The sequence below is a fragment of the Ochotona princeps genome, chromosome 24 (assembly GCF_030435755.1).
Source record: "Ochotona princeps isolate mOchPri1 chromosome 24, mOchPri1.hap1, whole genome shotgun sequence".
NCBI classification, from domain to species: Eukaryota; Metazoa; Chordata; class Mammalia; order Lagomorpha; family Ochotonidae; genus Ochotona; species Ochotona princeps.
This window is the reverse complement of record NC_080855.1, coordinates 17,256,712-17,384,504: the sequence shown is the minus strand read 5'-3', so window position 1 is coordinate 17,384,504 and position 127,793 is coordinate 17,256,712. Positions and strand designations below refer to the sequence as shown.

General features: G+C 48.6%; 3 protein-coding genes and 1 pseudogene across 7 annotated transcripts; 1 reads left to right on the top strand and 3 right to left on the bottom strand.

Annotated features, from left to right (window-relative positions):
• Nucleotides 1–4,649: 4,649 nt before the first annotated feature.
• Nucleotides 4,650–24,087, bottom strand: TMC7 (transmembrane channel like 7). The gene is made up of 16 exons (XM_004587088.3): nucleotides 23,937–24,087; nucleotides 21,854–22,097; nucleotides 20,407–20,555; nucleotides 19,541–19,708; nucleotides 18,827–18,909; nucleotides 17,046–17,191; nucleotides 14,887–15,034; nucleotides 13,047–13,220; nucleotides 12,332–12,489; nucleotides 11,064–11,181; nucleotides 10,640–10,737; nucleotides 8,539–8,725; nucleotides 8,082–8,212; nucleotides 7,258–7,413; nucleotides 5,688–5,766; nucleotides 4,650–4,820 (listed from the first exon to the last, which is right to left on the bottom strand). Exons 1-16 carry the CDS (start codon nucleotides 23,941–23,943, stop codon nucleotides 4,752–4,754), a joined length of 2,115 nt encoding a protein of 704 aa, XP_004587145.2. The 5' UTR covers nucleotides 23,944–24,087; the 3' UTR covers nucleotides 4,650–4,751.
• Nucleotides 24,088–41,605: 17,518 nt separating this feature from the next.
• Nucleotides 41,606–107,274, top strand: TMC5 (transmembrane channel like 5). Of its 3 annotated transcripts, none has more exons than XM_058681234.1 (22): nucleotides 41,606–41,920; nucleotides 60,509–60,727; nucleotides 69,805–70,570; nucleotides 73,582–73,709; nucleotides 75,641–75,730; nucleotides 82,009–82,108; nucleotides 83,529–83,616; nucleotides 84,005–84,253; nucleotides 87,830–87,981; nucleotides 90,240–90,384; nucleotides 91,993–92,148; nucleotides 94,109–94,260; nucleotides 96,221–96,299; nucleotides 98,190–98,287; nucleotides 98,940–99,035; nucleotides 100,169–100,244; nucleotides 100,395–100,528; nucleotides 101,729–101,902; nucleotides 103,195–103,273; nucleotides 104,905–105,009; nucleotides 106,235–106,277; nucleotides 107,008–107,274. In XM_058681234.1, the coding sequence occupies exons 3-22, from the start codon at nucleotides 69,885–69,887 to the stop codon at nucleotides 107,052–107,054; spliced, it is 2,877 nt and encodes a 958-aa protein (XP_058537217.1). In that variant the 5' UTR covers nucleotides 41,606–41,920; nucleotides 60,509–60,727; nucleotides 69,805–69,884; the 3' UTR covers nucleotides 107,055–107,274. The 3 variants fall into 3 exon arrangements, with proteins under 3 accessions (XP_058537217.1, XP_058537216.1, XP_058537218.1); XM_058681233.1 differs by lacking the exon at nucleotides 41,606–41,920 and adding an exon at nucleotides 47,572–47,720; XM_058681235.1 differs by lacking the exons at nucleotides 41,606–41,920; nucleotides 60,509–60,727; nucleotides 69,805–70,570; nucleotides 73,582–73,709; nucleotides 75,641–75,730 and adding an exon at nucleotides 79,704–80,234.
• LOC118757498 (uncharacterized) lies at nucleotides 53,136–67,155 on the bottom strand (annotated as a pseudogene).
• A 5,074-nt stretch (nucleotides 107,275–112,348) lies between the features above and the next one.
• On the bottom strand, nucleotides 112,349–126,739 carry GDE1 (glycerophosphodiester phosphodiesterase 1). 3 transcript variants are annotated; one of them, XM_058680658.1, is made up of 7 exons: nucleotides 126,582–126,728; nucleotides 126,307–126,406; nucleotides 121,032–121,203; nucleotides 119,776–119,881; nucleotides 116,940–117,032; nucleotides 113,917–114,128; nucleotides 112,349–112,978 (listed from the first exon to the last, which is right to left on the bottom strand). In XM_058680658.1, the coding sequence occupies exons 3-7, from the start codon at nucleotides 121,136–121,138 to the stop codon at nucleotides 112,831–112,833; spliced, it is 666 nt and encodes a 221-aa protein (XP_058536641.1). In that variant the 5' UTR covers nucleotides 121,139–121,203; nucleotides 126,307–126,406; nucleotides 126,582–126,728; the 3' UTR covers nucleotides 112,349–112,830. The 3 variants fall into 3 exon arrangements, with proteins under 3 accessions (XP_058536641.1, XP_058536640.1, XP_004587143.2); XM_058680657.1 differs by having other exon boundaries at nucleotides 121,032–121,207; nucleotides 126,582–126,727; XM_004587086.4 differs by having other exon boundaries at nucleotides 121,032–121,207; nucleotides 126,307–126,739.
• Between the last annotated feature and the right edge of the window lie 1,054 nt (nucleotides 126,740–127,793).

Here is a 127,793-nt window from a genome sequence, read left to right as displayed (position 1 = left end):
GCATGTATATCGGTGCAAATTAGCATTATATATTATACATATATATTAAATGTTGCTTTGTCTTTTCCCAAATTTAATCTAATGCAGACTATGAGTCAAAATTAGCTATCTCAACATTCTAGGATAACAATTTAACTAAAAAACGCAGGGCATTCTTGCATTTTATTGGATAATCCTGTTGATATTCATAAGAAAGTAAGCACTCTAATTGTAAGGCTTACTTTGCAGGTCCTCCACTATGTTTATTCATTTTTTATTCCTTCATCATTTTACATAAAACAGGATCCTTATGTAGTGATCACAGCCAACAAACTGGTTCAGTTTTCTGACTCACAATACATAACAATGAGAACACATCTGTGATACCAATAGTTGGCTTCTACAGTTCCAAGTGTTGTGGAGTGTGAGAGAGATCACACTGGACCCAAGTGTAGGATGTTAGAAGGAGTCTTTATTTCCCAAGCTTGGTGACAGCAGCTCCAGGAGCCACTGCCCTCAGCTGCTAAAGTCAGGGCTTTTTAAGCTCCCATCCTCCAGTCAGTTGAGAGCCACGCAGTACAAAGCTTCCGTGTGCAGGAGGCAGGGAGTTAGCAGAGCCCAAAGTCTTCCTGTAGTTCATCTCATCCAGTGCAAAGGAGGCAGGAGGGGCCAGGTGCACGGAGCTTCCCAGTCATTTACCCGCTGTTCTGAATGGTGCGGCAGGCAGGAGGGGTGGGGTGTGCTTTTCTCGCCTGCAATTAACTTAGGAAGGGCGGAAAACTCCTTTTCCACACCCTGTCTGTTAACAGTTAACCTGAGAAGCAGGTGTGAGCCATCCATGGCTGCACCCTATCACACAAGAAGTTTGATAGACTTTTCAGCAATGGGTATTACTAAAATGTACGACCAAATCAGACTTTTGGAAAACCAGGGGGGCTTTGAAGCCGGGTGTGGTGATTGCATGAAACCCAATTCCAGGAAAAGACCAAGGGCAGTTATAGGTTTCCATGATCACCTGCTGACAAGAAGCCTCCAGGAACCCAAATACACATGACTACATTTAAAAAATCTTCATCAGTAGTTTTAATGCACGTTAGAGCTGCACTTCAAACAATTACAGAGTTAAAGTTATCAAAACGTAAAAAAATTCATGTAAGTCACATGTAAATTAGCAGCACTGAACTATAACATTCATTAACATGCTTACTGAAGGGATCAGCAAGGAAACAAACCAACAAACCGGCAATATATTTTGTGCCCAATATGCACAGACACAGCCACATACAACTGCTGGCGGTGGCATGGGGAAGGCAACAATGTTATAAGGACAAAAGAACTAGGTGGAAACATAAAATCACAACTTGTTTCCTGAGCATGGAATACACTTTGAGTTACTTACTATTGCAGGAGTGCAGTTGTTAGACTTAAAACATACACACCAGAATGCGGCAAGAAAGGCTTGGAAATTGTCAATCTCCTGGACCCCCCCAAAATATCTCAGGTCAACATAGTTCTTGGAAAACAGTTGTGACCCCCAACCCCACCCCAAAAAAGGGACAAGAATACAGAACTGTGTTAAGTGATGCCCCGGCTGCTGTGTTCCACAGAGCAAGGCACTGAGGGTTTGTGAGTAAAGGGGCAGTGGTGTTTGGAATGAGAATCAAAATCAGAAGCAGCAGCACTTATCAAAAACCCACAACAGTGTTGTGGCACTGCACGTTAAGCTGCCACTTGCAACACCAACCGGCATCTCATGTGAGCACTGGTCCAAGTCCCGGCTGCTTTACTTCTGGTCCAGCTCGCTTGCTGACGCACCTGGGAAGGCAAGATGGCCCAAGTGCTTGGCCCCTGCCACCCACATGAGAGACCGGGCTGGAGTTCCAGGCTCCGGGCATCAGCCTGGCTCAGTTCTGGTTATTGCAGCCGTTTGGAGGAGTGAACCAGCACACGGAAGATCGCTTCTCTCTATCACTTTGCCTCTCAAAGAAATAAATGAATTTTAAGAATTCTGCACCCAACTTCAAATTTCAGGAAAGGTTTGGCGATAGTGGAGAGTCTCTTTGTGCCTGTAAAACTACAGTTCTTTCAGAGAGGTACTGAAGGTAGAAAAATGAAAACTGATTACCTACAACAGAAACTTAGGCTTCTATTCAAGGATTCAGAACGATCAATTTCAGGAACAACAGGATGAGGTATTTATTGCTTAGGCTTTTTACTGTAACAGAAATCTTAAGAGATATTCTGCATATTTCATAAAAGGAAGGCACATGTGTTTAAGGCTTCGTCTGAGGAAAAGAAACAAGAGCCCTTACCAATGCCAAAAGGTGCCCTGAAGAAGCCAGCATCCAGGGAGGGTAGTGGGTGCAGCGGCCAAATGCTGCAGCCCACACCGGAGTGTCTGGGGGCAAGTTCTGGCTCTTTCTGACTCATTTCCTGCTAAAGGGCAACGAGGGAGGCAGCAGGGAGTGGCTTGAATACTCAGGGTCCTGCCACCTACATATGACGGGGCCGAGGCCAAGTTCACAGCCCCTGGCGAGTGTGGGTTTCTGAAGAATGAGCGAGAAGATGGGAGCTACCCCACTCCACTTGTGTCTCTCAAATAAAGGAAATTTAAATAGCTACGTGCAGGGGCCAGTGCTGTGGCACTGCATCTTAAGTTGCCACCTGCCATGCCAGCATCCCCAATCAGGGCACCAATTCCAGTCCTTGTTGCTGTTTCAGATCCAGCTCCCTGCTCGTGTGCCTGGGAAAGAAGTGTATGACAGCCCAAACACTGGAGCCTCTGCCACCCACAGGGAAGATCCAGATGGACTTTAGGCTCCTGGTTTCTGCAGAGCCCACTGAGGCATTTGGGGGGATGAAGCAGTGAATGGAAAATTCATCTCTTTCTCTCCTTAAATATTAAGACAGTATGCAGTCGAGTTTGCCATCCATTCATAGCCCGATTAAGTGAACATGCTGAACTTCCACGCACATCTCTAAACCCCAGGTCCACAAACCCACAGCTCCTGGACAACGCTGTCCAGCCTGCCTCTGAAATAGAAAGCATCCTTCAGAAACAGAGACTGGAAGGGAAAGAGCGTGTGAGCAACCGAGGGATGGCTGGGTCTGCCCCAGTTTGGATGGCACAGAGCCAAGTCTGAGCACTCTAGACAGAACTGGAGACTTCTAGAAAACCTGTCCCCCAAGTACAGCTGCCCAGAGTATTAACTAAAGCTTCAGCTAACTCCTAGCAAGTGAAGACATGGAGGCTGCCCTCCCACACAGGTACCCTCCCCTCCCCCCGCCAGGGCATTTAGGGGCCATGGCTGTGGTATAGCAGGTGAAGCCACGACCTGCATACCACACTAGTGCTGGCTTGAGCTCCAGCGTCGACCTTCTGTTCCGGCTCCCAGCTGATGCACTCCGGAAGGGAGACGGCCCAAGGACATGGCCACTGCTGCCCATACAGGCCACAGGACACAGTTCCTGGCTCCTGGCTGCCTCCTGGCCCTCCTGTGGGCCACTGCAGTCATTTGGAGAGTCAAACAGCAGACTGAAGATTATTGGGAAACAAACAAACAAAAAAAACACCTAGTGCATTCAGGAACTACTTATTCACACAGTGGGAAAGAGCTCTTCCTTTTCACTCTGAAGAAAGTTGAAATTTCACCAGTACCCTCTGCTCCAAACACGCGGGTGAAGAATTTCTCTTCACAAAGCCAAAAAAAAAAAAAAAAAAAAAAAAAAAAAAAAAAAAAATTAAACAGCTTGCAGCTCAAGTCACAGGAGCCATTCAAAAGCCACTACAGCTCCAGAAATACACTTTTGTCTACTGCCCTGGTAGGCTCAAAGGAAATATAAAATGACCTCCCTCCCCGCCCCCGGGCAGTAAGGGCACATTGGGAACGAACCAGTGGATGGAAATGTCTCTTTGCCTTAAAAATTAAAATAAAAATATGGGGCCTGACCTGGTGGCATAGCAAGCTAATCCTCCCCCTGTGGTGGCAGCATCCCATGTGGGCAACAGTTTCAGTCCCAGCTGCTCCATTTCCAGTTCAGCTCCCTGCTTTCAGCTTGGGAAAGCAGCAGAGGGCAGCTCAAGGCCGTGGCTCCTGGCTTTAGATCAGCCTAGCTCTGGTCATTGTGACCACCTGGGGAGTGACCCAGCAAAGGAAGATCTTCCTGACTTTCTGTAACACTTTCAAGTAAGGTAAATCCCCCCCCCCCAAAAAAAATAGAATGAAAATAAAAATTTTTAAAAATTTTTTCTTAAAAGTTTTTTTGGGGTGCAGTTTTGAAATCCACGCACCATATAATACATATTTTCTGTGTTTTTGAAGACTCCTTGTATGTATGGATTTCAAAAATTGTTTGCATCAGCATAGACTTGTCTCCGAATGCCATTTTGCCACACACTTTTGAAGTGCCAGCCTCATAAATGGATGGCTCCTGGAGTCCATTCCTCATCTAACACTAGCAAGCTTTTCAAAAGGTTAGAATCTTTCTCAACTTGTGTTGTAAGAGCCTCATGACTTCCCAAGTGAGTTTTGGGTAGAGCCATCGCCAAGCAGCTGGTCTCCACAGGCCCGGACATGGCTTGGAATCTGCTTTTCTAAGCCACTAAAACTGAGTTATGAAAACACAGGCCATCCACGGCACACAGTCACTCCCGGGAAAAGCCTAAACTCCCAAAAATATATATATTTTAAAATGGTGGTTATTGTGGGCGCAACAGAGTCCCCGAGACGCCGGCTCGGACCTATCACGTGGCAGCAGTATCTCCCGTCTGCCTAGCTGGGCCTCAGGTCCTGCTGGGCTTCTGTTAATTTCTGGATGAGATAGCGCTTGTCTCGGCTTTCCTGAAAAAAGGAAATGAGTTGCAAAGTAGATCTCACACATTTGGGAACATACATCCCATCATCATGATATTGACACCTAACAGATGACATGCCAGGCTCGGGACTAAGAATTCCCAACTGTGGGCCATGGCCATGACTTCCCATCTGGTCCGCCCCCGTCTCCCTGTTCCCTCTAAGCCCATGGTGCACAACTTGGTTTTTCCAATGCACTTCCAACTTCTACATAAACACTCTTTAGTGGAATCCTATCACACGAAGAATGAAATGGAAACTTCCACCGCCAGCCCGAAGCCCACCCAGGACTCCAGCAGGTGTGGTGATGTCGTCTTGTTTCCTCCCCATCATCCCTAACCCTTCGGCCCCCCAGAAGAGCTTGCCTCATTCCCGGGCAAGGCAGGGCAGGGCACCCCGCCTCTTACACTGACCTCACTCCCTGACTAGGCCATGCATCCTGCCTGCCTCTTATTGCTCACTAGGGCTGCATGTATCAAACAAGCCTCACGTCCAAAGTCACCTCCACAGAGACGCCTGGCGCAGCCATCATCTACATTAATGGTGCATGACCCCCTCGTCACCCTAGCTCCCGCCAAGTCAGTCGTGATTACTGGCATTTATCTAATCTAACTTTGTAGTGATTCTGCCTCACGTGGAAGGGATGGGTGAGCCAACGAGGATCACGGGAAGATGCGAGAAGCCCTGGACTTGAAGGCAGAGCTCACAGGAGACAGTGGTGTGCGGTGTGCAGGGGGCCCTGCCAACTCGACTCCCCCAGACCACCTCCCCAGCCCGGGAAAAGTGCCACTTGCCATACAGCATCCTGGGTGAATGTCCCCAGCCGTGGCCCACAAGGCTGGCTTCCTTGCTTACCAGGGACAGCTGTTCTCGGAGCTGGTCCACCACCCGCTTGTGTGCTCCAGCCAAGGCGATGAAGTAAAACATAATAAGGCTGCGAGACAAGACGGGACAGGTCATCAGTGGTCACCTGGGAAACAGCTCCACAGCTTGGCCTGCCCAGCTTTACTTGTGTTAGCAAAAAGCAAAGAGCGGCAGGTGTTGTTGAGGCGGAATGGATTAAGCTGCCACCTGCGACACGGGCTTCCCACATGGGCACCAGTTCAAGTCCCGGCTGCCCCTCTTCCTAACCAGCTCCATGTTAATGCAGAGGATGGTTCAAGTGCTTGGACCTGACAACCATGGGACTCAGCAAAGCTCCTGGTTTCGGCCTGGCCCAGCCCCAGCCGTGTGACCATTTGAGGAGTGAACCAGCAGATGGACAAGCTCTCTGTAACTCTGCCTTTCAAAATAAATAAATCATTTTTAAAAAGAAAGAGGTGGCTATATTGCTCAGTGGTTAAGCTCAAATCCCTCTGGAGTGCCTGGGAGTCCTGTCTCAGCTTTTGATCCAGTTTCCTGTAAATACGTGCACTGGGAGGCAGCAGCCAAGGGCTCAAGACATGGCTCCCTGTCACTCACGTGGCAGACCCAGACTGAGTCCTGGTCACCCAGATTGAAGCCTGGCCCAGCCCTGGACTGTTGTGGTCATTAGGGATTGTGAAACAGTGGATGGAAGGTCTCGATCTGTCTGCCTTTTAAGTAAAGTTAAAAAAAAAATTAAAATATATATATATTTTTTTTTTTTCTTAAAGAAAATGAGAAAGCCCTCATCTTTTCCAGGCAGAAGCAATCAGCCCCAGTTTTATTCAGTAGGAGCAGCAGAGCCTGATGTATGTCTCCCGGGCCTCAGTTTCTGCATCTGCAAAATGGAGCCAATGGAGCAAACCCTACCGAGTGTGAATCTGAGAAAAAGAAGGTCTGTGACCACAGGGGAGTGGTCACAGTGGAGGACCAAGCACAGTGGAGGACCACAGCAGGCGACTCCATGTCCCGAAGGAGAGACGGATCCCTGTGCAATCCCTCTAGGCAGGGATGAGGAAACAAGGTTTCTAGAAGTACTGACATCAACGCTTTTCCTCTGGAGGCCCCTGCAAGATCATAGGACAAGAATGATCTCCAGGCAGTGAAGTCAGAGTAGGTCAACATGACAGCCACCAGGGGGAGCCAGCCCAACCACAGCTGGGGCAGCCAACAAGGATGGAGCGCCTAGGGTGCACCTGCTGTCCCGGGAGCACGTTTCAGAGGCTCCCAACTTGTCTTACAGTGAGGTTTGCCTATAATAGCATCTCATCATAGAGGGTCAGGAGTCAGCGCAGGTAAGGCAGAATCCGCCCTGTTTATTCACAGCTCATCAGCATTGAGGCACCTGCTCTGCATCAGCTGCTCTGTCCTCCGCTCGGAAACCTGTTGTTCCCAACAGCAAGAGACTTTGTACCAGCCTAGATTGTCTAGGCGGGTGACCTGTCTAGATCTCGGAGAGACTACTGTACCATTTCAGAGACACGACGCACCTGCCAGGGCCCCAGAGGGGTTGCTCACTCACCAAATGATCATGAAGAAAGGCACCGCGAAGGCCTCTGATGTGACTCCGTGGACCAAGGACTGCAGCGAGCTGGGGAAGGTGCTCACGGTCGCAGGGATGACCTCCCAAGTGGTATTGTAGTTGGTGAAGGGTCCACAGGCTTTTGAGGAAGGGATGCTGCCCAAGAGAGACACAGGGGTTAGGGCTCCATATGTCGCCCAGGCTGTGTGCCCCACCGCCCACCCCAGCACATCCAGAACATGTTGGTAACAATGGCCTGCTGGGATCTGTCTGACCACCTGAGCCTTCTGGAACGTTCTGGTCAGAAATGCTTACCCTAGGGCCGGTACTGTGGCACAGAAAGTTAAGTCACCACCTGTAATGCCTGGCCGCTCCACTTCCCATCCGGCTCCCTGCTAATGCGCCTGGGAAAGCAGCAGATGGCCCACATGTCTGCGCTCCTGCTACCCACATAGGGGATCAGGATGGACTTCGATGCTGCTGGCTCTGCCCTGGCCCAGCTGGGACTGTCCCAGCCATCTGGGGGATGCGCCAGCAGACACAAGATCTCGCCTCCCCCCCTCCTGAACTCTGCTTTTCAAATAAACAAATCTTAAAATAATAATAAAAGGGAATACTTATTACACAGAGCATACTGCCTGATATTTAAAGTTTTACTGGCTCGCAGTCACATCTGTTTGGACATACTGTCTCGCAAGGTGTTCATGAGAACACAGCATCATGAGTAGCCGCTCCTCGTGGCCTGGAAAGCCATGGTGCCCTCTGTCGCAGAAGAGGAACAAGGACAATGAGAGGAAACGTGGCAGGAAACACATCGGAGTTACCGTGTCATGCTGACTGTCAGGGGTATAATCGCCAAACACAATCCGATCAGCAGCACCAGCAGGAAGAAAAAGTTAGAATTGGACGCTCTGAACTGCCTGGGCGAGGGTCTGCACGTGTAAAGCAAACTCAGCTAGGGGGAGAAAAGAAGAAAAACAAGAATGTTGAGTTTACTGCCTCCAAGAGGCTTCCTGCGGCTGTGCCGACAGTTCCAGCTTGCTGCTACCATGTGTGTGTGAAGCACGGCACAGTGGCTGAGGGCTCCAGGAGCTGGACCCCAGCCAGCCACGTGGGAAACCTGGTTCTCACCTCCCGGCTTCTGCTCTGGTCCAGGCCTCGCCATTGCAAGCATATGGACAGCAGGTGGAAGTTGCCCCTCCTTCCCTCCCTAAGAACTCACTAAATATTTCAAGAAAGAGAGAAAGAAAAAGGCTAGCCCCGTACCGTCCTCACTCATACCTCTTTCACGTAAAAGATGATGATGAACTTTAAGGTGGCTATGGCAGGCAGAAGGGGAGAGAAGAAGGCCCCAATCCAGCAGATGGTCTGCCCATACACGATGCCCAACACGTTATCGGGAATGGCGAACTCCTGCTGGCCCCAGCACTCGATCAGCTTCCACGACGAGCAGTAGGTCACCAGGAGCCTGGAACACACCAGACAGCTGAGCAGTCAGACTGCTGGCACCTGCCCAGGCTGGGAACCAGGCCTAGGTCCATGCATATCCTCATGGAACGGATATGTCCTCAGGCTTGGAAGAAAGTATCCAAGGGTCCATTTTCAATACAAAATGTTAAGCGGAGGGGCTGGTGCTGTGGCATGGCAGGTTAAGCTGCTGATTGGGTGGGCACCAGTTTGAGTCCTGGCTACTCCACTGCCATCCAGCTCCCTGCTGATGTTCCTGGGAAAGCCTCAATGGCACTTCCCCACAGAGGCCCGTCATTAGCATTTTGGGAGTACAGCAAGTTGTTGAACATGAAAACACTCCCCTCACTTTCTATGTCAAGGCACTTGGCTGTTCCTCACTCACCTCACAGACTGGACAGGGCTTCTACCTATATGTAAATTCCAGGGGCTGGCATCATGGCACAGAGGGTTAAATCACCTTCTGCAATGCCTGGCAACCCCTATGAAAGCCAGTTTGAGTCCCAGTACTCTATTTCTCATCCAGCTCCCTGCTGGTGCTCTGAGGAAAGCGAGAGTAGTGACCCGAGTGCTCAGGGCTCCTGCTACCCACATGGGAGACCCAGATGGAGTTCCTGGCCCTCGGCTTCAGCCTGAGACATCACTGTTGCCATTGGGATGATGAACCAACAGATATATATATATATGAACCAACAAATATATCTTTTTGTCTCTTCCTCTCTAATTCTGCCTTTCAGATAAAGTGAATCTTAAAAAAAAAAAAGGAGGGCCCAGCGCAGTTGCTCAGTGGCTAAAGTCTTTACCTTGCACGTGCCACAATCCCATATAGGCGCTGGCTCTAATCCCAGCGGCCCCGCTTCCCATCCAGCTCCCTGCTTGTGGCCTGAGAAAGCAATCTAGGATGGCCCAAAGCCTTGGAACCCTGAGAGGGAGACCAGGAAGAGGCTCCAGGCTCCCAGCTTCGAATCAGCACAGCTCCAGTCGTTGCAGCCGCTTGGGGAGTGAATCATCAGATGGAAGATCTCTGTCTCTCCTCCTCTCCGTATATCTGACTTTCCAATAACAACAATAAAAATAAATCCTTTTTTTTTCAAGGTTAGGGGCCAGAGCAATAGCTTAGTGGTTATATCCTCCCCTTGCATACACCGGGATCCCATAGGAATACCAGTTTGTGTCCCAGCAGCCCTGCTTCCCATCCAGCTCCCTGCTTGTGGCCTGGGAAAGCAGTCGAGGATGGCCCAAAGCCTTGGGACCCTGCACCTGCATGGGAGACCCAGAAGAAGCTCTTGGCTCCTGGCTTTGGATCGGCTCAGCTTTGTCCAATGTGGCCACCAGGGAAGTCAATCAGCAGATGTAGGATCTTTCTGTATCACCTCCTCTCTGTATATCTGACTTTCCAATAAAAATAAATAAATATTAAAAAAATACTCAACGTGTAGTTTTAAAAATAAATAAATGAAAACTTCTAAATATTGATAATTCTGAAAATCTCATGAATATGATATCATTAGACATGGTGGTTTCTTTTTTAACACTTGTTTTTAAGAGGTCATTGGACATCTAGGCTAAGCACAGACTACCTGTCTGAGTAAAAAACTGCTTAAGCAAACACAGAAGTTCCCTCTAGACTCCAGGAAGTGACAAGAATCTAAAAGCCAACACTGTAATAATGGTCAGGATGGCAACAGTGAAAGGCTGGCCTCCCGGCAAAGCAGCTTAAGCCACCCCGAGACACTAGCACCCCAACTGAAAGCCAGTTCAAATCTCAGCTGCTTCACCTCCAGCCCAGCTCCCTGGGAAGGCAGAGGATGGCGGCCCAAGCGGATGTTGGGGCTGCCCTCTGTGGGGAGCAGGTGGGAGGGGAGCCTCCAGTCCCGGGTGGGAGGCAGGGGAGAAGGGCACCCCTCACACTTACTTTCTGGGAAAGTCCACAAAGAGCGTCACAGCCAAGATGATGATGAAGTCGAAGATCATTAGCTTGTACATTTCCTGCCCAACTTGGGTCTCCCAGCACTGAAACCAGAGATGGAGCGAGAAACTGAGAGACCCTACTTGGGGCACAGGAAGCCAGGACCCAGGGCCCTCCCAACACTCCTTCCTGCTCAGGAGCGGGCTACCACCACTGGCAAGGATGTTGGCTGATGCTACATCTCAGCACAGCTCAGGCCTTGGTTTTCAAACCCTGGAGTATTGCCACATGTGGAGCCACACCCGCTCCACAGCCACAGCCAGAGCCAGAGAGCAAAGCAACTGGGAAGCAAGTCCATGATCTTGACAGCTATGCTCCTTGACCGTGACCCTGGAAGCCCGGAACAATTCCCCCCACTCCTGTGGCTCACCGGGTACAGCTTCTGGTTGTAGCCACAGAGCTCACAGGGACCGCCGTCACAGGAGGTGATCTTGGAGCCCAACGTGAACACCAGCACGCAAATAGTGGCCATCCGCATGAAGACGCATCTGCAGGGGAGACGGGGGAGTCCCATGGGGCAGGCTGGCAGAGGTCTCTATTCTCAAAACAGACGGGCACAAATTTCCCCCTGGATATGACGAGAAAATGCTGCAGACTGAATGGTGGTGACGGTTACACACCACTGGGGTTGTGTCCAGTGCCACCTCACTGTGTGCTTCATGGTGACAACTGGGACCTTCTATGCCATGTATATTTTACTGTGGGTTTTTTTTTCTTTTTTTCTTAAAAAGAAAAGTCAGATATACAGAGAGGAAGATCTTCTGCCCATTGATTCACTCCCCAAGTGGCTACAACGGCCAGAGTTGAACCAATCCGAAGCCAGGAACCAGGAGCTTCTTCAGGTTCTCCCACATGGGCACATGGTCCCAAGACTTTGGACCGTCCTCAACTGCTTTTCCCAGGCCACAAGCAGGGAGCTGGATGGGAAGTGGGGATGCTGGGACACGAACCCACATGGGATCCTGGTGCATGCAAGGTGAGGACTTTAGCTACTAGACTACCACGCCATGCCCTACTATGGGTTTTTCTAAAGGCAGGAAAAGAGCAAGCATTTGGAGCTGCGGTTAAGATGCCATTTGGGACAACTGAGTCCAATATTCCAGTTCCTGGGTCCAAGTCCTTGTTTTACCCCCAACTCTAGTGTCCTGCAACTCTAGTGTCCAGCAGATAGCAGGTGGCAGCCCAAGCAGCTGGCCCTTCCCACTCACACGGGAGCCCTGGAATGAGTTCTCAGCTCCCAGCTTCGACCTTGCCCAGAGCTGATGTTACAGGCATCAGGGGGATGAAACAGCAGGTGGCCAATCTCTGTCCCTCTGACTGTCTGCCTTTCCAGTGAGTAACAGTTCAATCAAAGGATAGAAGAGTAAAAAACCAATTAAATTCTAAGATGATGCAGTCACACTAAACATTCTTTTGTCTTGAAAAGCACAACACTGAGTCTAATGCTCCTCATAATACTGATGAGGAGGCTCTTGAGTCAGTGACCTCATTGTATAAACTCTGCACAGTCGTGGGGACTCAGGCTGAATTGGACTCTCGGCTCGGCAGGACAAGGCGCCATCATCAACTAGCAATGTCTGCCACAGACAAGGAAGTGACATGGTGGTCTGCTGAGCATGCCCACCACCTTGGCATTACCTGAGAATTGTCAGGCGGATCTCGAAGCCTGGAGAATAATCCTCATAGTGGATGATCTTGGCAAAGATCATGGGCGTGATGAAGTTGGCCAGCGTGATCACAATGGATGGCAGGTACAGTATCAAGAGGTTCTCTCCAAAAACCATCTTGTCAATTTCCTAAGAGGACAGCAAAGCCTACAGGTCAGCGGCAGAGTAAGGGAACTTGTTTACAAACGCAGCGAACTGAAGGGAACTCGGCTGTGCTTGTCTATAGCAACCACAGCCACTTCTCATTCACTGTGGACTGTGAACATAAACCAGCTCCCGCCTCAGGTCTCCAAACAGGGTCACGCTACCATGCTGCAAGATGCGTGAGCTCCAGTGAATTTATGAAGGTGAAATAGAAAATCAGCCTCAATCCTAAAAATACACATCAAGGTATATCTTGAAGCCAAATAAAATTTGTCTGTAAATTAAAAAAAAAAAAAGAAAAGAAAATCAGCCACACTTTCTGAGTGGCAATCTAAAGTATTCTCAAGAAGGAACAGGTAACTCAAACTCACACTTCATTCAACACTGACACCTGCTGTTTTCAGTTCTCTGAGACATCAAGCCAACTTACACCCGCACCTGCCCATAGAAACGATGATGACATCTGCCTCCCAGGCTTAGCACACACCTAGCATAGCATCCAACCAGAGGGCCCACAGAGCCAGCTCGGGTGGAGTACTGACCTTCTTCATATGTTCCTGTGAGAAGACGGTTGCTATGTAGATGGCGTAAAAGCACGCCGCCAACACAGCCAGAACAATGCAGTTCAGGAACAGCCTCAGCGAGTAGATGCGTATCGTCTCCTCTGAAGTCCTTTCTGCGATTTTCTGCCGTATTCTTTCTTCCTCCAGATCTGCCTGGGGACCAAAGGCATCAGGAGGAGGCAGGAGATACTCGGCGCTAGAGCCTGGGAGACCTCCAGTCCTGGCCACACTGACATCTATTCCCCTCCCCTAGATGCCTTCCCAGACTAAGCTCAGCTCAAGGTGTGCTTTTGTCCTTCCTACTGGAGGTCTAAGCCAACACAAGCTCTTCAATGTCAAACTGCAATTGTGCTTTGCAATACACATAAAAACATAATCTAGTTATGACATCACTTATAATTAGTATATAGTGTTGATTCAACATGTAAGTGGCTATAGGCTTTTTTAAAGCTGTCTTTTGTTGTTGGGAAAGATTTTATCTATTTATTTAAAAGAGTTACAGAGAGGAAAGGAAGTAGGGAAGGAGAGGGGTAGGGGAGAGACAGAGATTTCCCATCTGCTGGTTTACTCTCCAGATGGGCATGCAGGCATAAAGCCAGCAGCTTCACCTGGGTCGCCCGCATGTGTGCACAGGTGCAAGTCCTCGGACCATCTTCCACTGCTCTTCCCAGAGTATTAGCAGGGAGCTGAAGTGGAAGCGGAGCAGCCAGGACATGAACTGGTACCCATATGGGATGCTGGAGCTGCAGGGTTAGCCTTCCATGCCACAATGCCAGTCCTGAATATTTAGGCCAATTTAGGCCAATTTGGTAGTCACTGTTTTTAATGAGAAAATTTGATCTGTTCATATTTGATTCCTTTATAAAGCTGATTTTCTTGTTTCTTCCTCCTTTTCGGGCAGGTTTATTCAAGATGCTCTTTTATTACTCCTCTCTCATTAAGTTGGAAATTCTCTTAGACTGTTTATGTTCCCTCCTCTCCATCCTATCATCCTTACATTCCCTCCTTAGTCTGTTTCTCCTGGTATAAGCACTATTTACAAAAGAGCTCTCACGACTGGCATTGTGACATAGCAGAATTAAGCTACTGCCTGTGGTGCCGGCATCCAATGTGGGCATTGGTTCAAGTCCCAGTTGCTCCACTTCCAATGTGGCTTCCTGCTAATGCACCTGGGAAAGCAACAGAAAATGGTTCATGGCCTCTAAATCCATGTGGAAGACTAGGGAGAAACTTCTGGTTCCTGGCTTCGACCTGGCCTAGCCCCAGCCATTGCAGCCATCTGGGGAGTAAACAAGTGTATAAAAGACATCTGTATCTTTCTCTTTCTCTCTCTCTCTCTCCCCCACCCTCTCTAAGTCTACCATACAATAAACAAGTTTAAAAATAAATAAATAGGGCCCGGTGGCGTGGCCTAGTGGCTAAGGTCCTCGCCGGGATCCCATATGGTCGCTGGTTCTAATCCCAGCAGCTCTACTTCCTCTCTATCTCTCCTCCTCTCAGTATATCTGACTTTGTAATAAAAATAAATCTTAAAAATAAATAAATAAATAAATAAATAAATAAATGGTTCTCATCAGGTGGCAGGTATAAGGGAGCAGGAAGTGACCACCCCCCAGTTCCCTTCCCAGCCCCAGCTCACTAGCAGCACAGAGTTCAAGCTATCGACCCCCAATACGCTGTTGGCTGCAGAGAGCTCTTGGAAACGAAACAAAGGGAGCTTGTGAAGCCTGGTCCCCGCCTAGCTTGAGTCCAGCAGCCTCCCTGCAAGGCAGCATTTGGCAGTGGGGACCCCGCCCAGGGCGAGGCCCGCAGCACTCACTCGGAGCTCATACCGCAAGCTGCTGTGCTTCAGGTCCGCAGTGCTGCGGTTGGTGATGCAGAAATCCCAGCCGGCAAAGATCTTGTTGCAATAGCTCTGGAAGTGCTCCTCGCTCCGAATCAGGTTGATTTTGAATCCTTCCACTGACCTGGGCCCAAAGCACAGATATCCCGTTTATATAAGAACAGTCAGGAAGTACAGGTCCATGTTTCCCCTTGACCTAAAATTGAAAAAGTCAGATACAGCTGCATTTTGAGCCCATATTTCAGATCACTGTAAATCTATGTGGGAGGGTGGACGTGCAGCCTAGCAGTTAAGATGCCTGCTGAGACACTGTGTCCTGTAGCGTAGCACAGTACCCAAGTTCAGGCCCAACCCCTGGCTCCTGACACCAGCTGATGGAGGTAGGCCCTGGGAGAAGCAGTGGTGGCTCAGGGACTTGTGTTCCTGCAACCCACCTGGGAGACCTGGAGTGAGTTTCTGGCTTTCTCTCTGGCCCATCACCGGCCAGTGTAGGCATCTGGGGAATGAACCAGTGAACAGGAGCTCTCTCATTCTGTCTTTTGTATCTCTGAGCTTCTCAAATAAATAAGCAAACATTAGAGGTCAGCACTGTGGTATAGCACATTAAGTCTCTGCCTGCAGCACCAGCATCCCCTATGATCACTGGTTCAAGTCAAGGCTGCTCCACTTTCCATCCAGCACCTGTTAATGGCCTGGGAAAGCAGCAGCAGATGGCTCAAGTCCTTGGGTCCCAAATATATGAACCCTGGCATCAGATCAGCCAAGCTCTGGCCCTTGTGGCCATTTGGGGAGCGAATCAGTGGATGGAAGATCTTTCTGTTTCTCCCACTCTCTATAAATCTGATCTACCTTTCCAATAACAATAAATATTTTTAAAAGGCAGTAATTCAGAATTGTTTCATTGTAACTCTCTTGCTTTTCAAATTAAAAACTAAATCTTAAAAAATGAGTAAACATTAAAATTTTAAAAAGAAGTGATTTGTTACAGCTAACCAGGTACCTCAGTGTTGAAAGTCATTTCCCTTTTCCATGTAGTAACTTGCATTACAGGATAAAATAGAAATCCCGGCAGGTCTAGATCTGCCATTGTTGTCCCAAGTGGCCACACTGCTGTTACTGAGCTGGCTCACTTTCCTTTCCATTGACATCCAATCCTGCCAGGGGCTTCACACGTGGCTTGGATGGCGCTTCCCAATTCTGCTGGCTGCTTTCCTACCCTCAGATTTCAGCTCAAAGATCCCCTCTGGAACTGCTTATCTTCCCAGCTTAAATTACAAATCCCACTACACAACTCATCATCTCTTGGGCTCAAATTACAAATCCCCCACTATTTCAAACCCCTTGAGGGCAGACACTCTGGCTGTCTTGTCAACTTCATAACCCAAATGCCTAGACCATAAAATAGCCAGCATGCCACCGATGAATTCAATGAATGAACGTGTCACTTCAGTAGTAAAGGAAATATTTAGGGAACACCTGTTTAAGCCAGATGCAATTCTGTTGCACATATCGTAACTTTTATGCTTTTAAACGCTTTCGTGGAAAATAAACACCCTGGAACTTGACGATTTGAGAAACCACCAAGTGCTTGGCAGCCACAGGCCTCTGGAGCCTAAACAGGCTGCTTTTAGGATTTGCTAGTGAGACGTGAAGACAAAAGAAGTGGAAGGCAATTTATTCTGCCTGGGGGCACAGCAGAGCACTTCAATTGTTTTCCAAAATCCAGGTGCCCACATGAGTAAGCTCCTGCCCTGGGATTTCAAGTCCAGTTGGTCTCAAATGGGTCTCGGGAATATGGTGTTTGATGAAGTGCAGGGTGAGCCACTCCAGTTGGAGATTTCAGATTTTCAAGCTAAACCCACATTCTACAGCCAAAGAGGCTTAGACCCAGAAGAGGGAAGTTTATTACACCAGGCCCAGGGAGTTGGGTAGCCCAACTAATGCCTTCCCTGACAACTGGATAAGGAATCCAAGGTTACAACTCCAGCACCCAGGGCCCCGCAGTTCCAACACTATCACCAATCCCTCCCACAAGACCCCCCAATCCCTGGGCAATGGCTTCCAGAGCCCACCCCCACCACCCAGGCATACCATTGACTTCAGCCATGTAGGGGCACTGACAGGATAAACCTTACCTCTTCACTATCCAAAGAAGGCTTAGGGCCAGGTAGGCAATGGTGCTTAACAAATAAGCCAGGGGCAGATCATAGGTGAAGTTCTGAAATTTCACCCCATCAATGGTGTAATGTCCATAGAAGAGGCTGGTCTCCTCCAAGAAGCCCTGAAACAAAGCCAAGGGTGTGAGGTCAGACCAGGCCACCCTATCTGCTCGCAACAGGAAAATGACAGAGCAGTCCCTGCCATGAAGAACTCCCACTGCAGTGGCCTTGTTCAGCCCTGGTGATCCCAGACAGCGAACCAGCGTCTTCCAGGGGAAGATGAGTTAATTGTGGAATAAGACACTCATAGAACCTGAGCATCGAGGAAGTCCAGCAGAATCGCCGAGGCCTAAAAAGTCCATGAGCACAGCATCAAAACAAACCAGGATTCAATGCAAAGGGAGAAGTGCACATGTTACACGCTGAAACCTATTGCTGAAAAATACAAAAGGCAATCTAAACGACCGAGAAAGCATCCCAGGTTCATGGATCCGGGGGTCCACACACATCTGTAGATTCAAAAAGACTGCCAGCATCTCAAACTGCTTCTCACAAAAGCAATCTTCCAACAGATGTACTGACAACATGCAAAAAAAGCTGGACCCTGACCTCACATCACATATAAACATTAGTTCAGCGGCAAGCATGTGATGGTTGCCACGGTAACCGGAGGAGGGTGGAGCTTGCTTCCAATCCAACTTTGTTTTAACACATCCCCAGAGGGACGTCGGCTTGAGTGCCTGGGTTCATCCCTGCCACCTGTGGAAGCCCTGAAGTTCCAGGTTCCACTTTTAGTCTGCTTAGTTCCTAGCTACTGCAGGCATTTGGGGAGGGAACCAGTGGATGGAAGATGGATCTCTCTCCTTCTCTATCTCTGCCTTTTGAGTAGTTGAAAAATAAATATATATCCGTAGTGTCCCCTACCCCCCCAAAACAAAAAGAACAAAGGGCCTGGTCCAACAGCCCAGTAGCTAAATTCTTCTCTTGCAGGCACTGGTATCCCATACGAGCACTGGTTCAAACCCTGGCTGCTCCACTTCCTATCCAGCTCCCTGCTTGTGGCCTGGGAAAGCAGTAGAGGACGGCCCAAACCTTGGGACCCTGCACCAGCGTGGGAGACCTGGAAGAAGCTCCTGGCTCCTGGCTTTGGTTCAGCTCAGTTGAACTGCAGCCTGCAATGCCAGCATCTCATGTGAGCTCCACTGCAATCCAGCTCCCTGCTCACACACCTGGGAAAGCAGCAGAAGACAGCCCAAGTGACTGGGCCTAACACTGGAGACCCAGATGGAGTTCAAAGCTCCTGTCCTTGCCCTGCCACTACGGCCATTTGGGGAGCAAACTAGCAGATATAAGACTTGTGTCTCTCTTGTTGTATCACTCTGCTCAAATAAATCAGTCAACATTAAAAAAAAAAAAAAAAGCCATGTTTTTCACCCTTATGATGAGGTTTTCCGATGTCAGAGAGGTACATTCCCTGTCGGTTCACACTCACACTCACTTCTCCCGGTGGGAGACGCTCAGCATTTTATTGCAGGTCAATCCCAAGTTGGCAGAAACTAGGCCAAGGGCAAGGAGACAAGGAGATAAAGCACATTTCCTGTTCAGAACAGCAGGAAACAGGCTGACCAGGTAACCACAAGTCTGTCTCCTTTCCCTGGGTCAACTCTGGCATTTGTGCCTCCTGCAGACACGCAGGAAGCTGAGCTTTCAACCAACCAATCTTCGGTACCAAGCAAAGGAGTGTGGGAAGGACTTACAGTGCCGGAGAGCAGGTCTATGATGTAACTGTAGAAGTAAATCAGCCCGGAGCTGCTGATCGGGTATAACGTGCATTGTATAGCTGTAAAACACAAATAACAAGGACATCGACTGGATATCTGACGCTGCTCTAACTCTGCTCAGCACAATCTGTATTTATAAGCACATGTGCACACAATCACATGTCATCCATGTGAGAATTCTGCAAACAGTTCATGGGAAATGCATGCTATCTTGTAAAATTATCCGAGGGCCGACAATGGTATAGCACCCTAAGCCTCCATCTGCGGGTGCCAGCCTCCCACATGGGTGCCAGGTTGTGTTCCGGCTGCTCCACTTCCCATGCAGCTCTCCGCTATGGCCTGGGAAAGCAGCAGAGCATGGCTCCAATCCTGGGCCTCCTGCCCCCATGTGGAAGACCTGGAGGCGGCTCCTGGCTCCTGACTTCAGATGAGCTCAGCTCTGGCTGTTGCAGCCATTTGGGGAATGAACCAGTGAAAGGAAGATCTTTCTGTCTCTACTTCTCTCTCTGTAAAAATCTGCCTTTCCAATATAAATAAACAAATCTTTTTAAAAAATTGTTTGAAAGTGTCACAATGAGAGAGAATTTTCTAACAGCCAAAGATGAGAATAAAGTTGCCTGGCAAAGAAGCACTGTGGGTAAGCTCCCACGGAAAGAACAATCATTGTGGGAAACCAGGCCGCGGACTCACCTGTGTCTTTGAAGGGAATGAACACAAAAGTGCTGTTGGTGATTTTGTATTTGGTGAGTAAGATTGGCAGCAAAACCAACATAAAGATGATCAGAAATATCACCATATTCAGCAACACCAGGAATCGCAAGAAGGAGAAATATGACTGAATTCCAGTGCCAAACTTCCCTGGAAAACAAGAGATGTGGCTATCACTGACCAGGACAGCTGGCCCACTTCCCAGTGTAGACTGATAACCCAGGCGAAGCTGAAGGTGGAGGAATCTTGGTAGGCGGAGAGAGGAAGAAATGTATTTCCCCACCGCTGAATTTCGATGCCCTCTTCCAAGCTCCTCACGGAGCTCTAGAACCAATCTTAAATTAAGATGGTTTGAGAGAAAGTTTCCATCTTAGCACAACTGTTGACAGCATTTTATAGTTTCCCATGAAGAATTATTGCAATCTTTTCTTTTTTTTAGCTATATGCTTGTATATCTGACATTTTGGGTGTTATAACTTGGATTGTCCAAAAAATATCAATTCCTAAATGTTAATTACTGGTATATAAAAATACATTAATTTTCAACAGCTTGTCTTTCTTAACTTCATACATATATCATAAGATTCTCTTAAAAAATTACATCATACTTTGTCCTAATTGATTTTTTTTTTTAAGATTTACTTCTTCATTTTAAAGAGAGAGAGTGATAGAGAGGGAAAGGCAGAGAAACAGAAACTGGAAGGGGCAGGTAAAGAGGTCTCCCCTTGCTGGCAAAGACACAGGCTCCACGCAGCCCAAGCGCAGGCCGCCACTCCTGCTCACAGTGGAGGGTCGCGGCCCCCCTGCACCCACAGCCTGAGAGGAGGAGGCCCGGGGGAGGGCAGCACCTTCTATGCTGCGGATGTCCTCCCGCCACAGCTCCAGGTGCGTGGTCATCTCGCGTGCCTTCTCCAGGAACCTCTTCCAGGACTTGCTGCTGTAGCGCTTCCACTGGTCCCACTCGGACAGGTACTTCATCTGGGTCTCCTGAATGTCCCTGCGTGATGAAATGATCGTGACCGTGACACCAGCAGCTTCAGCAAGCTTCAGCGCCGACTACAACCCCAGCCAAGGGCTGGGATGCCTGGCTAAGGGACTGAGTGCCTGCATCAGTATCCCACACACACACAGCTGGGGTCCAATGCTGGCTCTGCCTCCGATTTCCACCTTCCTGCTAAAGCACAACCTGGGAGGCAACAATACCAGTTCAAGTAATCGAATCTCGGGCATTGTGTGGGACACCTGTATTGGGTTCTTAGCTGTTGGCTCTGACCCTGACCCAGCCGCAGCTATGTTGGCATTTTATTATTTATTTATTTATTTATTCATTCATTCATTCATCCATTTTTGGCACCAGCGCAGCAGCCTAGTGGCCTTGAATCTGCCGGGATTCCTTATAGCTCCCAATTAGTATCCCAGCTGCTCCACTTTCCATCCAGCTCCCTGCTTGTGGCCTGGGAAAAGCAGTTGAGGATGGCCCAAGGCCTTGGACCCTGCACTTGTGTGGGAGACCCCGAAGAAGCTCCTGGCTCCTGGCTTCAGATTGGCTCAGCCCCAGCCATTGCAGCCACTTGGGGAAATGAAGATCTTTCCCCTCTGTCCCCTCTGTAAATCTGAATTTCCAAGAAAAAGAAATAAAACTTTTAAAGATTAAATAAACCTTTAATTGGAAAGACAGGTCAGATTAATGAAGAGAAGGAGAGACAGAAAGATCTTCCGTCTTCTGAATCACTCCATAAATGGCCGCAATGGCCAGAACTGAGCCATTTTTCCAGGTCTCCCATGTGAGTGCAGGGTCCCAAGGCCTTGGGCCATCCTTGACTGTTTTCCTAGGACACAACCAGGGAGCTGGATGGAAAGCGGGGCTGCCAGGACTAGAAGCGGCGGCCATATGGGATCCCGGAGCATTCAAAGTGAGGACTTCAGCCACTAGGCTACTGCACTAAGCCCGGCAGCCAGATTTTTCAAAATAAGCCTTGCTGGGGCTCTCAGAGGCTCAGCAGAGCCATAGTATAGCCACCTGCCAATGCTCTGCTTCCACTGTGCAGATGCACAAATGGGCTCCTTCCCAGCTGGAACGATGAAAAGCCACAAGCTGGGTCCCCGAAAGGCTGCAAGGTCCCCACACACCTGAACCTAGGACTTTCTTTTCTAACGTGCTGAGCTCTGCAATGTCTGGGTTTGCTTTGTGCCCACAGCCTGGCTTACATTCTTTCATTCCGTGAAGAATGTACTCCACGCGTCAAGTGCACCCCTGCCCGTAGTACACCTGCACGCTGGCTCGTGGCTGCCTACCTGAGTCTCCGCTTCTCCGAGATGTTCAAGGCATACTTCCGGATGGACTGGCTGTTGAGGTTCTCCGCAATGCCCCCGTCCAGGTGGGAACTATAGGAGTCTGTCGGCTTCAGCAAGGTGCCACTCTGCTTGTCTCGAGCCAGGATGCTCGTCCTCCTTCGTGCCACTGAGCGGTAGCTCGGCAACTCTTGAAGGAAGTTTAGAGGCGGTGAGGAGAAGATGCTGGAGTCCAGAGAGAGATTCTCTGAATAGAGTGAAAAAAAAAACCTGTCATTCACCCTGTGAGCCTGGAAGCCAAGAAACAACCATGTACAGGAGGGTCACAGGCCTGGGTCAACAACAAAAGGCATTTGGATCTGGTTCTGTCTGCCATGACGGGGCTCAGGACTGCATCTGCTGGAGACGTGTTCTCAGCAGCGTGGTTCAGGTGGGTACAACATCTGGGGCAACATGTCTACCATGCTTGCGTCTCCTCTGTCAAGTGGAGTTAGCAGCTGCTCCAGCAAGTCTTACACACTCTGCAGGGCCTAATCATGCTCGCAGTCAAACCAGGAAAAACACAAAGCACCATGCCAATGCGTGGCCCTAACAATAGCCACTTCCTGGGCATTTCCTCTATGCCAAGCATGGCATTGGCTGAAGGGCCAGGGCCAAGAGTTCAGCCTCAAGGGGGCTTGCAGGTGCCATCCTGCCTGCAGCCAGCTAGAACAAGCCCACACTAACCTGCTGGAGGATGCTTGCCGAGCCAAGGCCATCACAGTCCAGCCTTCAGTCCACGGAGCCCCCTTTCCTACACTCCCCAGTACGGGGTGAGCACCCCATTTTTTTTTTTTTTTTTTTTTTTTTGCAGAAGACCAAACAGTCCTTGGTGGGCTTCCCAATGACATTTCCAGGCCGTTCAGGCCTGCGTGATCTGACTCCATCTCCGTGGCTCCTCAAGCTCTCAGTACACCCCCCTCCTACGCTGCTATGGTCGTTCAGCTTGCTCCTCCTACCCCAGCACCTCTGCAGGTGTTCCCCAGGCCCGGATGAACCTGCTCCACTCTGTTTCCCCACTTTCTCCTTGGCCTTCCGTCACCACACCACAGCAGGTACCTCGTCACACACATTCCCACACCCACCAAGTCCCTGACAGCCCTCCCCACAACCTGTAAACACACATTTCTGCAACCATGCCAAGTCACTTGTCCCTCTTCCCCATCAAACTGGGAGTTCTCAGAGCAGCATGGGCTATGCTGCTGTCCGCACGCAGAAGATACTGACCGTCAGATGGTCATGTGAATGCATGCCACTGTCAACACGCTACTGTAGAAAGCATGCAACTGGGGGTGCTAGCAACAGGGGGAACCCACATTTTTTCCACTGCAGCTTGGCCGTGCCTTGCACGGTTGCTATAAGAAAGGGGGCTTGTGCCAAAGATGAGGGAAGCCACCTTCAAGATGGATCTTCTGCCTGACCGGATTTTTGTGGCAAGGAAGATGCAAGTGGGTGGAGGCAGAACTTAGGGAACCAAGGAGTGAGGCAGCCGTCAGTCCCACGAGGGGGTAGGGGGTGTGGAGGGCGCAAAGCTGCCCTGGCTTTCCACTGGATGCTCCACCACTTGGGTTTGAATCCGGCATGGTGTTTGCTAAGGTGGGGTCACTCCACCATCCGGCTAGGGATGAATGAATGGAGGGACAGTGGGGATTCAGGAGACAAGCATCCTGAGCAGGGGGACACAGGGGACAGTGGTCTGTCCAAAGACAAGGACACACACTGCTGTGGCTAGAAGACAGGTCTGGTCAGACATCTCCCTGAGATCCCCTGGGAGTCACACTGACACTTCCGTGGTCCCCTTGTCCTAAATACAAGCTGAATACACGAACTGTCTCAAGGAAAGGATGCCACTGAGGGATGTTCTGCCGGCTCCAACTGCACATCTTCAAAGGACCCAGGGCAGCCTCCACTCTGTGGCCCTTAGAGCCCAGGGCTACTGCCTAAGAAGTCCAACAGCTCTCGGACAGACAGCTGGATGGGGGGAGCAAGAGCCACAGCCTCAGGTGTGCACCCCAGCTCCTGGGGTGGTGGTGGGGGGCATGCTCACCGGGCATCGCCGAGAAGAGGCTGTCCTGCACACTCCGGCCCAGGCCGACATCGCAGGCGGCAGCAGCTCGGGCCGTCTCCTCGGGGCCCTGCAGAACTAATGCACAGAATCAGCAGAAGAGAATCAAAGGGCCAAAGCCGCTCACTGCTGCAGGGCAAGCAGCTTGTTCAGCAACAAAAAGGGACTGAGAATGCCAGAGGGGAGGTGGATGTGGCCGCAGACTGTGTGTATGTGTGTGTACACACGTGTAACATGACTGGGCACTGCACGTTCTCTGTGTGTGTGTGTGTGTTGGTCAACAAGGACTCTGGGTCAAACACGTTTTGTCCTGAACAGGCTCACCTAAGGACTCACCACAGAGGACAGGACCCAGCATGCAAGCTCGGCTATGAGCCATGGAGGCAGAGCTCTGGGGTGGCAGGCGTCCACACAGCACCCGCCCGCACTCCCTGGGCCCCAAGGCGGCCCTGAGAAGTGGGTAGGCGAGGCCTGGGAGGGGAGCCAGCAAAGGCGGCGCTCTGACACACACATATGTCATCTCCGCCTCACATGGATGCGTTGATGGCTAAGTTCAGACAAGAGGGAACAGCAGTGGGGGTGCAGATGAACCCTGGATGTGTACACCTGAGGCTCGGCCAAGAGCCATGGGCAGGTCTGCTTGAGTATAGCTTACTCCCAGTTTCCCTGCCCAGCACATCCTGAGGAAATGACTCGCTGCTGCTAAGTCATCAGGGCTCGTCACACAAACACTGGGGTGGGGCAGGGCGCTGGAGGCCAGGGGTCCAAGTGTGGAAGCCAGGCCACTCCTCCCTCTCAAGGCAACAAAACACTATTATGCACCAGGAGAAAAAGTCTTTTGAATAGAGACCAGCATGGACCTACTGAATATTCAGCCACTATGATGAGGTCAGGGGTGCAGGCCTGCAGCTGCAGGCTGTCTCAGTTTCCAACACTGGCTGTCACTCAGGAGTCAGGCCATGACCCCGGGACAGAAGGGTCAACCTGGAGCCAGAATTCTTTCCGGAATGGAAGGTTGGAAACCAGACGACCTCATTCATGTGACAGAGACAACAGAACGTTTTAGAAACCATACCACAATACTGCCATCAGGGCTACTGTTGTGGCAAAGCAGTGGTTCGAGTCCCAGTCTCCTATGAAGGCACCTGGGAAAGATGGCCCAAGTGCTTGGGCCTCTGCACCCATGTGAGAGACCCGGATGAAGCTCCCGGGAGAGTGAACCAGCAGGTGCAAGATTTCTCTCTTTCTCCTTCTCTTGTTGTACTTCTGCTTTTCAAATAAATCCTCAAAAATAATACTCCTACGGGCTCGGCGGCGTGGCCTAGTGGCTAAGGTCCTCGCCTTGATCCCATATGGCCACTGGTTCTAATCCCGGCAGCTCCACTTCCTCTCTATCTCTCCTCCTCTCAGTATATCTGACTTTGTAATAAAAATAAAATAAATCTTTAAAAAAAAAAATAATACTCCTGGGGGGGCCAAGATTTAGGGAGTTTTCTATCTTGCACCAGGCTACTCAGAGCACTTGGTTTATATCATCCTTTCATCAGACTGGATGTGTGAAACTGCTCTGGGAATACATTTCTTATTTTTCAAACAAAGACACTGGGATTCAGAGAGCGCGAGCAGTTTGCTTCCTCACTCACAAAGTGCTGGCTCTCAGGGAGCGATCCTGAGTGTATCTGAATCTGCACTTTGAAACCACTCAACGTGCCACGGACTTAAAAGTCCGCAGAGACCGGGAAGGGTACGGAAGGAGGGAGCGAGCCTCAGGGAAGGAATACGGTGTCCCACAGCACAGTGGGAGGACGACAGGTCACTACAAGATGTTGTGTGCCTGGTGGGTAACTGAAAGATGAAGTTCAAGGCCATGAACACAAAGTGGTGATGTGATGAGAGACAACACTCAGGACCCCAAATCTCACCAGTACGCTCTGCCCACACAGGCATACACTGAAGCCCTCAGAAATACTAATACCATGCTAAACAAAGAAAACATGCTTTCACATTTACAGAAGGGGCCAGCATTGTGACACAGCAGGTTGAGCCGCCGCCTACGACACTAGCATTCCATAACAGAGTGCCAATTTTGGTCCTGGCTACTCCGCTCCGGTTCCAGTTCCCTGCTATTGAATCTGGAAAAGTGGCAATGATGATCCAAGTATGTGGGTTCCTGTCACCCACCTGGGAGACCCAAGTGGAATTCCTGGCTCCTGGTTTCAGTCTGGCCCAGCCCTGGCTGTGACCATGGAGAATAAACTTGTGAATGGAAGCCATGCGTGCGTGTGTATGTGTGTGCCTCTGTGTGTGTGTGTGTGTGTGTGTGTTTGTGTGTGTGTGTTTATCTACCCCATCTCACTGGGTCTTGATTCTACCATCTCTAAAGCAGAGTGAAGACATCTTGTGGTGGTCACTCATGTATACCAGTGGGCTGGCATTACAGTACAGAGGGTTAAGTTGGTACTTGCCATGCCGGCACAGCAGGGTTCAAACCCCAGCTGCTCTGCTTTCCATCCAGCTCTCTGCTAAGGTGCCTGGTAAGGCAGCGGAGGATGGGCCAAGTGACCCTGTCACTCATGTGGGAGTCTCAAACGGAGCACCTGACAACTGGCTTTGGTGCTCCAGCCCTGGCTGTTGTAGCCACTGGGGAGTGAGTCAGTGGATGGAAGATCTCTCTCGCTCTATCAAATAAATCTTTTTTTTTTTTTTAAACGTCTAAGGAGTTAGTCCAAGCTGGACTGTCACCATCAGTACGGTCACTTTAAGCCGTGTGGTCAGGATGCAGTGCCTACTGACTATCTGAGTGGGGGGAGGAAGCACACCTCCATCTAGAAATGCCCAGAACTTTTCGGCCATTGGAGCTGGATCGCAGCAATCAAAAGGTCATTATTTAGGCAGGAGGATGCCTCACGGTAGGGACAGTCACAGTGACTCTCTGCCACCTGGCTAAGGACCCAGTTAGTCAACCTGAGGCTTTGGGCAGTGCCCTGCTCCAAGAATGAATGAATCAATGAATGAAGGGGTGGAAGCAGGCATGCCTCAAGAGCACCCACAGGTCCCAGGCTTTCCTCCAGGACACTGAACCCCACCTACTCCCAAGGCTACAGCCCAGAGTGGCCCAGTGTGGTCTTGGAGGCACGCCACCCACCATCGGTGTCCCAGCCTCTGGGCCAGGATCCTACACTGGGCAGGGCTGGTGCTGAGCCTCCCACATACAATATTCTGCTTCCCACACACAGGACCATGGAAAGTCTGGGTAAGAAGGGACCTTGCGGATCACAGGACCTGGGTTGCCCACCAGCTGCAGCCAGCGTGGTGCCCTCTCTGACCCACGCTTGGGCTGGGCATCACGATCTGGGGGGGTGGAAGAAGGCTTATGGCTGCCTCATGAACTTTACGGCCTTTTCCACTCACACTCAGCTGGGTCCCAAGTTCATCCTGTCGACTGGTTCCTTGGGCGTAACCTTTTCTCTCCCCAACAGGCTGTATCCGCCTGTCTCCTACAGCAGGAGCCTGTCTCTCCACTACCACTGCACCCTCGAGGTCCAGTACAGAACTTGGGACACACTGGCTGCTCAGTGCACGCCTGCTGAACGAATGGATGAACTCTGAATGAATCTGATGCTGAGGATGCAGGCAGCCTACGTTCACCCACCCAATCAGAGCAGGCGGGCATTTAGCACAGCAGTTAAGACATCAACTGAGACACAATTGGGTTACGGCTCTTCTTGCTAATGCGCACCCTGCCAGGCAGCAAGTGACAGCTCAAGTCCCTGCCAGCCAGGATGGAGGTCCAGGTTCCCAATTCCAAGCTGGTCCAGCCAGGGCTATTGCAGGCATTTGGGAAGAGAAACGGCAGATGGAAGATCTCAGTCTGTCTCTCAAGCTTGCAAACAAAGTGACAATAAGTAAAAACTGGAAAAGGAATGAAAAGAAAAAGAAACAAGTGAAACACAGGGACTTGTGGGTAATGATAACAACATTGACTTTCACTGGAGAAGGTGGGTGATGGTAGAATCCAGGGTTCCTAGGATCCCTCTGGCTACTTCCGTCTCTGAGACACACAGGGCAGCAGGCCCTCATCCAAGCCAGGGCACCCTCTGTGGAATGCACTGCCCCTCTGTATGGAAGGACACACACTATGTCTGGGCTGCCCAGTAAGGGGACCCCACTCCATCCACGGAGCAGGGGGTGCTGACTCTCACACAACTAACCATGGCTGAGGGAATGAACCCCACGGACACACACGGCTCATTGTGGCTGTTGTGTGGGACAGTGCAAGGGAAAGGGCTCCTTCCTAAAAGCTGGAGCCTGGTCGGCCAGGGGAGGAGCCAGACACCCTGGGAGCCTCCTCTGTCTGCCAGACTTCACAACAGTTGGCAGCACCTGTGTTGAGTCATGCCAATGGGCACCCGGGTGGGGCCTGGGCCCGGCCAGCTGGCACCCATGCTTTATGACCCTAGGAGTGGCCAGCCTTTGGGAGCTTTGGGTCTCAGCTGGCTTTCAACCCAGGGCAGCAAGTTTCTTGATTGTTCTATGTGCCTTGGGATTCCCATTTGCTAAATGGGTACAACAGTTCCCAGATCACACCACTGTTTTGAAGATTAGGTGGCTATCACGGAGTGTACATCAACAAATTCAGGGCAAAAAAGTAATTCAGACAGGTGTATTTTGGTACAAAAAAAAGTTTTGGAAATCCAAGTATGATTTTTTCATGATATGCATTTTCTTTCTTTTCTTTTTTCTTTTTCTTTTAAAGCTTTGTTTATTTTTATTGGAAAGGCAGATTTTATTTTATTGGAAAGATAGAAGAGAAGGACAGATAGAGGAAAAACAAAATCTTCCATGCACTGATTCACTTCCCAAGTGGTCACAACAGCTGGAGCTGAGCCAATCCGAACCCAGGAGCTTCTTCTGGGTCTCCCATACGAGTGTAGGGTCCCAAGGCTTTGGGCCATCTTTTACTGCTTTCCCAGGCCACAAGCAAGGGGCTGGATGGGAAGCGGAGCAACTGAGACACAAACTGGCATCCATATGGGATCCTGGTTCATACAAGGCAGACTTCAGCCACTAGACTACGGTGCTGGCCCTGGCCCCCGCCTTTTTTAATCTAATAAAGATTATTTATTTTTATTGGAAAGATTTTCATTGGAAAGATCTGCAGGTCCCCCCCCCCCCCCCCAAATGGTCGCAACAGCCAGAGGTGAGCTGATCTGAAGCCAGGAACCAGGAACTTCTTCCAGTGTCCCATTCAAGTGCAGGGTTCCAAGGACTTGGACTATCCTCTGATGCTTTCCCAGGCACATTAGCAGGGAGCTAGACTTAAAGTGAAACAGCTGGGACATGAACTGGCACCCATACGGGCAGAAGATTAGCCTGCTAGGCCACTGTGTTGGCCCCAATGATGCACATTTTCTAAGGCCTATGACAGTTCCTGTATGCAAAGCATTTGCTATCAAAATAAATGTGCCTTTTAATTCTATCTTCTCTGAGTTTTTAAACGTTTTGACTTATCTAAAAGGAACCAATCTCCTGTATTTCATCTACGCAGACTGAAGAGCATACTGAACTGAAACGTGCTTTCTGAAGCATTCTCATAGGTAAAGTGCTTAGAGCTCAGCAAACCTTTTCCATGAGGAGCCAAGGCCAACGATTAACATTTGCAGTGACTGTTCAGTTCGGCCCATGTGGCAGGAAAGCAGGGAGAGACAACCCATCGATGAAGAGGCCTGGCTGTGTTCAGATAAAAGTTCATTTATGGGGGTCAGCGCTGCAGTGCAGCAGGTTAAGCCCCCTTTTAGGACCCTGGCATATCGGAGGGCTAATTCAAGTCCTGGTTGCTCCACTTCCAATCCAGCTCCCTGCTTGAAGAACCTCAGTATCAAAGTCCCAACCATTTGCTCATGGCTCATTGCTGCTAAGAAACTGTGTGAGCTTCCAGGCTAAACGGCCTATGTGACCTTTAGCAGCCTATGTGACCTTTAGCACTGATGGGTCCCAATTCTTATGAATCAAGGCCCACCTAAGTCTGGTTATCTCACAGGTGGCTCCAAGTAATTAAGTGGGTGCTTCCCTTAGTTGCTGGAGGCATGGGCTGTCCAGACAGGCAGGGAATGTGTGCTATTTCCCCTCACCTTACAGACTATTATGAATTTCCTCTTTTCAAGTTATGGTGGACTGCCCCTATAAAAACCCTATGAATGTTCTATTCGGGGGCCACACTCCTGGTAAGGGGTATTGGTCCCAGCCCGGCCGGCTGGCCAGTCGCTCAGCCAGCTGCCTGTTCTCAACCAAGAACCCAGGCTCGGATGTGCTGAGCTTCAATAAACCACCCTTGTGCACTTGGATCAACTTCAGACTCCTGTGAAGTTTCTGGGGATCACAAAATCTGGGCACAACATGCTAATGCTCCTGGGAAGGCAGTGGATGAAGGTGACAGTGCCTGGGCCCCTGCCACACACATAGGAGACCGAGAGGGGGTTCCTGGCTCCTGGCTTTGGCCTGGACCAGCCCCTGCCACTGAGGCCATTTGCAGAATGAGCAGCCAGATGGAAGACCTGCACGTCTCTCTCTCTCTTCTTTTTACTCTACCTTCCATATAAATCATGCTTTTCTAAAAATCCTTTATTTGCAAGACCGGGAAGCAGGCTGGGCTCAGGTCACTTTTCTTTCTCTTCTACTTGGGTGGGGTTGGGGAGGGTGGAGAAGGGAGGTAGACCAGGCCAGGACAGCCCAGCTGAAGGCCTGGGTGGTCCCAGACCCAAACAAAGCTCCTTTATATATAAAGCCATCAGAGTAATGAAAGTCCAACACCCCAAAGTTATTTCCCTCTTTTATCCCTCTCAATTCCTTACTTCCTGAAAAAACACACACAAAAGCACTGAGGGCCTTTGGACCAATCTGGGCCTGAGTTGCTGGGCGGAGCTGTCTCCTGCAGAGCCAAAAATATTTCAAGTCCAAGGGAGGGTCTCCAGGGAACTGCTCCAGCCTCAACCTGCCTGTGCACAGACTGGCTGGATTCAGAACTCTGCCTTACTGGAATATCTGTGCAAAATTAAATACTGCAGGTCCAATAGTTACTTATTCTCAATTACGATAAGGCACTAGGGCCTAGCTTCATTGGCTAATCCTCCCCTTGCAAGCACCAGGATCCCATGTGACGCCAGTTCCTGTCCCAGCTGCTCCACTCGCCATCTAGCTCCTTGCTTGTGGCCTGGGAAAGCAGTCGAGGACGGCCCAAAGCCTTGGGATCCTATACCCGTGGGAGACCTGGAAGACGTTCCTGGCTCCTGGCTTCAGATTAGCAACTTTGGTTGTTGCGGCCATCTGGGGAGTGAATAAGTGGATAGAAAATCTTCCTGTCTCTCCTCTTTGTAAATCATTCCAATAAAAATAAAATCTTAAAAATAAATAAATAAATAAGGGATGAGACCAAGAAGAGGCCCAAAGCAGAGCTGTTAACACTCAACAGTGTGTCCCCAGAGAGTACACCACACATACATTCATCAAACCTTAGCTGGTTAGGGTTATAGAAATGTCCAGTAATAACAGGACGACCAGGGCTCAGAAGATGATACCCAAAGTACAGCACTTTGGGTCTCTGAGGCAGCCCTCCAAAACCAGTTCTCACTGATGCCTCCTGTCCCCTGTTTCGCTTGCTCAAACTACAACCTCTCTTCCCCAAGGCCTATAAACATCCTTCAGACATTTTGCTGCCTCTCCGTGTCAGAGCTGTAGCCAGGAAAACTCTGTGACTTGCCTTGGCCAAGGGTCAATCATGAAGACCCCACCCCAGGGAGGATCCTGCCCCGTTCAGAGAGCAGGGAAGGATGCCTTCCCAGGGAGGTGAGTGGTGATGTCACTGCATCACTGCGTAGTTGAACAGACCTGTCTGTTGGCCAACAATCCCACTCCTATGCACAGATAGAAAAGAATCGGACGTTGTCAGTCAAACAAAAATGTGCATAAGAGTGTTCCCAGGAGCCCCATTCATGGCAGCCCCAAGGAGGTAGAAAGAAGCAGTCCCAGCAATGTGGAAGCCACATCCAGGCAGGTAGTACTGACACCTGTTGCTACACTCGAACCTGGAAAACAGTGCTAAGTGCACCAAGTCAGAGCTTCCTCTCAGACGTTCACAGCAGGCACAACCCCACGGACGGAGAGCGCGAGGTGGCTGGGTAGAGGCTGGTGGACAGCAAAATGTTCTGGAACTATCCAGAGGTGGAGGCTGAAGATCCTAAAGGCCACGAAATTGGACACTCTGAAATGGCTGGTTGATGTGAATTACACCTCCATAAAAGAAAGGAAAGAAGAGACGACAGGGAGGGTAGGAGGCTAAGAGCTGACACTGCAGGCACAGCGGCTGAAGATGACCTCACAAGAAGCATTCCATTGAGGGAGGGGAACCCCGGAAACAGTTCACAAAGAGAAGAAGCCAGACAAAGTCCCATTCAAGAGCGCAGGCACCAGGTGCCATGGGCAGGGTGGCTGTCAAGGACAGCAGACAGGAGCAGAGACCCAGGGGAGGAGAAGGAGGAGGAGGAAGAAGAGGTTGTCTTTGGAACCCAGAGACAATTACAAGCCAAGCAAAAATAGCAGCTGATGCCAGGGTTCCGAGTATATGGAAGGATGGGAAGACAGCCAGGGGAGGGGAGGGGTGCTAAGTGATAATGGCTTTAATATGCTGGCTGGGCTTGAAGCATCAGGCCTTGTCAGTTGCCAGGGAAGATTCTAGAGCTGTGAGAAGCCACTACAAAGTTCAGATGAAGCAGGGAGTGACCTGTTTTATCAGGCAGAAGGATGAACAGTTCCCATCCTTAGAGCCACACCCTCTTTGTCCCTTGCCCCTACCCAACCTTCCTCCCAAGACGGTCCATACTGGGCAGCGACTGTGGATACAAAGTGACAATCACAGTCTCTACTGAGCCTCCCAATCCAGGTTGGTGGATTCAAGGTCAAAAAAATCATCTATCGTGCCCGGAGCAGGACCAGTTGCCAGCAGCACAAACACTGAGCTGGACGGCGGCCACTGTGAGCCCCACTTGGGGTCTGTTCTCTGGTTCCTGAGCATTTGGCTGGAATTTGGGGTCCAGTCTTTCCCCATTTACACACTGGGGGCAGGGGCGGGGATGGGGAGGAGCTAACCAAATCCACATACAAGATTTACTCTAAATTCTTGGTTCGGTTAACATTTCTATTCTCAGAGATGGAGAAAATGCCGCAGACACCACTTGGCAGCACGGTCTCGTGTCTGGTTCAGGGCAATGGGGCATTGCCAAGGAAAAACAGCAGGTGCAATTTTTCTCCCCGGTCTGGGTAACGGCTGCACATATTCAGGTAGGAATCCATGTTGGTGTTTTTTTCTGGGTTTTACCCGATAAAAAAAAGTAAAGAAAAGGATCGCAATACTTGGAAACAAAGAAACCCCCATACTTTGGTTCACTTCTCAAACGCTCCCCCAAAGGAGCAGGGAACTCAGTCCAGGTCTCCCACACGAGTGGCAGGACCCAACAACCCAAGCTGTGACACCTGCTGCTCCCAGCAAGTGGGAACCCGGAGCCCCTATTACTGCACCACCCGCGTACGCAGGATCTGAGCGGCTCAGCCATACGCCCGAAGGCCTGCCGCAGGCTACCACTGACTGTGCCTCTCTTTGAACTTGGCACCGCGCTCGGCTGATCTCACCACCAGCCTATCCCCACGTTACTCCTGAGGAATCCCAGGCTCCGAAAGGCCGGGCCGCTTATCAAAACAGAAGCCGGCTTCATTTCGGCATGCTGGTAAATACAGCCTGCGGAGAACGGGAGGCGCGCCTCACGCAAGCCTAGCGCTGGAGCGGCGCGACACACAACATTGTTATTTAAACGGCTGGCCCGAGGAATCCTCCCCTGCCCCCTGTCAGGCAAACCCATCCTGGCCCGGGTTGCCATGCTGGAGCCCCTTTGGGGGTTAGGACAGGCTTCCTCTGGACCGGGATGGACAGAGATGGAAGGCAGGAATCACAACGAGCGCGCTCCCCGCCCCCCTGCTTTGCCCTGGGGCACGCGGAGCCTGGAAGGTACCGTGGCCGCTCCCAGCCTCGGACACCTGGTGCCCGCCGTGCGCCCCCGGCCGCCGCGCGCCCTTGCCGCCGCCCTACCTTGGTGGAAGCTCGCCCGTCGGCTGGGCCTGCCCAGCGGGAGCGCACTGGCTCCAGACTCGCTCATGGTTGCGCCCCGCGCCGGCCCCGGAGAGGCCACTTGGCACCAGCTCCGCTCGCCGCCGCCGTCGCCTCCCCGACTCCCCTCGCGAAGCCGGGATTCCAGGTTCCGGTGCCGACGTCACAAGAGACCGGGGCGGGACCCGGGGCGGCCCCTCCCACGCCCGCCGCCCCAGGGACCCCCGAGGGCCTCGGGAGTTGAAATCTGGGACAGCTCCTTCCCGCGGCGATGACGAGAAGTGACCTACCCCTAGGTAGCAGTCAGCACATCTGATCCCAAAGGGGTGCCCTGGTGATGTAAGGAAAAGAGAATAAATAGGTTGGTCGTGCTGAAATGTCTCTCCAGCGGCTGGTAGGATGGCTGGAAGGAGGACCTACACAACTGCAACTGGATTTTAAAAAATGTAATGCAAAATAAAATTTGCCTACCACACCCACGTTTCATTACTATCTGTACCCAGAATGTTGGGTGGTGGGGAGGGAGAGACCTTCCACCCTCTTGTTAACTCTTCCCTCTCACTCGCCAACACCCACCACAACTCAAGCAGAGCCAAGAATTTCACCCAGGTCTCCCACAGGAGTGGCAGGCGCCCGCAAGGCTTCCTTCCACTGCCTAGCCCGAAGCCAGGTCAGAGGAAGGGGTTGCTGGGATGGATAAGGGCGCCTCAAGTGACTGCACCCCAACACAAGTCTCCCATGTGCATCTTCAAAGAAGTTAATGGCCAAACATAAGTAGGAAAATGGAATACATTTGTGCAGAAATCAGAATCTTTTTAAATATTTTTTTTAAATTTTTATTGGAAAGGCAGATTTACACAGAGAGAAAAATCTCCCATTCACTGGTTCACTCCCCAAATGGCTACATCAGCTGGAGCTGAGCCAATCTGAAGACAGGAGCTGGGTCTCCCACACAGGTGCAGGGTCCCAAGGCTTTGAGCCACCCTCGACTGCTTTCCCAGGCCACAATCAGGGAGCTGGATGGGAAGCAGGGCCACCGGGATTAGAACCGGCGCCCATATGGGATCCCAGAGCGCGCAAGGCGAGGACCTTAACCACTGCGCCACCGTGCCGGACCCGTAGTTTGAGTTCTTGTCTTCCTGCCTGTGAGAAAACAACAGGAAACATGGACGGAGCAGGATCTACTGCATGCCAAAGGAAAGGGCATGCCTGCTCGGACCTGAGTGTGGACAACCAAGAGGGTGTGGGGGTGTGCTGGGGGCGGAGCCGGGGCCTCGGCAGTCCTGCAGGTGCCCTTCCCAGGCACTGCCCCTGACTTAGGGAGAATACCCCGACCTCCAGGCACTCCTCTGCTGACTCAGGGGGCATCTGACTGTGGTCTAGGTCTACATCCTGAAGCAGGGCAGGGCCCCAGGTTCTGCAGGGGCGGGGTGGGGCGGGATTGGGAGAGGATGCAGGGAAGGCCTCTCTCCCCTCCCACAAGAGGAATTTAGTCGTCCCCTCTTAAGACTACATTCCCACTTGGATACTGGAAACCATGGAACATCCCAAGCCTTCGGTTAGTCAACAGTTTTCTTCGACACATACCTATCTCTGACAGAGATTAATATATAAACTAGGCACGGCAAGATAATAATAGCAACCATAACACAGCAGAACAATCGTGACAAACTGTCAAGCATGCCTCGTGGAACTTTCCACGCAGTATTTTTAGAATGTGGTTGACTGCGGAAAACTGAAGACAGGTAGTGCAAGCCACATAGGAGAGGACCACTGTAACTTTACAGCCGTGGGAGCAGGACTCCTCAGGGCGTGGTCCTGAGCATCTCCTGGTGGAGGAAATGGGTGGGGAGCAGGGCAGACAGGCAGCCACACTGACGCTCTCATGCAAGGATGGCAAACCAGAAGACAGGGCTTTGCTTGTGTTTTTGCTGTTTCAAGGACAGACAGTGCCCTGCCACAGCGCCCTCTATGGCCCCTTTGAATCCTAGCACTTAATTTCTTAGTATTTGCTTAATCTCATCCTAGAGGAATCAGCCGGCAAACGGCTCTCTTTGCTTGCTAAGGTGTAGCAGCGACAGGAACTACCACCTGCTGAGAGCTTCCTTGTATCAAATCCACTCAGGAGCAGGCAGTGGGTGCAGCCCAGGATGCTGGCCCAGAGTCTGTTAGGATGACCAGAGCTGCGAAGCACACTCCGTTTGACAAGTCAATGCCAATGTGTTCTAAATGTGCAGCTGCCAGCTGTGCAGTGACAACAGCATAGACTTCTTTGTCTCAGGTTTTCCTATACAACATTGACCGCTGGGAAGTTCACAGGGGATTCCCAACTCCGGGCCTGCTCCCCGTGAGTGTCCTCTGGACTGTGATGATATCGAAAAAACACATCCGTTCAGATCACTCCATGACATGAAAATGTGATGTCTTTTTTTTTTTCAGTTTTTAATTTGGTGGCAAGTAGAGGCAATTTTCAGGTAAACTGCAATGTATTTCAGAAAAGGTCAGGTGAGGTCCGGCTTAAGGTCGGGAGTAGCTAGCCAGGGCCACTTTTGGTCTGGAGAACTCTCCACGCCCCCTTCCAGAGGTTCTTTCTCCGCTTTCTGGAGACAGTTCAATTTCTGGTTTATCTGTTATTAGAAGAACTCTGTGCCAAGGTCGAGGCTCAGAATCCAAGCCTCTCATCTTGTTTTGAGTCCTGCTGCTTGGCCTCCCTGCAGGCAAGCTGAGCCACCTGGAGTATCCCTTCTCCTAGGAGGACCATAAACAGTCAAACTTCCCCAGAAAGCCCAGCCATAAAATCTGAGATTCTTGCTCTAGTCATCCCCTGCCTAGCTGTCTTACAGCCGGCCTTAAAAGTTCTCACCCGCCTTGTCTGAGCGTGGATCATAAGACCCTCAGTTCTCTCCTACTCCCTGGGGCGGGGGAGGGGGGAAGGAATGGGACACCCGAGAGTCCAGGAAGAATCCAAACAGACAGGCTGTGCCGGTGTCCCCACCGGGCCCAGTGTGCTATCGGATCACACCCTTCTGAGCCACGGCTGTCCCTTCCTGGCAGAGCCAAAGTGTAAAAAGCAGGTGTGTTTGCCCTGGGGCTTTGGGCTCACAGCCAAGGGAGCAGGATTCAGGCAAAAGGCGGATGGGGGAGGGAGGACGGAGGGAGGGAGGACAGGTGTAACACACTGGACCCACTCTATAGCCTGGAGCTGCTTCCTCAGTGGCTGCCATCCAAGAAGTCTAAACTAACCCAGTGACCCAGACCCCAACTCCTAACCAGAAGAGCTGGCGGGGTCAGGGTTGGGGAAGATGTGTGTGGCTGGGGCAGGAAGGGCTTCCCTCTCCCTCCTGTACCCCTTGCTATCAGATCCCAGAGTCAGCTGCTTTGGGGAGCCCCTGCGGTGCTTAGCAAGAGGCACCTGAAACTCTCCTTTGGGCAGCTCTCGCTGGAGGCAGCTGATTCCATGGTACCCCAAGTCAACATGCCCCTCATGTCCCCTGAAATAAGGCCCCCCATGAAATAATCTTTTCTGTTCTCAGGCGATAGAGATGTCACTATGATCCTTTACAATGAATGCCAGCAGGATCCCGCCCCTTCCCTCCCTATACAGGGGTCCTGCCAGTCCTTCCCCTCCACCCTGCCCACCACACGCCCATCTGGAAGGCCTCTCAGTCTGGCCTCACGGCCACACGGAAGCAAGTCCCTGGTCTCTCTTCCCCCATCTCCTGGCTTGGCCCAGCCCTGGCTGATGTGAGAATATTTCGGGCATGAAGCAGCAGATAGAGGATTTCTCTCCTCTGCACCTTGCTGTTCAAATAAATAAAAATAAATCTTACAAATAAATATTTGCTACAATCCCCTGACTGTGTATGTGTGTATCTGTGCACAGGCACATGTCTGAGTGTGACAAGTTGCCACCTGCTATTTACAGAAAGGAGCTGGTTAAGAGACAGAGCTGGTTGGGTTCAACATCTGGATGCGCTTGATCGCGGGTAGGCAAGATCTCGATGACGCCCACAAGGTGGCGCAAGCGCGCCGCAGTAGTTTGCTGCCCCGGAGAGCATGCCGCAGGCGCCCAGGAGCACAGTTTGTGTTCACAGCTCAGTTTGTGTTTACAATCTCTCCTTGGGTGAACACGGCTGTCCCAGGAGATGCCGCAATCCCTAATGAGGGCTCCAGCGGGTGGCCGCGGCTCGTTCTGCCTCCGGGTAGCCTGCCTGGCGGTTGCTGCGGGTTTTTCACAGCCACTCTTCCCGACAGCAGGAGTAAGCAGGTGTCACCCTTGATACCAGATGGTACCATCTTTTCCATCCGGCCCCCCCATTGGCTTAGCTCAAGACACTGGGGCCGACCAGAGGGTCACTCAGAAAATTATTGCTCCCAAAGGAACAGGTTTCTCTTTAAAACAACAACAGTTTTGGGCCCGGCGGCGTAGCCTAGCTGCTAAAGTCCTCACCTAGAACTCCCCGGGATCCCATATGGGCGCTGGTTCTAATCCCGGCAGCTCCACTTCCCATCCAGCTCCCTGCTTGTGGCCTGGGAAAAGCAGTCGAGGACGGCCCAATGCTTTGGGACCCTGCACCCTCGTGGGAGACCTGGAAGAGGTTCCTGGTTCCTGGCATCAGATCGGCGCATCGGCCCGTTGCGGCTCACTTGGGGAGTGAATCATCGGACGGAGGATCTTCCTCTCTGTCTCTCCTCCTCTCTCTGTATATCTGACTTTGTAATAAAAATAAATCTTTAAAAAAAAAAACAGTTTTTTAAACCAGCAGATCACAGTCCCAGATCACAGCTCCTTCAGGGCTTAAACCCAGCCTAGCAAGGGAGAGGCTGTTTTCCTCCACATTTGTGGCGTGAGGAAATGGCAACACAGAGAGGGCCGGCAACTGTCCCAAAGCCACACCACTAGGAAGTGGCAGGAGCAAGCTCCCATCTGGTCAGTGCAGACTCCTCAGCCTCTGTCCCTCGGTGGGAGCTGTCCTAGGAAACGCCTGATGATCAAACGGGGGGGGGGAAGCATCACCTAGGTTTGTTCTGGAACACTCAGGCTTGGCTGCTAGCCTCAATCCCAAGGTGGACTCAGTCCAAGATTAAACAGACGGCCGATGGGTGCCGTGGTGGTCTTTGTGCACGGGTGTAGTTCCCACGGAGCCATCAGCGAGCAGGTGCTAGGATCGGGTGTCGCTTCTGACACCCCCTCCCTGCTCTCTCCCTGTCTACTTGGAGAAGAGGGACTGGACAAAAGTGGCTCCATTGGCTATGTGCACAATGTCCAGGGTGAGTGTGGACTTGCTTGGAGTTAGCTTCTGTGCCCGGCTTCAATCCCTAGATGCCAGGGTCCCAGGACCCCACCTGGGTGGCAGGACCGTGAGCCTTCAGCTGTTGCCACCCTGTAAGGTGCCCAGGATCAGGAAGCTAGATCAGAGGCAGAGTAGTTAGGACTTGAACTCAGGCACTCTGTTACGGAATGCAGGCATTTTGGGGGTGTCCTAATTGCTGCGCCCAACATCTGCCCCCATAGGTTTGCCTCACATTAGGTCCTTACAACAGGCCGGTGTGGCAGGTCCCAGTATTTCCCCCATTAGACAGCTGAGGAAACTGAGGTATAGAGAGTGATCTGCCCAAAGTCAGGAAGCTGGAAAGAAGATAACAGAGCTAACCTGGAGCAGTCCGGCTTCAGAATCCTGCAGGGAAGAACAGTGTAACAAAGTAGCTAAGTAATGAGTTGTTTTTCAGTCCGTGCTGGCTGCTAGCTCATCAACATTGATTCTACTGGTAAAGTTGATCAGCTGAGCAGAGACCTGCACTCTGTAAGTTAAACTCAGGAGCAGGTGCTTGATTTTAAACAGCAGTCAAAAGCTGCTTAGGATGCCCTATGCCATATCCAAATGCCAGGATTCCCGCCCTGGGTGTGCTCCCAAGTTCTTGCGACTGCACCCTGCGGAGGCAGAAGGGGAAGGCTGGGTCCCTGCCAGCCACTTGGGAGATCCACATTGAGTTCCTGGTTTGGTCTGGCCCACACTCAGCCTTGTGCGTATCTGAGGAATGAATGTGCGAGTGGAGCCTCTCTCTGCAAATAATTGTTAAAATGTCAGAATCCGCACATGTTCCGCCGCCACAACTGCTTGCCTCCCCTCCTGATCTGTTTTAACTCTGATTCAGGTGTTCAGGCTTAAGGAAGCCTGCCCTGCTTGGCAGGCAGACCACCAACTGGATCCCTTGGTTGTGTAACCACCACAATCATGTTGATGACTGCACATTTTAAAAATCACAGAAGAACACAGTTCATTCTCCATCTTTTCAGCGCTGTGCTGTGTGTTCACACTGCCCTACGGCATCTCTCTGGCAGGCTTTTGTCTTGTTCTCTAAGGGCTAGCTTTTGCCCTCGCCCAAGCCGTTGGCAACCCCTGTTTATTTCTGTTGGACTGTTAGCTGACCTCACGAGCAGAACTGCAGCTCGTTTGTCTTTCTCATGTCCCCCTGGACTCATGCACAGTGCGGTCAGCTGCAGCAAGTCCTTCTCCCGCACAGGGGCAAGAGATTTCATTGTGCACTTTAATGCACGGTTTTTCATCTCGCCTGTGAGCAAGCACGTGGGCCACTTCAAACCCGTGGCTATGAAGCATGCTGCAATGAACATGGCATGTGCAAAGATGATTTTGAGCTCCTGCTTGGAACATTTTGGGGCTCTTTTATAGAAGCGGGATTGCTGCAGCTCGTGACAGTTCTGTTTTACATTTTGAGAAAAGATTGATTTACTTGAAAGGCAGAGAGAGACTGGTTGGTGGTCCACTGCTTCCTCTACGACGTGGGTTGCTGGAACCCAAGGCCTGGGGGTCACGCTCTGCCACTTTCACAGGTGTGTTAGGGAGCTGGATGAGAACTCCAGCAGCTGGGGCTCACACCTGCACTCTGGGTACAGGAGGTGGGCCCTGAAAGCTGTTATCTGAACTAGCTGCACCCTGGCCGCCTGCTTTTAACATCTTGGGGAAACCATAGGCCATTTTCCAGGGCAGCTGCAAGGAGTTTGCATTCTCTGCAGCAACCGTGCTCAGGCTCGGCGCACCTGCACGCACCTGTTTTCTGTTCTTGTGATAGTGACCAAAGAGGTGTGAAATCATAGCTCATCGTGGGGAGCAGGAGAAAGGAGATGAGAGAGAGAGAGAGAGAGAGAGAGAGAGAGAGAGAGAGAGAGAGAGCATCCATTGGGTCACTTCTTAAATGCCTGGAGCCAGGAACTCACATTAGGTTACTGAGGTGGGTGCCCAAGAACACAGCTCTTTGAGTCACAAGGCTGGCTCCCAGGGTCTCTATCTACAGGAAATCGGCAGGCCAGAGCCCCAGGCCAAGCGCTGGCCACTTCACTGGGGTTTTGTTTGCATTTCCTTTATGATTCACTACCATTGCCAGACTATCTGTTTATTTCCTTGGGATTAGATGATGTGGCTGCTGGCCAAGGTTTTTGCGGGAGCGCAGCGCTCGGGGACTTTCTAGCTCCTCCCGGCGCCCGCAGCACGCAGGCAGGCTTGGGCATCTAGAGGGCGGGGGCGTTGAGCTAGGGGTGAGGGAGGGGTGCTTGGAGGAAAAACGGACTCGGGGCACGGTACTGAATAGAGAGAGGTCCCGGGCGCCAACAGGTGTTCTAACCGAGCGCTCGTGCGGGGACTCGGCTCAACTCCAAGAAGAAAGTGATCGGTCCTCCAGGCAGGAAGTCCGGCTCGGCTCCCCCGCCAGAGCGCGCCTCCCGGGGAGCTGCTCCACTACCTTGGTCGCCAACGCCGCCCGTCCAGTAGCAACGGACACAGACGCAGACTGAGAGGTGAGGGCGGTTCGCGGGGACCCAAGACTGCCTGGGGGGAACACCTTGACTCCCTGAGTTGGAGAGGAAAGGGGAAGAAGGGGGCTACCCGGAGGGGCGTGTCCCTCCACGCAGGGCACCTGCTGCGCCGGAGCCGGGAGCGAATGGGCGGCGAAAGGCAAATGCAGGGTCGTCGTCCCTTGGGGGCCCCGCACCCCAGAATGGGCAGGCGAGGTGGGGGCCCGAGCCCAGCTGCAGTCCCTGCTGGGCTGCGTGCAGACCTACGGGTGTTAAAAAAAAGTTTCAGAGGAACGCACTCACGGAGTGCGCTGCCACCCTGCTGTCCTCCCCGGCGGCTTGTAAACCGCGCCTTGTGTCCGGCGCTTATCCTGGTACATTTTTTCATCTCCGACTTGGGGCAGAGAGCGTGGACCCAGGCTGTTCGTTCGCTGTGCTCCTCTGGGCAAGCTACTTTCTCAGGATTACAGTCTCCCGCTCACCCCAAAGGTTTAAAATCTTGACTTCCCTCCTGGGGAAATTTGCTGTTTGCACTTATTAAGCTGTTCCCCGGTGTAATATCCCGAGTTAGGGTCTTCTGCTTTACCTTAAGTTTCTTTTTTTTTTTTTAAAGATTTATTTATTTTATTGCAAAGTCAGATATACAGAGAGGAGGAGAGACAGAGAGGAAGATCTTCCATCCGATGATTCACTCCCCAAGTGAGCTGCAACGGCCGGTGCTGCACCGATCCGAAGTCAGGAACTAGGAACCTCTTCTGGGTCTCCCACGCGGGTGCAGGGTCCCAAGGCATATGGGCCGTCCTCAACTGCTTTCCCAGGCCACAAGCAGAGAGCTGGATGGGAAGTGGAGCTGCCGGGATTAGAACCGGCGCCCATATGGGATCCCAGGGCGTTGAAGGCGAGGACTTTAGCCACTAGGCCACGCCGCCGGGCCCTACCTTAAGTTTCTTAAGGAGAACCCGGCTGCGACAGGTGACGTAACTTGCCCACAGACATGAAATGCAAACCACTGGACTCGAACGTAGTCGCCGGAAGCCACAGATGGGCGGTGGGCATTGGGTCAGAGGGTGAGTCTCTGCTCGGATTCTGATGCCCCTTGTTGGAGTTCTGGCTCCCTTTCCAGCCCACTTCCTGCTCCCTGCCCTGGAACACTTTGGGAGGCAGAGGTGGTGGCTGCAGTACTAGGGCACTAGTACTTGCCACCCAGGTGGGAGGTCCAGATGGAGTGCCTGGCTCTGGGCTTCAGTCTGGCCCCGAGCTGGCTGTTTCAGGTGTCTTGAAAGAACTTTTTTATTCCCTCTCCTTCCTCCACCCCTCTATTGCTGTGCCTTTCAAATAAAACACATAAATCATTTTTAAAATACCTGCCTAGATTGGGCATGAGTATTAGTCCAGGTGCTACTGCTTCCTAGAAACCTTGTGGATAAGCAGTCACTGAGTCCCTGGATGTGAAACAGGTGAAATGATAATGCAATTTAAAAAAAATTAAAGATTTTTTTTTATTTGAAAGGCAGAGTTATATAGAGAAGGAGAGACAGATTTTCCATCCACTGGTTCACTCCCCAAATGACCCCAAGAGCCAGAGCTGGGCTGGTATGCAGGCAGGATCCAGGAGCTTCCGCCTGACCTCCTACACACGTGGAGCGACTCAAGGACCCTGACTATCCTCCACTGCCCTCCCAAGTGCATTCACAGAGAGCTGGATTGGAAGTGGAACAGCTGGGACTTGAACCGGGGCCATATGGGACGCCAGCTCCCCAGGTGGAGGTTTAGCCTGGTAGGCCACAGCACAGGCCTCCAAAACAATAATCAACTCAGCGATCACACACAGGTGCCTGCATAGTGGAGCATGCTGCTGTTTGCATAGACATCCCTGGTGCCTGGCACGCCCTTGTTGCTCGGCAAATACCTGGCCAATGAATATAAAGTACTTTTAACTTCAAAAATATTTTTTTTTGAAAGTCAGATAACAGAGAGGAGAGACAGAGAGGAAGATCTTCGTCCACTGATTCACTTCCCAAGTAGCTGCAATGGCTGGAGCTGAGCCAATCAAAAGCCAGGAGCCAGGAACTTCTTCCAGGTCTCTCATGTGGGTGCAGGGTCCCAAGGACTTGGAGCATCATCATCTGCTTTTCCAGGCACTTGAGCAGGGAGCTGGATGGGAAGTTGTTTACAAGGTGAGGGAGCAACACAACCTGCCCTCTAGGGTTCCAACCACAGGACTTGAGCAACCGACTGCTTCTCCAGGAGAGAGGAACCTTGACGTAAAATCTGGAGGGATTCTTCTGGGGGAATCCCAGGTCCAGGCAGAAGTCACTGCCATTTTTTTTTAAAGATTGACTATTTATTTTTAAAGATTTATTTATTTTTATTGGAAAGTCAGATATACAAAGAGGAAGGGAGACAGAGAGGATGATTTTCTGTCCATTGATTTGCTCCCCAAGTGGCCACAATGGCTGGAGCCAAGCTGATCTGAAGCCAGGAGCCCAGATCTTCCGGGTCTCCTATGTGGGTGCAGGGTCCCAAAGCTGTGGGCCAACCTTGACTGCTTTCCCAGGCCACAAGCAGGGAGCTGGATGGGAAGTGGGGCCATGGGGATTAGAACCAGTGCCCATATGGGATCTTGGCATGTGCAAGGCAAGGACTTTAGCCACTAGGCTATTGCGCTGGGCCTGCCATTTTCATGTAACTGCCAGATTAGCTGGAGCCCACCTGGTTACCACCAACTCCCTGAAGAGCACAGCATCACTGACCATCACAGCAAGGGCACAAGTTCCACAGACCAGCCAGGAACTTGGATGTGAGCTGATCACATGGCCCTGTTATCCCAGACCTCAGCCAAGAGGAATCTATGCTCCTGACTCCTCAGAGAAGGCAGGACTTGGCTTTTCTGTGTGTGTGGGGTGAGGAGACCCCCACTTGGGGGTTCTACAGCAGTGCTCAGTTACTCTGTTGCAACTGTTTGGCCACACTTTCTTTGCACCCCTTCTTCCAGGGATCGCCGCCTGTCCCATCATTGGAGGGTTTGGCTTCAGAGAAGGCAAATACTGCCATTCGGTGTGCCGGGGCAGTGTCTGGGGACATGAATGGTGGCATGTGATGGGACACTGTCTGGGAAGCTGGTGTCCCACATGAGCCTTGGTTGTCTAAGCCCCACCTGTTTAGTGTGGCCTCTTGGCTGGGAGGGGCTCCTAGCCTTAGAGTAGGAGCAATTTCATGGGACTCTGTTCTGCTAACTGTGGGTACCCTTTGGGCTAAGTTCTGCCCACTGGCCTGTAGAACTTGAGTTCTGGATCCAGAACACCTGCCTGCACAACCTGCTTCTGTCACTTCTTCCCTGGGTGGCCTTGGGCCAATTTCCCTGTGAGCTAGGAAAACTCTTGACAGTCCCTAACTCCCAGGCCTCCTGTGAGTTACAATAGTCAGCACCCATGGTGGCCAGGACAGTGTACTGGTCACTGTGGCTCATGGCTATGCAAGGCTGCTTCAGAAACTGTAGAAATGGAGTTTAAAGGCAAGCTTATCTTGAAATCCACACATACGTGAGATCTTCAAAAAAAATTAACCATGTCTATTATTAAAGCAATGAATATGTTGTTCTCCATGAACTACATGGAATCTGTTTATGTTAATTTAGTATTAACCTGCACAAAAGAAAGTCTCAGGAAAATACAATGCATGGATTTCAAGCTTTTTGCATCATAGTAAGCTGACCTTTGAACACGTCTTCTATGAGCATTGAAGTGCTTTCGTCCACGGTCACGGGCTCATTTCCCTGCTTGAGCCCAGAGGTAGAGCTGTCACTCCTTGTGCAGCACCTGGTCCTGTACTGCCTTCTTCACATCCATCGTCTAAATTCCTGCCTTCCTCATTCCATGCCCAAGTTCCTTCCTCAGCCCCTGCCCCCACACTGCCCGGTCTGGGACCCTCACTGCCAAAATGTCCACATTTCCCGGTGACCTTGGACATGTGTCTTTCTCGTGCTCTGCTGACTGTTGGCTGGTCACAGATAGGTGTCGTGTGTGTCACCCAGCCACTGTTGGCAGTTTACAACCCAACTACTGACAAAGCAACACAGAAACAGACACGGTTTATAGGGCAGACTCGGTCATGAGCCAGAAACGGTGTGTCTGAATTCTAGAAGGAGTGATGGCTGCCAGAGGAAGTCTTAGGGTGCTGACGGCCTAATATTCCGCAGTGGGAAGCCGGGACATGGGTCTAGTCCTGGAATTTGAAGTCACCAATGGGAGCTGCTCTCAGCGGGAGGGCATCTGGCCTCCCGGGAAACCTTAGCCCATTCTCTGAGATGTTCTAGATTGGTCTGTTCTGTTAGCCGGGAATGCTGGTAAACATTGCTACAATGCACATGCTTGCCACACAACAGTTAGCTAGGCCACAGTGGCAAACAGAGCCCAGGCCGAGAATGGGCTACATTTTACCTACAAACAGATCAGTGACTGTTTCGTCCCCGAAAGATTGGTTTATTTTTATTTGAAAGACAGATTTTATATAGAGAGAGGTTGTTCATTTGCTGGTTCTTTCCCCAAATGGCTACAATGGCCAGCACTGCACCTATCCAAAGCTGGGAACTTCTTCCCAGACTCCCACATGGGTGTAGGGTCCCAGGGATTTGAGCTATCCTCCGCTGCTTTTCCAGGCCATAAGCAGGGAGAAACTGGGACTCGAACTGGCATCCACATGGGATGCTGGCACTGCAGGTAGATGATCAGAATGCTGTGCCACCACCAAGTCCTATTTCCACCCTCCCCCATGCCTACCTCATGCTTTGTCATTTTTTGGCCTTGGCTCCAGTTGGCTCCACTCTGCAAGGGTTGGCAGGAGGGAACCCAGCATCCAGGTGAAACAGGAATCTCTTATTTCTCCTCTGATTTCAACGTGACTGTTAACGTGAATTCCTGTGAATTGCCAAAGTAGGGCATGCTCTTTTTTTCTGTTAAATGGTACTCACCCAGATTCAAATGTCATAGGAAGCAGAAGGTGTTTTGATATTCACAAAAATATAGAGATTTTTTCCAGCCTTGAAAATTTTTCCAGGCATATGTATCCTTCATTCTTCCTCTAGCATTGTGAAGTTTCCACCCCCCAGATATGACCAGGGCTTCTGGCTGGAAAAGTGAGTTAGTTGTAGGTAGGTAGACATGGTGTAAGACTGAACTAGTCTAGTTTGTCTCCAGGGCAGCCTCTGTAGCCCTCACCCACTCTCTGAACCTTAGGGTATGTTCCCATTTTCCCCATGTTGGGAGGTGAAATTGCAGCTCCAAGAGGCCTTGGAGCCAGGATGTGAATTCAAGCGGCCCAAACAGGTCCCTTGGAGTGATTTCCTGCCACCAGTCCTTTACCGGGCATTGCCTTTGGTGATCATAGCCGTAGGTGAAACCTGTGGCATTAGAGTTTCGCCCCAGGGGACGCAGGTTAGGGAACAAAGTGACAGGTATCCCTGTGGTGGGGTGGGGGAGTGTTTAGTGGAACCACGTGTTCTAGAAGAATGTGCTCAGCTGTCTTCCTGGAAGACCTCACTCTGACGTTCAAAGAAAAAAAATCTACCTAACTTCCTTATGGTGTCCAAAAGATGAAGTAGCCTTTAGACAGGACTTTGTGCTTTTGATTGTGCTTAAATGGGGAGGGAACTTGGATGTGAAGGAGGGGCCTGACTTGGGGAAGAGAGAAATGCACAGCTTGGAGCCTGAGTGAGCCCAGGCTGCTTCTCTGTAAATTTCAGGCAAGGCAGCTGCAGGTGCCGCCATGATGTTCCAGAGCCAAGACTGATGGGCATTTCTGCCAGGTGAGCCCCAGGTGGTCATGGGCACCGGGGACAGGTGCCATAAAACTGTCACTGCTTGGGTGAGCAACTCCCTGACAGTAGGGAGCACAACCCAGACAGGGGGAAGCACAGCTTGGACAGCAGGGAGCACTGTACGTGGGAGGTTGGGCTTCAGGTCCTGGGCAGAGATGAGATCTGCTGTCTGCCTGTCCTGGCTTTGGACTGTATTGTAGAGAGGAGTTTCATGGGGATCCGTGTTCTTCCGGGACCCTGGGTGTGGAATGAGGGAGGGAGTGGGAAGCCGGTTACAGAGGTGACAGGGATGCTCATGCAGGTGTTATGGGAGGATGATGGAAGCGGGGCGGCCCTGTGGTGTTTACTGCCTGTAGATGCAGACCTTTGGCATGTAAATCTTTGGTAGAGGGGAAGTGGGACGGGGGAAGTGAGCGTGTGAGTAGGGAGGGCAAGCCCAGGAGGTGCCGCACTAGAGACTCTGGCTGAATCTGGACACTGTTTGCCTTGCTTTCCTAGCCTGTGGAATGGGTACTGTGACCAAAGCTCAAAACTAATTAGAAAACTTGGTGCACCATAAACCCTTAATAAGTGGTAACTTACTCCCTCCTCGCCCTTTCTGTCCTTCTCTTCTTTTTCTGATAGTAGTGATGAGAAGAAGGATGATGTTCCACATTCAAGGCCTGCAGGCACAGACGGAGAGCTCTAAACCAATTGTTTTCTTAAGCTGTGTGACCCTGGCAAATGACTTCACCTCTCTGGGCCTTGATGTTCACCTCATTAAGGTTTCTTTTTTTTATATAAATATAAGATTTATTTATTTTTATTGGAAAGACAGATATACAGAGAGAAGGAGAGACAGAAAGGAAGATCTTCCATCCGATGGTTCACTCCCCAAGTGGCCGCAATGGCCAGAGCTGAGCCAATCCAAAGCCAGGAGCCAGGAGCTCCTCCGGGTCTCCCACGCGGGTGCAGGGTCCCAAGGCTTTGGGCCGTTCTCAACTGCTTTCCCAGCCCACAAGCAGGGAACTAGATGGGAAGTGGGGCCGCTGGGATTAGAACTGGCGCCCATATGGGATCCCAGGTATGCAAGGCGAGGACTTTAACCACTACATCATCGCGCCCGGCCCCATTAAGGTTTCTTAAAGATTCTGCTGGGAATATTGGTGTCAGGCATGCCTGTTGGCATACAATAAATGGCCTTCATGCTTATTAGTTGTTTTAAAAAGGTTTATATAGGGCCTGGCATGGTAGCATAGTGGCTAAAGACCTTGCCTTGCATGCGCTGGGATTCCAAATGGGTGCTGGTCCTATCCTGGCTGCCTCACTTCCCAACCAGCTCCCTGCTTGTGGGCTGGGAAAGCAGTAGAATATGGCCCAAAGCTTTGTGGCCCTGTACCCGTATGGGAGACCTAGGAGAAGCTCCTGGCTCTTGGCTTCAGATCAGCTCAGCTCTGGCCATTATGGCCACTTGGGGAGTGAATTATCAGATGGAATATCTTCCTCTCTGTCGCTCTTTCTCTCTGTGAATCTGACTTTCCAATAAAAAAAAAACTTTTAAAAATCAATAAACCTTTATTTATTTTTATTTGGAAAGTAGAGTTACAAAGAGAGGAGAGATAGAGAGGTCTCCCATCCACTGTTTCACTGCCCAGATGGCCTCAACGGCCAGAGTTTGGCTGATCCGAAGCCAGGAGCCAGGAGCTTCTTTTCAGTTCTCCAATGTGAGTGTGGGAGGACTTAAAACATCTGCTGTTACTTTCCTACTTTCCCAGGTCATAAGCAGGAAGCTGAATTGAGGAAGTGGGGCAGCTGGGACTTGAGCCAGTGCCCATGTGGAATGCTGACACTGCAGGTGGAGGATTAGCCTGTTAAGCCACTGTGTTGGCTGGCCTCTTTATGCCTCTTATCATTGTTCTTGTTGTTTGTGCACTGAAATGCAAGGAGCCTGGTGGAGATGGATGTGGAAAGTAGGGGGTGCAGGCATGATGTTCCAGGGCAGATCCTCCCTCGGAAGACAGGGTGTGGCTAGGAGTGCTGATGTCTGTGTAGCACTTGCAGGAGTTGCTCACTCCATCATCTTTGCTAAGATTCCCAGCATGAGGAGGCAGGAGCAACTCTGGTACGCTCAGTTGACTCCCTGACACCAAAGTTTCAGTGTTTGCTGCAATAAACCTGAGCCGTCGGAATGCCAGTCAGTAGGAAAAACCATTTCTATAAGCAGGTGACAGGCAAAGAATATACCTATGCTTTTATGGCATTACGAATGCCAGAACAAACAAGCATTGCTTTTTTTTTTTTTTTTTTTTACAAGCTTTGCTTTTAATGGCACATGCATTCGGGTGCATTAGTGAGTGTGTTGCCTCCCGGTGTGTGCATTAGCAAAAAGCTAGGAGCAAAACTGGGACTCAAACTAGGGCCTTTGATGTGGGACAGGGCATCCCACATCTTTTTTTTTTTAAAAGATTTACTTTATTTTTATCAGAAGGACAGATTTACAGAGAGAAGGAGAGACCGAGAGAAAGGTCTTCCATTTGCTGGTTGCAGCTTGCAAAAGCTGGAGCTGAGCTAAGCTGAAAGCGAGGAGCCAAGAGCTTCTTTTGGGTCTCCCACGCAGGTGCAGGATCCCAAGGCCTTGGGCCGTCCTCTACTGCTTTCCCAGGCCACAAGCAGGGAGCTGGATGGGAAGTGGGGCATCTACAATACAAACCAGTGCCCATGTGCGATCCTGGTACATGGAAGGTGAGAATTTAGCCACTGAGCCATCATGCCGGACCCCTCAGAAGCAATTCTGAGCTTGTGTTGATTGTAAGTGTTGTGCTTTATTCCTCACAGGTTCCTCTTTGCTCCTGCTATATAGTGTTTATTTTGGAGCATTTTGTGTGACCTGGTGTTTGGGAGGCTACCCCATCCACAGTAGGCCAGCTGAAACAGGTGGCAGGGGATAGGGGAAGTGACTACCACCTGCTCCTTCACTATGGACCCCAGTGCAGATCGGGGACTGCCCAGTTGTCAGGGTCGGGGTCAGGGGGCTGAGGCCATTTCTGCCCAACCCCAGCAGCTCTGAGAGCCCACATCCCTTTTGAAATTATTTGAAAGCAGAGAGATGAGAGAGAGAATGAGATCTCTCCTGACTTGTAGTCTGAATGCCTGCAACAGCTGCAGCCAGGCCAGATGGAAGCCAAGAGCCTGGGACTTAATGCAGATCTACCAGGCAGGTGGGCAGGGACCCGTGGACTTGAGCCATTGCTTGATGCCTCCCAGGGTTTGCATTAGCAACAAGTAGAAATGAAGGGCAGACCCAGTATGTGAACCCAGGCTGTCGGACAGGGCAGACCCAGTATGTGAACCCAGGCTGTCGGACAGGGCAGACCCAGTATGTGAACCCAGGCTGTCGGACAGGGCAGACCCAGTATGTGAACCCAGGCTGTTGGACAGGGCAGACCCAGTATGTGAACCCAGGCTGTTGGACAGGGCGTGATGAGGGTGTCTTGGGCAGAATTGTAACTACGGTGCCAGACAGCCAGGCATTTCCCTTCTGTCAACTTCTCGTAGTTTCCCAAAGCTCGGACAGAAGCTTCTGGATCCCGAGAAGGAAATTATCATCTCAACATTTCCCTGTAGTGGAGTTCTTCCCTTCTCCACTTTCTAGGAATTACTTTTGCATCTTAATGTAGTTCGCCGTCATGGACTGCAAGTGTATGTTCATTGCATTGTATGTTGTCTGTTAGGGAAAAAGCAGAACCCTTTTCTCCTGCCACACTCTGAAGACAGGACATTTCCGCAATGAGAGGTGTGGGGCTTCTCCCACCTTGACCCGTTCTCCCATACCAGCTTGTTACCCACGACTCCTGTCATTCTGGCACCATCTGTCTGTGGTTAGTGTTGAACCCACAGGACAGTCCCCAACTTGAGATGCCGGTCACATTTCTGGGCCCCTTGTCACAGTACAAACATGGTAACAATTGTGATTTCAAGATCTTAGCCTCCCTATGTGATTCTACAATTAGGTAGTACCTCATTCTGTAAGCAGGAGAAAATGTTCTAGGGAGTTGTGGAGGTGGTTGTATAGACAGCTGATGAGGTTCATGAGAGTGAACAGAATTGAAACTCAAATGGTTGAGTCAAAAATAGCTCAGATCAGATTTACTGAGAGAAGGAGAGACAAAGATTTTTCCGTCTCCTGGGTTCGCTCCCGATATGGCCTCAATGGCCTGAGCTGAATTGATTGGAAGCCAGGAGCCAGGAGCTTCTTTCGGGTCTCCCACGAGGGTGCAGGGTTCCAAGGCTTTGGGTCGTCCCTTACATTGGCTCTGGAGTGGTTGATTGGCCAGTTAATTAAAGGGAGCACCAATGAGCTTTGCTTTCCATCATTTGTTGAATGGAAATGCACTTACTGGTTTGTTGGAAAAGATACAGATGGACACCAGATGCAGGGATACATAGGGCGATCTCCAGGAGGGACCCCTGTAGGAGCTGCTGTCCCTTTGGAGCTGTGTGCACCCCACTCCTGGCACATGGCTCTGCTCAGCATGCAGTTCCCTGCATCTCATGGTTCTGGGGTTTTTATGAGGTTTTATTATGTGGGTGTGATCAATTATTAACTTGACCTTCAGCTCCCCTTCTCTGAGAATGAAAGCTCCTCTGCTCAGGACTTGGTTTTTCTGGTCGGCAGCGTCTGCCCTTGGGCTCTCCAGAGCACAAGATGCTCCAATCACAGAGAATTCTAAGACATTCAGAGCCCTGTGGCAGTACATGGGGTCAAAGACCAAGCATTACGTAGAGTCTGCTGGTCCTCTGATTGCCCAGGAAATGACAAAGATTTTAGAAGTTGTGTGCCAGAAGTCCAGGGTGAAGATTGTATATGTATTTACTGTAAACCACAATATTGCCTCGGTGAATGGTAACATGGCAACTGGAATGGAACATGGCTCCATGGCTTCTGTCATGTGCCCAGGGAAGGGACATTATTGCTCCAGGGTACTAGAGCCACTTCAGGGAACAGGCTGTAAGGTCTGTGTGAATTTGCTTTTCTTTCCCAGGGCTCCCTAATTGCTCAAAGTAGGATCAGAGTTCAGTTTGTACACAGCTGGATCCCACTGTCATGATAGCGTTTAGGGACTTGCCACTTTGGAACTTCTATTTGTGATTGCTGTTGACAGTTATGGCGATCTGTTTTAGTCGCAACCAAGCCAGTGTCTCAGATATGGGCCCAGGAGTTTCTTTTACTCTTCCTTTTTTTTCTCTTAAATAAAAAAGAAGCTTTTCTGAGTTATTTAAATGACTATTTCAAGATTTTCTTATTGGAAGTTTTTAATAATCCATTCACAATTTGACCAAAACTTTAAAGAAGCATATTTGGTAAATGTGTCAAAGCCACATAGAACAGAAACCTACATTTGTAGAGAACTTTATTTAATAAAGTCATGAATTTTTCAGAAGATTTCCACTGAGTTTTCTGATAAGTTTTACAAAGACAAGCTCAGTCCTGTCTATGGCAAGCAGGTTGGACAGATGTTCTTTGTGTTTATCCATGATCTCGTTCCTCTTATCACCTGGAGTTACCGTCACACGCCTCAGGGGCTTCCCAGACGAGGGTCGCTCTGCTCCTGCACAGAGTAGCTGGACTTCAGGATTGCCTTCTCATAGAAAAATTCTTCCTCTGCATTTGCAGACATGAATTCATCTTTCTTTTGGTTGCTCCATTTCTTATTGGCACTGCTTTCCCCTGTTTCCACAAAGGCCTTACCCATCAGAAGGTAGAAGCAGCACTTCCCACATGGTTTGTTGGTCTTGGGTGGTTCCACCAGCTCTTCCTGCAGCTGCAGGTGCCTGGGCAGGGTGAGCTCCGGAGGGGTGTTGATGAATCTTTCACTCCACACAAAACCCAGGGGCTTGCTGGAGTCCTTTAACAGTTTGTCCAGCTATTCAACCACACTGTTTTCCAAACTCCTTTCACAGAAACTTAGAAACAGTTCTTTAAAGATTTACTTATTTAATTTTGGAAAGTCAAATTTACAGAGAAGGAGAGAAAGAGAAAGGGTTAGTTATTTAACGCAATTAAAGTTCTTAAAGCTCTTACGTTATTACGTTGTTACACACAGCTAATACTCGCAGCCTCGTTCTTTAACCGTGAGCCAAAAAAACACCAGAAGTAACGAGGTACTTTAGAAGGGACACGGGAGGACGGTGGTGAGAGAAAGAAGGGGGAGAGCGAGGGCAGGCCCTTTATTTTCATTCCGGTGAGTCCCCAAGGTGTGGGGGGCAGGGATTGGGAGGGATTGAGGGCAGGCCCCAGGGGATTGGTGCCTGAGACTGTCTCACAAATGATTGCCTAAGGATGATTGGTAAGTGGGTGGGGTTGGGGGTGGAGCTTGGAGATTGGGGGTGGGATTCTCAGGCGAAATGCCGGGTTACGTCTGATTGGTGGACGAAGGGACTGACGCAAATTTTGTGAGCTCTGAGGAGGAAGAAATGGCGCCAGGTCCAAGATGAGTTGTTCAAATAACTCTTTACAGAAAGATTTTCCCGTCTGCGGGTTCACTTCCCAAGTGACCACAATGGCTGGAGTTGAGCCAATCCGAAGCCAGGAGTCAGGAACCTTCTCCAGGTCTCCCATGCGGGTACAGGGTCCCAAGGCTTTGGGCCGTCCTCCACTGCTTTCCCAGGCCACGAGCAGGGAGCTGGATGGGAAGCAGAGCAGCGAGGACATGAAGCGGCACCCATATGAGATCCTAGTGCATGCAAGGTGAGGACTTTAATGAGTAGAGTAGGATACTGCGCTGGGCCCAGAGTCAGCTCTTGAATTTTCTCAGCACACTGGGTACCTTTTCTTTCAGTCACATTTAAGAGGTTTATGAAGCCAAAAATGTTGTCTTGACCCATGTCATCATCGCTGTCGTCTTAAACATCTGTTTGCTTAATGACACTCCCAAGATGGTTCTGTTGAATCAACAGATCTGTTAGTCCTGCGGGGTTCACAGGACAGCCAGTTCTTAATCCCGTAATAATCATTACCTGAGATGGGGTAAGCTTCAGAGTCAGTATTTACTTCCTCTTCAGCCATGTTACTGTCATCTTCCTCCCCGTCTTCCTCACTGTTGTCGTCATGTTCCTCCTCCACTTTCTTGTCCTCGTCTCATCTTGTTGGACTGGGGTACCGGGTGACTTGGGTACCCAGTGACTTGCGGCTTCGATCTGGAGGTCATGTTAGCCGCACCCCCATGCAGTTCTTTTCCTTCTTAAAAAAAAAAAAAGGGCAGGCTTGATACAGACTTTGACCTTCTGGGTGTGATAGAGCTCACCCAGCCTTATTGTCCCCCCTCTTTGCCAAGACTCTGCAACAGAGAATCCTTAGCCAAAGAGGGGATTAAGCTGTATCACTTTTCACTGCCTCAGCAGGAATCTGATGCTGACCGTGGGAGGGGGCCGAGGGCAGATTTCTGTAGCTTGCAGGGCTTCAGGAAGTAGAGCCCTTCCTTGTTGGGTGGCAGAGCAGCCAGCCCTTGCAGACCTCAGCAGGTGCTGGAGGTGGATTGTGTACCTCGGGGGTCTTAGCTCTTTGGGGATAGTCAGGGACATTCTGGCCAAGCACGGAGTCTGTGCTGCCGAGGCCCTGCAGTCCATAACCCCTCTGGCTTTCTGCTGCTTCTCTGGTTGATCTGCAGTGACCCACGAACTTTGGAACACAGAAGACTCTCTTGGGACATCCCAATAAAAAACACAGGATCCCAGGTCTCACCCCAGCTCTCTGCACTGAAACTTCTGAGCTAAGGTGTTTTTTCTAGGAAATAGGAATTACAATGCTGAAACTAAGGAAGTCCCGGGCAAGCTGGGATGAAGTGGTCACCTAGTAGTCCATGGGACCCCCGAGTCCAGCAGGCTCCCATGTGACTCTCAAGGCCAGCAAGTTTCGTGTTCTCTTGATGTGTCCTGATCAATGTGCTGCCAGTGTTGGAGTTCCAGGACAGACGTTTGGCCTCCCTTAGCAGAGTGCCTGGGTTCGAGTCCTGGCTCTGCTTCTGATTCCAGCTTCCTGCTCACACACACCGTGGGAAGCAGCAGGTGATGGTGTAAGTGATTAGGTCCCTACATCCGTGGGCGAGACCTGGGTCGATCTTTTCTCAACTCCTGGCTTAGGCCTGGTCCAACCACCCCAGCTATTTTGGGCATTTGGAGAGTTAAACTAGTTTTTGGAAGTGTCTCTCTCTCCTTCTCTCCGTCCATCCTGTCTTCCCTTTCTCTATTCTCCCATTCGTCTGCCTCCATAGTAATCAAATCATAAGTCTAAATGCTGAAGTTCCTTTAAGCTCTATCTTATACTTTCTCTTCCTTCTCTAGCCTGCACTATAGTTAAATGTGTTTAAAGTTAATTAAAATTGAATACAATTTCAAATTCACTTCCTCTGTTGCACTAGCCACAGTTCATTTGTGATTGGCAGCTGCCGTATTGGATAGTGCAGTTGTAGAATTGAGTCCGTAATCACACAGTCCTGTGCAGCGTCAGCCTCGTTCTGTCTCAGCCTCAGTCCTGCTGACATTTGGGGTCAGAGGGGTCTCTGTTATAGGACGGTTAGCGGTATCCCAGCTCGCTACACCTACATCCCCAAGCCAGGATGACCAAAGTTGTCTCCAGTACTGCCAAATGTGCTCTCAGAGGCCACAGGGCTCCCTGTTGGGGACTGCTGTGGAGTTACAGCTTTCTTCCTAAAGTAGGTTAAAAGTCAGCCACACACAGCACCTCAGAGTGCTGGCACCTGCATGCTAGCACTGAATTGTGGTTCAGCTGCCACAGCTGCCTGTCCATCTCAGGTCTGTTAGCTTCCTCCACCTCGGGCACAGTCCTGCTGAAGAAAGAGAGTCGGGGTACAAAGAGGCATTTGCTTGGGAAGGCTTAAGGTTAGAGCCCGGGTCAGGTCCTTGGGAGGGACATCAAGAATGGACAGTAGTCAAAGAGGATCTTTCAGTGAGTGGAATGAGACATCCTCAAAATGGGAGTTTGTTCCCATTCTAGGTTTCTTTTGGATTTTACTCATGGAGATTAGATTGGGGACATTTGCCAGATTTTTAGTCCCAAACTCTCAATGTTTAGCTTGCATGATTTTTAAAAATGTATATTTATTCAAAAAGTAGAGGTACAGAGAGAGAAGAGACACAGAGAGAGGTCTTTCATCCACTGGTTCATTCGCCTAAATGGCTACACCAGCCAGGAGCTTCTTCCAGGTCTCCCACATGGGGGCAGGAACCTAAGGAACCTGTTTTCCAAGGCACACTAGCAGTGAGCTATATCAGAAGTCGAACAAGTACCCATATGGAATGCCAGTGCTACAAGTAGTAGCTTTACCTGCTATACCACAGTTCTGGCCCCTTTGCAGTTTTTAAAAGGAAGATTTGTTTGGCCAGTTGGCCAGTTTGACTTAGCATTATACACCTGAAAAGAAACTAAAATTTTTATGTCTTCAGCTTAATTTTTGTGTTTTGCTTAGAATTATTGGCTACACTGGATCTTTCATAATTCCATGTGAATTTTAGAATTCTTTTTTCTAGTTCTGCAAAGAATGGCATAGAGCTTGCTTTGAATCTGTAGGTTGCTCAGGGTTGTGTAGGCATTTTAACATCTCAATTTTTATCTTTGGAAAGATTTGAAACAATTATTTGAAAGACAGAATAACAGACAGGGAAAACCAGAGCTCTTTCACCCACTGGTTTGTTCTCCAAATGGCCACAATAACCAGGGTTGGCCAGGGTAACACTGGGAGCCTGGATCTCCACCAGAATCTACCAGGATTTCCCTCTTGGTGTCGGAGCCCAAGCACTTGCTGCTGCTTTCCTGAGCAATTAGCAGAGAGCTGGATCAGAAGTGGAACAGCCAGGACTTGAACCAGTGGGATGTTTGGTGTCACAGGCATCAGCTCCATGCACTACGCCACAGCGCCAGCCCTCCAATTCCTATTTTAAATGTAGATGAGAACTTATCTTAACCTGATGCTGTGAGAAGTGTTAGATGCGATATACGAGACTGTTTTCCTGGTGTTTTGTCATGTGCAGGGGATGTCTTCTGCATTGAGACACATTTTCCAATTCTGGCTTCTTCTTTCTCTCCCTTGTCGAAGAGGCTCAAGATCCCATCTTTTCTTTGTAGACTCTAATTACACCTTTCCTCAGAAATGAATGTCTTGAAAAGTTAGTCACTTCCTTTGAGAAGGGAAAACACTGAAAGAAAAAGAAAACAGTTTTGATTCTACCATCTCCCCCCTGCTTAGCTTGAATATGGCGCTCTGGAGACCTGGGGCTTTGTTTTCTGAGAGGTGCAGACATTGGTCATTGTGCATGCCTGAGTCCAAGGCGGAAGCACTTGCTGAAACGCCCCAGGGGATCTTGCATTACCTAGTATTTAATTAGAGGATGGTTTTCTAAGTGAGTGGGTGAGGATATTGGCTTCTCATGCTTGGTAGAGACTATTTACATTGTTTTTATTTCCTGGTTCCAAGTATCACAAATGGCTGATTAAAGAGCTCCATGACATTGGTTTGTAATGGCAACCAAGACAATCAGTAAGCTCATAGGACAAACCCAAAGAGCAGAGAAGCACAGGCAAATGAAATCAGCGTCTCCACTCAGAGGTGCCTGTGTCTGAGTGAGGACAGCCCAGCTCAGGGAAGCGTGGTGGTCATGGCTGCAACTGTCTTCTCAGCATGCTGCTAGGAAGTGTATAGAATATATTATTTGTATATATATATTTGAATATATTATTTGTAGTCAATATAGTGATTAACATAATTTTTTTTTCAATACTTATTTTTATTTAGAATGCAGATCTATACTGGGAAGGCGAGACAGAGATTTTCCCTCTGCTGGTTCACTATCTAAATGGCCACAATGGCTAGAGCTGAGCTGATCCAAAGTCAAGGGTTTCATTCAGGTGTACTAAGGACCAGGGCCATCCCCCGCTGCTTTCCCCGGCCACGAGCAGGTGGATGGAAAGTGGAGCAGCTAGGACTAGAACTAGTGCCCATATGGGATGCCTGTGCTTTCAAGTATAGGATTAAGCTGTTGAGCCACTGCATCAACCTCAACATACAATCTTTTTAAAAATGTATTTATAGGGCCCGGCGGCGTGGCCTAGCGGCTAAAGTCCTCGCCTTGAAAGCCCCGGGATCCCATATGGGCGCCGGTTCTAGTCCCGGCAGCTCCACTTCCCATCCAGCTCCCTGCTTGTGGCCTGGGAAAGCAGTCGAGGACGGCCCAATGCACTGGGACCCTGCACCCGTGTGGGAGACCCGGAAGAGATTCCAGGTTCCCGGCTTCGGATCGGCGCGCATCGGCCCGTTGCGGCTCACTTGGGGAGTGAATCATCGGACGGAAGATCTTCCTCTCTGTCTCTCCTCTGTGTATATCTGGCTGTAATAAAAATGAATAAATCTTTAAAAAAAATGTATTTATACATTTATTTGAAAGTCAGAGTTACAGAGAAAGAAACAGAGACAGATCTTCCATCTGCTAATCCACTCCCCACATGATCATAGCAGCTGGGACTAAACAAGCCAAGTTCAGGAGCCTGGAACTTCATCCAGGTCTCCCATGTGCTTTCAGGAATCCAAAAACTTGGGCCATCTTCTGCTGCTTTCTCAGGTGCATTAGCAGGGAGCTGGATCAAAAGTGGAACAGCTAAGACTCAAACTAATGCTCACATGGGAAGCTGGTGTTGCAGGCAGCAGCTTCATCCACTACACCACACAGGCAGGCCCAGCTAGGATCCTATCGCTGTCACACATATGTACCTTGTGTGGGTGAATCTGTACTTGTCTATGCACTCGTTCCCTCAGTCGGCTGTGACAGGGGACTGCACACTAGACTCCTTAACAATTCTAAAGGCCTTATGAATGAAACCAAGGTATGAGCAGGGTGTAGGGGGGTGACCCTCTGAACCTTACAAAGGGAAGGCTGCTCACCTGCATCTCCCAGCTGCTCTCAGCTCCGGGTACCCCTGCCGTGTGGCCAGGGTGACTGCCACCAATCGTCACACATCTTGTTCATTTGTGTGAGTCATGCCTTTATCTCTGTTTCGGGGAAGGACAAGAGCCCCACCCCAGTGCTCATGCTCTGCAGAGACCCTGTTTCCAAAGGTCACCCGGGTACCAGGGACTGCAGTCTCTCTGACAGTGTCCGAGTTGAGAGCTGGTGATGCTTGTGACTTCGTGTCGGGGAGTGGAGAGGCACTGGAAAGCTACTTTGCCAGCATTTTTTCCTTGATGTAATAAATGCAAGTCTGGGGGCCAGTGCTTTGGCTTAATGGCTAAATCCTCCCCCGTTCAAGCACTGGAATCCCATGTGGGCACCAGTTTATGTCCTGGCTACTCCACTTCCCAACTTATGGCCTAGGAAGGCAAGCATTAGAGGATGATCCAAAGCCTTGGGACCCTGCACCCACATGGGCAACCTGGAACAAGCTCCTGGATCCTGGCTTTGGATCAGCTCAGCTTTGGCCGTTGCAACCATTTGGGGAGTGAACCAGCAGCATGGAAGATCTTTCTGTCTGTACATCTGCCTTTCCAATAAAAATAAATAAATCTTTAAAAAATGCAAGTCTAGAATTAATATGCAATAGATTAGAATGTGTTGATGGTTGTGCTTTTATTCTCCACAAGCACATATAGCTGATGCTGCATTTTTATTGCAAGAATAGAAGCCAAGGAAGCCCTTGGCTAGGGTTTCCCACTTGCAAATGCCCCCAGCCGGGTTGTAGAGTACAGGGCCATCTTTTATAGACTTGGAACCCTCTGTCTTCTGCTTTTCAGGATGTGCAGTTCTGCCAGCCATCAGCAATTTGGCCTATCCTGACTCTGAGCCTGCACCTCGGTGAATGACCTGCAACTTAGCTGCCATTCAGGGCCAGCCTGGGAGAAGACCCGAGGACATAGGACAGCAGCAGTCCCCAGTCTGCATCTGCATCCAGCTTGGTTTGTGCAAGTTTGCATTGTTCACTGGGATGAAGCTAAAGAAATGTGGAGAGAAGTGTAAGTTTTTATGGCGGCGCTATGTTGATTCAAACCCTTCCGTTTGTGGTCAAATACCTCCAATTAAAAAAAAAAGTCCATAAAATGTTTTGTGTGATAATGGTGGTGATAATCATGATCATTGTGATTGTTTTTCAAGTTCTTATTTGGCAAAATAAAATGTAGGGGTCCCAGATTCATTCTTTTCTCTCCTCTCCTTCCCATAAAAAGTTTTTTTAAAAGACTTTTGTTTATGTATTTGAAAGGGAGAGTTACAAAAAGAGAGAAAAGACCAAGAGAGATCTCTTCCATCCACTGGTTCCTGAATGGCCACAGTGGCCACAGTGGCCAGGATTGGGCCAGGCCAAAGCCAGGAGCTGCTTCTGAGTCTCACACAAGGGTAGCAAGGGCCCAAGCATTTGAGTCATCTTCCATTGCTTTGTCAGGTATCCTAGCAAGGAGCTAGCTTGGAAATGAAGCATCTGAGACTTGAACCAGTGCTCATAGGGAATGATGGTGTCACAGCTGGTAGCTTAACTCACTGCGCTGGTACCTGAAAATGGCTTTTAAGAAAAGTCGGTTGCTGTGGTTTAAGTCAAGTGGATGTTAAGGCTCATTGGAACCAGCTAAGAGCCTCTACAGAATCCCCTTCCTAGATTTGACTACGGATCTTATTTCTGTACATTTCATGTCATTTGCACAATTGTAGCTGGTAGCATAAAGAAAGCAGATTTCCTTTAGGTTGAAAGTTTACTTCATCACGTGTTTTAGCATGATGAGGTTCACCCGGTTAGCAGATAAGATGGCTTGGCTGAAGGTAGTTGTCATCTCTCCCTGTCCCATGCCAGACGACTTCCTGTATTTGGTGCCCATCAGATTTTGCTGTTTTGTAAACCCTGACCTCTCTCCATGTGTGTTGGATCATAAATGGCCTCAATTAGCAAAATGAACCTTTGGACAGCTCAGAGTCTGCATGGCTAGTATCTCTTGACCTGGGTGCAGGAGGAGGAATGGGAGAAGGAAATTAGAGGTTGGAGCTAGAGGCAACTGCTCTCTGGGGATACCTGTAGTGCTAAAGCTCTGTGGCATTCCATCACCCAGACTTGCTGTCCCTCGTTGATGGATCTTTGGTGTTTCCAGGCCTCAATCTTTACACACAAAGTGTGACCTGCCAACCCCAAGCGACTCCATGCCCCCATGTTTCGTAAAATCACTTTGGTGACGCAACAAGGTGGCTTGCCTTGGTGTGTGCTGACTTGAGTCTGGGAGAACTGAGAGCTGGCCCAGAGCCAGCGTGTGACCTCAACTAGACCCTAGCCTGTCATTGGTCCCCCGAAGATTCCTGGACTAGCTGAATGACAGACACAGCATAGTTACAATGGCTGACTCCCTCCTGTGTCACCCAAGGGGGACTCCCTAGAGAACAGCCTTAAAGGCACGGTGTTGCGGGGGCTGTGACCAAAGGGTTAAAGCAGAGAAGTTAGAAATCCCAAATGGGATCTCAAAAGTAGGATGCAGCATAGATGGCTCAGGGGCCCTCACTGAGGAGTTAGAAAAAGAAACAGCTATGGGAAAAGGATGGCACCTTCTTGGTACCTTTTCCTGGGCACCAAGCAGAGTCATCCTTCCTTTGAGAGAATAGGAGATCTTGTTTGGTCCTCTGATAATTAATAGGAAACCAAGAGTAAAGTTCTGAGACGGCCCACGAGTCTATTTCCTTATAGTCATTTCTGTTGCATCTTTCTCAACCCTTGTGTCTGTGTGCTTAAGTTTAGTTTGTTTAGGAATTTGTTCTGGCTCAGGTGATGGTGGTTAGAAGCCTGGACTTGGAAGAACACATGTCAAAGATGATACAACTGAGAACTATATCAATAAACTTGAAGCTACTTGCTGGTCACAAATGACAGCTACCTATGCGTATCTATGTGTGTACTATATGGAGGTCTAGGCGTATCTGTCTCAGGGTTTAAGCCTGCAAGCATCCCCCAAGTCACTGAGGATGAGACAATGATGGTGCTCTTTGGCTGTAAGAAGCACTGGTGACAAGCTAGTGAGGAATGTCCGCTTTTATTATGCACAGGTTATAAATTACAAAGACTGAGGAAGAGGAGGGCAGCAGGGCATCTTCCGGCAAGGCCCCCCAACCACCAAAGACACTGTAATTGGCTACAAGACATGTCTATATCCCTTGACTTTCTGGTCATGTTCTACATGTATTCCCCTTGACCTCCTAGTCGTGTCGGAGGTCACATCCCACATGAAGGCCAGGAAGCTGTGCCTCGTGTCATAGTGAGGTAAGCTGTAAGCCACGCACACCAGGTAGCAGGCAGACTAGGGAGTGATTGTCCACATACTTGTGCATGTAAATGTGTGTGCTGTGTGTATTTGCATGTGTTACTATATGAATATGTATGCACATACAATATATGTGTGTATGCTTGAGTAATATGCATATGTTGTGAGCATATACACAAAGATACTTCAAAAAGTTCACGAAAAAATGAGTTAAGTTTATTTTGGTAGAAAAAAATCAAAATCCATACATACTCATCTGTATTTGTAAACATATGGTTGTCTGTCTATCATAAGGTCTAAGAAACCCTATGATTACCATAATCTGAGGATGCCTAGTCCCGGCTATAAAGTGATGTTGTGCCTGTGTAGAACCTTTATATGTGTTCTCCCATATACTTTATCTCATTTCTAGATTATTTGTAATGCCTAATACAGAAATTTTTATACTGTATTATCAGGAAGTAATGACAAGAGGAAAAGCTCTGTGATGTTAAACACAGATGTAATTAAAAAAATATTTTTCAGGGACAGGCATTTATCCTAGCTGTTAAGATGCCAGTCAAGGGGGCCCAGTGCGATGGCTCAGTTGGCTGTCTGCCTACAAGTGCTGGCCTTCCATACAGGCACAGGTTCATGTCCCAGCTGCTCCACTTCCCATCCAGCCTGCTTATGACCTGGCAGTGGAAGATGGTCCAAGTCCTTGAGCCCCTGTATCCAAATGGGAGACCCAGAAGAAGCTCCTGGCTCTCAGCTTTAGACCAACCCAGAATCCAACCATTGCTACCATTTGGGAAGTGAACCAGAGGATGGAAGATTTTTCTCTCTGCATCTCCTCTCTGTACATCTGCTTTTCCAAAAAATAAATCTTTTTTTTTTAATAAAAAGATGCCAGTCAAGATGCCCACATCACACATCGGGGTACCTGGCTCTGATCCTGTTAATGTGGACCCTGGAAAACAAGGCCATGGCTTACATGAGTAGGTTCCTGTCAATCAAATGGAAACCTGGATTGAGTTCCTGGCTCCCAGGTTAGGTTGTGACCCAGCCCTGGCTTTTGCAGGCATTTGACTAGTGAACTATTGAATGGGAGATCTCTCTCTCTCTTTCTCTATCTCATGTCTCAAACAGATAAAATTTTAAAAATATTTAAAAACTCGAATCCATAACTTTCTCGCTTTGTGCATGCCGGGATCCCATATGCTTGCCGGTTCTAGTTCCGGCGGCCCTGCTTCCCATCCAGCTCGCTGCTTGTGGCCTGGGAAAGCAATCGAGGATGGCCCGATGCCTTGGGAGCCTGCACCTGCGTGGGAGATCTGGAGGAGGCTCCTAGTTCCTGGATTCAGATGGGCTCAACTCCAGCCATTGTGGCCACTTGGGAAGTGAACCATTGAATGGAAGATCTTCCCCTCTGTCTCTCGTCTGTATATCTGACTTTCCAATAAAAATAAATAAATCTTTTTTTTTTAAGTGAACCAGAGGCTAGAAGATCAATTGCTGTCTCTGTTTTTACCTCTCACTCTTTCATGTAGGTGGATAAAAAAAAAATAGATCAACATTTTAGAGCAGAAGTAGGATCAAGGTTTTGAAGCATTTCTTTGGAGAGTTGTAATAGGATGAAATGTGGCATAACGAGTGTGGTCCTGAAGGCAAAACACAATCAGAATGGTAGCTTTGGCTGCAAAGAAGTGACAGTGCTCCACGCAAGACAAACACCAGCCAACCATAAGCCAAGGCTGAGACAGCAGTTTTTGGAGGATGCCTGAGGCATCTTGCTTGTGGAGTTCCCAGAAGGCCAAAGAATGATAGCATCTGCTCAGTTGAGAAAGTTACCCAGGCGTTAGTTCTGAGAGTCATTCTCCATTTGTTGCTCTCCTCCGATGAAGATAATTCTGTGGGGGTTTTGATGGGAAGTCATTAGGTGTCCACTTTCCAGTCTTTTTTTAGGATATTTATTTTTTATTGGAAATGCAGATTTACAGAGAGGAAATGCAAAGAGATGAAGATCTTGCATCTGTTGGTTCACTCCCTAAGTGGCCATAGTGGCCAGAGCTGAGCCAATCCAAAGCCAGGAGCCAGGAGCCTCTTCCAGGTCTCCCATGTGGGTGCTGGATTCCCAAGGCTTTGGGCTGTCCTCGACTGTTTTCCCAGGGCACAAGCAGGGAGCTGGATGGGAAGTGGAGCAGCTGGGACACGAACCAGTGCCTATACGGGATCCTGGCATGTGGAAGGTGAGGATTTAGTCACTGAGCCTCACACTGGGCCTCACCTTACAATCTTGATTTGCATCTTTCTGACATCTTTTTGTCTTTGTAAAATGGTACATTCTTCTCAGCTTGGGTTAGATAACCTGGTATGATTTCCTTTAAACTGGACTAAGCAGAAGCTCGCAGCGGTACTTGGTTCTTGGTTACAATCGCTTTGTCAGTCTAGGAATTTAGTAAAAGTACTCCTTCCTCTACCTGGTTATGAGTCGTTTCTGATTCGTTCAATCATGTTCTGGTGGAGCATGTGGTCTTTACTGTCTATCGGCTCCCATCTCTTTTGGAAGTTGCTGGGGTTTATATGTTCCATGGAGAAAAGCAGTGAGAAGTTACGGCTTCCACTCAGTGTGCACTTTCTCAGTGATGCTATTTGAGCCTTATCTACTTGTTCCTTGCAACAACCCTCTGTGGTGTTGCTAGATATTACTCATATTGTCACTATCATTGGAGGGAAAGAATGGACTCTGAAAGGTTGAGTGACTTGCTTTCCCAGGCCACATGCAAAGAGCTGGATGGGTAGTGGAACAACCAGAGCACAAACCAGTGCCCATATGGAATTCCGGCACAGGCGAGGCAAGGACTTAGCCCCTAAGCTGTTGTGCCCATGTTCCTTTTTTTTTTCTTAAGGTACTGCAACCCCTTTTATTTTTTCTTTTTAAAATCAAGCAGAAACCAAACACAATTCTGTTATACACTACACATCTTCGAAGTGCATCATTTGTGCAAGAGAAGACCTAAGAACAAAAACCTGTATCCAGAGATGTAAACATTAGTGAGTGAGCAAGCGAGCTCTCTCACAGGGTTTCCCAGAGCCACTTCGTGATCACTGGCACTAGCCAAGATTGCAGAATTCTTTGCCAAGGTTGCAGAATTCTTCCAGGAAATCGTGAGAGTAATTCAGTAAGAAAGCAGGGCCCTTATCTTCCAGAGGTGCAAAGGCCAACATTGCTCTGGCTCACAGAAATCACAACAGATGTGGTGTCCCCATATACCTGGAATGTGGGTGCATCTGGGTGATTAGAGAGGATCTCCGCATACTGGGGTCCCTCAAACATGTAGAGCAGCTGAGTGCCCAACATGACATCGAAGTACTCTCTTACCCCTGCTACAGCTTGATTAACAGCCATTTCCTTATTGTCTGATTCCAGGAGATTTCTTGTGATTTTGCATAATCTCCTGAATGAAATACACACTTTTTTTTTTTTTTTTGGGCAGGAAGAAAAAGAGCTGTTGTTTGGTAATTAAGTCCCTGGTCATCAACAAGCCATGGCTTTAGCTCCTCAGGAATCTTCACTTTAACTTCTGCTCTGTTCATGAATGTCTCTTCACTTCCAACAGTAGGATCTACATGGCCCCTTTTCTTCCAAGGCAACCGAGGTGTCTCCCTGGTGCCACCACCACCTCCATTTGTAGGTATTTTCTGTTTGTTTCTCTTTGTTTTCACTTCCACAAGTTTCTGTTGTAGGCCAGGTGTCGTCTTTCCTGGGGCAGCCCCCTCTGATCTTCTCCTCTTCGTACTGTTCCTGATTGGCTTTGGAAAGTTCTCGCTGTCTCTGTAGATTGGTATCCGTGTGTGTGAGCACTTGGCTCTCTGGGACCCATTCAGCCCGATTCTTATTCCAACCACTGTAATGTATAAAATACTTCACTTGTGTGTCTTCTCTGTAGCAGCCTTTACACACTGACTTCATAGAGAAGAGGCCCATGAAAGCACAGTACTTGCTCATCCTCCTGAAACTTAGGCTTCGGGTCTTGCTTGGGTGCCAATGATATAATCTGCCATGGCCCTCTCCTTCTCCTCACCACCACCTCTGACTATGGTCCCCTACTCCTTACCCGACCCAGCTCTGCGTCAGACATGCTGTCGGGCCCCATGGGCTCTACAGCCTCCATTTTTGTTGCTGTTTGGTGGGTAAACTCATTTCTCTTGGGCTGTGGTAGCTGTATCTGTTTTTATTTTTTTGAGGTTACCTGGTATAACTTAGTTTATTAGGTACTATAGGTTGGGTTTTGGTAAACCATGGAAGTTTCTAGAACATAAACATTAATTTCTAGATTGTATACAAGTGAATGAATGGGTTAAATTTCTATATTCTAAAAAATAACTTGCAACAAATCATAATGTTTAGTTTTCTTTTTAAAATATATACATGTATTTAAAAGGCAGAACCGAGGTGAGAAGAGGAGAGGAGAAAGAGGAAAAATTCTCCATGTGCTGGTTCCTCTCTAAACCGCTATAACAGCCAGAGCTGGGCTGGTCTGGAACTGGGATTCAGGAGCCTCTTTTGGGTCTCTCATGTGGGTGCAGGGGACAAGGACCTTGGATCAACCCCCTACTTCCTTCCCAGGAAGCTGGATCAGAAGTAGATCCACCAGAACTCAAGCCAACGCTCATATGGGATGCTGGCACCAGAGGTAGAGGCTTAATGTGCTACACCATGGTGCTGGCTCCAGTGAGTAGTGTCCATTTGTACGGATATTCTGGTTGATTAAACTCCAAGTGCTAGAATTCTCTACAATCTGTTAATTACAGAAACCCAATTCAAACTAACTGAAATGAAAAAGAAAATGTGATTGTTTGAGTACCTAGTGATTTCTGGTTTCAGGTGCAGCTGGAGTCAGGTGCTTTGATGAGGTAATCGGCATCTGGTCCTTCTTTATGTATATATATCTTGGCTGTGTTTTCCTCTGATGGCATTAGTTGTAGGCATTGGTGACCACTGGCAGCTTTGAGCTTAAGCTTTGTAATGACAAGTCCTGCAGAGAGAAAGCTTCCCTCTTGCCTATGATTTTGATGAAACACCCAGAATTGACTGTTACTGGCTTTGACTAGGTTGTGTGATCCAATCCCAGTAGCCAGAAGGGACATAATTCTGATTGGATCATAAATCAACACCTTGCTCATACAAACCAAAGGGGAGGTATTACAAAAAAGTGTTGTTATTAAAAGTAAATAAATAAATAAATAGGTGCTGGCCAAGGTCAAAATAAAGAAAACAGACTTCCACTGTGCTGAAAAATATAGAACTGAGTTGGGCAATGAGTATTCTGAGATAGAAAGTTAATATTGTCTTCAGCTTGATGACTCAAAAAGTTGAGCCCTGTTGACACAGAGATAAATTTGCAAAGGCCAGCTGGAGCTTGAAAATGTTCTACTTCCGTCTGTCAAAGCCGCCACCATCCAGCCAATCCTGCTGCTCGAGACAGTGGAGCTGTGTTTGCCTTTTGCATTACTTACTTTCCACCCCTCCCCTGTTAGATCAGTAAATAAACCCCATTCAGTCTTCCTTGAACTTTTCTCCCTGGTTTATTAACTTTTTCTCTCTTCCCACTGAGGCCACCATAGCAGGTCCAACTCTTAGCAGTCCCAGTGAAACAGGAGAAATTTCATTCCAGTTCTGGAAGATAGACTTGGGTTTTGTGCTCATCCCTGAGCCAGACCCCATGGCCATGGGATTCTGGACACTGAATGGCCAGGCCTGGGCCACGTGGCCATCCTAGAGTTGGTTAGCCCTGTCTATGTCATTGGAACTAAGAGTGAGGTCAGGGAAGATGGCCAAAGGAAAACCAGGGCATTGATAACGAAGGAAGGGGAAATGAGTAATAAACGAGTCACCACAAGAGATCCAGGAAGCATAGATAGCAAAACCACATCACTTCTGATTTGAAAGTTGCCAAATCTGTATCGTAGACCTCACAGAACTCATAAAGTTGTGTTTTCAAGCTAGAAGGGGTCGGAGCAATTTTCTCCTTACTTTATTACCATGAACTTTTCCCACTCATTCCACTTTACCCTCTGAGCCCTAGAACTGTAGTGTCATCAACAATTACAAAAGGGCCTTGTTCTTTGCAGTCCTTCAATGTATCCTCCACCCCCTTCCCTTATTCCAGGAAATGGATTGTTCAAGAGACAAGCCCAGTTGCATTATCTAAAGTTAAAAAACCAGTGGTTTAAGGAGAATGGGATTATTTCTCTCCTCCATAATAGTCTGGGTTGACATGAGAGATCTTCCTTTTGCTGGTTCACACTTTAAGTGGCTATAACAGCCAGAGCTGAGCTGGTCCAAAGCTAGGAATCAGGAGCTTCTTCTAGGTCTCCCATGTTGGGTGCAGGGAACCACAGCCTTGGGCCATGCTCCTCTCCTTTCCCAGGCCATTAGCAGGGAATTTTGGGAAGTTATCAGGAACCCAGGTTCCTTCTACCTGTTGTAACACCAACCCTGTGTGGGGAAGGGGTTATGTATGGCATGAAATGAAGCACCATTGGTTCCCCAATCCAGCCAATGGGAAGTAGGGAGACTGAGACAGGGAGGGCAAACTCTTTTCTGTTAATAGCACAGCCTGGAAGTCTATTGCCTCTCCTGCATTTTACTGCCCACTCTTAGAACCAGCACTGGGTGCAAGGGAGGTTGGGAAATTGTAGTTCATTCTGGGCGGCTCTAGAAACAATGATGGGCGAGAGAACAGATCCTGGAAGACAACCAGCAATGTCTGCAGAAAAGAAAAACCTGACTTTTTTCTTCTTTTCTTTTGTATTTTCAGGTTAAACGTAAAGACCTCTGAATAACTGCAAATGTGGGAATATTTTAATGCTCCAAGATAGATAAAGAATCTGCCCCAACATGTCTGCCTACTACAGCAATAGAAGCTATGAGGAGGATTCAGATTACCCTCCCTATGCGGGCTCTCAGAACCACAGGAGGGGGTTTTCAAACGCTCAGGATTCTCCAGGTTTTCAAGATCCTCCGAGTATTTTGGATTATCCCAGTTCCAGGAATACTTCCTTCTCTGCAGGTTCCAGAGCAAGTCCAGAGTATCCTAGAACTCTGCCTGAGCCCGATTACATTGCCTCTGAGAACAGTCCGTACCACCCAGACTCGCCTCGAGGGTCAGGGTACGGTGGAGCTCAGCGAAATCCCAATGTGATAGGTTCCAGAAACAATGGAAACTACGAAGGCTCTAGAAGAATCCCAGATTATCTTGACTCCCTGGGAGAGCCGGACTACCCTGGGGCCCAGGGTACCTTCAGCCCTCCGGGCCGCAGAGCCAGTTCCAACCTTCCAGGATCCAGAAGGAACTTACACTATGCTCGTTCCAGAGTCAGCCCATACACAGAATCGCTTCTGGGACAGCCTGATTATCCAGGGGCTGAGACTGAACTCCGTTCTTCACACTTCTTCGGGGAACCAGACTCTCATGGTGCTGAGAATTTCCAGAACTCTCCAGACTTTTGGGGAAACCCTGATTACCCAGGTGCTGAAGATGGTCATCATTATGGCTCTTCTGAAAGCCTGGAAGCAAGCAGACGGTACGTCAGGCATCTTATCTCTTCAGATTGGACTATGTCATCATCAAATCAATAGAACTTGGTTGGTATGGTTTCTGTTAGGGACACATGATGACTTCCGTATCCAGCAGGTGTGGTCAAACTGCGGCGTTTACTAAAGACCTCACCTGGGCCATGGACTCAGCCTCAGGCTTCAAGCCCTTAGCTTAGCCTTGTCTTCCATCCTCTCTCACTTGGACCCTCTCCCCACTTTCCTGTCTCTTCCCCGATCCACTCCCAGTAAAGTCTACATGATGCTGAAGGTGCTGGATTGCCAATGACATTGAGTGAAGACTTGACCATCATGAATGCAAACATCCCAAACAGAATTACACCCAAGTCATGAATTTTTATGAAGAATCTTTTGAAGATCTAATTCCTTGAAATCAGTTTAATTCCTCAGTTTGTGCTTTCATATTTTTATTTTTCCAAAATTAGTCACCACCACTGATTATTTTTCATATAAGCATTCCTGCAATTTTGATTCATTGATATTCTGTACTTACATTTTTAAAAAATGTTTATTGGAAAGGCAGAGTTACAGAGAGAAGAGCAGAGACAGAGAGAGACCTTCCATCTGCTGCTTCATTGCCCAAATGGGCAGATGTAAAACCAGGAGCCAGGAGCCTGTGCCCAAGGAGTTGAGCCAAACTCCATTGTTTTCCCAGGCTTTTAACCGGCAGCTGGATTAGAAAAGAAGCAGCCGGGACACAAACTGGTACCCATATGGGATGCTGGTGCCACAGGTGGAGGCTTAACTTGCTATGTCGCCACACTGGCTTTGATTCTGCATTCTTGTTTTCATCTAATTATGTTCATTATCTTTTGGCTATTGTTGATATTCCTTTGAGACCACTTAAATTTTACTTATTTTCATTTTATTTGAAGTGCACAGACACAGAAATAAACTTAAAGAGCTCTTCCATCTGCTGATCACTCCCCTCTACAAATGCGTGCAAAGGCTATAACAGGCCCAGGGTGAAATCAGGAAGCAGAAACTCAGTTTGGGTCTCCTATGTGACTTGCAGATAGCCAAGTACTTGAACTCTCATGACTGCTTTCCAGGATGCAGATTAGCAGGAACTAGAGTTGGGAGCAGAGCCAGGACTCAAAGCTAAGTGTTCTGAGTGTGGGTATCTTACTTGGTGGTTTGACTGCTATCAAATGTCTGCCTCCACCACTTGAAGTTTTAACCATTACAAGCCTTATTTTGCATTTACCTTATTTTTTTTAATTGGAAAGACAGATTTACAGAGAGAAAGAGGGACAGAAAGATCTTCCATCCCCTGGTTCACTCCCCAAATGGCTGTAGTGACCAGAGCTGAGCAAATCTGTAGCCAGGAACCAGGAACTTCATCCAGATCTCCCATACAGGTGCAGGACCTTAAGGCTTTGGTTCATCCTCTACTGCTTTCCCAGGCCACAATCAGGGATCTGGATGGGAAGTGAAGCAGGTAGGACACAAATTGGTACCTGTATGGGATTCTGGTGCACGCGAGGTGAGGATTTAGTCACCAGGATACTGTACCAGGCCCGCATTTATTGTTTCTAACAATAATATTTATGATTTTATAAAGATGGTGGCTTGAAATTATCTCTGGGAACAAGGATGTAAGATTTGGGCTCAGGGGTCAGTGCGGTGGCTCAGCAAGCTAAAACTCTGCCTGAAGTGCTGGCATCACATATATATGGGTACCTGCTACAGTCCCAGCTATTCCATTTCTGATCCAGCTCCTGGCTGGTAGACTGGAAAAGCAGCAGAGGACAGCTCTAACCTTTGGGCCCCTGCATCCATGTGGAAACCTGAAAAAAATTCCTGGGATCCTGGCTTCAGATCTGATCAAGTCTGTGCATTGTGGCCATTTGGGGAGTGACCAGTTGAAGCAAGATCTTTCTCTCTGTCTCTCCTTCTCTTTGTAAATCTGCCTTTTAAAAATTAATTGTCACCACAACTGATTACTTTTTATATAAACATTACTGCAGATTTGATTTATTATCATCTGCACTAAAAAAAAGTATTTATTTTTATTGGAAAGGCAGAGTTAGAGAAGAGACAGAGACCTTCCATCTCCTGGTTCATTCCCCAAATGGGGAATTGGGCCTGATGTGGTACCCTAGTGGCTAAAGTCCTCACCTTGCATGCGCCAGGATCCCATATGGATGCTGGTTCATATCCTGGCTGCTCCGCTTCTCCGCTTCCCATCCAGCTCCCTGCTTGTGGCCTGGGAATGCAGTCGAGGACAGCCCAAAGCCTTGGGACCCTGCACCCGCATGGGAGACCTGAAGGGAGCTCCTGGCTTCGGATTGGCTGAACTGTGGCCATTGTGGCCACTTGGGAAGTGAATCAGTGGATGCAAGATTCTTCTCTCTGTGTGTCCTTCCTTCTGTAAATCTCACTTTCTGATAAGAATAAATTAATTTTAAAAGAAATTGAGGACCAAACTAATTGGATTTCATAGCATTCTCTTTTTTCCATATTTTCTGTCCTTTTATGGTGCTATTTTTCATCCTTGGGATGCTGACTTATCCTTCTAATTTCCAGATATTTCTTTTTCATGTAGATTTCCCCCAAAATAAAATCTTCTCTCCTTCCTCTGAACTTGAGCCTGTCTTCTGATCCTCATCAGTTTCTACTTCTGACTGTTCACAGCTGTGTCTAAGATGCTGTGCAAGATTGTATCATCAGGCATTCCTGCAAGGAAGATGCCCTTGTCTTTGTATTGTCACCACTAGCCCAGACATAACCCATAGCTGACTGAATGTCAGCATTTGCGGGATGAAAGGATAAACAAATGGATGGGTGCCTGATGGAGGAATAGACAGATGAATGGATGGAAGAATATACATGAATGGATGGAAGAAATCAATATATGAATGGTGGATGAATGGATGAATGTACTCTCAGCACACTACTGGGTGGGTAGTGATCTATCCTTTTGGGAGTTTGAGGTGCTCATCAGAACATCTTCAATTCAGCCCTCTTTTCATTGCAGTGATAATGGCCCCTTGGGCATTCTTGGTGGAAACCATGAAGATTATCCTGAAACTGTTGAAATGGTACCTATGGGAACGGCAAATCCAGATGGCCTCTTTCTACTGGGTGCTCCTGGAAGTGGCTATGGTAAAGCATTTGTCAAGAATGGGATCATATTCTTGGGGAGGGGAGAATTAAAATCCAGTAGATGCAGGTGTGTCATTGTTAAGGCATCATAAAATAGAAGAATGGGTCTGTTCTCCCCTCAAGCACCTCATTAGATACAAAAGTTGAGAACTCAGTGTCTAGAGAAATCAAGTGTCATCGGCTATCAGAGAAGGCCAGGGTTGTGGAAAATCAAGGCCTGCACCTATGTCTAGCTGAGGTGGCTGGTCCACCTTGGTTCCGTGGAAGTATGGCTTCAATGAGATGAGATCCTGTTTCCAAATTAAGTCAGATGTTTTTAAAAGAAGACTTATTTGAAAGTCAGAGTTAGAGAGAGAGCGTGCACACTTCATTCTGCTGGTTCATTCTGCAAATGTGCAGATGGAAGCAGTATTTGAGGCTGAGTCAGGCTGAATCTACAACTCCTGAGTTTCCTGCATGGGTGACAGGGGCCCAGGGACTTGGGTTATCTTCTACTGCTTTCCCAGGCACATCAGCAGGGAGCTGTATTGGAAGTTGAACAGCCAGGATTGAACCAGCTATCATATGGGATATTGTCATGGCTTACCGTGAATATACTGCACTACCAGCCCCAAAGTTAGACATGTAAAATGTGACATCCTCCATATATTAGTCCATTTTTTGTTGCTATAGTTAAGTAGCCGAATCTGGGCACTTTATAGAAAAAGATTTAGTTAGCTCACAGTTTTCAGGCTACCAGTCCAAGATCAGATGACTTCATTTGTTTAACTTCTGGTGTGGGCCCCCTTAGGCTCAGCATAGCAGAGAAACAGGAAAGTAAGTGGGCCTCATGCAGAAGGGGTCTAAATGCATTGTGAGTAAAGGTAAGTTACTCTGCTATGGGAGGCAAAGGAAATTCAACCCAGCTCTTACCTTTCTTGCCCTTCCTTGTCATGTCAGGGAAGCCAGTTCATTACATAGAAGAAAAACAAATCCTGGCTATGTTAAGGAAATGTAGAGTCAATGGGGGTCAGAGAAAGGAGGGAGGGTTCCATTAAGAACAGATGTAGATGGAGAATTGATCCACCTTGATCGAGAAGAGTTTGAAGAAGGCAAGGGGGAGATGGGGGTATGTGGGATACACAGGTTAGCTCCGTCTGGCTAATCCCAACATCATTTGCAGATTGTAGGTGAAAAATACAATTGCACCCAGTTTAGCCACATAGTGCCCTCCAGGTTATTGGTACTGGTGGCTTATATCTGTGCATTTGGCACATCAACAAAGCACTGTCCCCATCAAAGTGTGCTCCATTTTCTCTGAAGTTTGTGGTTTAATGTTTAACATGGATTATATTATTAACATGAATTAAAATGTATTAGTATATGATTGTGTCCCGTAGAAAATGAGAATGAACTCTGTCTCCAAGGAAATTGTGCCATATTTCAAATTTATCCTGGGGCCATCATAAAATACTTAGAGCTAGAGGGAACCTTTGAACTCACTTGCACGAGTACATTTCAAACTCTGAGTTGCAACTCAATGACAAACTATGAAATGAAAGTTTAAAATGTAATAGAATTAATAATTAAATAAATAGAAAATAAGGTAGTAGAGAAAGACTATTTCAAAGGGAGTTTTAGAGAGTCAGACAGAGCGTTATTTTGTGAAACTTGGTTTTCAGTTATGCATGTAGAAGTGTGTCCTGGGCCTCAGTGTAAGAGTTTTTTTCACCCATGGCTTGTGGACAAATAAAAATCATGGATCCTGGCTGATTATTTGTAGTAGCATTGTTTCCACCTAAGATCTTTATCATTTATAAGAATCTCGAGGGAAGATATCATTTTCTTGTGAACCATCGCTAAGTATTATTAACACATGGTAATTATAATGTGGTTGGTCATACCTTGTATGGTGGGATTTATTTGCCATGTCTCCTTTCCTTTTCTTCCAGTGAATCCTGCTTTTGTGGGTGAAGGTAGCCCCCTCTGTGCTTATGGAAACCCACTGCTGACTGGATCTGACTGGTGCAAGTCACCCCAAGGTGAGTCCTAAGGGACCAGGACCTGAGAGTCACCACAGAGAAGGCACCTGTCCAAGGCAATGCAAACTTTGCTGGTTTTTTTTTTTTAAAGATTTATTTTTATTACAAAGTCAGATATACAGAGAGGAGGAGAGATAGAGAGGAAGATCTTCCGTCCAATGGTTCACTCGGTGTCGGCTTTTGGTGTGGCAGTGGATACAGTTGATACTAAATTGGTTTTTCATAGCGAGGTTTGCTTTGAGATATACAGTTAATTCTTTTAGGGGCTATTAAGTGACTTCGTTAGCAATTTTCTCATTGCGAATGATAGAATCTTTGTTCAGATGGGCATTGACCCAAGAGAAACTTATGGTCTCAAAGGGTGAAAAGTTCTCCTAGTCTGTTTTCTGTGGCAATTACAAAATACCTGAGGCTGGGGATTTTTTTATAAAGAAACGTTTCTTTAACTCCTAGTTTGGGAGGCTCAAAGTCCAAGAGTGGGTGGCCCCTTCAGTTCAGCCTGTGTATGAGGGTCTTTTGGCTGTATCACAAGGAGGTAGATGATCTCACGATGGGAGTTTGTGAAATAGGAACAGGGCAGTCACCTGGTGAGTTGAGAAACAGGCTTGAGTTATTTTAGGGTTTGTGTATTTAAGGCCTGCATGGTAGCACAGCTGCCTAAGCTCCCTGCCACTAGCAACGCTGACCCTGCATCGCATAGCTGAGTAATGATTCCAGTCCCCGCTGCACCACTTCTGATCCAGCTCCCTGCTAATGTGCCTGGGGAAGTAGTAGAAGTGATTGGATCCTTGCCATGCATGTGGGAGTAGAATTACAAGCTTCTTGCTTTGGTCTGTTCCAGCACTGATCATTGCAGTCATTTGGGAGTGAACCACTGGCTGGAAGAATCTCTTTCTCCTTTTGTCTCTCTTGTCTCTGGCACCCTGCATTTCAGAGAGAGAGAGAGAGAAGTGGAAATGGAGAGGAAGAGGGAGGGGGGGAAGAAAGAAGGGAGGAAAGGAGAGAGAGACTGATTGATCGATTGACTGGCTGATTGATTGATTTATTGATCTTCTGTCTGCTGGTTCACTTCCCAAATGCCTACAACAGCTTGGACTGAGCCATGCAGCAGCCAGGAGCCAAGAACTCTAACTTGATATCTTGTGTATGGCAGAAGCACAAGTACGTGGATCATCAGTTTTGCTTCCCAAGTGCATTGCCTGGAAGCTGAATTGGAAGCTTGGAGAGGCTGGGACCAACCAGGCATGATGATATGGGTATGGGCAATCCCAGTAGCAGATGAACCCACTGTATAACACCTACCCCAAGCTTGTAATATTTTTTTTTCTTAACAACTCATTCTTTCAGGAAATAACTAGGGTTCAGACAAAACTACATTAATTTCTCTGAGTGTGGCATCCTCGATGACAAAGCCCCTCTTCTTAAAGGCTCCACGACCTCTTGACATTAGCATCCTGGGAGCCAAACTTCCAGCACTTGAACCTTTGGGGGACACTCAAACCAGATCCAAACTGTAACTGAAGGAGATGGGGAAAACATAGGAAATTGGAAGTAGAAATACTCTCCAGTGGCTAGTCTGGGGTAGATAGTTCAGAGCTACTGGATGAGTTAATCTGTTGAATGGATTACAGAAACCAGGGCTTCTGAGTCTAACCAGGGCCTGGTTCTAATGCCAGGGCCTAGGGATCACCTAGACACTAGGGTTTTGCACCCATTGTGCTTGACTCAGCTTCTCTTTAAAGCTGACCTTTGTCTCCATAGAGTCTACACTTCAGCTTAGGTGCCTCCTTGAATGAGCTCACCTTTCCCCTTGGCCTGCCCTTCAAGCCAAGAGAAGGTGCTGCCCAGTCTATTTGCAGTGCATGCCTGTACTTGGGTCAGTCATTTTTGTCACAGGAGACAGGACTGAGTATCCTGTCCATCCTGGAGTTAATTCATGTCTGTGTTGGCGAACTTGAAGTGTGTTCATCACCACTTTTGTGAATACTCAGGCAGTTACTATGAGAGCAGGCTGTGGAACGGTCCCTTTGGTGAAAACCAAAAGGCTCAGAAAGCTTGCTAAGGATCGTTAACGTGCAGTGATGGAGATCTGGTCAGAGGCAGGGACTGAGAACCAAAAGGCAACAGAGAAGAGAGGTTAGGGTGTGCTGGAAGCAGAAAACAAGTCTGCAGACAATAAGGAAGTCATCCATATTAACAACAAATGTCTCTCACCTTCCAGCCCAGCGACCCGTTGGATAGCCATCAGCTTATCTGTCAAGTGCTTTCTTGACTGATGTGCTCATCTTTCATATGAGTTTAACCTTGCTGCTGGGAGGGAAGACCACAAGGCAACACACGATTCTGTTCTCCTTTGGGTCCTTGCTGGAACAGACAATGATTTCAGCGATGTGGGAAAAGGAAAAGGCTTGATGGGTCTCTCCCTAAACTGCCCTGTTTGGCCTTACCAAGTCTGGGGACCCTGATGGCCCAGGAATCTCCCAGAAAGAGGAAGCTGGCTTTTTCACTTTGCCTTACTAGGTTCTCAGTTTCAAATCTCAGGCAGTAGTAAATGGCTGAAAAGTTAGCTGCATGGGAAGGCATGGCTTTGGTGGATTCACTTATAGCCCAGGGAATTCCTGGAACACAGTAGATACTCAATGGGCATTCGTTCATTCATAAATGAGTAATACATCAGCCTCCTGTTAAAATGGGGGTGAGCACCAGGGTGAGATGATGTTGAGCTCCTGATTTGGGGTTCAGACCTACTTGGTTCTAATTGGTACCTTACAGGGTGATGATGAAAATAAAGGATATTCTCTACTCAAAGTGCTTCCCTCGCAGTAAGAATGGGGGTTGTTTCTGTTGATTGTCATTGATGGGGGAGAGAGTGTTTGAGTTTTAGTCCAATCTTGCCTTTCCGTGACACTATGATGGCCAGGGAGAGAAGGTCAGTTCATCTCTCTCTGCTCCTTTATTTTCCAAACTATTAAATAAATGCCTTGCCCTAGGCAGCTTCTAGGAGGAAATTGTGTTCAAGTGTCTGGCATTGAAACAGAACAGAGTCTTGGTAGTGAAGCGGAATGGTTTTTCTCTTGTAATAAGGAGGTTGGAGGTCTGTGGGTCACACGGCAGTTCTGGCCACCAAGCACTGAGGGACTGAAGATCCTTCTCTCACTTCTTTGTACTTATTATTTAAAACATTTAAAAAATTTTAACGTTGAGAGTGAGAGACAGAGAGAAAATTCCTTCTTCTGTTGGTTTACTCTCCAAATGCCCACAATGGTCAGGGCTGGGTCAGGTTGAACTCAGGATCCAGGAACTGCACCTGACTTGCTCCCACATGAGTGGCAACAAAGTAAGGGACTGGAACTGACACCTGCCTCCTGGGTTGTGCATTAGCAAGACAGAAGATCAGAAGTGGAGCTGGGCCTGAACCATGTACTCCAGTATGGAGGCATCTCAGAGGACAAAAGACCAAGTGCCTAGACCTCTAGCTTCTTTCTCTGCCATCCTTGACAGGTGAATATTCATCTTGATTTCAAAAGGCTGCCTCCAGGCACACAGGTGAATGGATAAGAGTGAAAGGTGGACCCAGGCAGACTGGCTCCCTTATTTAAAGAGCATTTCTGAAAACCATGTGTCTCATTGGCCTAAACTAAATCACAGGATCACCTTTAGCTGCAAAGGAAGCTGGGAGAATCGAGAGTGAGTACTATGTCCAAACTGGCAATGGAGCGTCTGCTGATCTGAGTACAAAGGGAGATGTGTGTTGGAAGGCATCCGTGAGGATAATCATTGTAACACGAGCGACCCACCTAGGTGTCTGGGCACACTTGAAGTTATGTCTGCCAAGTTCTAGGCCAGAGACGCTCACTTAAAACCTTGCCCCTGGGTTCTGAATCCTGTAGGGGAAGCTCCGTCTTCTATTTCTAGAATTCTCTTGTCTGTAATGGAAGGTTCTGTCGCCAATTTCTTACCTAGCTACCAAGACAGAATTCTCTGCAGGGAAACACACCTCCTTGCTGGGACAGGCAGGCGCTATGTTGTGGTTTGGCTGGGGCAGGCTCAGGCAGGCTCACCTTGGCTGATAACCAAATGTGAATGGTGCATCCCTTTGCGATTGTTGTTGCTCTCTCCAGGGCAAGTAGCCACAAAGTTGATGTGACCCAGTCGTGAGGTCTGGGGATCCCCACCACGATGAACGAGGGAGCAATGTTATCGGATGACCAAGTGAATGACATTGCCGTAGAGGTGGAAAATGTTCCCACTGGGGTCCAGAGCCATTCATCCAAAAATCAAATTTCACCAGAAAGGGCCCCGGTCAAGCCCAGCTTCAGCGTGGTTTCCTCAGCATCTGATGCCGACGGGCTGGACCCACATCTGTGTGGCAGCGGGAATGACAGAAAGGGCCAGTACTTAAAGCGGTTCTCAGCATGTTCACATGAATCCGTGTCTCAGATGCTGCCTGGCCCAGAATGCCTGGGCTTGGATGGTCCTTGTGCTTCCCACGAAACCATTCAAGGTAGACGGACACCAGGGAATGGGACATAGCAAGAGAGCCGGGAAGCTTTACAAGTTGTCCGCAGGGCCTCTACGTTGTTTAGAAAATAATTTTAAAATTTATTTTCTTGCTACTTGAAAGGCAGCGAGACAGAAGGACAGAGGGATACAGATCTCCTGTCTTCTGATTCACTCCCCAAATGCTTGCAACAGCCAGAACTGGGCCAGGCTGAACCCGGGAGGCCTGGGACTCTGGATGGGATTCCCACGTAGGTGGCAGGGACCCAGAGGACTTGAACCATGACCTGCTACCTCCTGCTGGCACGAAGCTGGGATCAACAGCAGAGCCAGGACTTGAATACAGATAATCTCATGTGGGTGCCCTAGGTAGCATCTAAGCACTATATCAGATGTCTACCTGGCATCCCTTTTATGTGAACCAGGTACTTTGGTTTTATTTACACCTCAAACACCACACCTTTGAGGCAGGCATTTCTCTTTGAGGCATGAGCAAGTTGAGATTCAGGGGAATTCAGTGACTTGGGAGAGCTGGGAACCACATGTGGTTCTGCCTGATTCCCAAGCCTATTAGCCACACCACTTTAAAATTTTATTTATTTACTTGAAAGAGGTAAGTGTATGCGCACACACAGGCATGAATAGGTAGGTAGGTAGGTAGGTAGGTAGATAGATAGATGCACAGAGATCTCCTATCTGCTGCCTCACTCCTGAAATGCCTGCAACAGTAAGGACTGGGCCAAGGCCAACGTCAAGAATCTGGAACTCAGTCCGGATCTTCCTTGTGCACGGCTGGGGCCCAAGTACTGGAATCAGTGCCATCCCACTGTTTTAACCCTCTGTCACATGAGATGGTGGCAGCAGCTCCAGCCATCACATGCAGTCAACCTTCTGCAAGAACCTCAGTGTATCACCCCCTCTGAGAGCACAGGTTGGCATTGTGTCCACTGCCTGTGCTGATCCAGCCACTTGCAAGGGGGAACTGGGGCTGACAGCTTACTAGGAACTGCCTGCCCCACATAGTCTTTGCCACACTGGCACACAGATGTGAATCTGAGTTGATGGAGCAGTGTGAGGAAGAACAATACACCTGCTGGGAAGGGCGAAAGCATCCAATAATGGTCAGGCAAAGAAGGGAAGGTTCTTGGCCCTGGAGTTCAGAGCCGTGCAAGAAAATGAATTGGGCTTCCGAGATGAGAGAGTAAAAGGAAGCTGCTGAGTAGACAAGATCTTGTCGACATCACTGAAGTTTTTGTGAACATTCTAGTCTCTTAGGTTGAGTGGGGATACAGGGAGAGGGGAGCAAGTGTGATCTTTGGAATCTGGGCCTATTTTTTTTTTTTAAAGATTTTATTGTTATTGGAAAGCCGGACATACAGAGAGGAGGAGAGACAGAGAGGAAGATCTTCCATCCGATGTTTCACTCCCCAAGTGAACCGCAACGGGCCGATGCTCCGATCCGATGCCGGGACCAGGAACCTCTTCCGGGTCTCCCACGCGGGTGCAGGGTCCCAAAGCTTTGGGCCGTCCTCAACTGCTTCCCCAGTCCACAAGCAGGGAGCTGGATGGGAAGTGGAGCTGCCGGGATTAGAACCGGCGCCCATATGGGATCCCGGGGCTCTCAAGGCGAGGACTTTAGCCGCTAGGCCACGCCGCCGGGCCCGGGCCTATTTTTTTTTAATGTGCTTTTAGGAAAACATTCTCTAACTTCAGCACTATATTTTAAAATGTGGTGATGCCGTTAAAAAAAATATAAACCTGTTTACTTTTTTCTGCAGGACAAAAGTTGATTGCGTCTCTGATTCCCATGACTTCTAGAGACAGAATTAAAACCATTAGGAACCAGCCACGGACCATGGATGAGAAGAGGAACCTGAGGTAGGGTCCAAGGTTTCTCTGCCTTCCCAGGTTCCTTGTAGATGCTATACCTCTGCTCCCGCCTCAGCTCAAAATGTGAAGATATAGGTCAACGCAGGCCTGGTGTGATGGCTCGGTGGCTGAGTCCTCACCTTACGTGTGCTGGATCCCATATGGGTGCCAGTTTGTGTCCTAGCTGCTCCACTTCCCATCCAGTTCCCTGTTTGTGGTCTAGAACAGACTCCCTGCACCTGCGTGGGAGACCCAGAAAAAACTCCTGGCTCCTTGGCTTCAGATCGGCTCAGCTCCAGCTGTTGTGGCCACTTGCAGAGTGAACCAGTGAATGGAAGATCTTTCTCTCTGACTCTACTTCTCTCCATAAATCTGATCTGCCTTTCCAATAAAAAAAAAAATAAATCTTTAAAAGAAAATAACAATGAATACTAGGTACAGCAGGGCTAAGGGCCGCTCTGCGTCATCTTTGCAACTTTAGCATTGATCTCAAACTACTCAGAAGTTTACTTATCACAAAGACCTCAGCAGATGGCTAAGTCTAGGAATGCAAAAACACAAGAGGCGTGTGTTAGCGTTCGCCATTACGCGTCCTGTTATCTTTGTCCTTCTGTCATTTGTGGTGTAGTTAGCAGAAAATCAGGCCAAATGAAGACAGGAGGAGGTTGCCTTGGGAGGCCCAGGAAGCAGGGATGTACTTTTTTGGTGTGAGAGTGGGTAAAGACACATTTGGGACTGCTCTTCCATTTCAAACTCAGCATGGCTCCATTCATCCTGGGATAGTTGCCTAAAGCACAATTTCTCAGCCTTCAGGCGGGTGACATTTGAGGCCTGGCTCATACTGTTGCATTCATTTGTAGGATGTTGTTTAGCAACCAGTTTAATAACTAGCAGAGTTTGCAGCCATTACCAGTGGTCCCCTTGGAGAACTCTAGAACTGCTGACCTCCAGGAAACCCTGATTGCCCCAGGCCCCTCTTTTCCTTTTTCTCATTCTACTCCAACCATCCTGGCCTCCTTCCTGCTCTGCTCCACCCACTGGGGGCCTGGCTTTGGCCATTGCCTAGGCAAGAGGCTTCCCTTATTCGTACAATGAATCTCTCCTTGCTTTCAAATACAATGATGTTCAGCTATCATTTTAAATCTATCACTTTAAACACAGTGATACCTTTTCCAGCATGTTCCATCTCCACACCTGGTTCGGGGAAACCATTTTCTTCCCTACAGTGCCAACCATTTTCTAACATATTCCCCAATGCAGTCATTCCATTGTGGGTGTGTCATGCTTATTGTCTTTTGCTTCTAACTAGGATGAGGTTTCACACCTCAGGGAAGTTGGTCTTGGGCACACGTTGTTATGCGGTGGCTGTTTTCTGAGTGATGGAACTTTGGCCTTGCTGGCTCTTACTTTTTCCTGCCATGCCCCACAGGAAAACAGTTGACAAGGAGAAGAGTAAGCAATCCAATCGTGTCCTTGAGTTCAATTGCTGTGCACAGTGTCTGAACTCCCTTTCTCTGGTAAGTTAAGTTTTGTTGTGGTCAATGTAATGGGTACAGCAAGCGGATGACAATGGGGAGGGTGAGTATGGAAGGAGAACCATAGTTCAGGGCCCAAGGCCATTGGGTCAGTTTAGGTGTGTGGAAAGGAAGGGAGAAGGGGAGAAAGCAGTTGCTGGGTTAGTCAAGCAGCTCAGTCATTCTTCAGTAGAAAATTGTGAAGCTAGTAACAGCGCTGCCCTGGTGTGTGGGCCTGGGGATGCAGTGACATGTCCTTCATAAATGTACTTGGCTTGCTTTGCACAGTATGCTGCTCCAGGACTGGTGGGCGATTTTGTTCTTGTGGTACCTACTCTGTGAGTGTTTGTTGAGTGACTGTCAGACCATCCGCTTTGCATCCCAACTGCAGGGTTACCGGAGATCCAAGAGCAACCTGTCGGAGCTCCTCAACTCCATCAGCTTGTGGCAGAAGACACTCAAGGTCATTGGAGGCAAATTCGGAACGAGTGTCCTATCCTATTTCAACTTTCTGCGGTGGCTCTTGAAGTTCAACATCTTCTCCTTCATCTTGAACTTCAGTTTCCTCACGATCCCTCAGTTCACTGTGGCTGAGAAGAACACCCTGCAATTCACTGGGCTGGAGTTCCTAACGGGAGCGGTGAGTTCCTCACGGCAGTGGTGAGTCCACCACCAGAGATCACCATTCCAGAAAGCTAGGGGCGTGCCCTGGTGCTGATTACCTACCCCAGTTGATCATTTTCAGGCACATCTAAAATATCCTCCCTTCCAAGTAACATAAGTACAGCATCGAGAACACTCCGCCTCCAGAGGTGACCAGTTAGTAGTTTCTGTTGTTTGTCTTCTGTGCACCTGCAGCTACATCTCATCACATATACAACATCCCTTCATTGCTTCTTACAAAAGGCGGATGACGACATGTCATCCACGATTCTCCTCCTTCCTTCTAACAGTGTATGGTGACCATCCTCTCCTGCTGGTGCCCCACAGATCTGTGTTTTCTTTCTTTTTAATAAATTTGCAAATAATACATTGCTGTTTCTGAAAAATCCCCACTAGCGAAACGAACTAAGAGAAAGCCCACTGTTTCTTTTTTCCCAGGTTACTCTCCTCATTTTGGGGTATCTCTTTGAAAACTGTTCTTTCTTCTTAAACATTGATCTATCATTGGATTAGTAGATCAATAGAGATATACAGTTGACTGATACATAGATAATAGATAGTTCAGTATTTTTTAAAAAGCTTTCTTTTTATCAGAAAGGCTGATTTAATGAGAGAAGGAGAGATGGAGAGAAAGATCTTCAGTCTACGATTGTTCCCCAAATGGCCTAAACAGCTGGTACTGAGCTGATCTGAACTCAGGAGCCAGGACCTTCTTGTGGGCCTCCTATGGTCTCAAGACTTTGGATCATCCTCTACTGCTTTCCCAGGCCACGAGCAGGGAGCTGGATGGGAAGTGGTACAGCCAGAATGGGAAGCAGCACTGCTTTGAGATCTCAGCCCTTAAAGGGGAAGGACTGGCCTGTTGAGCCACTGCTAGCACCCGTTTTTTTCCAGATGAAAAGATTGTAGGATTGTTATAAGTCTTGTTTTGCAACTTTTTTGCTTTGCTATGTAACTTGGACTTAGAAAACAAAAAAGATATATTTATTTGAAAGTCAGAGTTAGAGAGGAGAGACAGAGAGAGATCTTCTGTTAGTTCATGTCCCAAATGGCTTCCATGGCCAGTGTTGGGACAACCTGAAGTCAGGAGCCCAGGGCTCTGTTCAGGTCTCACAATTGGGTGCAGGGGTCCAAGAACTTAGGCCATCTGCTACTGCTTTCCCAGACACATTGGCGCAGGGTCCCAGAGCTTTGGGTCATTCTCTACTGCTTTCCCAGGCCACAGACAGGGAGCTGGAAGGGACATAGAGTAGCTGGGACACGAACCAGCACCCATATGGGATCCTGGGAGATGCAAGGTGAGGACTCTCAGCACTAGGCTATTGCACAGGTTCCGGTATTTTTTTAAAGATTGAAATGGTTGAAGAAGAAACCAAAGAAGGTACCATTTGTGAAACATGAAAGTTAAGGGAATTTCAAGTTCAGGAGTCCACAGATGAAGTTTATTGTAACATGACCACACGCATTCACTGAAGTGGCATCTCTACTGCTTTCTCCCGGTAACAGAGTGGGAAGGTGGCTGCAGGCCGCAGCACCTGCAACACTCTAGCTATTTACTGCCAGGCCCAGCACAAGTAGCCAAGTGGCTAAAGTCCTCACCTTGAACATGCCAGGATCCCGTATGGGCGCCAGTTCTAATCCCAACGGTCCTGCTTCCCATCTAGCTCCCTGCTTGTAGCCTGGGAAAGCAATCGAGGATGACCCAAAGCCTTGGGACCCTGCACTCACGTGGGAGAACTGGAAGAGGCTCCTGACTTCCTGGGTTTGGACCAGGTCAGCTCAGCTCCAGCCGTTGTGGCCGCTTGAGGAGTAAATCAATGGATGGAAGATCTTCTCTGTCTCTCCTCCTCTCTGTATATCTGACTTTCCAATAAAAAATGAATAAATATTTAACAAAAAGATATTTACTTCCAACCCTGCCACCCTTAGCAGTAGAACACTCAAAATAAGACCCGTCTACTGTTCTTTTATTTCCTCTTGTGGGAAAACTAGGGCTTCCCGTTGAGATGGATGACTTCAAATGGAATCATGTCAATGTCCCCTTTGTTTTTTTTCTCATCACAATGTGTATTTTGCATATTTTGTATTTCATTATGAAAAAAATCACAAAGAAGGGCAAGATATTAAACCTAGTGATGAAGATGTGACCTACTTTACCCACACCCCACATTAGAGGGCCTAGGTTTGAGGCTTGGCTGTTGTGTTTCTGATCCAGCTCCCTGGGAGGCAACAGTGATGGTCCAGGTCTACCTGGGGCCACTGCCACTGAAGTGGGAGATGCAGACTGAGTACTGGGCCCTGGCTCCTGTAGGTTTGGAGAGTGAACTAGCAGTTGCGGCCTCTCTGTATTTTTCTCTCTCTGCCTCTCAAATAAGCAAAATACATTGATACATATTCTGAAAACTTCAAAGATACAAAAAATATTGGACCAATAAACACTCATGTACTACCTATGTAGTTTTTAAACACACATACATATATATCTACATATATATGTATTTACTATTTTGGGAGTATTTTAAAGTAGATTACAGAAACAGGATATTTCAGTCTTAACACACATCTCTTGGGATCAGTGTGGTGATACAGCATGTTAATCTTTTGCCTACGGCACCAGCATCTCATATAGGTGCTGGTTTGTGTCCTGGCTGCTCCATTTTTGATCTAGCTCCCTACTTGTGTCCTGGGAAACCAGTAGAGGATGGCCCAAAACTTTGGGACTCTGCACCTGTATGGGAGACCCAGAAGAAACTCCTGGCTCCTGGCTTCAGATCGGCTCGGCTCTGACAATTGTCACTTGGGGAGTGAATCAGCAGATGGACGATCTTTCTGTCTCTCCTTCTGTCCATAAATCTTCATTTCCAATAAAATTAAATCTATGTCTTTTAAAAATCATATTCTCTAAACATTAAGATACTGTAGTCACAATATTGTTCTCACTTGTAACAAAACAAATAAAAATAATGTCATCTAAAATGCAGCCATATCCAAATTTTCTGTTTTCCCCCAAAGGTCTTTTCACAGCTTGCTTATTCAGACCAGGATCTGATTTTCCACACTCAGTCTCTATTACTCTAGGATAATCTCCCTTCCCCTTGACCTTGGCTTAGATAGGAAAATGGACCAGTTGCTCTTAAGCAGTTCCTTACTGACGCTGGGGCGTTGTCTGATGTAGCACTTCCTCATGAGGGCTCTCATTTGTTTGTTATAAACTGAAATAGAGATCTGAGGGTGTGATGTGTGCCCCGGTAAACATGTTGCCCTGCTGGGTCACAGGTGACACAGCCACATAGCAGTGGGCTGGCCTGCAGCTAATGATGCTCTGGTTCGTCCCTGGTCCCTTCACCAGGAAGTGACATGGATGGATTGGGATTCCTTTCTGGCTCGGTGAGCCTGAAAATAAAAAGTCTGTGTCCCTGGTGGCTGCAGTGCCCCTTTCTTGGCCAGTTGAATGTCTAACCCCACTGGCCCAAGCTTCTTGCAGACACATCAACCCAGCTGATCTTAGGCTCAAGAACTGGCCCTGACCCAGGGCTTGCTTTATCACCTTCAGGGTTATTTTAAGGACACGGTGCTGTACTACGGCTATTACACCAATTCCACCATCCAGCATCGGCACGGCGGGGTCTCCTACAACATGCCGCTGGCCTACATCTTCACCATTGGGGCCTGTTTGATCACCTGCTTCTTCAGCTTGCTCTTCAGGTATGGATGCCTGGCTGTCCCGGTTCTGAGGCTCTTTTTTTTTTTTATTTCAGCAATGTCCAGGGAATGCAGGGAACTACTTCTCTGCAGCTTTCACTTCCTATGGCTATCTGACCTATTATCCTGCTGCCCAAGGTGGGCATTTGGGAGCGAGGAAGGGAGGTTTGCTTTCAGAGAACTCGGTCCATTGGAAAGCAAATATGAATGAAAAACCCACATGGCAATAAATGTCCATCCTCCATGCTCATTTGCTAGCTCGGACTGGTGGCGTGGCAAATGCATACACTGCTCAGCTCACACAGCACACTTGCCAACTCACAGCTCTGGAGACAGGAGTCTCAGATCCAGGTGTTGGCAGGGGTGGGTTCTTCCGAGGACTCTGGTTTTGGCTCGCCAACCACTGCCATTTCCGTTGTCTGTCACCTGTTCTTTCTCTTCTCTTCTTAGCAAGACATCCATCATTGGGACCAAACCGCATAACCTCTTTGTAACTTATGTTGGAAAAATTTTTTTTAATATGAAAGGCAGAGGAAATAGAGATTTTTCTGTCCTCTGATTCACTCCCCAAATGCCCACAACAGCCAGGGCTGGACCAGGTTGTCACCCTCATGGGGAGCAGGGACCCAAGAACTTGAACCATCACCTGCTGCCTAATTTGCATTTGCAGAAAGCTGGAATTAGGAGTGGAGTTAGGACTTGAACTCAGGCCCCATGATATAGGATGTGGTTATCCTAAGAAGTTGACTTGACTGCTGTAGCAAACACCTGCTGTACTTACCTCTCCAGATACAACCCCGTTGTGAGGTCAGAGGAGTTAGCATTTCAATATATGGATTTTAGGAGGACACAGTTCAGCCCACAGGAACCTCACTTCTGGCATGATAATTCAAACCAAAGGGGATTTCCTTTCATCCTGTCAAGTTAGGAACTGTTGCTCAGTGGTCGCATATTGTGGAAAGACATTATCCTTGTACTTGGCATTTATTACATGCCAGACTGGGTTCCAGGTCATGGCTGGGCCTGAGGTAGCCCCAGGATAATGACCTCTGCCTCATGCCAAGGCCTTCTTGCTCCAAGGACCTCATGTCATGAGCTTCTTGCCTTTGCTTATATGGTAGGTTGAATAATGTCTCCCTGCCACCCTCTACCTCTCTCCCTAAAGATGTTCACACCCCAGAAATCATCTGATCTGGTCCTGTCAAGAAAACTTCAGACAGGACTCAAAAGTCAATCAAGGGGCTGGTGCAATGACTCACTTGGGTTATTCCTCTACCTACGAACACCAGATCCCGTGTGAACACTGGTTTATGTCCCAGCTGCTCTACTTCCCACCCAGATCCCTGCTTATGGCCTGGGAAAGCACAGAAGGATGGCTCAGAGCCTTGGGACCCTGTACCCTTATGGGAGACCTGGAAAAGTTCCTGGCTCCTGGCTTCAGATTGGCTCAGCCTCAACTGTTGCGGCCATTTGGGGAGTGAACCAGTGCATGGAAGATCTCTCTGTCTCTCCTTTTCTCTCTCGATCTACCCTTCCACCAAAAAAAAAAAAAGTCAGTGTAAGCAAACAACTTTTTAAGTTGGTCATTTTGTATGGCACAGAAGTGATGTTGCAGATCTCCAAATGGTCGTTGGCAGAAGACAGGTGCTCCTTCTCTGCAGGGAGAGGGACTTCGCCGATGTGAGTCAGCGAAAGCACCTTAAATAGGGGAGATTGTCCTGGGTCATTGTGGTTGGTCCAGGGGAACCCTGAATACTTTTATTGATTAGGAGGTCAGGGAGAGAGAGCATGAGCTCTGCTGGCTTTGGAGATGGGGACAGGGCCACACGCTAAGGGATGCAGTCAGTCTCTAGAAGCTGGGTACGACAGAACAAGGATCTTCCCTGTGAGGTCCCTTTTCCGACCTCTGACCCCCATAAGGGTGAGATAATTGGTTGTTGTTTCCGACCATGATGTTGGTGGTCATTTGTCACAGTGGCCTTAAGAACCCGATATGACTCACAGTTAGCTCCGTGAGGTGGATACCCTTGTTATGCCCATTACCCCGATTTGTAAACAGAAGCCCAGAAGAGTTAACAGGACAACGACCTCACCATTGGCAAATCCAGGGATGGAATCTCCCAGCTGGTGCAGAGCTGGAGCCCCCCACCTCCTTCATGTTACCTTTCCCCGATACCGACAGGACTGCATGGTGCTTTATCCCCACACTCCCCAGTGTCTGTCCCAATAACCCGTGGTCTTTTGGTTCCCGCCTTTTCCAGCATGGCCAAGTATTTCCGGAACAACTTCATCAACCCTCACATTTACTCCAGAGGCATCGCAAAGCTCGTCTTTTGCTGGGACTTCACCGTCACTCACGAAAAGGCCGTCAAGCTTAGGCAGAAGAATCTCAGTACGGAGATCCGGGTAAGGAGCCCTCGGCTCCCCTGCCTCTGCCTGCCCACTCCCCTTCGCTGCTCCAGGACGTCCCTACCTTCCCTCAAAGTACTTGGAAGTTCCTGGCGTTTGATTACTGCCCCAAGACTGATACTTAAGGCAAATATTCCTGGGGATTCTGTAGGGGAAATGGGTCTTGTCACATGACCCCTGGGGCCTTTGCGATGAGGATGTGTCATGGTCTGTGTGGCTGCAACAGAATGTAGGAGGCCGGGTGCTTTAGCAGGAAGGAATCGATGTGGCTTGTAAGTCTGCAGAGGCTGGACAACATCATGTTTGTATCTAGGCAGGGATCCCCTGGCCTCTGGCTTTGTCACAGCAAAACTGAGGAGTGTGGGGCCCAGCATGGTGGCCTAGCAGCTAAAGTCCTTGCTTTGAATGCACCAGGATCCCACATAGGCACTGGTTCTAATCCCAACAGCTCCACTTCCCATCCAGCTCCCTGTTTGTGGCCTGGGAAAGCAGTCGAGGAATGCCCAAAGGCTTGGGTTCCTAAACTCGCGTGGGAGACCTGGAAGAAGCTCCTGGCTCCTGGCTTCAGATTGGCTCGGCTCTGGCCATTGCAGTCACTTGGGGAGTGAATCATCAGATGGAACTTCTTTCTCTCTGTCTTTCCTCCTCTCTGTATATATGACTTTGTAATAAAAATAAATAAATCTTTAAAAAAAAATGGAGGTGTGTGAAGGACAATGACCATGTCTTGTTAAAACCTACCGGCTCTGTGAGACCAGCATTTGCCTCTCCATGGGACAGAGCCTGCCTGGCCACGAGGGTCCATCTCTTTAACAATTGCATCCCCTCAAGGCCACCACTCTGGGGACCGCAATTCCAGTGTGTGAAACTTTGAGGGACAAGCCACACCCCAGACATAGCAGTACAACTTCCTGAGAGCCAACTCAGCAATTTCTAGCAAAACGTGTGCCTGGTTCCCAAAATTCTGAGTTGAAAATTCAGTTCTGGGGTGGTGGTTTTCTACCCCAGATTAATCTTGTGCCTCAGGCTTTTTTTAAAGATATATTTTATTTTTATTGCAAAATCAGATATACAGAGAGGAGGAGAGACAGAGAAGATCTTCCATCTATTGATTCACTCCCCAAGTGACCACAACGGCCAGAGCTGAGCCAATCTGATCCCAAAACCAGGAGCCCAGAGCTTCTTCTAGGTCTCCCATGCAGGTGCAGAATCCCAAGTCTTTGGGCCATCCTCGACTGCTTTCCCAGATCATTAGAATGGAGCTGGATCAGAGGCACAGCAGTTGAACCAGTGCCCACATAGAATGCTGGTGCTGCAGGTGGAAGATTAGCTTGCTGTACCACCCTGCTGTTCCCAGCCAAGCTACTTCTTGCAGAAGGAACTTGGTGGCCATGGGCTCATGTGTTCCTCTGCTTTGGAAAAGGAAGCTGAGCGGGGTAACAGGGGTTCTGGGATGCTTGGTGATTCTCCCTAGGGTCTCCTATCCATCACTGTGGACCAGACTGGGTTTGTGTCTCTGGGTGTGGCATGAGTTCATCAGGGGAGCATGGGTACCAGTGTGGGAGGCAGGAAGCTGCAGCTGAACTTGGTGCCCTGTGCTTGTAGGAGAACCTGTCTGAGATCCGACAGGAGAACGCCAGATTCACATTTCACCAGCAGCTGACTCGCTTCTCTGCTCACGTGGTCGCCTGGGTGGTCTCCACTGGCATGGCCGTGGCCTGCTGCGTGGCCGTCTACTACCTGGCCGAGTACAACTCGGAGGTAAGCAGGGAGACAGCTGCGGGAAGATGGAGCTGGAGTGGGAGGGACCCTGGCTGGAGGCCTGGGCTCAATGAGAAGCTTGTTAGAAGCGCCAGCCTTTCCCCTGCTGCCCCTGGGCTCAGAATCTGCCTCTCCTACAAGATCCTCAGGTGACCTGCGTGTGCACTCCTCAGGGCAACACACTGGGCTGGAGAAATGCAAATCTTAGCCGTGGTCCTGGGATCAATTTCTCATGTCTTGCCTTCCAGCCCACATGCTTCCCACAGCACCTGCCTAGAGTCAGTGCTGAGTCATGTTAGGGACCCATGGACTCTGGCAGGTGCTTTATGCAGCTCTGCAGTTCCCATCTGTAAAATGGGAATGATCTTACTTGGCAGTGTAAGGGTATGGTCAGGGCTGGAGAAAAATTATGTGGAGGGCTAATGCCATGCCTGTCACCCTGAGTGATAAAAGGGGAGCTTGTGGTGATGAGGACTCCGAGGCTGGTAGCTGGGTGGCCTGGACAAAGTGCTATTTTCCTGCCTCTCAGAGTGGGGCCATTGTATCAGGGTTGTCACAGATAGGTCTCTATGTCACTTTCTCTAGTGGTTTCCATCACTGTCCATATTTCATATATCCTCCATGGCACACTGGACCTATCTTTTATGATCCTACCCCTACCACATTGCTAGCCTCGTTACCCTGTACAACCCAACACCAGCAATGCTAACTGGCATGTCCATGGGTCTCAGAACAGTGTCCTGCTCTCACCTCTAGGTGGGGAATATGTAGTCCATTCTCCACCCTCTACTCCCCTTCACCAAATCTTATCAGGAGTGTCACCTCCTCCAGGAGGTCCTCTCTAGTTATCACCACCAACCTCACCAAGATGAATGAGGTGCTCCCGACTTTGCACTTGTCCCACGTGGCATTGAAGTGCCTCCTTTTGTATCTGGCTCTTCCAGGCACCCGGCCTTACACCTGACGCGTGTAGATGTTCAGTCTAATGCATAAATCAAGACACTAGAAGCCTCTCCCACCACCACGGCCATTGTCATGGTGTCGGATTATCTAATCTAAATGTTTGCCATTAGCCATAATCAGATCTGTCCTGAAATGGGTAAACTGAGTCATCATCCTCAGAGCCTGGCATTACCTAACAGGATGCAAGCCATACCCAGGCAGGTGCAGGTTTGAAGAAGAGTTCTGAATTTCTTCTCTGCCCTGTGCCTTTTCCCCATACCCAGCTGGAGTGGAGGGAGGATCTGAGGAGGAGAGCAGGTGGGAATGGAATACCCAGGGCTTTTTGCACCACTCTAGTGGCTGTCATCCATAGGCCACTACAGCTTTATGAGACCCTGGCCATATGAGTTAGCATCCTAGGGTCAGACTGGGCCTTCTGTGACCATATAGAATTCGAGCAGAGTCTCCGTGGGTTGTGTGGTAATTGGCCCATCTTCCAGATGGGGAAAGGAGGCTCAGAGAAACAAAGTGTGTGACTTTAGGGCTTGTTATGTCAAAATGTAAGGAGAAAGGGGTTTCCTTGGCTCCAAAGCCCCTGCCCAAAGTGCAAGTGATATTTTTAGATCTCACAAAGGATGCGGAGGCAGGCTTGGACCCTGGAGGGGGAGGGAGCAGGAATGTGAGACAGGAAAGACCAGAGGGCAGTCACTTACCCCAGACCAGGGGAAGGATGCCTGACAAAAGCACAGCCCAACATCAGGATGCTGAGTACCATGGGAGGAAGTGCACCTGCTGTGACCTCACACAGTGGTACAGCACACTCCCTTCGCCTAGGTGCCAATCTGCCACATCTGTGTTTGTGTCTTTGCTTCTCTGAGCCCCCATTGGCTTGGCACAGTGCTCCATAAATGGCAGCTTCATGGTTCATCCCAGAGGAGCTGCTTGTGGGGTCTTGGCCATCACAGAGAAGGGTGCAGTACCTGATTGACTTCAGGCATCTGTGCTGTGTCCCCTGCAGTTCCTGAAGACGCACAGGAACCCCTGGGCAGTACTGCTGCTGCCATTCGTGGTGTCCTGCATCAACCTGGTTGTGCCACGCTTCTACTCCATGTTCAGGCTGGTGGAGCGCTATGAGATGCCACGGCATGAGGTCTACACTCTCCTCATCCGGTACGTGTGTCTGCTACAACCCATACAAGCTCTGACTGTGCGGAGCTAGCTGGGGAAGGAGTTTCAAGGGGAAAGTGCATTTGCATGGGGAGGATTCATGGCCATGAGATGCAAAGAGCACTGGGAAGTGCCACTCTCGAGGGTGATGGCCCCTCACGGTAGCCTCTGGCCATCTGAGGGTGACCAGTGTCCTCAGGGGTAACGGGCACAAGTGGACAGGCAGTGCGCTGCAAAAGGCTCTGTCTGAGGACCATGTGGGGACTGATATCAGCCAATGCTCCTAGTGGTCAAGATGGCAAGACCTGGTACCTGGGGCACCAGCCAAGAGAAAGAGCGGACTTATGTCATTCACTGCCCTTCCCCCAAGACAGGGATAACTGGATGCTTTTAAGAGTTCATCAGCTCAGGGGGCGTGCCTTTTGGTGATTCCCACAAAGGCAACAGATGTTCTTTATTTCCCCTCCCCTTTTTCTTTTTAAATTTTTAAAAAGTTTTTTTTTTAATCTTTTGGAAAGGTAGATTTTTTTACAGAAAGAGGGAGAGACAGAAAGATCTTCCATCAGCTGATTTATACATGGCCAAAGCTGTGCCAATCCCAAGCCACAAGTCAGGAGCTTCTCCTGGGTCTCCCACGCAGGTGCAGGGTCCCAAGGCTTTGGGCCTGTACTTCTTCCCCAGACCATAACCAGAGAGCTAAATGGGGAGTGAAGCAGCCAGGACATGAACTGCCACACATATGGAATCCCAGTGCATGCAGATGGAGGATTAGCCAATTGAGCCATTGCACCAGCCCCAGATATATATTCATTCATTCATTTGTTCATTCATTCATTCTTTTTTTTTTTTTCTTTTTAATATTTAGCTGTGAAGCCACAGAGAGAGACATAGAAAGATCTGACATCTGCTAGTCCCCAAAAGGTTGTGATGGCCAGGGTTGGCCTAGGCCACCACCAGGAGTCTAGAATTTCATCTGGGTCTCCCACATGGGTGGTAGGGCCCAGGTACTTGGACCATCTTCCCAGGCACATTATCAGGGAGCTGGATTGGGAGTAGAGAAGCTGGGACTCAGAGCCAACTCTCTAAAAATGGATATCAGCATTGTAGGTGTGATTTAACCTGCCACAACCTGGACGCTGAGTTATACATTTTAGAAGTGACCCTGGGGATTTGATAAACCTGCTAACCCTGAAACTACCCAAATGGTGTGCTTCTACTTCCTGACTTGTTGTCTGCCTGGTTTCTGGCCCTGGTGGTTCTGGTACCCATGGGTCTGCTCCCTGCTGGCTGGGTTTATTGATTGCTCAGTCCCAGAGCTCTTGTTTTACCTTGGCCTCTCAGATCTGGCTCCCACATTCCCACCTCATTTTCTACCTCCCTTCTTGCTGATACTCCTCTCCTTTGTTGACCTCCTAAATGTTTACAAATATACTTCTAACCATATACCCACCCCAGGCCTCTGCACTGGCTATTCTTTTCACCTGACTGGCTTCCTGATTTTATAGTTTTATATTAATTTGCTGCTATAGTGGAAAGTGAATCAGATGGTTTGGAGGTGTAACCAAAAGAAATGTGTGGTCCAGACTAGGTTAGTTCTTCTGCAGTAGCAAATGACCCTTTTCTCCCAGGAGCTGGGAACACCAAGGTCTATCTGTTGCCCAGGTGATGTGGGCAGAATGGGTTAGCAGGAGGGTTCTCCTGTCAGTCTCTAAGAGCTGCAGGGTAAGAAGGCAGTGGCCCCCACACATTCCTGATTGCCTTTCCCAAGTGAAGACAGCACCGGAGGGAGGGTGACACAAGGTGTAATGGCTGCTCATTGTCATTTCTCCATAGGAGCCACGTTCCCCAGCCCAGCACAGGGCAGGGATGTGTATGCTGCTGGGTGCCCCCGCAGAGACAGTGGCAGACAACCTTAAAGCCAGCTGTGGGAGTTACAACAGCCCTTTTCTCTTGTGTTATTTAGAAACATCTTCCTGAAAATGTCCATCATTGGAATTCTTTGTTACTATTGGCTCAACATTGTGGCCCTGTCTGGAGAGGAGGTGAGATTTCCCTGATCTGCCCTCTGTTTGGTTGCTCAGGTGACAGTAAGGTTCACCAAATCCATCAGTCCCCAACACCCATTTGGCATTAACCTCTTGAAGGAAGGAGGCAGCGTAAGGCAGGAGGGGTCTTCACAGTAAAACCTTGGGTCGTGGAGTCAAGAAGCCCTGACTTAAAGGCGAGCTCTGTCATCTGCAGTCACCTGTGCTCTTGAAGCCTCCATTTTCTGGTCTATAAAGTGATGATGGAACAGTATATATGCAGGAGGAGCACAGTGCCCAGCATTGCAATACAAGGTGATCATTCTGATGCTATTGTATCCTAACAGCTATCGCCTTTAGGGACAAGGTCCTTTTGAAGTCTTGATATTGATGTTTTCTGTAATCCTGGATATGCTGGACTTTACCACCTGACAAGAGTGCCCTAACCTCGGTTGTCCCTTGCTCTGTCTCAGTGGACTACAGTGTCTCAGTCTTCCCCTGTCTCAGAGAATGGGCGCCTGACCCTGTCTGCCCCAAGATTCAGGAACAAGCTAACCTCTCTGGCCTTGTTGGGATGACCTCTACTTTTGCTACTGGGCCCTCTGTGAAAGGGCCCTTCATGTAGTCTGGGTACCCCTTGGAAGGCAGCTATGCTCACCACTATACCACCAACGCTGTGGGTACCCCTTGACTGGTACCCATCCTGAGCTCCCTGGTGCTGGAATACCCCATGGTTTCAGGTGAAGTTGGGGAAGCAGGAGCCTCTCTCTTGTTTCGGGTATCAAAAGAACACTGCTTCATGCAGAATCCAGCAACTTTAAAAATACGTGCTTTCACCTTCTCTCCCTAATTATTGAAGATTCACAACCAATTTGGCTGGTTAGGATAGATACCATGTATCATTCCACTCATGTGTCCATTCCAGCCATCTGTTCATTTATCCACTCCATCCTTCTCCCTGCATGCCCTCACTAACTGCCAGTAATCATCAAACCATCGGCCCACCCATCCACCCACCCACCTACCCACCCATTCACTCATTCTACCATCCACCCACCCATCCACCCATCCACCCATCCATCCATCCATTCATGACCCACCTACCCCTAACATCCATCTGTCTATAGCCTATCCCATCCATCCATCCATCTACATGCTGCCCACCCACCCACTCATCCATCCACTCATGACCCACCCACCCATACATCCATCCATCAACAACCTATCTGCAACTGTCTGTCCATCCATCTCTCCATCTGTTCATCCATCTATCCATCCATCCACAACCTGTCCACCCACCCATCCATCCATTTGTCCATCCATTTGTCATCCATCCATCCATCCATCCATCTATCCATCCTTGGGCTGTGCACCCAAAACTTCCCTCTCCTTTATCCAAATGTAAAAGTTTCTGGCCAATCAACTCATAACACTGACTTCCTGCAGAAGTTTCTAGCCATCCTTAGTTTAATGAACTGAATGACTCAAACTATTCATTTACACTAGCCTAGAGACTAAACCTCTAGACAACTTTCTTAAGCCAGGAAATATTAACTGATCTTCATAATGTCAATCAAATAAGAAAACAAAGGTGGAGGCCTTCTGAGCATGGCTTCTCCATGAGATGCCTCCAGCACTCTTGGAGAAATGGGTCCACAGGGCAAAGCCAGAGGTGAGACCTTCCAAGAGGAGAAACTGGGTACATGTGGAAGGCAAGACTTAGTGGTAGAAGAAGGAGCGCATGAAGAGTAAACACCCCTAAAAGCAAAGCTCACTGCATTTTGTGGGAACGTAGATCTGCTTTGAGGGTGCAGGAACTCAGTTGCACTGAGCTCCCAGCCAGGAACAACTGAGCACTGAGCTGGAATGACAGCCCTTTCCACCTGGTGACTCTTGTCTACCTTCCAGTGTTGGGAGACCCTCATCGGCCAGGAAATCTACCGGCTCCTTCTGATGGATTTCGTGTTCTCTGTAGCAGATTCCTTGCTTGGAGAGTTTCTAAGGAGGTAAGGCTGTGTTGGTCTGGAAGAGCTGGCTAGGCTACTGTGCCAGGCCCTCAGATAAATTTCAAAAAATTTTTAATAGGCAAACATTTCTTTTGTAGTTGTATTAAGACTCTGGTTTGGGGGCCCAGTGCAGAGAGGTGACAAATGTTCTCGAGATTTAAAAAATGTTTTAATTTTAAAGATACACAGAAACAGAGAAACAGAGAAAGATCTTCCTTCCACTGGTTCACTCTCCAGGTAGCCACAATAGCAGGGCTTGGACTAAAGCCAGAAGCCTAGAACTCAGTCCAGGTCTCCCACATGAAGGGCAGGGACATGGCTACTCGAGCCAGCACCTGCTGCTTCCTAGGGTGCACAGAGCTGGCAGCTGGATCAGAAGTAGAACCAGGACTGGAACTCAGGCACACTGATATGGCATACCGATGCCCCAAGCAGCAAGGTAACCACTGTTCCAGATGTCCACCCGCTCTAGAATTTTTTTGAAGATCACATTAGCAGTCCCTTACTTCACTGCATTGTGTCAGTTTCTTCTCCCCTGAACTGCCCCCCCCCACCACCCAGTTATGTTATGGAAAACATTTTGATGACTTTTACTCGAAACTGCTCAATAAGGCTTTATAGTTTGGGCACTAACCTCTGTTTGTTTTTACAGAATCATCGGAATGCAGTTTATCACGAGTCTTGGCTTACAGGAGTTTGACATTGCCAGGAATGTTCTAGAACTGATCTATGCACAAACTCTGGTGTGGTAAGTTCCGTGGCTCTGTAGGGTGCCTTTGGCGTCTGACTGTGGACTTGGAGATGTGTTACTCTTTTTTTTTTTTTAGCCTATTAGTGAAGAGAACTCTATTTACCAATCTTTAAATTTTTCATAATAAAATCATTAATTTTTTAATGTTCTTTAGAGGGGTGAGGGGATGGGGACTGCAGACCCATGTGGCAAGGGAGGGGAAGAAGAGTGAGAAAAAAGGTATTTTTGCGGGTGGAGTGGAGAAGAGAGGACCCAGCTGCTTGCTGTCAGACTACAGGAGTGGTGGAGGACAGACATGGCTATTGATGTCATATCAGGGGCCTCGGAAACGGGGAGAGTGTCCTGTGGGTGTTGAGTGGTCATTGTATAAGAGGTGACATATGGGGCTGGTGCAATGGCTCAGTTAGCTAACCTTCCACCTCCAAGTGCTGGCATCCCATATGGGCTCCGGTTTGTGTCCCAGCTGCTCTACTGCCCATCCAGCTCTCTGCTCCCACTTGGGAAACCTAGAAGAGGCTCCTGGCTCCAGGTTTTGGATCAGTTCAGCTCCAGCTATTGCAGCTACTTGGGGAGTGCACCAGTAGATGGAAGATCTTTCTCTCTGTCTCTCCAATAAAAATGGCTGGGGTGCGAGTGTGCAGTTTGCTGGTGTCAGCCTTGGGGTGTTGTCTCACCATGCCGATTTCCCATTTCTTGTGGTCCTTAGACATAGAAAGCAGGACCGGGCCTTCGTGTCTCAGCAGAGGTGGGGAAATAGAGTTCCTGGTTCTGTCCTCTAGCGGCTGGCTGATTACAGAGTAATGGACTTGAAGTTGGATTAATTTGGATTTGGGGGCTGGCCCTGGTACTGGCCCTGGTACTGGGGTCATGACCTTCGCTGAGCCTCACTCTAGTACTGGGAGTTAAATGTGACAGTGGGTGCAGACGGCTTTGTCAATTCCCCTAAGCACTGGAGCTGGAGTTTTCTTTTAAACTCTGTGGGTTTCCCTGGGTGGCGTGATTTTTTTAGTGGGGGAGGGACACAACTCAACCTGCAGCACTCCCTCTCCCTTCCCTGTACAGCCCCCTATCTGCCCCCAGTCCCCCTGGTCTGCCATGGTCTCTTAACGCTCAGCATCTCTCCTTGGCAGGATTGGAATCTTCTTCTGCCCTCTGCTGCCCTTTATCCAAATGATTACTCTTTTCATCATGTTTTACATAAAAAATGTGAGTCTGTCTGAATTTGCAAGCAACGGGCTTTGCCCAGGCACTTATGTGACCTGAGGGTGGTTGGAGCTGGGAAGGGGTCGGGAGGCAGGGGCATGACTGGCTCCCCCTGGAGGTAGATGGGAGTGTACTGCCCCTCTGTCTCTGCAGATCAGCCTAATGATGAATTTCCAGCCTCCCAGCAAAGCCTGGCGGGCCTCACAGATGATGACCCTCTTCATCTTGTTACTCTTTTTCCCATCCTTCACTGGAGTCCTGTGCACCTTGGCCATCACCATCTGGAGGTAGGAGATGGGAGCCTTGGATGAAGTTTTAGAGACTGGGTATAATGACCATTTGTTCTGAAACGTAGTTTTAGGGGCAGGTGCTTGGCCCAGCAATGGAGACAGTGGTTAGGCATATGTTTGAATCCCAACCTGACTTCTGATTCCAGCTTTCTGGTAATGCACACCCCAAGAAGCAACAACAGATGACTCAGTACTTGGCTCTTTGCCACCCACATAGAAGGCCCAGGTTGAGTTCCAGGCCCGTCCATTCAGCCTGGTAGCCCTGACTGTTGTAGGCATCAGGGGAAGAAGGCAATGGATGGAAACTCATCTATCTCTTGCCGACTTTGCCTTTCAAATAAACTAATTAAAATGTAAATGCAGGTTTAATTGTTATTCAGATAGTTTGAGACCAACCTATCAGCAAACAGTTGCCACTGAAAAAAATAGTTGGTTACTCACAATTCCCAAGAATAAGAGGCACTCCTGGCCATGTGTGGCTACACAGGGGAGCCCCAGGATTGGTCAAGTAGAAGAGGAAGTGAGGGGAAACCTAGACAAGAGGCTTTACTGTAATTTCCATATCAGAAATAGGTAAGGTAGAGGAAGCAGCATTAGGACTGGCTACTTGGCATCATTCCAGCAGGCTTGGGGATGGAGAAGCTGCCCTGAGTTGGGTGGCATCTGGGGTAATGAGGGAATAGTGGCCCAGAGTGTAAGAGGAGGTGGTAAAAAGGGGGCAGGGTGAGTTCTGGATCCATGATTCACCTGTGAAAGCCATAATTCCCAGTGAACCCCAGAGTCCATAAGACCTCAGCTGTCAAAACGTGGGACTCAAAGCCATGCCCAGTGCAGTGCCTGGCCCAGGTTCCCTAGACACACAGCACATGCTCAGACCACGGAAGGGAATGGATCCCATACAGTCAGTGCCATCAAGCACCTGTGGTGAGGGATAGCTTCCTTACTTCACTTCCATCAGGCACTGAAGCTTCTCCGAATGCACAGAGAGGCCCATTCCTCCCCAGGGAGAACAGAACTTCCCCTAAATTAGCTGAGAGGCCCAGTCTGATATGGTTCCCCTCTATCCTCCAACCTCACCTCCCTTTGACTCCACTCTGACCCCCAAAGGGCCACAGCCAAGAGAGACGACCTGATTCTAGAGTGAGAATACCTGCCTTTTGCCCTCAATATGACTTTTGCACCCCTTGGTTTTCCTAGATTGAAACCATCTGCTGACTGCGGGCCCTTTCGAGGCCTGCCTTTCTTCATTCACTCCATCTACAGCTGGATCGACACCCTAAGCCGAAGGCCTGGCTACCTGTGGGTGGTTTGGATCTATCAGAACCTCATTGGAAGCGTGCACTTCTTCTTCATCCTCACTCTCATTGTGCTGTAAGTCGGGGCATCTCAGAGAGTGGGTCGTGGAAAGCTACAAGCTCTCAGGACATATACCAAGCTGCCTGCCATGCCCTCCTTGGAACGATGACTTCTCCTTGGTGCCTTGATCCTCCAAACTTCTAATTCACCATCTCTGTGCTGTTTCCACTCACGCTTCTGACACCAGATGTGTTTGTGGGTGTGATTTTCCCTTGTACCAATCAGTTCTCCAAATCTCAGGACACTGACTGAATGTCTCATGAGCCAGTTCATTCCTGTGCTTTCCTGCTGGAGTTAGCATCAGATCCCTCTAGTGAAGGACTCAGTCCTTCAAGGCTGTTTCTACTTCAGAGGCCCATCACATGTCCCAGATTGCTACCTTGCACTTCTTCCAGCGGTCCCACCACCCCCTCCTCAGTTTTGATAATTTACTGAAGTGAATCACAGAACTCAGGAAGGCACACTCTACCATTGGCAGTTTATGACAAGGACACAATTTGGGAACTGCAAGTGGAAGAGACATCCGAGACTAGGTCTGGGGACAGGGGTGATGTGGAACTTCCTGCGCTCCTTAGGTTGGTCTCACTGATGACGTCATTGTAGCTGCTGATTAGTTCCGTGATGAGCCCCCCCAAGGGCAGGACGGGGCTGGTCAGAGACCGAATGGTCAACCTTCTCACCAAGCCTTGGTCCTCCTTGTGAGTAGCCCCATCCTAAGTGTCCCCACCTATTACTGGCATACACAACAGAACCATTATGCCGGAGATTGCAGGAGTTTCAGGAGCTGTATGCCAGGAACCAGGGACAAAGACCCATTCTGTGTGTTCATCACAAGAAGGGTGTGTTAGAAAGGCAGGATCTCAGGCTTGACGCTAGGCCTATCGAATCAACATCTGCACTTGACAGAATCCCAGATACCTGGATCACACTGAAGTTTGAACTGCAAACTCCAACTGCGTTCTAGGATCGTGTGCATGAAGAACAAACAAACAAATAAATAAATAAAAACACAGATGCTTTAAAACATCTGGTCCCAAATCCAGAGACTCTCAGTTCATTGGTCAGTGGAGGTATCAGGACAGGCAGGCATCCTACTTCCAGCTTTCCAGATGATTCCATGTACAGCCAACAGAAGCATGCATTTCCCTAATGTTTGTAACCAGTAATACCCTGACACAACTTTCTGAGAACACGTTTGGAGTAGAACCTATGTGCAAGCAAATATTCTGCTTCCTTTGTGCCCAGTTGGAATTCAGAGCCTACAAAGCACTGGCAAGAGTGTCATCCATTTATTTCTTGTCTTCCAGAATCATCACCTATCTTTACTGGCAGATCACAGAGGGAAGAAAAATAATGATTAGGCTTCTCCATGAACAGATTATCAACGTAAGTCCCATTAGATCCCTCTGATATCATCCTCCCACTTTATAATGGACATTTTCAAAAATTTGTTCCTTTAAATTTTAATGACAGTGTTAGAGAGAAAAAGAGAGAGAGAACCTGCATCTGCTGCTTCACTCCCAAGATGACCACAGCGACCAACACTGGTCCAGCCCAATGCCAGGAGCCAGGGACTTAACTGGCTCTCTCACATATGTTTCAGGGGCCCAAACACTTGGCCCATTGTCTGCTGCCTTTCCCAGGTCATTAGCAGGGAGCTGGATCATAAGTGCAGCAACCAGGACACAAATCAGTGCCCCTATGGGATGCTGGCATTGTAAGCAGCGGCTTTACACACTGGACCACACAGCCCACACTCTTTTAATGCTCATATAGTCATTTCTTTAGATACTGGGAGTCATTTATTTTTATTGGAAAGGCAGAGACATAGAGAGCTAGTTGGAGAAAGATCATCTATCCATTGGTTTATGCCCTATCTGTATACAATAGCAGAGGCTGACCTCAGTGAGACCAGGAGCCCAGAACCTAGCTCAGGTCTCCCATGTGGGAGGTAGGGACCCAAACAGTGGAGTCATTACCTGCTGCTGCCCAGGGTATGTGTTAGCTGGAAGCTGGAGCTAGAAAAGGCATAAACACAACTGAGATCCCTGTGCTCTGATATGGTAAGTGGGCATTTCAGCTGGCATCGTATTGGCTGTGCCAGATGCCTTCCCCAGATACCTTCTGAACTAGCTCCTGATTCCTTGTCTCCTAGAAGCAGCCGTTTCTTCAAGGAGATGGTTTTTACAGACTACAGTCTGTGCTTAGTGTAGCTGGGTTCCCTTTTCTTGTAAGTATCCGGGAACTGTAACATGAGAGCTGCATAGCCATGAGCAGAATAACGAAACAGATTATACTGGCTTGAATCCTTAAGGTCTCCAATCATTTGAGCTGGTATTTATGGAATGCCAAGAGAAAGCTTGGATTCCTTTGCTCTTTCTCTCCTTATCCCCTGAAATGTCACCAATGTATTTCTGACGCAGAGTTGTGAGCCATTTGGGCAAGCTTTTGGAAGATCTCAACAAAGGAGAGATTCTCCCTAATGCTTTGAGTTGTATGGGCAACATCAGGTGCACCAATGAGATCATCAGATGACATTTAAAGGCAACATAAACATCACCACAGACCTGCGTGCAGATGGGCCACAAAGGGAGGGAGGGCGTTGTTTCTAAAAGAACTCAGACAAAAGAGGCTGGGAGTGGACTCTGTAATGACTTAAAGTTATTTGTGATCTTATAACATCAGAAGCACCTAGATGCTTGTTAAAAATGCAAATCCTTGGTTGACCGTTTGGCCTAAAGGTTTAGAATTGACTTAGGGCACTTGTATCCCGTATTGCTGTTCCTGGGTTGGAGCATCTATTACACTCCCCATCCCATCCTGCTTAAACTTTAGAGCAGAATATAATGATGCAGGAGGCTCTGGTGGACCCTTTGGCTTTGCTGTGCAATGTTTATTTTCTATCATCAGAACAAAATATGGCCATATTCTCCATCTGACTCCCAGACACTTCGTTTCACCAATGGCTTCTCAGCTACGCAGCATCACTCATCCATGATGTTTTTATTGTTTTGCAGGAAGGCAAAGATAAGATGTTTCTGATAGACAAGTTGATCAAACTCCAGGATACAGAGAAGAGAGCAAACCCCAGCTCACGCATCCTGGAAAGGAGAGAGGTGGAGGTGAGGCTGTCTTGGGAACCTTCTGGAACCCACCCTTGTTTCCTTGTGACAGGTACATCAGGAAACTACTAGACCCTGAGCCGTCAGGATCATGCAGGAGCCCCTTTCTTTCTAGGTCTAGGTGGAAGCGCTTCTGTTGTTGTTGTTGTCATTGATAACATTCATTCACTGAACACTCTCCATGCCTAGCCTTGTTCTCAGTACTGGGATATTGGCAACAAAATCAAGCTTTTGCCCTCTTGGGGCTCACTTGCTTGCCATGTCTGCACCCTGTCACCTCAGCTCTGAATGCCTGAGTATTTCGAAAAGTTTGTGGGAAATGGAATTAAAAAAAAAATTTATTTTGGTGCAGAAAACTTTGAAATCCATGTATATGAGGTTTCTTTAAAATAGTAGTAGAAAGTGCACATTGTAAGTGTGGATTTCAAAAAAGTTTTTGCATCAGAATAAACATAACCTTTTAATTGCATTTCTGTCATGTACCTCGGGAGGTCACCTGATGTATTACCCAGTGGAAGTGAATGAAGGAAGGAGTGGAATAGCTGTTCTTAGAAAGCAAAGCATGTTTGCTCTTTCTGTATGGATGAACCATGGTCTTAATTTGTAACCCTTTTTATGAGAGACAGAAATAACAGACTTATTTTTCCATCTGCTGCTTCACTCCTCAAATGTATACAGCAGATTGGCTTGGAGCTGGTAACTCACTCCAGGTCTCCCAACTACCTGGGGCATCCCCTGCTAACCTCCTAGGGTCTGAAATCCAGAACCAGAGGCAAGCATCAAACCCAGGTACTCTCAAATGGGTACCACTAGGCCAAACACCTGCTCCACATGCCTTAATTTACAAATTTGATAGGGAGATGAGTGCTTAGCCTAGTGGCTAAATTACTTGGTAAGATGCCTGCATCCCATCTCAGAGTACCTGGCCCCCATTCCTGATTCCAGCTTCTGACTTCAGGCACACCCTGGGAGGAAGCCATGACGACTAGTGAGACTGGGTTCCAGCCTGGCGTCAGGGAAGCCTGAATCAAATTCTTGGTTGCTGGCATCAACACAGCCCAGGCCTGGTCCCTGTGGCCATTTTGGGGAGTGAACTGGTAGATGAGGGCTCTCTGCTTCTCAACTGAGAAAAAATGGTGGAGTGCTCACAAATCTCACCATCTAAGCAGGAAGCCCCAGGGTATGCATTCTTTGTGACGTGGCTGCCTGGTCTGTTCTGTTTCAGCAGCAAGACCCTTTGCATTTTGGGGACCGTGAAGCTACTCCTGGTGAGTAACTGACTTGTCACAGGATACACCATGAATTTATCTGGGTGGTACAGCCTGAGACTTAGGGTCAGAATTGCTGGTACGTCAGCTACTCTTTCCATTGCAAAGCCGGTGCAAATCGGCTTTAGCCCAAATGAAGAGTAATTCTTGTTTCGGCTCTTCCCCCGAACAGGAGCTCACTGATGTTACTAGAACTCAGTTTATTTCTGTTCTTTTCTTTTCCATGTTAGATCCTTTTGTAAACAGGCTGTTTCTACCCATGGAAAGGCAGCCCCTTCTATCTTCTCAGATTCACTCTGGGGCAAAAGGTCCCTGGATCCTCAGTGTTTTGTTGGATCTTATTGGGTCATGATCATCTGAGAACCAATCACAGTCCCTGTGAAAATGTGATGCCTTACCCAGGTCTGGGTTACTCCCCTCGTCAGTGGACACAGGTGGCCCAGCCCTCTGCAGATCCCAGGGACTGAGAGTTGGGACAAGTGGCTTTCCAGGGAGCACCTGGGGCTGGTCCCAGAAGGGAGATGAATGCTGGGGAGGAAGTGAACAAACCCATTGGACTTTTGGACATGGTGTTTACTGTTGGTGTCTGATGATGGGTGTTCAAGGTTTAGGAGAAAGGAAGTGGCAAAGGAGGATGTGCGAGGGGCTGTGGGGTCTCGAGGGCCTGTTCTGCAGAGGTGGGACCAGGCGTGTCTGTCTGCATTGACTTCTCTTTCCTGTGTCAACCCAGACCTGCGGTACAGGCGATCTGCTCCAGAGGACAGACCGAAGCCCTGATGATTGCTGCAATAGCCACGTGCCAATCAAACCAGGGAAAAAAAGCAAAGTGGAACAACTGTCTTTGTGACACCTGAGCCTTTAAGGACTTAACCAAGAAAGGGAAGTTTAAGTTTCTAGCCAGTAGCAGAACCTGACTGTGAAGTAAATACACCTGGTTTGCTGAGTTTCCAAAACAAAAATTTTGGAGTTTTTCAATAAAGACAGTTATCATATTAAGTCATGCTTATAAAAATCTGGGATAAAAGTTACCTGGGGCATGATACATTTTATTGCTGAGAGATATGTGGGTCAGTGATTGGTCCTTAGGAATTTTGCTCCCCAAGCCTTCCAGACATGACAATGGCTTAGACTCCAGAAAAGCGAAACTTGAATCAACATGGGATCCTCAGCCATGGACTTCCTGAAATCTGTGACCTGAAGAATGTGCATTTGTTTCATTTGTGACATGGAACTAAAAACATCCCCGTGTCACCCCAAGTTCTCCTTGCTGTGTTCTGGCATGCACAGCACCTCTGTCTTTGGGGTTCAGTTGGGGTAGGGTAGAATGGGAGACTCTGCCTCTAGGAGGTGCGTGATCACCGATGCCTTGTATTGGACCAAACATGGAAGCAGCTATGATGGTGTGGAATAAATATGTGTGTGCAAATGTATATAGTGCATCATTGTTTCAGAAGCTTGGCAAGTGATTCACTGCCCAGGTGCTTGAGCCCCTGCTACCTGTGTGGAAGACTCAGCCAGCATTTCGGGTTCACACTTGTACTCTGGCCCAGCCCCAGGGCGTTACAGACATTTGAACAGTGAGTCAGCAGATGGAATCAATCTCTCTCTCTCTCCTTGCCCTCCCTTCCCTCAATCCTTCTGTCACTTTGCCTTGCAAATATATAATGTCAGTAAAAGAAATGGAAGCATCCAGCAGAAAGGTGCAATTGCTCTTTTGCTCAAGGGGCCCTCTGCTCTCCAGTGAGCACTGTTGGGAAACTTAATCGGTGCTGAATGTAAAAAGCATTTCAGTAGGTTTCAAGCCCACACACTCAAGCAGGGCTTGGTGGTTGATTCACTTAGTCATTACCTTTTTCTGTATGGCAGTCCTCCTTTACCTGAGGTTTTGATTTTTCATGACTTTAGTTATCCTTGGTTATCTACAGCCTGAAAATCTTAACATGGAAAACCCCAGAAATAAGCACTTGGTCAGTTCAATAGTGTGTACCATTCTGAGAGTTGCAATGAAATCTCTCACCATCTGTGCCAGCCCGGCCAATCCCGGTCTGCATGTGAATGTTCACGCTGTCCAGTGCATCCGCTCCGTGTCTGCCACCTGCTTGTCCTCCAAGTGGCTGACTGTTATCAGGGACCTTAACTTAACGGCAGCCCTGGGCATGTGAGTAATGATGCAAAAGAGGCCTGGGGTGTAAAACAAAGAAGGGCAGATGAACTCTGATGGTGTGACAGGGCTGCAGGGCACAGGAAAAAATGTAGCACATCTGGGGTTCAGTTCAGAACTCTCCTTGACTTCGTGGTTTTAGGGTATCTTCCTTGAAGATAAGGGGTTGGAACTACTGTATTCACTAATTTACCTCATCAATATAATTGATTTTTTTAAGAAAGGATTTACTTATTTGAACGAGGGAATCTTCCCCTTTCTGTTCACTCCCTCCACCGTGTTCCTCTTCCTCCGTTGTGTTTTTGCAGCTTGAATCACCTGCGGGGTGAGAAACGGGTCCCCAGGGGGTGCATTTCTCAGAGATGCTGCAGGCCTGAGGCCCACTGCCTGGGTAGGGTGGTCTTCCTGATTTGTAATCCTCGAACTAGCAGCCATTACCCTGTTCACATGCTACTGCCCAACCCTAGGGTTTTTTTGGCTCGTTTGAACGATTGCCGCGAGAATGAAGGCAAATACGCTGACTCCCAATCATAACATGACAGTGGCGCGTGTAGTTACATCAGTCATTCGCCTAAGGCTAGAAAGCACATGGGAGAAAAAATGGGGGGCCTCCAGCCTTCCGGAAGCCAGCCAGCTGTCTCTCTAGTCTTGGGGTTCTCAGACTCAAGTGTGTGTCGGAACCCCCAGAGGGCTAATTGTGGCTCGTGCGAGCCCAGACGGCATCAGGTAAGGAAAGGGAAGGGGCCTGATGACGGTCAGACTCCTGGCATGAAGTTTGGGAATGCAACCAGCGAGGCCAGTTGTCTTCAGTGCTTTTCGTGGAGGAAGTTACTTAACTTTTATATATACTCGGTAACCAAATCTCTGTGCTAACACAGGTCTGGGTGGGTGGGTGGAACATGCTCTTTGACCTTTCCTTGCCCTCAAAGCTGTAGTTTATCATCCAACTGAGGCTTATCTCTGAGTTAGGAAATGCTAGGGGTAAGCTTTTTAAAAAGATTTATTTATTTGAAAGATACAGGTGACAGAGAAAAAGAGAAATTGTTCATTTGCTGGTTCACGTCCCAAGTGAACCTGCTAGGGTCAGACCAGGCCAAAGCCAGAAGTCCGGAACTCCATCCAGGTCTCAGGAGTATGGCAGGCATCCAAGCACTTGGGCAACTTTGCTCGCTTTGCCAGGTGCATAAGCTGGGAGCTGGACCAGAAGCAGAGGAACTGGGACTTGAACTAGCACTTCCATATAGGATGCCGGCCTTGCAAGTGTTGATTTAACCCACTGTGCCACAACACCCGTCCCAAGGCAGGCGTGCATTTTTTGAGGAATTCATATCCAGTGGAAGCAGTGAAGTCTTCTTGTTCAAGTTCTTGTTGAAGTAGGAGTGCAGACCTCTGTCTCTAAATCAGAAAGTGGATTTCTCACGCCTCTCGAGGTACTTTCTTCATTGTTCTCTGTGCCAGAGGTGCAGTCCCCTGAGCGGAAGCTGGGACTTAAATCTGGGCATTCTTGGAAGCAAAGCTTTCGTGATTTGGGCCCCTTTCACGCTGCCAAGTCCCAGGTTCAACATCTTTAAGGTCACTCTAGAACTCCTTCCGATTTCCTCAGGGACGTTTCCACTTGGCCATCCCTGCACTCATCCCTTCCACTAGCCCTGACTGGGCATATCCTGGGAGACTGGCGCTGTGGCTCGTGCCGGGAATAACGGAGGCGTCTCCCACGGGTATGTCTGTGCTGGGGTCAGTGCCGGCTTTGGAACGCCATCCTTGTTCTGTCACTGCTGTGTGACTTTGGTGACATGCTTGGCTTCCTTGTGCTCCGGTTTCCTTTATTATCAACTGGGATGATCAGGGCACCTGCCCCATGGTGTCGTAGCAAGGAGAAAATACATGGGTAGCATTGAAAGCAGTGCCCGCTTCGTGCAAGGCTGTCAGTGAGTGTGGGTGAACAAACATTCCATGTCACAGCTGCCTCCTGAGGTGGTACTAACGTTACCTGTTTTCTAGATGAATTACGTCACTTGCCCGAGGTCATCGTTGCTTTTCAGGAATTCAGATTTGGCTTTCTCTGATCCCAAATTCTATGTTTTTAACCTTTATTATACCTTAAAAAGAAGTGTCTAGTTCAATGTGTTCATACAGCTTTTTAAAAAAGATTTATTTTGATTGGGAAGGCAGATCAAATTTATGGAGACACAGAAAGATCTTCCATCCACTGATTTGTTCCCCAAGTAGTCACAATGGCTGGAGCTGAGCCAATCTCAAGTCAGGAGCCAGGAGCCTCTTCTAGGTCTCCCATGTGGGTGCAGGGTCCCAAGGCTTTGGGCCATCCTCTACTACTTCCCCAGACCACAAGCAGGGAGCTGGATGGGAAGTGGGGCTGCCAGGACATAAACCAGCATCCATATGTGACCCTGGTGCTTGCAGGGTGAGGATTTAGCCACTGAGGCATTGTGCCAAGCCCAGATACATTTCTTTTTTGAAGATTTATTTATTTGGAAGGCAGAGTTGCACAGAGCACTTGATTTTCTTGATTCACTTCCAAAATAACCAAGAGGTTGGGGTTGGACTAGGCCAGAGCAAGGGGCTCTTAGGTCTCCTACGTGGGTGTAGGGGCCCAGGGACCGAGTCATCTTCCACTGCCTTACCAGATGCATTAGCAGGGAGCATGCTCAGAAGTGGAGCAGCTGGTGTCAAACCAGTGCTCATATGGGTTGTGAGGGCTGCAGGTGGCAGCTTTACCCACTATGTGACAGGGCTGGCCCCAGGACCTTACTTCTTCTTTTAAAATTATTTTCATTTAGAAAGAATTACAGAGAGGGAGAGACAGAGATCTCTCATCTCCTGATACACTCCCCAAATGACTACACTGGCTGGAACTTGGCTTGTCCAGAGCCGGGAGCCTGGAGCTTCTTCTAGGTCTCTCACATTGAGTGCAGAGGCCCAAGAACTTGGACCATCCTCTGCTGCTTTCCTAGGCCGCTAGCAGGGAGCTGGATTGAAAGTGGAGCAGCCAGGACACAAATTGGCATTCATATGGGATGTCACCTTCACAGGCAGAGGATTAACCTGATATGCCACGGCATCAGGCCAGGACCTAACTTCTTAATTGGGCCTGAAGGAATCAAGGACAAAATGGGTTTGGGATGAAGGTCAAGAGGCAGAGGACTCTGGTTCCCCAGAGGTGTTCACGCTGCAGCAGGGACACTGTGTTATCATCTGCCTTCCCCTTCTGTGGCTATTGGGCTTCCAGGGTGCTCCAGGGCTGGCCTCAGCCATCCACATGTTCTTTCGGGTTACTCTTCCCCCTGCCCATCATTCTGGTGGTAAGATGACATTGATATTATGTGCTCTTGACATTCATTCATTGAACAAACTCTGTTAGTTTTAAAATTCTGGAAGTTGGCTTTGTAAAGGTTGATGGACAATGTCCCAATCTCTGTCTGTCACACCTACCAGCACCAACTGTTGCAAACCTCAACATGCTCTCCACTGCCATCTAGCGGGCTTCATCAGTAGTCCTCCAGAACTCACACCACCAGGCTGTTGCCAACAGGAGGCAGGAGGCAGTCAGACCTGATTGGTGGGACTATGATAAAAGCCACAGTTGGGGTGGAGGTGGAGCTCCGAGGTGGGGAAGACAACTCTGCATCACAAAAAAGGCTGGAACTTTCTTACCTTCTATTTTGTCTATGTATGGTAACCATTGCCATTCAGCTTCCTACATCTGAAATGGTGCAACTCTGCTCCCCTACTGGCTAGAAGCTCTTTCTGCAAGGCTCCCTAGAGAATCCCTGGGATTGGGTTCTAGCTTTGGGTTGCTGCCCTTCGAGGCCTCACTGGATGACACAGAGCAGCTTTCCCAAATTCCCAAGCCCTGTGATGTGATACCTGGCACACAAATCTCCTCTAGGGCTCCTTTTAATTATTTTATTAGTGTGGTCACACAAGTTTGATATCTACAGTACATCGTCAACATGTTATAAATAAGTTACTTAAGTGTGGCACGTTTGTAGATGTCACCTCTGAGTGGTCATGCAGGGCCCATGCATTTGCATCCGCATTCCCCCGCCCCATGGCAGAGCCGGTCTGTGCTGGTCCTCACTGGATCTTGGTGTGTGCTTCGGCTGGTTGCGGTGGGAGACACTCTTGTGCCTTACCTCGGACCCAGAGTTTCAAGAGCAACGGCATTGAACTTGAACTTTCTGCAGAGCACGGTGGCAACACAGGGTCTGCTTTGAGTTCAGGTAAAAAAAAAAAAAATGCAGTTGCTGTCGACTGCTTGGGTGAGTCCCTCTGTCCCCTGGGCTCGGGCTGGCGCCAGGGGTGAACTGATACCCCTACTCGGGGACCAGTGGGCCTGCTTCTGAACCCGAGCTTCCTCTCGGGGAGCTGAGTCTAGAACTGAGACGCACAGTCCTCCACCATGCTGTCAGTGATGTAGCTGGAACCCAGGTGGGATTCGTAGTAGCTCTTCTCATCGAAGGTGTTCACGGTCCAGCCTACCACCTGGATGCCTTTAGCTGACCACTTCTTCAAGTAGTCCCTGCAGAAAAAGGAAACATCAATCCTGTTAGGGTCATGACTGGTTGGCCCAGGAACCTATTCCGGCCACTCAGCATGGGCTTTGCGACATAGCCAGATGGAGCCCACTGACCAGCCCCTGCACTGCTCGCTGGGCTGGGCCTCACCCGCATGACATCACAGCTTCAGACACTCCCCTGGCCCCCTGATGACACCGACTTCTGCTCAATGTCCTGCCTCAGCAGCTGCTGCAGGTGGGCCTGGCTTAGTCCTTGTGCCTCCGTCTGGCCTTACCTCACACCACACTCTTCTCTTGCGGCCATGAGGGCAGAAGCTATGGCCTGCGTGCTTCGTTGCTGTAACTTTTTTTAATATAGCAAGCACTGTGCAATTCCACAGGCATTTGCCAAGTATTTACTGTGTGTAATGCAAGCTTGCCTGAGATAAAAATGAAACTGACAATTCTAAGGAGCTGCAAACAAACAGCCACAAAATGGCCCAAAGATGGATTTGCAGATGGATGGCAGGTTGGGAACTACAAGTTCCTTGGGAGATGTGGAACAGTTTGTGAGGGCTAGAAGATCAGGAAGGACACTGGTAGGCCTAAGGCAGGTGCCCAGAGAGCATTCTCTGCCCTGGATCTTGTGTTGGTTTTCAAAGGAAGCCAATGGCAAGAAATGCTACCGTGTTCTCACCACAGTGACGGGTTCATCTTTTGTTTAAAATGCACTAAAAACAAAATAAAAAAGAGTAACTGATTCAGCTGTTTTGGAATCAGAGTGACACATCTGAACTCTTTCTTCCTAAGAAGCATTCCAACTTCACGCAGACACACCCGCTTTGGGATCGGAATCGACGCGGATCGTCCACTCTCCTATGTCCAGAATATGCAGGAAAAGTACCAGGAGATTAAAACCAACAACCCAACAAATCTCCAAATCCCCAAACCTTCCCACTTACGGGGATACGAAATCCTTCTGTATGAGGAAAGCAGAAATCCCACACAGGTACCACAGGATGTTGTGCATGCTCCAGTCAAGCAAAATGTCCAAGACCACAAATGTGGTCTGTTTCCAGAAGGACGTGTGGCGTGGCTTCCCGTCTCCTGTGTGACTGAGGCTCCAGGGTCTGTGAGTGAGAGCCGTGATCACATTCTGGTCTGTTTGTCTCATCTGAAAAGGAATGGTGCCATGGAAATCACCACCACGATGGAAGCCTAACAGTCCCGCTGAGATGCAGCCAGTGCAGTGGTCGCAGCGTGTAGGCTGCCCTCATGTCTCCTAACAGGTCCTCCATCGTCGGGCCTTGGAGAAAGGACCGTGATTGGTGTGAAGTGCTTGGTGCACAGGTAAGGGAGAGCCCTCTCTCAGATCCTAAGCGCTGCAACTCTCTGTGCATTGAGAAAATGACTGGCTCAAAAAAAAAAAAAAAAAAAAAGATTTATGGATGTATTTGCAAGTCATGTTCAGAGAGAGGAGAGAATCTTCCATTTGCTTCTTCACTGCCTAAGTGGCTGCAATGCCCAGGGCTGTGCCGGGGTGAAGACAGGAGCCAGGAGCTTCCTCTGGGTCTCCTCCATGGAGAGGCCCAGGGACTTGGACCTTCCTCTGGTGCTTTTTCCAGACATGTTAACACATAGCAGGATCAGAAGTAAAGCAGCCAGGTCACAATTTGGCACCCAAATGGGATGCCAACATTGTAGGCAGTGGCTTTACCCACTATGCCATAATGCTGGCCCTCAAGATCAACTTTTAGGGCACAGCGCAGTAGCATAGCGGTTAAAGTCCTCGCCTTGCACACGCCAGCATCCCTATGGGTACTGGTTCGCGTCACGGCAGTCCCTCTTCCCATCTGGCTCCCTGCCTGTCAAGGACAGCCCAAAGCCTTAGGACTCTGCACCCACATGGGAGACCAGAAGGAGGCTCCTGGCTCCTGGCTTCGGATTGGCTCAGCTCTGGCCATTGTGGCCACTTGGGGAGTGAATCAATGGGTAGAAGATCTTCCTCTCTCTCTCTTCCTCTCCATATATCTGACTTTCCCATAAAAATAAATAAATTTTTAAAAAAGAAAGATCAACTTTTAATAATGGTACAAGAATAAACTTTAAAAAAAAGTTTGACATATAAAAATTGTACGTATTTATGGGGGCATGATGTGTGATGTTCTGGCACATGCACACATTGTGTGCGGTCCAATCCCCTGTACGTGTATTGATCGCAAAGCGTTATCATTTAGAAACAAGCTTTTAGTTGGCTATTGATCTGAGTTCTGGTCAGAGATATTGGATCAAAACTCACTGAGGATGGACCCTTGCTAATTCCCAGGGGGACTGGACAGCTTGGGTGTCCCCAGAGGGTTGGAAAGCGCATGGGGTGGGGGAGCAAGGTGAGGGAAGTAAGAGTCAGGGCCAGGGGGTGACACAGAGGACGTGGAAGGTGCTCCTTCAGGGAGTGCTGTCCTGGCCTTCTGCAGACAGGACCTCCCCTGGCCAAGGCCTCTGGTGTCAGGCGAGGGTCTGGAGGCCCCAGGGCCTGTGTATCTCCATCACAGCTCACACCCGAGCAGGCTCCACCGTCACTGCCCAAGAGCAACACAGCCAACTCATTGTCTTGGAAACTAATCAATGCAGGGGAAGATGAAGTGTGTGTTCTGCCTATTGCGCAACTACAAGGCAGAGCAGAACTTCTCTTTTTACAGATGGATTCTCACTAATCCACGAAGAGGAAATGACAGAAGTCAAACTCAACATGTTGCAACCCCTGGCCACCACGTATCAACAGGCACAGATGACAAGAGTCAGCCAGGGATGGTGTGATGTGCCCGTTGGACAACCAACCCTGGTCTGCTCGGGCCTCCAGCCTGCACTACACTGAGAGGAAATAGGACATAATCCGTGAAACTTGATCTGACCTGGCTTCAGGAAATACAAAGCAAGGCACAAAAGAGAACTTGGATCTTCTGTTTAAATTGTAACATGCAGAATTTATTGATGGATTTAAATAAAGAATTTGTGAAAACAAACCAAAAACTGCTCATGACATTTCTGAGACACGTGACAATGTAGGCACTGATGGTGGAATCTGTTGACATTAAAGACTTACTATTAATGGTTTTTAGGTGGGGCAAAGGCATTATGACTATGTTGTTTAACGGACACCACTTTCTTTCCTTCTTTCTTTTTTTTAAAAAGATTTATTTATTTTTATTGGAAAGACAGATCAGATTTATAGAAAGGAGAGACCGAGAAAAAGATCTTCCATCCTTTGGTTCACTCCCCAAATGGCTACAACGGCCGGAATGGAGCCAATCCAAAGCCAGGAGCCAGTAGCCTCCTCTGGGTCTCCCATGCAAGTGCAGAGGCCCAAGGCTTTGGGTCATCCTCTACTGCTTTCCCAGGCCACAAGCAGGGAGCTGGATGGGAAGTAATGCAGCCGAGACACAAATCAGTGCCCATATGGAATCCTAAGACTTGCAAGGTAAGGATTTTATCCACTAAGCCATTGCGTTGGGCCCAGCTGCTTTCTAAAGACATTTAGTGCTATCTGGATGCAGGGAACAATAGAGTTTGCTGTGAAAGAACACTGAGGAGGATCACTAGGGGCCCGGATGAAACAAGCGGAACTCTAGTTTTAGGGGGGTTCGTTGTATCACTCTACTTTTATGCACATTTAAAATTCACTGGAATTAAAAGAGTTGGTTTTTTTTTTAAAGGTACTGTCAATCATTTAGGGAGAAGTAGGGACACATAATTCCCTTCCATTCTGAGAATGTTATCAAAGAAATCGAAACGAGTCTGTCAAACAACAAAGGCTGAAGTGGATTCGTGCATTTTAAAACCTGAGTGCATTCCTCTTCTGGAATTTTTCTTGTTAACTTAAAAGAGCTCTAAGCGTGATCTTGAGTCAGCTCCATTTAACTCGTGCTTATATGGCCCACTGCTATTATCTCTAGAAATCATACACAAAGAAACTGCTGAATTTTACCTTATAGATAACTTCCGGCAAGAAAGAGCAGACCACGCTGCTATTGTAGAGTTGTGGAAATTCCATATACATTTTCTTTAGTGCATCAGTTGCCTACAGAACAGAGAGATTCATGTCCTTAATATCTATTAAAACATGACAGATGTAGCCAGTTAAACATAGAAGAGTAGCCCTCATCTGAAAATCCAAAATCGGAGATGCTTCCAAAATCCAAAGCGTTTTGAGCTCCAACAGTGACATCACAAATTGAAAATCCCACACTAATAAACATTCCCACACAAGCTTTAATGCGCAAAACTGCCTTCAGCCTACGTGTTTAGGATGTCAACGAAACCTGAATGCATTTCCTGTTTCGACTTAAGTCGCATCCCTAACTACCTCTGTAAGAATAGGCCAGCTTTTCAAAATTTGAAAAAAACTCCCCAATCCAAAAACACTTGTGGTGCCAAGCATTTTGGATAAGGGACACTGAAACCGTATGACCCCACTGAATCAATCAGCATACTACTCATCGGGGTACACCTTTAACTCATGTCAGCCACAGACAAGCAAGCAGTGGGGGAGCTGCTACTTGCCCCCATCTTGCTAGAAGGCTCACCCATGTGCGTCATAGTTTGGGAAAAGTGTGGCAGGCTGCAGGCCAGAAAAGGTCAGGCACCAACTTCTAAAATCTTCTCCTTAGAGCCCAGTTTGGCCACTACGGAAAGTTCTGTTATACACACAGTTTCGTCACCCTCTGGCTTGCATGGGGGAAGCATGAGCTGAGGACAGATTTTTCTCAGTCCAGGGACTAGAAGGGTGCATCGTCTGTCACCAACATGCAGGGAATGGCAAGAGGACAAACTGAGCTATAGATCTGGAAGAGAGAAACCTCCCAGTGTTTCCCGGATGAACAGAAATTTCTTGCTGTCATGTAGCTAAGAAATGAAGGAGCAATGCTAGAATTTAAATATTGACAGTGTTGATTCTACAGAACTAACAATCAGTGGCAGCTAACAAGATCAAGAGTCAAGCAGACATCCTGTTGGATGGGCAATATTGCTAATTCTTGGAACATCCCCCACATACCGGTCTCCAAACACAAGCAACAAAATGCATGCCTGCTCATCATTAAAAAAAGCAAAGGTATTATTCATATCTGAATAATATCCACTGATAGTACAATGGACTGTAGGACCCAAGTTTTCTTAATATTTGAACTGACACATGGATTCTTCACCTTTCTTATTTATTTAATTCTCCCTATGTGGTAGTTTCTTTCTAGATACCCAGGAAACATTCAAGGTTAAGGCCACGCTGTAGTAAGTTAGCAAGCTCAGTCAGGGTCTGTTGGAGCCTGAAGCCCATGATCTTGGCTGTGGGACTGTGTTGGCTCCAGTTTGTGGCCAACACCTGCCCCTCGACACCACTGACCTGGAGAATTAGATCCTCATGTCCTTACCCAGTCTTGGCTCAACTCCTGTGAGTACCCGTCCAGAAAGCTCAAAGAGCTCCATGCTAAAAATACAACAGTTCTTCACCTTACTTTTTCTTTCCTTTGCTTATTCTAAGAATAAGTACAATGGCTGGTACATTGTGGGCGAAATGCAAAGCCTGTCACTGTTCCCATGAGTGGGCCCCATTGTCATCAAAACCTGAAGTATTCATTAGAAACACAAGTTCCTTGACCTCACCTTAGATGTTTCCAGAATCTCTTCTGGATCTAGTGTAAGGCAGGAATCCATGTTTGTAAAAATGCAGATTCCAGATCAACTAGAAAGTCTAGAGGAATACAACTACAGTTTGCCAGTAAGTTTCTAATCTCTTTCTTCCAAAATGGAAGTTGACGATTCTAAAATCAATGTAAACGTATGCTCACATTTTAGGTTTTAAGAACTGGTTTCTAACATATCCAGGGGTTAATAAAAAAAATAAACCGGCATCTTCCAAATTCTGACCCAGCAGGGGATCATTACTGATTATAGATATTGCTGGGGAATGGAGAGGAACATTCAAGTTGCCCAGATTGGGGCAGGGTGGGGAGACAGAAGAAGCCACGACCTACTTATACTTGGAAAAGTGGTTTTTTGGTTGTTTTTTTTTTTTTTGAGAACAATATAATCGGAATCATTTTGCTGTTCATGTCCCCTGTAACTGCATGTGTGCAAGTACAAGATTTCAGCAAAAGTTATTTTAAAATGTCAAACATATTTGAAGAAAATATAGTAATTTTCTAAACCATATTTTCCCATTGCAATATATGCTTGTGAGCTGAAATATAAAATTTCAGCAGATTGTATCTGAAAATTATCATATGTACCTGAAGAAAATACACTAGTTTTCTGATAAAAGTATAACTCCTCAACTCACAAAACTATACAAAAAAATTAGAAATTAGAGGAATGAACTACGTGAAAGCTATCCAGCTGACAATCGGAAGCTTGCAATGTGGGTGTTCTCCATCAGCCCCTGGTTGTGCAGCCAAGCCCCTGTAACAGTTAAGCCAGAAGTAGCTTGTCTTGTGTTCGATTCCTGGCCTACCTTTCAATGCCTCTTTACTCTTTCCTTAAGCTCTGTTGTCAATGCTTCATGCAAAAAAAAAAACTTGGTTTGCATTTTGTGCTGGCTGCAGAATATCAAAGGGGTGTTATAAGGTTCCACAAAGGGTTAAAAGGTTAAAAAGTTCCATAATTATTTCTTTAAAAATGTGTTGTTTCTTTTTTTTTTTTTTGCATTGTACACCTCCATGAAACTGACATAATTTGCAAAAATAATTTAACTACCAAAAGGTGTAGTTAATTTTGGGAGCAGTTAGCAATGAAGTAAGACGCCTCTGTAACACATGGGGTGAACTGACCATAGTGGCATGGCCTTTGACGTCAAAGAAGATGGTGAGGTTGTTTTTGATGCATTCTGCAACAGCTTCCCTCAGGGTGGGGATCTTTTCATCCGGGAAATCATTCCTGCAGGAGAAGGAAGAGGAACAGCATGTTGTAGGAAAAAGAAAAGCAGGAAAGCTTGGTAGGGTGAATCTTTGACAAATGTCTCCCAGTGCAAAGGAGAGGGTGCTTTCCCTGACCTCCTTCCTCAACCACACAGGGGTTGAAGGAGGACTAACTCGAAACACTGAAAAACAGAATTAGGATACACAGATTTACATCTCGGTGACTTTAGGAACTAGCTATTAACCTTTGACTAATTTATTGAACTTTTCTGAGACTGTCTCCAAAAGCTGACCAATCCAGATCTGTAGCGTATAATATGGTAGCCCCATGGTTATCTACATTTATATTTAAATTAAAAATTCAGCCCTCCCCCCACTTCCCTACCTACATTTTATGTACTCAGTAGGCATGTACGGCTACCATTTTGAGCAATGCAGACATGGAACATTTCCATCAATACCGGAAGTTCCACTGGACAGAGCATCATACTGAAGATATTTCCATTCCTGAAAATTTATGATTCCTTTGAAGTTCATTATAAGGATCCAAAGAATAACAGAGTGAAGTACAAAGGTGATATTCCTTGAAGGTTTTAAAGGCTGGAGCCTTTATGTCATCACATGAGACGCCTGTATTTGCATTGGTATGCCTGGTTGCAGTCCTGGCCCCTTTGGTGCCTGCCCCTTAAGCTTTCTGATAATCCAGCAGACGGTGGCTCAAGTGCTTGAGTTCCTGCCACCAACATGGGAGATGCAAACTTGGTTTTGGGCTCCTGGTTTTGACCTGGCCCAGTCCCAGCTATTATGGGTATTTGGGGAGTGATCTAGTAGATGGAAAATCTCTCTCCACCTGTTTCTACATCTCTTTCTCTCTCTGCTATTCAAATAAAATGGCAAAGGAAAAAAGAATGAATAGTGTGTTTCCTGGTGCACCTGCCAGCAACAAGATTAACAAACAATTGCTCTCAGCCTCATGAGTCTGTAACTGGAATGGCAGTACAGCATAACTGCCATGTTAGCAACTAGACAAGGCTATTACCTTGAGAATAATTCACACGATAATCTGGCCTCCTCCTGGAACAGATGAGATAACCAGAAGGTTCCAGCAACCATCTGGGAACTCCATGGAAAGCTAAAAGACTACATCTACGTGATGGTCAACCACCTACCTGAGTCTGTGATTTGCTGCAGGATTGAGCTTCCTGACTTGCTCAAATGTCAAGTCACACAAGCGTCCAGACCCGTCGGTGGTCCTGTCCACCGTGTTATCATGCATTAGAACGGGAATCCCATCGGAAGTGAACTCAATGTCGAGCTCCACGCCTGTTGCTCCATTCTTAGCTGCCTTAACAAAAACATCAAGAACATTAGTGTCAAACAGCCACAAATGCCACCCACCGTGCGTCGAACACTCGAGATGACCAACAGGGCTGCCTGCCAGAGAGCTGTGCTTAAGGACTGTGGAATAGTGGCTAGGGTCTGTGTCCGTTTCCCGCAGATGTTAACCTTGTGTCAACTCCCACCTCTGCGGGCTTATGATCAATGCCATTCTCCCCTTCCCCCTCCTGATGTTTAGGGAAACATCAGTTTGCTCTGGATGTGCTAACTCGGGGGCTGTGAACGTTGAGCCGTACCCCTCTGTTCACCCATCCTCTGTGGGCATGGAAGCTCTCAGGGACTTTACTCCTTGGGCGTCAACAGCATGAGTCAGGGTTTTCTGGGTTCACCCTCTGTATCAGAAACACCCAGCCTGCTGCCAGGATATGCTACCTTCTCTGCTTATGGGGGCGGTGCAGGCTGTGAGCCAACACTAGAACTTGAACTCTAAGCTCCTGAGACTTACTCTTTAAAAAAATTTTTTTTAAAATTTTAAGTTATGGCCCAGTGTAAACATATATGGTATATCCAGTAAAAGAAGAAAACAGATGTTAGTTAACATTTTATCATTTTCTTCAATGTCTCTCTGCTTTTAACCTACAATCCCATGGAAGGGGTAGGTAATATTCTCATTTTAGGGCTCAGAAACAGAGATAAAAATAGATCAAGAGGGCCCGGCAGCGTGGCCTAGCGGCTAAAGTCCTCACCTTGAATGCGCCGGGATCCCATATGGGCGCCGGTTCTAATCCCGGCAGCTCCACTTCCCATCCAGCTCCCTGCTTGTGGCCTGGGAAAGCAGTTGAGGACGGCCCAATGCATTGGGACCCTGCACCCGTGTGGGAGACCCGGAAGAGGTTCCTGGTTCCCAGCTTTGGATCAGCGTTGCACCGGCCGTTTTGGTCACTTGGGGAGTGAATCATCAGACGGAAGATCTTCCTCTCTGTCTCTCCTCCTCTGTGTCTATCTGACTTTATAATAAAAATAAATAAATCTTTAAAAAAAATAGATCAAGAAACTTGCCCCAGGTAAGGAATCCAGCTAGGAGGTGGTACAGGCTGCGCTCCCAGCTACTATGAGTGTATTAACAATATGATGGATACAGCTAAAATTCTCCCATTCTCCTTTTCTCATCAGAGGAAACTGTCATCTCTAAGTCAGTGTGTGTCATTCTATTTTACTCCCTTGTGGTCTTTAAATATTCAAGGGAGGGACTTTCCGTCGCTAATTTACTTCTTGAATGTCTGCAACACCCAGGGCTGGGGCACGTCTAAGTCAGGAGCCAGGAACTCCAGGTCTCCAGATGGCAGGGACCCAAGTGCTTGAGCCATCATCTGCTGACTCCTAAAATGCACATTAGCAGGAAGCTGGGTGGGAAATAAAAGGACTGGGCTCAAGCCAGGCCCTCTACTCTCACATGTGGGCATCCCAAGCAGTAACATAAACCTCTGTGCTGAACACTGTCCCCCGTGTGTTTAAGCTTTTAAGGCTAGTTTCCCATCAGCAGTGTCTGATGGTTCCAATTTCTCCCCCTCTTTGCCAGCACTTATTTTCTTCAGCCCTCCTGATGGGTATGAAGTGGCATTCATCTGTGCTGCCCTGATGGCTGATAATGTGGCATGTCTTTCCTTGATGAATTTATTGGCTACATTAATACATCATAGTTCTTCCAACCAGTATTTTCCTGAGAAGCTATTATATGTCAGGCGCTGTTCCAAGCCATATTTCACTGCTTCAAGAGGGCTGAGCAGGGAATCAAGGGGCCTTTGTTGGAGTGGAGAGCAACATCTTCTAAAGCGCTACTTGTAAATCTCAAGGATGATAAACGAGGTGAAGAAGGACGTGTAGGTGGGGTTTACAGATAACCAGCAAGGGAGGTGCTGGGGGAGGCTGACAGTGCAGCTCACTGAGGAAGGCAGCCAACAGTGCAGATGGAGGAGGGGGAAGAGTCTTTCAAGCAGAAGGAACAACAAGGACAATGTGGAGGTCACAAGGTCAGAAGCAGCCATGCAGGTGGCAGAAGGCATGGACTGCCTATCCAAATCTATTCTCCCTCTTCTCCTCTGTTGGTCAGAACCCGTTCTCAGCTTTCCCCTGAGCTCAGGGTGGACTTCTGGGGTGTGTGTGTGTGTGTGTGTGTGTGTGTGTGTAGGGAAGCTTCTAGGAAAGACCCAAGAAAGAGAAGTGGAGTCTTTCCTTGAAACGGGAAGTTGGTGGGGAAGGAAGTGATGGCTGGGGTCGACCTTGGCCACACCCAAACACTGTGAGGGCCAGCTAATGTGCTGTGGATGGCAGAGCCCCTAGATGGGGCGTGGAACCTGCTCTCCCCCGACCCCACGGCCAGCAGCATGAATCATCCTGGAGGCCAGTCCTGCCACTCGCATCTCTGGTTATATGAGTTAAATCCTCTTATTTTGGGAGATACTTAGAATTAGACTTTCTATTATGTGACACCAAAAGTGGTCTAATGTACACGCAGAGTGTGTAAGATCAGGGGCTTTGAGAAAAATTTGGATTAGAAGGTGTTTGGATTTTGCCTAATCACAATAGAACACTGGTTTTCAATAAAGGTGTAATATCTGGTTTATACTTTAACAGCTGCACTCTGGAAAGGAAGCACTGGGGTGCGACCCCTCGTGGGGATCCTCACATTCTGTATTAGAATGTCTGGGTTCAAGTCCCAGCTCAGCTTCTGCTCTGATTCCAGCTTCCTGCTAATTACCTGAGAAGCAGGTAATGGCAAGTAGTTGGGTCTCTGCCACTCCTGTGGGAAACCTGGATGGAGCTCCCAGTTCTCGGCTTTAGCCTGGACCAGCCTGGTTATTGTGGTCTCTTTGCTTTCCAAAGAAATACATTAACAATTAAGAGAAAAATAAGTAAGAAATAATAAATCTGCACTCTAACCCCCGTATGGCGAGAATGGACCATGAGTATAATTTCACGCCTTTGTCACTGTTTATAATATTGTGTCTGCTGTTGGACATATTTGCTTTCTATTTATTTTTTCCTTCTGCAAATAGTCTGCCAGAAATGCTACTACTGTCTGAATGATTTCCCTGTTATTTTTTTTTCAAAGGAAAACTCTGAGGGCGATACAGTATGAGTTGGAAGTACACTAACTACGTATTTCTTCTGAAATCAAGAGGGAGGACATAGTTATATTCGGCAATGAAGTGCTCATGATAGCTTAAAGTTCATTGATAAGGACCTGACAGCCCAACAGACTGACTTATCACCTGTCATTTCCAATTAAGACCAGAAGTCAAACCACTTCTCGGCCTTTTGGCTAAGATTAAGTGTAGAGCAGAAGTCAAGCTGCCACAGTATTCATTATCATTGTCCCATTGCCTAAGGACGCTGGATGTAAACATACAGGCCAGGAATAGAATTCAGCTAAACTTCTCTTGCAACACAACAGGATATGAAACACTGCAGTGGATGTATTTATGCCTCAAATATGCTTCCTCCTTCATTTAATATGATTTCTGTGCAGTCAAAAGTGTTCCTGTCTGAATCAACACAGCCACTGGTAACAAAGGAAGGTGCTTCAAACTGTGCGTGAAAAAGCTGAATGAAAAGATTAGTTTAACACAAAACATTTTGAACTCCACGCATAGTTGTTTCACAAGCATGCGCCTCATTTCTATGTGACCTCACCAGTCTCTCTAACTTTAAGAATATGAAAACCTTCTTCCGTGTCTTCACATTTTCTTTCCAACAGGAGGCTAGAGAAGGGGCTCTTTTGACATGGAAGAGCTTGGGGGAGAGACAGACAGAAGAGAACTTTGAGTGTGTTACAAACAAAAACAGGTACTCTTTTCGCCTCCTTTTGGCAGACTTTTTTTCCCCCTTTGACATGGAGCTGACGCTAAAGAATGAACCCATCTTTGGATTCCTTTTATTTACCTTGTTTCTTTTGGAAGTCACAGTGGGCCATGGATGAGCTCCTGACTCCTCACAAGTTATCTGCAGCTCCCACTCTTCTTCCGGTTTTACAGATGGTGATGCTGAGGTCAAGGCCTGCTCGTGGCACCCTTGTCATGACCCTAACTGGGGCATAGGTTGCTTAGGTAACTTTGCTCATTGTGCAATACCCTGTGTCCCCAGCAGGACAAAGGAAGAACAGGCAGTGTGCACTTCTGCATCCTGGATCACATTCCATTCTGTGATACGGAGCTCTGAGTCTAGAAGGAGCAGAGTGTGCCTGAATCACTGTGTACCCCACCTAGTCCATGTCAAAAGAATGTCAAAGAAATAATGCAATCAGATACGTTTAGACAGATGCAAAAGTGCCAACTCCAGGGCAAAGCTCACCCACTAGGCAAGCTGTGGTGACTGGGAAGTCAGGAGCCTGCTAAGAGCTGGGACATATCAAGGGTCTCTTGGGTACAAGGGATGTAAAAACTGACTGAACCTGCTTGCCAGAACTGTGTCAACATGAACATGTGTGTATGTTTGGGAGCAAAAGCCAATAAGCAGGTGATTCCGGTACTAAGTAAAGACAATCTGCTATGAGGGTAACCCATTGTCAAGGACCTCAGTGACTGTCTGACACCCGATTTAACTTAGCTCATGCCCCACTCTATTCACACAACGGGCACTTCCTTCATCATTCCTATCTCCAGGCCATTGCACCTGCTGTCTCCAGTTCCTCGAACCCATTTCCCAGACTGCCACAGCTGGCTCCTTCTCCCCATGTAAGTGTCACTACTTTATTTCTAAAGTCGCCTCCCTTGGCCCTCCCAGTCATTCCTCATCTCATTCACTCTCTTGGTATTCTGAAGGCTCTCCTGCAGGCACTGCCTTCCTCGGGTGTGAGCTCTAGGCACACAGCATGTCTTGACCATGGATGGTTGTCACCGCACAGCTTGGCACACAGCGACTCTACAAATATTTACTTTACTCTAGAAATACCTCAAGTCCGGAGATAACGGGCCCTGGGAGGGAACCAAGGGCCACAGAAGCTTACCTGAGAAGGTCAGGAGACCCAGGAAGGACAAACTCAAGCCAGAGCTCCCAGGAAGGCCCGAGGGGGCGCGAGGCGTGATGGTGGTGGTAGGGGGGACTCACCTGCCGAATGGCTGCCAACGTGTTCTCCGGCGCGTCGTGGCTGCCGCCCCGGTGGGCGATGGCGGACACGCGGTCTCGGGGCTTGAGCACCTGCAGGACCCTGCGGGAGGGCAACGGTTCAAAGCTGAAGAGCCGCAGCAGCACATAGAGGCTGCCGGTGAGAAGGCAGGCATTGAAGGGGCTGCGCGTCAGCAGCAGCAGCAGCAGTAGCAGGAATGAGAAGGGGCCCAGGAGGCCCCCCTGGTCCTCCCATAGCCACATGCCAGTGCCCGCACCGGCAAGGACGGGAGTTCCGGACCGGCCGACCTCCCGGGACTGGGCAGCAAGAGAGCGATGGCGGGGAAGAGGAGGAGGACTGTCCTTAGCCGGAACCTTCCGAGGGGACCAGCGCCGCGCAATGGCGGCGGCGGTCACATCCCGAGAGGGAGCCGACCTTCCAGCCAATCAGAGCCCGACATCTCGGGCGCGAGGGGGCGGAACCGCTGCCGTGGCAACTGGGGCAGTCCCTGGCCCCAGGCTCAAGTTCCAAGAAGGGTGAGTGTGATGTGTGGTTTGGGCTCCTTGGATGGAGCTGGGCGTTCAGGCGTGGAGGGAAGGCTTTGGGGTGGGGGATAATGCTGTTAACAGGTGCAATTCAGGCGTGGAGGGAAGGCTTTGTGATTGTGTGTGGGGATATAACAGTGTTAACAGGTGCAAGTGACAAGAACAGAGCGTTGAGCAGGTCCAGGGCATTGTACCAGCAAACACTGCAGGCTCATCTCGTTTATTCGCTCAACAGCCACAGTAGCAGGTATTAACTCAGGAGACGGCTCTCCTTCCATTTTCAAAGCATTTTTTTTTCCCATTCGAAGGAAATGAAAGACCAAAACAAAGGAAACAGTTGAGCTATCAACCTGTCAGGAATTTCACTGCTTTCTTTTTTTTGAAGAAAAAAACATGCATGTATTTATTTGGAAGGCAGAAAAAAAGAGAGAGGAAAACACAGATGTCTGGTCTGCTGGTTTACCCCCCAAATGGCTGCAACAGTCAGGGCTGGGCCAGGTCAAAGCCAGCAACCCAGACTTCCAGCGTTGTCTTCCATTTGGATGAAGGAAGCCCAAACACTTGGGCCTTCTGCGGCTGCTTTCCCAGGCGCAGTAACAGGGAGCTGGAGAGGAAGTGGAGCAGCAGGGATGGGAGTTGTTGCTGCTGTGGGATGCTGGGGTTGCAGTTGGCAGCCTAACCTACTTTGTCACTATGCCCGACCCAGTGATTTCTTTCGGTAGCTGAAGAAACTGAGAAGTGGAGCGAACTGGGTAGGTACTGGCAGGGGCAGCACTGACAGCCAGGCAGCAGTGTGTGACCCATCTATTGCCTCTCTTCCTAATCTTATTTTCCTGTTACTAAAGGTTAATGTACCAGGCACTGCAAGAATTATCTTAATTGTGCCTCGCAGCCACCTGTGATAATATTTCTAACCTCTCCATCTTCTAGAGTCAAAAATAGGT

Coding starts and splice junctions, on each gene's coding strand:
- TMC7 (XM_004587088.3), bottom strand. Junction 11,182..12,331: donor ATCCGCCTGACAATTCTCAG/GTAATGCCAAGG, acceptor TCTCCCCTGCAG/ATGCGTCTTCATGCGGATGG. Junction 8,213..8,538: donor TCATCTTTTACGTGAAAGAG/GTATGAGTGAGG, acceptor TTCTCCCCCTAG/CTGAGTTTGCTTTACACGTG.
- TMC5 (XM_058681234.1), top strand. CDS start 69,885: ATGTCTGCCTACTACAGCAATAGAAGCTATGAGGAGGATTCAGATTAC. Junction 94,261..96,220: donor GTCTACACTCTCCTCATCCG/GTACGTGTGTCT, acceptor TGTGTTATTTAG/AAACATCTTCCTGAAAATGT. Junction 100,529..101,728: donor TTGGCCATCACCATCTGGAG/GTAGGAGATGGG, acceptor TGGTTTTCCTAG/ATTGAAACCATCTGCTGACT.
- GDE1 (XM_004587086.4), bottom strand. CDS start 126,567: ATGTGGCTATGGGAGGACCAGGGGGGCCTCCTGGGCCCCTTCTCATTC. Junction 114,129..116,939: donor TGCCGGAAGTTATCTATAAG/GTAAAATTCAGC, acceptor ATTCCTTTTCAG/ATGAGACAAACAGACCAGAA. Junction 112,979..113,916: donor CAGAAGGATTTCGTATCCCC/GTAAGTGGGAAG, acceptor CTTTTTCTGCAG/GGACTACTTGAAGAAGTGGT.